Source organism: Lissotriton vulgaris, chromosome 3_1 (genome assembly GCF_964263255.1).
Source record: "Lissotriton vulgaris chromosome 3_1, aLisVul1.2, whole genome shotgun sequence".
Taxonomy (NCBI): domain Eukaryota; kingdom Metazoa; phylum Chordata; class Amphibia; order Caudata; family Salamandridae; genus Lissotriton; species Lissotriton vulgaris.
Genome location: NC_141689.1, coordinates 1,956,080,551 through 1,956,224,729, shown reverse-complemented (window position 1 = coordinate 1,956,224,729; position 144,179 = coordinate 1,956,080,551).

The following is a 144,179-nucleotide window of genomic DNA, read 5'->3' as shown; positions in this document are numbered from 1 at the left end:
CAATCAGCCGGCTGTGGAGGTTCTCACTTTGTGGCTGTGGAGGATCTCACTTTCGTGCCTAGTGTATTGCTGTTTAAGGTCAAGAATACAAGTTTTGAGGGCATCCATGGTGCCTGCTCTCTCCTTTTCAGCTGTTCTGAGATAGCACTTGGCAAACCTCCTAATGGTGGTCTTGCCTGCTAGCCAGTGAATGTTTGGCGAGTCTACCATACCCTCATTGAGTGTATACTAGCATAATAATTCAGTGGAGAGGAGTTCTACAGTTTTTATTTTGGAGGCACCCGGTGTTGAGGCGCTTTACCATTCACAGTACCTCGCCACAGCCCCCTAGTTCGCCGCCACTAGTGAGTGATTGGAAATACCCCTGAGTCATATGTCCGCCAAAGTGACCTGTAGCATATATATTGCTGGGAGGAGGATTAAGCCAATGCATGAATAAGGGAGGCCAATGTGTGACTATATTCTCTAGAACCATGCTAGATTCTCCAGCTGTTACAGAGACCCAGGGGATACATCCAGTCTCCTATTTTACCTGCCTGTGTCATGCGGGCTGCAGTAGGATGGTCAAAGGTGTTCAAATCAGGCCTTGGGGTAGCATGGAATTCTCATCCGATCACTGTTGTTCCATGCTGCATCTCAGACATGTGTCAGGTTGGCTACACCTCCTGGGTATTGATAGAGTGAAATGTATATGCTGAGAAGGTTATAGTCTTTCCTTTCCAAAAGACCCTCCCCCTAATGTATCTGCTTAATGGGGCAGCAGTTGTGGCTGTCACAGTGGGAGATAGGATTTTATGAAGGAGGATAGCAACTCCTTGCGAATTCTGGGCGAATTTCGCATAGAATACCCTTTCATAGACATAGCAACTGAGAAAGGGACAGTCCAATTCCAACAGGTGAGTTTCTTGAACATCAAAATGAGGGACTGGTAGCGTTTAGCATATTGTAGGACTGCCATTCTCGTAATGCGATCTAGGAGGCCATTCACATTCCAAGACATGATGTTAAGTCACAGTTTTTAGGTCTATGCAGACAGAAAGGGGAGGACGTGAGTGTGTAGATGGGACAATAAAGGGGTGTTTGGGACCCTCACAGTGTTTGGTAGGCAGGATGTGGCCCTTGTCTCCAGAAGACATCACAAGCTCAGTCGTAGTAGTAGACAGTGCTAGTGAACAGTAAGCTAAAAATAATAGATCATTTGCCACCAGCTAATTCCTCCCCTATACTTCCCTCCCAGAAGCTTCTGTCACCCTACCATTCTAATTAGAAACAACAAAACAATCAAACAGTTGAGGAGCATATGTATTAGACCTTCTCCCATGATGAGGATTTAGATGTGTATGACCTGTAAATGTTTGACAGTTCCTGTCTGCCTAAGGCCAGAGCCACCCCCTCTGAGGCATTTTACTCTGGGTTCAAGTGTGGGTTTGGGGGCAGTGAGTTCACCTCCACAAAACTGACTTGTCATGGGGTTGGATTCAAAGGATCCCCTTGTCTTCTATTTCAGGCGCGGTTCCACCAGGAGTGTGATTTCTGGAGTATAACAGAACCAGGCGTCGGCCTGTGGACATGCCATCATCCGATGGGGCTCCGCCTGGGCTGCACCCTCAGCGATTGCGTCTCGGTGTTCCAATACCCACTCCCATGCTGCCTCAGAAGTTTCAAGAAATGTGTATGGTCTTGGAAAAGCACTTTGAGCCGCCAAGGATAGATCAATATGTAACAGATATTTAATGCTCAGAGTTTTTGCTAGACCCAGTCGAATGACTTTCTTTGGAGTTAGGTTGAGCATGATTAGTCCGGGAAGATCATGATGCGATTGTACTGCACCTTTAGGTGTCTTGCCTTGTGGGCCTCTAGGAGGATAGCATCTCTCTTCCTAACAACTGAGCAGCTTGGAAATCATAGGGTGAGGGGAGTCCCTGGGGGTGGCCGGGGGCCAGTGAGCTATGAGCTTGCTTCAGCACAAATCACACCAACAGTGCCCCTTTTGGTATGCATGATTTCAACCTGGTGTCGGGAAATGTCATAGGGGGCCTGGGCGTCAACACCATCAGGGAACCCGACAAAGTGCAAGTTATTCAGCCTTAATCTGTTTCCAGCTTCCTCCAGTCACTGCTCAATGGTAGCTATAAAGGAAAGCATCTTTGCCATGTTAGCTTTAAGGGTGGTGATGTTATTTCGTCCATGGAGAACCTATCCTACACCACAGTCATCCTAGTAGCCACATTGCAGAGGTCCTTTTCTGAGGAGCACTATATCAGCCCTAACCTCTTCTACCTTGGTCTCAACCGCCTCTATGGACATTCACATAGCCAGATAGCGCTCATGTCTGCAGGGGCCATTGTCTGTGCAGTCCCGTCACTTGGGTCCTGTTGGCCCAGTCTACAAGATGGAGCTGCTGATGTGTCACCTTGGACTGGGTGTTGAGCACTGTATCCTTGTCCTTTCTTATTTTGGTGACAGAAAAAGAGGGGGAGACCCAGTGTACCCCTCTATGAGAACAGTCATTTCACCCATGGGGACAGCAGGAGCTGTCACCTGTCTGTCGGTAGCTGAGCAATGTCTGAGCCAAGGGGTCACATTAGCCTCCAGAATCACTGACAGAATATCGACGGACAAAATATCGTCCTACATAAAAATCGACGCTGGAATATCGATGGCAAGAATATCGACATCCTATCTACAACATGGTAAGTAAAAAAATAGCGGAAAAAAATTATTGATGTTAAAAATATCGTAATTAAAAATATCGGGGTTTTTTCAAATTAAAAAAAGTGTAAAATAAAGTATTTAATACTTATAAACTAAATAAACATAGTTAAACATATTTAATAATGTTTAAAATGAATAAATAATACATATACAATAATATAACATTAATTAAACATATACATAAAATATCTAATATATACTTACTTAATAATACGTTTTAATAATTATTTTAATACTCATAAATTATAAAAACATATGATAAATTACAAATACATCTAAACATGAAACAATAACGTAAATAAAAAGTAAATCATTATGTTTAATACATTAAAAAAATGACACATACTTTCAATATTTTTAAAATTAATATTTGACTACTTTATCAAAAATAATAATACAAATATTAAATAGCTAAATAAAGAAAGGTACTATTCAAAGTTCCAAAAAAAACACTGCAGTAATGATAACATTAGGTGCTACAGTAGGGAAAGCATTGGATAGCGTAGGGGTAAAAAATTACTATTCCAACTCCAGAGGAGGCAACAGTAGAGAAAGCAGAGGATAGGGTAGGGGAAATAAATTACTATTCCAACTCCAGAGGGTGCAACAGTAAGGAAAGCATTGGATAGCGTAGCAGTATAAATTACTATTCCAACTTCAAAGGGTGCTACTGTAGGGAAAGCGTTCGATAGTGTAGAGGTAAAAATTACTATTCCAACTCCAGAGGGGACAACAGTATGTAAAACATTGGATAGCGTATGGGTAAAAATTACTATTCCAACTCCAGAGGGTGCTACAGTTGGGAAATCGTTGGATAGCGTAGGGGTAAAAAATACTATTCCAACTCCTGAGGGTGTAACAGTAGGGAAAGCGTTGGATTGTGTAGGGGTAAAAATTACTATTCCAACTCCAGAGGGTGTAACAGTAGGGAAAGCATTGGATAGCTTAGGGGTAGAAATTACTATTCCAACTCCTAAGAGTGCTACAGTAGGTAAAGCGTTGGATAGCGTAGAGGTAAACATTACTATTACAACTCCAGATGGGACAACAGTAGGGAAAGCGTTGGATAGGGTAGGGGTAAAAATTACTATTCCAACTCCACAGGGTGCCACAGTAGGGAAAGAGTTGGATAGCGTATGGGTAAAATTTACTATTCCAACTCCGGGGAGTGAAACAGTAAGGAAAACGTTGGATAGCGTAGAATTTAAATATATCATACTTATAAATAATTTTTGTATTTAGAATAATAAATAATTTAATTTTTAAATAAATCTACATCATTTACAAACAATTAATAACTATTAAAAGCAATTACAATTGAATAATTAATTAAGAATAAATGAACAATAAATACCAATAAATATTAATTATTAAATATTAGTCACCACATAATACATATTAAGGAATAACATATTTTTCAATGCAAACATATTAATTATTTAAAATTAATTCACAATTAAAAATTATTAAACAATAAAATTATTTTTCATACCAAATAATACTTTTAATGAAACATCAATTACCAATTAATGAAAAATAATTTCCCATTAATAAAAATGAATTACCAATTAAAATATGAATTGCCAATTAACAAAATTATTTACCAATTAAAAAATAAATTACCAATTAAAAAAATAATTACCAATTAAAACATTATTTACCAATTAAAAAAAAGAATTAGAAATTAAACACATTAATTACCTATTAAAAATTAATTAGCAATTAAAATAATTAATTGCCAATTAATATTTACATATACATAAAATAATTATCCATACCAATAAATAAATATAATCAACAATTTGCTTGAAAGCAGGAAGGCGCACTCAGGAATACTGCAGCATAACGAGTTTATTGCCCAGTTGACACGCTACGCGTTTCGACAATGAATCTTGCCTTGATCACAAGTGATTAACCCCTGCAGGTCAAACCATAATATACACACCACCAGGAGGTTCATAAACATAGAAGATGTGTCCACATCACTGTTAAATACACAGTATAAGGGAGCCGCCATCTTAGGCTGGCTAAATGTAATGGCTAAAAACCTGAACTTACATAGGGTGATGGACAAAAGAGAGTTGTTAAACACCTCCTATTGCAGATAGCATATGACTAAATAAATATAAATCATTAATTAATTACAATTAAAATATTTCCCACCCAATTCCCCTATAAACACACAACCCGCTCCGGTACTAACACATAAAATTTACTTCAAAATATCATTATTAATATATAAAAATAGTACGCATATAATTTAAAACAATTAAAATAGTTAACAAAAACATATTGCACATACATAATGAAATACATAACAATAATACAAATATTGATATTAGTAACATCGAGATTAGTTACATCGATATATATGCTATCGATATTACTAACTTCGATATTACTTATATCGATATAAAAAAAATCGATATTACTTACCTTAGGGTCGATAATCTGTCCAACGATATTCTTAACCTCGATATTCTATACCTTCGATACTTCCAACTCGATATTTTTGTAGGTCCATATATAAAACTCTATTTTTAGACTGTGCACCTAGCCTTCAGGGTCACACCTCCGGCAAAACAATGTCAGGTGTCACCCCACTCCAGCCCACCCACCTGACAGCACCCCCCAGCGGGTCCTGGTTGGAATCAACAGCCCCTGGCCTATGTCTTCTAGATGGCAGGCGGATGGCAGGCAGAACCTCCAATGCCCCCGGTCCTCTTACTCCCCATGAGCTGGCAGAACAAGCAGCTGGGAGTGCGTCACCAGGCATCAGGGTCAGGGTTCACCCGGTTGCAAGGAGTGAGTGCCCCCGTCCACTCTCCAGCAGGGAGTTATCAGTTCAATTGGGGGACAGGCAGTTACAGCATGCCTTCTGGCTTAACCACTCAGTGGCTCCCCCTGCACCGACGAAGGTAGCTTCAGCCAAGCCCCTGCGTGCCTCACTGGGTGGGGCCCCAATGACCAGGTCAGTGAGGGAAGCGTAGTGGATGGGGCTCACAATAGAACCAAGCCCTTCAGGTCCTTATTTGGTCTGAGCCTTCTCCACTCCTCCAGTGTGCTCTCTCCATACAGACTGTGGGCACAGGAAGCACCAGCCCATACAGGCCAATGTCTTCTAGATGACAGGCAGAACATCAAGTGCCTGCCGGCCCGCGGACTCCCCATGGGGGGGGCACCACAAGCATTCGGTGCAGTCACGCCCCATCAGATTGCAGGAAGCCACCTCCTTTACTCGAGTGGGGGGACCCATCAGTTTACCTGAAGGGCAGGCAGTTCAATTGCCCCCTGGTTCCGTCATTCACCAGGTCCACTCAGCCTGACCGAGGTTGCTTCGGCCAAGTCCTTATGTGCCCCACTGGGTATCACCCTGGTGTTGTAGCGTAAATGTGTTGAGCCTCATGAATGATTTTAGTTGATCCAATTTATTTTATGTGAGAAGAATGTCAGCTACCGCACCAATACCATTAGGTCCTCCAATGAATCTTGTTCTGTGATAAAAGAACCAGAATACTTAGGGGATGAACAATTATCATTTGAGAACCTGGCATAAGATAATTGATAGTATTTGAAAAGTCAAAGTAAGCTCTAAAATAATTTCTACCACCCAATTTGTTGATCAAAGCTTAATTTAGCTCCAGCAAATAATGAAGAAGAACCAGCACAGTATTTTATCTCAATTTGTTGTTTTATCCAATTTCAAATGGTTAACATACAATCTAGTTTAAATTGAACAGATTTAAGAAGCATTTAACAAGCTGTGAAATCCAATTTTAAGGGCGCTATCTTCCTCCACCAGTGGATATTTCTTCCCAAGAAAGTAAATATTATTGGAAAATCACTTGTCTCTCAATACAAATCCTATCACTGAAGGTTCAGTAAAAGTTTGAATGACCAGTTTCATTTCATGGAAAGGATTGTCTATCCCTGTCTGTACTGCAGCGTCAATGCCACAGCTGTTTCTCAGAAACCTTCCAGCCAGAAAGATTCAACTACAGAAGCATACCAGCCGGCAGTAAACACAGTATTTTGTCACAGTTTGCATTGAATCTTGAAGTCCAAATCCTCAGTCTTTGTACCTCAAGATGGGTAGAGAGGACATGGACAAGATAGGAGACGCCTCGTTCAGAGGTTAGGCAATTATACTACATCAATTTCTTTTTTACACCCCTTGACATCACCAAGTTTGTCGGACCACTCTGTCCCATTGATCAGTTTCAGTAGGATGAGATGATATAGTAGGTAAAAGTATATAAATTGGGACAAATTAAGTAATCCATCAATTTGCATTTTCCTTAGGTCCACTGTATTTTAGTCATATGATTGTTTGTGACATTTAGGAAATAAGCAAGATCATGTTCTTTTCCTTTGTCAGTCCTCTCCCAAGCAAGTGCGCTAGGAAGTAACAATTTTGCTTCAAGTCTAGTAAAGTAAGCTACAAACGTGAAAAGAATCATTGAGTGTTAGCGCACAAGCAGAAACTTTACGAAAGGTTCCCATAGGCTTCAGACTATTCAATTCATAAGTTCACACTAGGAAAGAAATTCAAGTTTTGAGTCCTTCATGAAACACAGCTTGTGCACAATTAATTTGTGCTAAAATATGAAACTTACTTTATTCAAACAGTGCATTAATTCTTCAATTAGACAGATTAATGATTTGTAATTTTCATGTAAGTATAAGATACCCCTAAAAATAATTTTTAACGGGTCATTATTATTCCGCATATAATTTGTAAGTTATTTTGCACGTTATAGGTTGATACATTATTCAGCATTTGAAAAGCACATTTAAAATAGGCCTTTACATAGCACAAATTATAACATGTCTTGTATAGTTTGTCAGTGCCCACATTACACATTCTGGAGTTATTAACTGCTTTTCTAACACATAAATTATTTTATTCTTATACAGAAATTTCTATGTATTCGCTTGTTTACTACATTTATCTATGCATAAAGAAAACATATATCAATATATTTGTTAAATCTTTACATTATCTTATTGGCGTTTAAGTCATCAGAAATATACATCTAACATTATGCATGCTTTTACGATGCAGTATCTAAATCAGACTTCATTTTTGTGTTTTCTTTAAACTCAATAACCTATCACACATTTGTCCTTATTGTAAAATAATGTCACAAATAATTTTTCCAGGGTAAAATTGTAGCGATAGATGAAAGATAGTGTTGTAAATGAAGTACTCTGAAGCAGAGGTGAGTACAAACGTCTTTATTCTGTCATCCACTCTTCGTAACTGACAGGTTGATCAACATTCCAAGGTGAACTCTGGAGGGAAGTACCAAGACACCAGAAAAGCGGGAGAGAGCGGAAGGTACCAAATGGGAGAGGGAGAACGGAGAACAGGGGAGAAGAGCCAGGGGAGAGGGGAGGAAGATTACAACACATCTCCCTACGCACGGAAAAGAGAGGCAAAGATGGCTAAAGGGAGGAAGGGGAAAGAGAGCAAGAGGGCCCAGGAGAGAAAACAGGATAACGATTGAAGAGCATGGGAACCCAAAAATCAGGAAGGCGGAAGCCTCAGCTGTAGGAAGTAAGGCAAGTTGCATTATGAAGAAGACAACTATGCAAAGAGTTTAGAACACAGCAAATCAGGGGGTCTTAGCATTGGCAATCGCATCTCTTCCCCTGATGGAAGCAAAAGGGGTAACTCCCATTGTCAAGTCGGAAGAGGTGTGATATGCCCAAATGCTTTCTCTTAACATTTTATCAACATTCATGTTATTGGTACAAGCTAGATGTGTGAGATTTCTGATCCAGAGCATTGCCATCCGAATGGGGTCACTGTCTCCTTGGCAGTATACAGTAGATTCCTCATGCTTGATACCCAACTCACAGAGGAATACCTTCATTTTAAAAGAAGAGAACTTGGTATCATTGTTAGTTACTATGCAGGCCGGCACTCCTTTGCATGCAAATGCATCTCTTAAGAAGTAGATAAGGGTTTTTGTCGAGACACAGGAGACTCACTTGTATCTGATCCAGTGAGATGTGTAGTCCATGAGAACCATCAAAAATCTCTTAGGGACTCCAGTTCGTACTGTGGGACAGATTATCTCCAATGCCAACTTAGTCCATGGAGTCTTAGGAACTGGTGTGACATTATCGGAAAGGTTACAATTGTTCGCAGAAGGCCAACTCTTAACAACATCAGTTCCTGATACAGCATGAACCATCACAGGCATTTCCCTTTCTACAGGGATTTTTGCATTTTGATTAGAATTGATGTGCACCCCCGAAGGAGGTAAGTGACAGGCATTGTTATTTACTCTTTGTCCTATCCCGGTGACTAACTCAGAACCATTTTTTTCATCTCTGCTGGTTTTCTTCACCCTTTCAGCTACGAGAACTTGATCTTTATTGTTGGGGTCAAGTACAATCCCCAGCTGTCTTTGATAGTGCCAACCCAACAGATTTGACCCTTTGTTTACCATGTACACTTTGCCCCATGTAGAAGATGCCTTTGAATGTAATACATACTCCCATCATCTCCATTAAAGGGATGTTCTAACTGGCATACCCTACAGCTGTGATGTCAGGTTCCAGCATTTTGAGACTGGAGGTATCAAAAATATATTTTATGGCCTCAACATTGAATTAGGTAACCGGGGCACAAGAATCTGCAAAGACATCTATGGGCTTACAATTCACAAAGATGGTACATTTAGGATAATCATTAGGCTTGAGGTCACATAATTGCCCTTGAGACCGTGGGGAAACTTGGCAGTCCTTAGCTTGTACATGGAACACATACTTAGAGGCCATGTCCCCTTCACTGTGCACTACTTTCACCTGATAGTTTTCACTGTTGTTGCTAGTCAGATGCCCCTTCTTGATACATTTTCCACAGGTGACATTGTGGGCGGTACAACGCACATCATTAGCAAGGTGATTGGTGCTGCCACATCTATAGCATTTCAACATTCCCTTTTCACTGGTGGAATGGTTATCTTTGACTTTTCTGGATTTTATCTTGAATACCTCATTATCAATGGATACAGCCTGTGCATCACTGCTATTGCGAACATTGGCAATGAGCTCACTGTGAGTCTTCATCTCTTTAATTCACTGAGCAGTGTGTTCTACAGACACTGCTATACTAACCGCTTCTTTTAAGGTGGGGTTTTTTGCCAGGAGCTTTTCTTGAATACGACTATTGTTTGTGCACCTGACAAGCTGGTGTCTGATGAGTGAATCATTGAGTTCACCAAAGTCACATAATTGTGTAAGACCTCTAAGTGCAGCAATGTAATTAATGACAGATTCCTGTTTACCTTGGATGCAGGTAAAAAAACCTATGTCGCTCCAAAACTGCATTCACCCTGTCACCAAAATGTGCTTCTAACTTTAAGAGGGTAATTTTAAACTCATCTGTTTCATCCTCCTCTAACTCAGGTTCAGGTAAGGTGTCATAAATGTTTCTACCTTGTATACCTAGGTTATGCAGCAATACTTGTTGTTTGTGGAAACGCAGGAAGGAGAGAGTGGAGAAAGGGGAGATGACAGAGATGGCCCCCTTCGCCAATTCGCCGCGAGTGTTGTTAATGAAGTACTCTGAGGCAGAGTTGAGTACAAACGTCTTTATTCTGTCATCCACTCTCCGTAACTGACAGATTGATCAACATTCCAATGTGAACTCTGGAGGGAAGTACCGAGACAGCGGAGAAGTGGGGGAGAGCGGAAGGTACCAAATGGGAGAGGGAGAAGGAGTATAGGGGAGAAGAGCCAGGGGAGAGGGGAGAAAGATTACAACAGATAGCATCTTTATTCTATCACCAGGCCGGGCGAAGAAGTGTAGCAGAGGGAGCTTAAAATAGGACGAAGCCCCCCAGCTCCTTATTCGGCCCGTGTTTGAAACAGGTAGCGTGTCGCAGAGCGGATGGGCCAAACTCTGGAGGAAATGTGCAAAGCATTCATGCAGCACTCACAGGCGACACACCAGGCACACTACAAAAAGAGACCACACCATGTTAGGTAAAAAAACAGTATGTGTATTGTAAAATAAACACATTAAACTGGAATCACAGGTGCAGATAAACTGTGCCAGCCGGCAACGGGGAATAATTCACAGGGGAACTATACAGGGCAGCCCCAATTGGGCCGCTGTCAGAACCAACATAAAGGATACAGAATAGTAAATGTAGAGTCCATCAATGAAAATGTAACCACCAGTCGTTGCTGGCAAACCCATGCACGTAGCATAGATCACTTTAGGTCTCTGTCAAATTAGCATTAGGCATGAAACATGAACAGTTCTGCCTCTCAGTAGGCATAAAACATATCTGGGTATAAGGCATGAACCATGAGCCTAGGATGAAAATGTCAGGTCAGCATATAAACACATTCTGCGCAAACCCACATTGGATTAGGCATAAGTCCATTATGCAGAACACCAACAGTATACTCTGAGGGAAAACATTAGGCATCACATTAGCAGAAGGCACATTAGGCATACTCATCGTATTTGCTCTCAGTAGGCCTTGACTTATGCATGTGGCATCCTAAAAGGCATAGAGATATAAGAGGCATAATCAGATTAGCATTGGTGCAATATTATAATAAGCCTAACCCTCATTAGCCAGGGTGTTAATACTAGGCCGTAAACACACTAGGCGCACTATTATCTTTTTACACACCTTTTGAGCACTGCAACCTTTTCCCTTCAGCATTACCACCACATCCTGTTGGCTCTCTCTCACTGGTGGATCTAATACTAGAACCCCTCACTATACGTTCAGAGAGGCACTTAGTAGATACCAGTTTACACAAAAACCCAGATGATGAGACTCCACCAATGGGTGGGCTGATGGGTATTTTTCCTTTTTTCTCTCCACACACTGACCAGTCCTCCACACACTACATTTGAGTGTACAGATATCTTCAGCTTTACTCAGACCCTTAGCATCCTCTGTGTGTTTTTGCTAATTAGATTGGGGGATAGGATGCAAGCAGGTCTTTAAAGTTTTCCCCTCAGACCCTTCTCTACGGTTTGGTTTTTGTCCCCCAAAGTACCGGCCAGTTGGGGTCCCCTCCTTGGACCCGAGGCTAAAAGAAAAATGCCTCATGTTGCAGCGAACCGCAACTTCGGCATCGCTGTGTATCCCCCGGGGCACTGTGGCCCTGTCCGTGGTGGAATCCCACACGGGCTTCAAAACAATGATGGTAGCACGTTGCAGCTGCCAACTGCCAGTCGGGGCAGCTGGAAGAAACAAGATCAGCACCGCCCTGACCCTGGGGGGAGCCCCCCTCCTCGAAGGCTTGGGGCCGCTGGGGGAAGGCACCGACCCTGTGCCTCGACCAACCCTCATAGGCCCGGCACGCAGCCCCACTCACCAGGAGTCTTGCGGGTATCTGCCTCCTCTGGTCTCCTCCCGCGGGTCCTCAGGCACCGGTAACGTGCTTCAGTTGGACCCACTCCTGGGGCACTTCCTGACTCGTGGGCCAGTGTGCGGGGCTCCCACCGACACCCGGGGCCCCTGCCTTCCACCCAGTACTCCTCCTGATGTCACTCTTCACTAGGATCCCTCTCCTGGGGGCCCAGGTTTTTGACATGGAGCCGGCAAAGCTCCGGCTGCACTCAGGGACCTCCTCCGCTCAAGGAGAGCCCCACCTTTATGGAGCAAATTCCCCATCGATGTAAGGATGTTGGCCTGTGAGGGGTAGGCTCCCGCCTGGCTCCACAGCAGACACGGGGATCCCTCGTTACTCCGGGAGCTTCCTCCTCCTCACTTCCAGGTCCTCGGATGATGGCAGGGCTCCCTCACCGCAGGGAGCCCTGGAGCCGGCGCGCTGCTTCCTTGCAGGGCACTGGCCAGCGGCGTGGGCTCCCGCTTCGGTCTCTCTCCATGGAGCTCCCTCGTCACCACAGAAGCCCCGCCACCCCTCCACCTAATTCCGGCTCCTGCGAGGCTCTGGATGTCTTGCGGCAGGCCCCGCCACCCACCTGGCAGCCTCGCCTCTGCTTCCGGGTTGCTACGGGCAGCGTTGCGGCTCTGCCCTTATCTTTGGCCCGGACTGCGGTGGTGATTCGAGGCAGTTTCAAAGTGCGGGGTCGGCTCCCGCTATTATTGGCATTTAGCTTGCGGGCTGGGCTCCCGCTGGGTTTTCCAGTCAGCCTAACTGCGACACAAACACAGGGTAGTTAGCCTGTAGCGAAAACACAGACAAATGCTGGGTAGGCACCCGCTAGCGTTAACCATGCGGTGTAGGCTACTGCGGTATTTATACATCGCAAAGGGCGGCAATCATGCGGGGTTGGCTCTCACAGTGCCTTTAAATAAACCAGTTCTTCCTGGCCACCTAGCGCTGCTGGATCCCCGCTCCTTTTTCTTCTTGGGTGGATTAAAGTAGGAAGCGGCACAGCCTGGGCAGGATTACAATCTAGCGCTGCAGGCACTGGCTCCTACCTCTCCTCTGGCAATTTAGACGTGGCACTCATGAGACGCAAGGTCCCACCAGTAGCCTGCGGGTCACAATATAGTGCTACTCACCTCCTGGGAGTACAGGCCAATCCACTATATAATGCCCCCTGGCACTGGGACCCATGAAGCAGGGTTGTAGAGCTCAAGAGGCGCTAGTTATGAGAGCTGTAGGCACTACAGGGCACGATCAGCAGTCAGTGGGCACTCATCAGAAAAGACACGCAATTCCTAGGAACTGTCATTCTCTGTAACATGGCACTCCTCCTGGTACAGCAGTCTTTACTCCAGCAGCTGGGCTCTCACTTAGCCCTGTGGGCAGCATAGGGATTACAATTGGGCACAGGGGCCAGCACACAGGTCCATGCAGTGGTACCTCCTGGCAGAGTGTCCCCTCACATTCAAGTCCACGCTCATTCTGAGCACATGGCATCCCAGCTCCGCTATTTATAGGCCCTCACCCCACCTACCAGACTAGTAGCTAGCAGCTTCGAGGAGCTTCTGGGGAAACTTGTTCTAACTGGTCAAGGGGGAGGTGTCCAGCGCCCTGTCTGCCAGGATTCCCTCCAAAAGCTGGGGGTGCTGGGAAACAAAGACTAGACTGCCAACCCACCTCAGTCAGGCGGCACAAACTCACAGCCATGGCGACCATTTTAAAAGTAACATTTCTTCACAACAGTACAAATAAATCTGGGCAGGCTATTGCGCAGCAGTCATTTTCTCACACCTGGTAAAAGGATAGGGGGAAAAGCGAAACATTTCAGGGAAAAAGGGCCTAGTCCAACAGCCGGCTCCTTCTCCGCTCATCCACCAGCCCCAGGCAGGTTGCCCTTACTGTGCAGATCACAGTTGGAGGAAGACCCAACTAACACCTGGTGCCCATACAGGTCACGCTGCCCCTCAGGGAGCAGGGGTGCAGATCGGCTCAGAATTCCTACCTGGATGTTGCTGTAATCTTGGGCAGCACATCTGTACATCCAGATCTCTCAGGGGAAAAAATCTGTCAGGTCCAGCCTCGTATGATGGAGGATCGTGGAGGAGGTTATGGAGCACAGCTAATGCTGGTCCACCATCTTGACCAGTCAGGCAATGCTCTGGATGCTAATAGTTTTAAGGTATATGCTGGTCTAGTTTACAAGTATGGTTGGTTTGTTTGTGTTTGCCATTTATGTATAAAAAATGAATTATTCTTCATGCCAGAGCTTATAAGATTGAGCTGTTAATGAGGGATTGCTGAAGAAGAAGAGGTCAGGCATGTAAGGATATATTCATAATACGAAAAACTGAGGGTAAGATTACAGTTTTAGATCATCATTACCTGGCTAGAGGAGGTAAGATTGGTATAAATAGAGCATGATTTAAAAATGACATTATATACTGTATAAATATCTTGTACAGATTCATCTAAAGTACATCTTACAAAGATCATTCACAGCTAAATCCCTTGTAATGTTTTGATCACCTGATTTTGGTTATCAAGGTTGTTGTAGTGGTCTAGAATATTCTTATAAGATTGATTAGTGTGGATTCTGAAAATTATAATAAAAAATATTACCACAGATACTGTTCTCTGTCAGCACAGAAGATAGCAGAATTAATTGGAGACCAACAAACAATGCAAATACGTGCAGCACGGAGAAAAACAGCACAGTCACTGAGTGTCCAAAGATGTGACGTTTCTGACAGCTTTTATAGGCCCAAACCACAAGAGGATGCAGCATCATAACATATGTGGCACAAATTAAGCATGGGCCACTTGACCAATTAGCAAAGGACTAGTTGTTGTTATACCATTTATGGTCCGAAATATGCTGTTGCTGACCACGTGTCCCAAGTAGGCAGCTTCAGGGAGTTTTCCACTGTAATGCAATTAGCCACGTACCAGATACATTTCGAAATGTGATATGTTGAAAGGTTTGTGTCCAAGCGTGCTTCTTCCTCTGTTCATGTATCTTTCTTGAGCAAACCTTGCGTTACAATAGCAGTTTACTGAGGCAAAATGGAAAAGCATAAACATCTTGTGTTGTGAGCTATTGTGTCAACTTAACAGGGCATAAAGCTTCAAGAATTTGGTATCATATAAGAAAGATGGCTTCAACATTGCCCCATCTCATACCAAATCATTACTTTGCATCCTTTCTGTGCATCATCTCCTCTCCTTCCTCACTTGGGTCATAGTCATGATTGTGCCTTCTCCGTTTTTTGTGTCATGTCACACACTGCACAGAGCTGGAAATGTAAGCTGCACACCTTCTGGACAAACCTGGATCATTACGCACAAGGTGATCAAAGCTGTTATAATTATAATGATCACCTCCAATATCCATGACCCCCAGCTTCCTACCCATAGCATCAATTTCTCCCATATGCTTCCTGTGTGTATGTTGAGTGCCTCATCTTTAACTTTGTCTATATTACATATTGTATTGTCTATTGTATTGTCTATTTTGCGTCTATTGTCAGGTGTCCAAGAACAGCACACCTGGTGGATGACAGGGCATACTCCACCTTCCTTGGCCAGGATGGTGTCTAATGCAACCTTGTTCTGTAATTACTACTGCTCTCATGGCAGTGAGTTCTTCAGTGATGTTTCCCAGAGCTGCTACTGTTGAATCTGCAGGATCTTCAATCATCCTTGCTAACTGGTGTATCCGTATAGAGGTATATACTACCCCTACACCAGGCACTATGGCCCCTTGCCCTGTCATCAGGTCATCCTGCCATTCTGATGTTCTTTTAACCCTTCCTGTCCGGTGACCTGTGTGCTCAACCTGTACTAGATGAGTGAAGTGTGTAATTCGAGGCAGGATGGAGGCAATGTAACAACTACCATACTATTTCGGGAGCAAATAGAAGTACGCCCATTGGCCACAGACAAACAACAGTCCCTTGTAACCAACTAGTCCAGGAGAAGATCGCTGATCCGTGATAGCTTTGTTGTGTGTGCAGTTACTTTCACCAACGAATATTGATGGTGTTACTGAATATTCTACTTCTGAAATACCGAAGGCTTTATCATTCCTTTCCTCCTATTCCCTTAATCCCTGCTCACCGTTTGTTAATTCTGAAATGCTACACCCAAAGCTGCATTTCTTCCATTCTTCCCATCTCTTCACTAGTTGTGATATTATGCATGGTTGTTTGAGGGGGTGCACCTGCACAGCTGGCTTTATAGGGCCCATCCATTTATCATTCTGAATGCATGATGGTGCAATAAGCTGTTGTTTTACCCTAAATCTTGGTATTTTTACCTCAGCCCCTTTGTCCCAACCAGCCCTGATTTTCCACTCCTCATTCCTAGAAGTTTTTTCAAATCTATTGAGCATTGCCTGATCTCTTTTTGTTGGTTGCATGTTCATGCATGGCACCATCTGTGTCTTAGGCCTTGCAGTTGCCGGTCCTACTGCTATCCCCTTCACAGAAACTGCAACTGTAATGGACATGTTATGCTGTCTGAAGAGCATATCGCGCATTAGGACACATCCCACATATTTAGAGACATGTAGGACTTTGTAGCTCATTCTGTTTTCTGTGTTTGTTGGCAGATGTGTGCAAATATAACATCCCGATATGTTCATAACGCATACATACATTTTTAGCATTTCATCATATTTATTTCCTTGGTACTCGTCCCAACAATTCTGTTTGTTTTGTTCTTTAATGTCGACCTACCCCACAGTAGAGGCTCCTCGTGGGTGTGCTGAGGGGCGGTGCGGCGGGGAAGGAGAGGGGCAGGGTGTGGGATAGAAAACTCTGGAATTGGGCCTAACGGAGTTAAATAAATAAATAAATAAATAAATAAAAAATATTGCTTGCGCTGCAACACCAAATCGGCAATGCAGCGCGCAATGTAATTCATTTTATTTATTTCTTTCTTTACTCAACTCCGTTACGCCCAATGCCAGAGTTTACTATCCCCCACCATGTCCTTCCCCCGCGTCGCCCAACCGCCCCACAGCAATCCCTCTAAGGGCTACTACTGCTCCCCGAGAATGTCTTGCTCTGTCATACTAATTTTCCTCTCTCCATATTTTACATTTGAGCCACTTCCATCCCCAAACTCAAAATTAAGGAACGTATTTCAAGAACTTTTGCATATATTATTATCAGTGCAGTCACGATTATCCCTGGGACTGGCGATAGTATTGCCAGTAGCACTGCTGGCCATTTTCTTTCCTCTCTTCTTGTCCTTGGCATGGCTTAGTACTCTTTTCTGTATGTCAAAGGGTACTTCCCCAACCTCTTTGTAGTCATTTTGGGAATGGTCCCTAATTGTATTCTTCTTCCACTTGGACCTATGCTGTATAACTATGTTCTTTGGTAATGGTCCTCCTTGCAGTTCACTGTTTAGTTAACGTCTCTGATAAGACCAGATCCAATGTCCTCTATTGCGTAAATCACACAATCTAAAATGTCAAGATGTATGTCTGCGATATCTTGTGCTGGTGCCTGATATCCAAAAGTAGGGACTGAAATGTCTTGCAAAATTAGGCTTCTTAATCCACTCAGTAGCGGAGGGCTTGGCACAGTCAGTTGCAGTACTCCATTTAGCTCTATTCCAGCGTACAATAGTCTATGCTAATTATTAGTTCTGACTCTTCCACTTTCACTTGTAGCAATCTGAGCCTTCAAGATCTTATTACTGGAATTTGTGTTCAGATGAGGCTACTTAGGTTTTGGGTCTATTCTTGACTATGTTCATTTGAAGTTGGAAAGTTCTGCACATTCCTTTTTGAAGAGCTCTGTCTTTGGTATATAACTAGCTGGTCCTGCACCCCGATTAATGCATTCGTGCAGGCTCCAGCCACACGAACTAGCAGGTCCTGCACCCCTCTGGGTCTATTGGTGCAGTCACCAGCAACACTTTGAAAGGAAACGTTGGTGCCTTGATGGTGTACCGAAAAAAGGTGTCTTTGGAAGGATGATACCCGGAGACCTGTCCTGCTGTGCGCAGCAGGGAACTGCCTCTAGTATTTGGTTACTTCTGTTGGAGGAGTTGCCTGCAGCGAGCAGGGAACTGCCTCTACTTTATCTCTTGTCTGTCGTTTCTTGCCTGGTGGAGCAAAGGTTGTACCTGTGAGGTGCCTCAGATGCCACTGGAGGTGTTGGTGGAGCTTACTCTCCGTTGCCCGGCCCTGATGCTTTCTTGGTGTGGGAGCTGTGGATACAGGATGTCGGCCCTTAACGGCTATTGCTGTTGTCACCAGGACCTGGAATGGGCCCTTCTACCTTGGCAGTAGGCAGTGTCATCTGGTGTTAGTTATGACCTGGATCCAATCACCAGGCTGCAGGTCATGGGACGGCAGAGTTTCTGCTTCTGGTAGAATGTGGCGATGAAGATAACGTAATCTCTCTGTTAATTTTGTACATTAGCACAATAGCAAATCATCTGCTATAGATAGTGGTGCAGTGGACATATGGCCTGCAATGCTTAAGGGGCAGCCGAACAAAATTTCATGAGGGCTTAACTTTTAAGTATGGGTGAAATTTGTGAATTCGCGGTAAGCGAATTCGCGCAAAAGTGAATTTGCGGTCCGCAAAATCCACGAATTTGTGAATTTTTTTATTTTTGCGTGTTTGCGGGGTTGTTTTTCAGCGCGGCTACCGCAAAGTTACCTGTGCTTTCGCACATGGGCGTGGGCATCTTGTTTTCAGTGTTCGCATTGCGTATTTCCGTTTCCGGGCGCTAGTTGCATGCTCGCGTTGTGCATTTCCTACGTGCGTGGTGCGCAAATGCGTGTTCGCGTCCGTTTTTGCGCGCTCGCAGGGGAAATATCGCGCCAACTAACCCACGTGGTCGCAAAGGGCGCGGCCATCTTGTTTTTCATTCATTGCTATAGTTTTGGGCATGCTTTTTCAATCCTTCTTTAATCTTTGTAATCCTTTCTTTGTTTAAACTTTTTTACTCATTATCTATCTCTTTATTTTTGTACATCTATATTTTGTGGTTTTTTTCTACTTTTGGTTACTTTAAAACTACTTTTTTAAACTCTCTTTTCTTTTACTTATTTTCCCTATTCTTTCCTATTTTATTTTCCTTTAACTATCCAGGACCATGGCAAAGGAAGCCGGCAAAAACCTTAAGGGGAAGGCTCCAGCACCCCGTAGCCGGCTCCCTTGCGGGCGCTTAAGGGGGGAGGCAGTAACTGCCTGGGAGATCTACAGTGCGGTGGCGGTGGCTGCAGTGGTTTTCTTTGTCCAGTAGACACCTCGCCAAGACCGTCGCGGCAGGCCCGGTACCGGGTACGGGCTCCGGGAGCGTCGCCAGCTATGGAGAAAGGTGTGCCTGGCCATGTATCGAGAGTCTGGGGTCCGGCGCACCTACAACGAGGCGACACACCGGTGGTCCGACATCTTGGACTGGGAACATGACCTGCTCCACCTGCTTTGCATCGAGATCCCTGGGCTTGGAGAGTACTAGTAGCTATTTAATCACTACTTTGTTTTCTCCTACTCTGTGTTATGATATTGCAATTTTTTGTTTTTTCCGAAGACCAAGAATGCTGCCGATTACAATGCAGGTAAATTATGTTTCAAAAGCTTCTGTGGTTGCAGGTGTTCACCTGCTCATTGGCGGTGCTACTATGCTTACTTCTTTTCAATTTTGTGCTGATTTGGCCTGAGTGATTATGTATGAGTGTACTTTACAGAACTGTGTAATGCTAGAAACTAGAGATTACATTGCAGGTAAATTATGTTTCAAAAGCTTCTGTGATTGTAGGTGCTTGCCTGCTCACTGGCGGTGCTACTATGCTTACTTGTTTTCAATTTTGTCCTCATTTGGCTTGAGTGATTATGTATGAGTGTACTGTACAGAACTGCGTAATACTAGACACCAGAGACTCAAGTCCAGTCCTTCCTTGTACTCCTGCCACTAAGAAGAGATAGTGGTGGTGGATTGATAGTTTGAGTATATTATGACTTGTTATTTAGTAGGAAACGTTTTACTGGTCTGCAATCATGACGGACTGTGTCTGTCACTTCGCGTGCCTCGGAGTGCTGCCTGCCAGTCCTAGTAGAACCTTTTTGTAGTTGGTTTAGTGAGTTACATAATTTTCCAAATAGACGGTCCGCGAATACAGCAATACTAATATCCTGGTAGACCACATCAGATAGGTCAATACATTTTGTGCAATTGTTGTCTAGTTCCCCAAAATAATTTGTCATTTATTTTTTTGAAATGTTTGATTTGGTTGACAACAATCATCCATATTTTTGTCTTTCTTTCATGTTGTACATCAGCTCACCCCAGGGGCAAGAGGACAGAGGAGGAGGTAGCGCCGCCGGCGGAGCAGGAACAGGAAGGCCAGGATAGGTCCTCTGAGGGCTCCTCTGCTGGCCCCAGTAAGTTTTCCTGTTAATATTAATAATTGTACTTCCCTATCTTTTACAGCACCTATTTATTCCAAACGTTCCTCATAATTCAATTTTTTCCTAAATCGTCTTTGATCTTCTTGTAGAATGTTTCTAAATTCTTATTCTGCCTGTACTATAACTCTCTGTGCTACTACTAGTTTATTATTATTAGTCTGTGTAGCTAGCTAAGCTTGCACAGTTGGCAAAAGGTGTTAAACAAAACTCCTATTCAGCAATAGCTCTAGGCACTGAGTGCAGTCCTCTGGGTTGTCCATAATGTCTATTGAAGTCTTCTTAATGTTTATGCTTTGACAATTCCCAACAATAAAATGTCAGTGGCCACCAAGAATAAGATACTAGTTTACTTTTTGATTTGAATGAGGACATGCTACTACTGTTGCAGGGACTATTCTGCACATACAGAACTAATGACAGGAAATAGGGCATTGGTGATAATAGGCACAGTTAGACTTTCCAGGTTCCACATACCTCAGTCATAACAGAAGTTGAAGCCCCTATCTCCTTATACTGAGACTAGCTAGTGGTTCAGAGGCATTATTTAGCTCCCGAATGCAGCGATGATCCCCATTGATTTTACAAATCAAAACATATGACTACAGAGTCAGAGTCCACTCCCTACCTCTCAGAGTCACGAAATAATGCTTGCAAATTGCAAACCCTTTCGCTCACTCACTCATGACCAAAAAAACACAGAGTCTATGTAAGTTTTAAAACTTTATTAAAAGTAAAACAACTAGCTCTGTGTGTACTCAGTAGTCAGTACGTTACATTTCAATCGTGCATTATATAAAAACATGTATTACAATCAAATTCATTCACATAAGGTAAACAGTGAAGTCTTTCAAACTGAACAGTAGCTGATTTTACACATTAATTGTGGGAGACCCCTCACCTGGTTGGAATTTAAAGTACTGGTGGTGATGATGATGATTAACATAACATATAGCTCTTGTTCGTAGAAGGGAAGCTTCTGTCTGTAATGAAAAAAATGGTGCATGTTAAAAAGTAAGCAGTCATCAGTTGTGCCAAAAATTGTAGCTTCTTATCATGGCTAAGCATAAAAAAAACACCCTCCCCTTCCGAAAGGGGAATTTTTAGTTTAGACTAGAGAGTCACAAATAATTAAATTTGTTTATGTAGTAAGTAACATATTTTTTCATTCCTAGACAAAATAGGGAGTGGTGTATGACATCTAAAAATTTCACATGTGTTTTCTAGGCGTAACACCATCCACACAGCCAACCACCAGTGCCGGGGCTAGTGCGGAGGTGGTCACTACAGCGGCACATGCGGTGCCAGCAGGAACTGCTGTGAGGGATGCCACGGTGGTGGCGGAAAGTGGTAAGCTATTGTATTATTCCTTCCTTATTGAGATTGCACAGTAGGCTCGCTGCAGGGGTGTAGTATATGTTGTACAGTAACAGTAAGTACACTTTACTGTTAAGAAGCCTTACACATTTTGAACTAAGTTTTTGTCAACCATGTAGAACTTAGAACTCAAGACAGTTACCCTTGACTTCGCATTAGCAATAGCATTAGCGGCAGGAGTTGACGAGTAACCAATGGTCTCCTCTAAATTTGACTTCAACTCAGCTGTGAAAGTTTTATCGAGAAGCCAAGTCAGATCAGAGATGAACTTGATGAATGGGATGAACGAAAAGGGAAAGAAAGGTTTAAGGAAGGACGAGCGAGTTAAATTAATGACTATGGCAAATAATGATACGTGTTTTTGAATGCAGGCACAGTTGGCTGGGAATCTGATTCATGGCTAGGTGAAGCAAGGATGGGTGGAAGGAGAAAAAAAGAGGACTGCCTGGGTGGGTGAAACAGAAAATGTATTTGTGCGCAATATATCATTTGGTGCAAATTCAAATGCAAGTCAAGCACGGATGCATGGCTGGCGGCTTTCGAAAAAACTAATAAAAAGGGTGTTTTTTGATGAGAAAAAGTAAGGGTTGTCCATTAAGAGGAACGATTGACATTTACTTTGAATGGATGGATGCCTGGATGGTATCTTCCTCATAGATAGCATAGGTGTATGTAGAGTTGACAGAGTAGACGGTCACTGGATGAAGACTAAGAGTGTTACTTTGAAGAGCATGTAACACCGCACATCCGTGCCAGAGTAGCAAAGCCAAGGAAAGTAGAAATTGTAATTCTTCAGAATACTCCCTTGACTAACAGTAGTTTTCAAGCACAGCATATATTGTGTATCTAGTGTATAGTTCACATTATCAAGTCAAGTCACAACTCAGTGCCTTCCTCTGGCGATTACGGGGACCACTCACTACCTCTGTTAATATTTTTTTTTCAACTCTGTCATTCATGTGTGGCCTATCGGTGTTCACTCAATCAATAAAAACAAATCACGTAAAGTCATCCCTTATATCATCCCTTATATAAGCAAATATCCTGTGAAGGGATAGATGATCATATTATCTTCTTCATTTTCCATTTGTAGTAGTCAGGGGCAGGGCAGGGTGAAACTTAAATTAATTGAGCAGTAGCCCTTGTAGCAGAGTATGGCCAGTGCTACCCATAATTGAAAAGTAAGAGCTTCACCACCTGCATGTACTGGATTGGTAACAGTAATGCAAGTCTGCGTCATCATGGGTTGCGTCTGTTTTTCTTGGGTGCAAGCTGACTGCGCTGGCATTATGCCGACTTCCACAAGTTTACATACTAATTTCGCTAAACAAGAGAGAAGAGGAATGGTGTACTGTCTGAGTCTAATGTAGTGAGTCCATATAGTGCTAGTAGAATTCCTAAAACTCCCACTTATGTTAGAGCAGAGGCCGACTAAGTTGGAGGTTCAATAGATACATGACACACAAATATTATGTATTGTGCTTGCAAGTTGCTAGTGCTACTGTGACACAACTTTCTGTTGAATTATTTTGTGTTAATCTTAAAAAGTATTGGACTTGGTTACAGTATTTTTCTTTTTCTTCATCTAGATACTCCTTCTTCCAAACTATCTCGGAAGGAGTTGGCCATCCGGGCCAGGCGCCGGAAGCTGGAGGCAATTGTCGCTGAATATCGGTGGCTGGTGGCCCAGGAGGAGGAGGAATCGCAGTCGACATCGACAACAGCTGCATCATCCTCCGCTGCCCCTTGGTCATACGGTCAGCGCAATCCTCCAGCGGTATGGCGCTGTGGTCTGGCAGCCACCCACCGCCGTCGAGCAGTGACAACAACAGCTGCCCCCCACAATGCCTGCAAGGCAAGGATGCACCGTTTGTCCGTGCAAGTGGCCTACCTTGAGCAGCAGGTGGCCCAACTGTCGAAGCAGAAAGCCCTGCTCAAGGCCCTCCGTGGAGAGCTCCGCGACCACCTGGCCACAGGACACCACCTCATGGATCATGGAGAGAGACTGTCCATTGCCTCTTTTTTAAAAACTTTTGGGGAAGGGGGTGGGAATTGGGTGATCAGGTTATTGGACTTTTGATTTCATGGACATTGGTTGGGGTTAAGGAGGGGGGTGGGTTGGGTCTTGCAGGATAGTTTATTTTTGTTAGGGACAAAATAATTTTGTATTTTCTACTTAAACATAGCATACACGTTTTATGTTTTGTAGGGGAGACAGGGTGGGGTTAACTCAACTGTACGTTTGTTTTCCTGAAACTTAACTGGCTGCTTGATTCTAGTTGTCTAAGTAATCGACCAAATTTCTACAAAAGTGATACTGACAGAGTTAGTGAATTCAATTGTCCTACTACTTTACTAATATTACCGTCAGTCTCTCCTCTGCTCCTACTTCATTATTCTTCCTCCCACAAAATGCTTATCTTACCTGTCATTCGTGTTTGAGAATAGGGCTAGGCACAGGGCTGGCTGCATGGCAAATGGCGATTAAGGTTGGCAATGGAATCCTGGACGGTTGAAATGGCATCGTTGTGGCATCGTTGTGGTGGTAGAAGTAGTGGTACACACTGGCAGTAGCAGCATATGAAAAAAAAGGAAATTAGACATGGAGTGGCCTGAGAGGAGCGTTAGAACAGTACGATAGTACAGTACACAAGAACAGGGTCAAGACTGATTTGCATATGGCCATGTCTGAACTGGGGTGGCTTGGTGAGCAAAATAACGATGGATTAACCCCAGATCTGTGACTGGGGGTGAATGTTTTTGCCATTGTGCAACATTCCATCCATCATCTTGTGTGTTTTGCTATGAATTAAATTGTAGTCTAAAGTATTCAATCTAAAGTTTAGTTAACTAGTAGTTGCGTGGATTATGGCTACTACTAGAACTAGTACTGAAGGACACAGCAGTGTAAACTTTAGTCACATGCAGGAGGAGGTTGTGAATCCACTCGATGGCGGACATGAAATTCAGAAATGATTTGCAAATACTCATGGGTGTGTGTCAAGCAGAATAGGAATATATCCTCGGATTCCTTCACCTGCCTTTAAATTGATTTTCTGTTGCTTTGACCTTATCCTCCCCAGCAAGCGTGTGGAATTATTGCTGTCATTTACTCACACACCTCAATGAAGAGGGTTAGGGTTTGAAAAATGGATGGGAATGGGGGTTTTTGGGAAAGTTTTTTGGAGAGATAAAAAGAAAACACAGCATGGAGAAACAACAAATGAAGAAAAACAAATCTACAATATGACCATATCCATAAATCTTTTAAGGGACTTAAAGAGAAGTGCATGCATGAAGTTGTTTGCTAAGTGGATGGTTAGGTTAATGAAAAGTATTAATACTTATACTACAACTTACTAACTAGTACTAAACAATTAGACAGTACAGGGCTGCAAGAATTACGCAATTTCACTTGCATATCTGTCCTCAGAGAGAATAAACACTTAGTAGTACATTACACTAGTTTTACAAATAGCAAAGAAACTTATCAAATAGCTGTAGGGATGAATTTGAAGTAGAGTGCAAACGCACTGAGTCACACACTCATAGAAGTTCACAAGCAACAATAACATTATTTAAAAGATAAGGACAAGTGAAGTGGATACTGTAACTGTATGTTGTAGTTGTCCTGGTCAAATTGGGAAGTTGCATGCATCCAGCTATTCCTCTTATTCGCAGTACTCCTCCATTCCATCGGGCGCTCCGTCGATCAATCTTGGTGACCACACTGTCCACTGCCTGCCTGGGGGATGCGTAATTGCGGATTGCTATGGTAAGTAATGTGTTTCCCATCATACAGGGTAAGTGCCGGCATGTAATTGTTGATGGAAAAATAGAAAGGGAAGGGATATTAAGAAACCTCGGAGGAAAAATATAAGGTACAGTGTGTAGTTCAAAAATAACACTTTCACTTTCAGAGGCGACAGTATTACATACATGCATCATTTCTAAAGTGCCTACTCTGAGTCTCTGTTTCCAGGATATGAATTAGCACACAGCAGGCCAGGGCCATGCAGACGGTCAAGGCAGACCCCACTGAGTGAACCAACCTCCATGTAGCATGCCTCTTGACACAGACTAGACAGACATGTAGTTCTGCTGTGGTTGTTGTTGACTTGTTTACCTGTTTGCTACTCACAAAATGGCCATAGTTCTTCCGTAAACCAATGATGATGATCCATCCATCCCAGTGAGTGACTGTAAAGATATTATGTAACTTTGATCATCAAGACTCATCATCATCATCATAGTATTGGCAAACTCAATGTTGTTCATGCAGTCACAGTCTACACACAGTGAGTCCAAGGACATTTGCAGTAGAAGTACAATTTGCATTAAACAAGGTAAAAACAGAATAGACGAGTTACATTTAGTGTGTAAAAGATTAAATAATAACAGAACACATAGGATTCATTTCATGCACAACAAACAAACAGCAATTGCTTTCATCAGAGTCAGACAGCCAGTGTTGTTCAGTGCATGCCATCTCACCATTCATTCATACATTACCTGTTCCACTTTTTGTCAACATCTGAAGGGCCACAGGGCAGCCTCTCGTGTGTCAATTTCAGAAGTAACAGTCAGCATAATCAGTAATTCCAGTCCCACTTCTTTCGAGGGGACTCGTCTACGAAGCAATAGTTTCTTGATTCTGCGTACTCCAGCCATCTGCCTTGAAGGAAATGGATAAGGGGAGTCTGGAGGAGGAGGAGGATAGAGGAGAATGACTGAGTTGTGTGAACTTGTGAACTTCAGGAATGCAGACAGCGGCACCTTCAATAAGTAAATAAGACGAAGACAGTGCTGCTGATGGATTTGTTGTGATTAGAGTTTTGTTGTAGTAAAAGTTGCAAAACAAAGAAATACACACAGGAATAAAAGTGAATAAAAGATGAAAAAAAAGAAAGTCAGTATTTCAGGCCTAGGTGTCAGGGAAGTAGAGCTTGTCCTCAAACTCTGTGAATTGAAACAGGAGTAGGTCAGCTAACAGAGAAGAACTTCCATCACCTAAGTTGGTGTCCTCTTCTTTCTGCGTGGATTTACGTATTTTGTAATCGGGTGGTATGAAGTGCTGATTCATCTTGATCATTGTTAACCTCTCCACATTTTTGGGCGAGAGGCGGGTCCTTTTTGATGTTACAATGGCACCAGCAGCACTGAAAACACGTTCAGAAGACACGCTTGGAGTGGGCAAGACAAATAATTTAGAGCTAGCTTGGTGATCAGTGGCCATTGACCCCTTTTCCCATACCAATACAGCAATGGGTTATGATCAATGAAGACCTCTGTTGGGTCATCCAGATAGGCCTGCACCATCCACTCAAGGTCATGCAGGGGTGCTCCATGTTGCGTACCATCTGTGGCCTTTGCATCAACACTGGAACGAGCAAACCGTTGATGAGTTATCCAATCTGCTTCTGACAATAATATGGCTGGGCCTGGTGCAGGTGATGATGATGCTACTGTTGCTGGAGTCGGTAACTGCTCTGAGGGACAGTGACTTCCTTCGGCCACAGAAGTGGACATTGACGCCGGATGGCCTGCTAATTCAGTAGTACTTGTGGCGGTTGCTTCAATTTCCTGCCGCTCTTTTTCGAACCGAGTGGCTGTACTTTGAAACATTTGCATCATTAAAAGGAATTAATGTATTGCTGGCCAGTGCCTTTTTGTACCGTGGATCCAGAATAGTGGCACAAATGTAATGTTATTCACAATGTATTCCGTTAAGCCTTGCATTGTCAAGTAGACAGGTTAATAAGCTCTCCGCCAGAAATGCGTCTTGCTTATCAGCATCATCTTGGAACGTTGAAGACACCGCCTTCAGTTGGTGCTCTAGCATGCGCAACAATGGGATAGCTTTGCCCAAAGTACAGTCCTCCCTGCTGACTTCACGCGTGAAGACCTCAAAAGGACGAAGCATGTCTGTCAGGCTTTTACCTAGGTTTCATTACTCTACCTCTAGCCTCATGTCTTTCATAGAAGCACCCCGTGCATTAAAGACATACTCATTGATTACCAAGCACTGCTCAAACAGACGCTCAAGCATGTAGAAGGTTGAGTTCCAAGGTGTTGCCACCTCCTGGATGAGTCCTCTGACTGGCACTCTACGGACACGTTGAATGATCTTCAGCTGCTTCCGGGCCTTAAAAGAATCGCTGAAATGTGTGCAGATTCTTCGGCAGGTGGTCAGTAACTTGCTGACTGTGTTTTCTTTTTTCAAGAAATCTTGAACAACAATGTTAATACTGTGCGGCAAACACGGCACTCTGAAATAGCCACCATCAGACATGGCCCTAACTATATTACTGCCATTATCCGTGAAAACATAACCAATCATGCGCTTTCTTGGATGCAGCCCTTCAAATAACTTACTGTTAAACTCCTCTAAAATATTTACAGCAGTATGAGAATTCTCCATGGCAAACATGGCTACTGTTGCATGTTTCAGAGTAGCTTGAAAAATTGTGGCACTGTGACAACCTGCAGCTATCTTGTCTCTAACCCCAGCAAAAGAGACCCAGTGTGCAGTGATGCACATTTAATCAACGGTTTGGCAAGTGGTCCACATGTCTGTTGTCAGGTGGATAGTGTGAACAGCACTCTTCTGCAAAGCTGCCCCAATCACCTCCAGCACATCTTTATGTAGTGCTGGAACCGCAACTCTGGCAAAATAGGACCGGCTAGGAACCTTCCATTTAGGGCAGACTGTTGCCATAAATTTTAGAAAACCCACCCCTTCCACGAAAGAAAAAGGGAGAAGGTCCAGCGCTAATATTTAAGCCAGCTTTGTATTATAATGACGTGCCATTGGATGGTTGCGTTCCAGTGGCGCCTCCAACCAAAACATGCTTTTAATGGTGGTCTGGACCGTTTTCATATGTGATGAGGATGCAGACCTCTTCAACCCAGTTAGGCTCATTGATGTACTTTTTCGCATTGATGTCTCTACCAGACTACTGTGCCTCCTTGATGTTGCTGGGGTAGAGGAGGGTGTGGGCGCTACCACTGCAGTGCTGCTGCCAGGGGTACTGGGTGTACCAGAAAAAATGTCTCTCGGTTGTTCACCTCCCCTGCACGATCAGCTCCTCCTCGTCATCAGATGCAATATCAATGTCTACATTTGGATTTGTACTTTTGGCTTTCCGGATGTTACTTAGGTGCGCCTCCCACTGGATAATGTGATGTTTTTTGAGATGACCTCTCTGGCCTCCGATACCATAGTTAGTACTAAGCTTACCCCGACTAACTACTTGTTTACAAATCGAACAAATGACCAGGTTTTCCACTTTTTGCTAATACTAAAGAAGTCCCAAACTGGGGACTGGAGATTTCTGGTGGTGGTGGAGGTGCTACTTTCAATGCCAGATGAAGTGGAGGATGGGTGTGGCTGAATTTGACTCTGTTGTGCACTTACAGCACCACTACTTGAGGTAATGGAGGTTGAGCTGGATGGAAGTCCCTGCCGGCCCTTCTGATGAGAAAATATAGAAGATGTAGGTCGTGTTGGTGTAGTAGTTACCTGTGTTGGTGGTGGTATCACCAGTGGTGCCACGCCACACACATCCTGCACAGCAGCATTTTTGGAGAGGGTAAAAATGTCTGTCTGCTGCTGTTGTAGATGATTCTAGGACTCATACCCTTATATAGGCATAAGAATCATACCCATATTAAGACATAGCCAATGCAGTCCAAATACGGCAAGGCTACTCCCATAGACTCCTAGAAAGCACAACACGTTCTTAAACAAACCAAGCCTCCAGCAGCTCGGGAATTCCCCCTGCTTCAGTATTGATTTGTCCTAGAACTCCTGGAGTCCTGAAAGAACTGCGAGTTCTCAGTGACGTCTTATGTCCAACCTTACGTCAAACTCAGCACTTTCCAGGTATAAATATACCAGCATCTGCCCTAAGCAACACACAGTAGTTTGGAGCACATCGGCTATCTACTTGCCCGACGCCCTGCTGATGCGAGTACCGAAGGAAGCCGACCCTCCCTGCTGGTGCACTGAGAGAGACGCTGTCTTTTCTCCTGCGGAGAAATCCAGCTCCAGTGTTTCCCTATCACCCTTGCGGGTTGCTGGGAGATCGAGTCCTGAGAAAGAGATACAAGACCTCCTTCATTCTATAACCAAGGTACGGAGCTGATGAGACCCATAGAGAATTCTTGATTCAGATTCTTGGCAAAAACTATAACTCATCTACTCCTTCCCTGTACTAGGCTTAGGTTAGGTACACCGGGGTAGGCGTATCTTAGAAAGACCAGTTGAGTACGTTTAGTCATTATTTTATCATTGTATGTATTTTATCCATTTGAAGTATCTTATGGCTTAGAAACCATGTAAATGCTTTTACAGTATTATTTCATAATACTAATTTTACTGTATGCACTTTACTTTAATTGCAATTGTGGCAATTCACTTCTCTTGCATGAGAAAGTAGACTGCTCAATAAATACCCACTTTTATTGAAAACTCCTGTCTCTCTATTTCTCTGCACTCCTGGTGAAACTAAGCATGCAAGATTTACTGAGTGAAATAGCTATCTATTGTTTCGGCAACTCTGGAGATATACTCCTTATTCTGGGGGAGCAAAGTTGTCATGTTTATGCGGTTGTCGGAAACTAATCCCTTCTTGTCTATTCAGGAAAGTTAACACCTTCTTGTTTACTCGAGAAAGTTTATAGTGACCTCTGAGCTAGCTGGCATTTCATAATTAAGTCTAACATATTCAATAGAGACCTAGTCCACCTCAGTCCTACGTCTACACCACGGGTCTTCAAACTGTGGGGCGCGACCCCCAGGGGGGCCGTGGAGTCATGCCAAGGAAGTCGCGCCATCACAGTAAAACTTCTGCCGAAACCCAAGGGCTTCAGCCCCCCTCCCCCCTCATTGTGTGTCTCAGCCCGGCTGCTGCTGCAGTGAAACTCGAGCTACTGGGGCTCGGCTGGGCAGTGCCTGGAATCATCTCCTGCACGCTGAGTTTTTCACAGGTCTTTAAAGACCATTTGCATATTTCATTTCTTTGTAAACTTGTTACAGAGGCTCAATGTTTTTCCTGGTTCCAGTACCCCCTGGGCCCCCACTCTGCCTGTTCCTTACATTTTTATTTTACAATTACTGTTGTACTGTGAGAATGCATTTAATGAGAAGGAATATAAAGTAGGGTTGCCAAAAGAAAAATGCCTTCCTGTTTTGTTTAAAGAGCCTGGAAAGACCTCCTCTTGACACTAAATAGACTTTTAAATAAAAAAGTATGTATGCATTCCTTATGTGACATTTCTGTCTTTTTTCTCTCCATCAGTCATGGATCATTGAGGCAGCCCTAGAGCACAATTAAAAGTGCTTTCTATTTATATTTGCTGTTCGAAGTATGCACAGATAAATGCTGAAAATACAGCTTTAGGTGACTGCTTATTTTTGTACCGAATGGGCCATCAAAATAATCTGCTGGCAACCCTAACCATAGGACTGTAAGTTTGTTGCAGGATAAGCACATTATTTATTTCCTCCACCCTCGATCCCCGATTAATGCCGCAATAGTTTAACTTAGATCTTAAACCCTATGCCGCCGTTAATAACATGAGTTACTTCAAGTGTCTGGAATGCGCCCTGCATTCAGACAACTTGCTCCTCATTCTCGCCCTTCACTTTCACGCTCACCCCGCACTCACACTGATCACCATGCACTCACACCATTCACCCACTCACCCTGCACTCACAGTGAACACTCTGCACTCACTATGCACTTGCGCTGTTCACCCTATACCTCACCCTGCAGTCACACGAGTACACTACTCATCCTTCACTCATGTGACACTTCACTCACCTGTCCCCCTCACTGCTCAATATGCAACTTACTCAAACAAGCCCATCAGTAATCATACATTAATTCGTCCCATTCTGAACTTGCATTCACACCCAAATTCATAAATTCATACGCCACCTCACTCACCCTGCACACTCCTCTTACCCTACTCTCGCACTGTTGCATCGCTCACCGTGCACTCACCTGGGCACTCTTGTCACCCACACAGTGTGCAGAGGGTTAATCTGCCTGCTACAAAGAACGTGTACTATGCAGATCACAGAACTGAGTGTGAGTAAACTATGAGTAGCGCTATAAAAAATGAAATGTTTGTCAGAAAGGTGCTATAGAGAGATGAGGTGCATTGTTGGTGAGTGGCAGTGAAGGAATTCATGGAGAAGGAGGAAACGGGGGTGGGGTACCAAATAAGACTGTCGCACCGTGTGCAACCAGTGTTAGGACCAGTCCTGGCTGGGAGTGTTAGTCCTCTCTAAAATTCTGGTCTAGTGACTCCCCTTCTTCTGGCTATATTATTATTTAAATTTGTAGTGCGCTACTGTTACCAAAAGATGTCCTGGGGCTAATAACCATCTGCTGCCTGTAGGCAAATGAGAAACACACAGAAGGAGAAGGAGAACCAGCCAAATGGGGTAACCTACAGAGCATAGAGAAAGGTTTTTATATCTTCCTAAAGGATAATAGATTCTTGGTGGAGCGAAGCAAAGGAGGGTGTAAGTTCCATAACTGCGCGGTTGCACCAAAATAGCGAGACAGACAACTCATGCCTTCTTGAATTAGGGAACAATAAGCAGAGTGTCACAGGCCGAGAGGAGCATACGGGTCTGACCGGTATGCTTGGTGATGAGAGATGAGAGGATGAAAAAGGACAGCAAGGAAGTGAGAGAATTTGATTGAAGAGATCACAGATGAGGAGAAATGTGAATTGCCGAAGAGAAGTGTGGACACGCAAGAAGTGAGTGTGAGCCAAAGGTGAGGGCTTCTGCTAGAACAAAGGGGAGATGTGAAAGTTGAATGGGGGGACTGGAGAGGTGTAAGACACAAATAGACAAAAATTTGAATGGAGAGACGAGGTGAATGAGAAGTGCTGAGGGGCACGAGAGTTGACGGGACCAGAGGGACCATGAGATAAATGCGAGAGACTGTTAGAGATGAGGGCAGTTAAAAGAGAGAATGGCAAGAGGTGGTTAAAGGTGAAGTGAGAGGTTGAATGGGGAGAGTTCAGAAGTTGAAAAAAGGGGTGAAAGAAAATGGCCTGCAAAGTGAGAGAGGGATCCAGGGTTAGGAGAGGAGAGAGGGATGGAAGGGAGGGGGTGAGAGGAAAGCTGCATGGGTAAACTGCTTAACTCAGCACAAAACCGCCAGGTTTTTAAGGGACCCCGGCTTCTCCTGGCCAGGGCCAGGTGAGCTTCTAATGTGGCAGCACAAATTCCTGCGGAGAGGAAGGCCCTTCTCAAAGGTTGATTAGAAATCTTTTTTATGTTAATTGATGTTTATTGGTTATAAACGGGTACTGATGGGGTGAAATCTTTCCTCAGTGTTACTATGTGTAAAACATGCCAAAATAATGAAGCAATGCTATCCCAAAATACACAGCATCACATAACGTCACTTACATTTTCTTCACACACAATTTAGTCAAGCCTGTCGCGTAATTTAGTCCTCACGTGCCTCATAATTCTAGTAGACCTGTCTACAAGTTTAGAAATTTTTGTCAGGAGGGGGTCCTTACGCCTCAAAAAGTTGACAGGGGGTCTCGGCATCCAAAAGTTTGAAGACCTCTGGTCTACACTGTTGTTTATGTTATTCCAATGCGCAGAGCCTATTGGGAATATAGGAACTACACGACATAGCGCCCAACGTTTGGTAAGGCGATAATTTAACGCTAGATAATAGAGTAACTCAGTCGTGCTTTTCACACAGCCCCTTTTTTCCGTAAAAACTCGAATAGACGTCTGGAGTGGGTAAAAAGGTTAATATCCGCCAGAACTTAGTAGGAAGAGATTCCTATGTAATAGTTTTTGGTTTAGTCAACATTGAAGGATACAGTGTTACAATATATTGTGCACCTAGGGCCTGATGTAGGTAAATCCATTTTACTGATTCTAAAATACCGAATTTTAACGAATCGGTATTTTAGAATCGCAAAATGGTATGTAGGAAAAAATTTGGTAAAAAATACAGCTTCTGTAAAATTCGATATTGGCCAATCGGAACTTACCGAATCGGTATTTTCCAAATCGGTATTTACCGAATCGGTATTTACAGAATCGGTATTTACCGAATCGGAATTCCCAATTCATTCCTATGGGCCTTTTGGCCCATAGGAATGAATAGGGAATACCGAATCGGTAAATACCGAATCAGTAAATACAGATTCGGTAAATACCGATTCGGAAAGCAAACAAAAGTGAAATTCACTTAGGCAGCCAATCAGGTGCAACCACCCTCCCCCTCCCTACCAGGAAGTGGCTACACAGGCAGCTGCACCTAATTAGAAGATTCTGGAAAGGCAGTTGGAGCAGACAAGAGTGCAGGAGCAGCAGAAAGGGTTTTGTGCACTTTTAAAAGTGAAAAATGTCAAGCAGCCAAGAGAAAGAGCCACATGAGAGGAGAAGGAAACTGAAATTCAGCATCATGGAGCTGTAGGTCCTTGTGGAGGAGGTGGTGAAGGTGCACCACAAATTGTTTAGCAGGCAGTCCCTCACTGTGGCTGAATCAGCCAAAAGAACAATCTGGCTGGACATCATGGAGAAAGTAAATGCCGTTGGGGTAACCATCAGGGACACAGAGGACCTTAAAAAAAGTTTTTATGACCTCAGGAGCCAAACCAAAAAGAAAATGGCAGAACAGCACAAGCAGGCATCAAAGACAGGCGGTGGCAAGAACCCAGCCCCCCCCTGACTGACCATGAGGAGATGGTGGCCTCAACCATAGAACCAGACAGCGTCTGCGGACTGGGAGATGTAGACAGCTCGGCCAGAGTTGCAAGCAAAAAAGGTAAGACAAATGCACTGCATTCCCCCCAATACCAACACCCTTACCTGTATCCTTAGTGGGCAAGTCAACCCAAGTCCAGTACTGCTAGCAATATACTGGGCCAATGCATGATGTGATATATAGACAGGAAATGTAAAGACATGTCATACAGCACACCAACCAACTAGTCCATGTAATGACTGCATACAGAACATGGCCAATGTGATAATTATTTAATAGTAGTGACTGTGAGACAGTAGCGCTTAGCTAATGGACGCTCATATGTCCACAGGTGAAACGTGTCGCAGGCGTTCGCAGGAGGCTGAAGGGATACCTCCTGAGAGGGAGGAGAGCCAGGATGCAGGACAAAGTACCCCCAACGTACCACAGGACCAAGCTGCATCAAGTAGACATCCACCTGCCCAAGACACAGAAATGACCCAAGAGTTGCTGGCATCCCCTAGCAGATCTCAGTCCCCTCTCCTGCTGTCATCACCTGAAATGCCAGCATCACAGCATGATGTGATACCCCCATCACAACCAGGCAGGAGGCATGTCGTGCCTCCACTCCCCGATTTGGAGTCCATAGCAGCTGAAATGGAGGGTGAGGGACAACAGAACTTGCCTGTAGCAGTGGGCTCTGGCACAACACAATCCAGTGCAGGGATGGGTCATAGTACTGCAAGACACCGCAGAGTGCAAGAAAGGCCAGCAGATGCACCAGTTGAGGACCCAAGTGTGTTCCTTGGTCTGGAGGGAAGCATGGTGCGGATACAAAGGATGCAGGGAAGAGCCATCCAGGCATGCCAACGACAGCTGAGGTCCCTGAATGGTAACATGGGAGAGATAGGAAAGGGCAACAGTGAGCTGGTAGAGGTTAATAGGGAGATGGCAGCAGGGATACGGGGAATCAACAACTCAGTGCAGCTACTATGCACCAAACTAGACAATGATTTTGCTGCAAGGCACAAGGATAGGCATTGTGCACATGTCCAAAGTACAGCCATCAACCGCCTGGCCACTGCCACATCCCTGTTATGCAGGAGAAGCAACAACATGCAGGAGGCCATGACACAAAACACAAATGAGGTCACTAGGGGCATGGCCAGGATGACCAGTGCTCTTGAGGCGCTGTTGAATGCACAAACTGCTCACACAGCTGCTCTGGATGTGCCTGTAAGTGAGGAGAGCACGAGTAGGAGCAGCATTGGAAGCACCTTTGTACCTAGAACTAGGAGGAGCAGGCCAGCAAGACAGTGAGCAGGCTGACCAACCTACTAGTGTTACTGGGAAGCGAGCAAGGAAATAACTTTTACAGTTCATGGTGCAGTTAACCAGAAATGAGAGCATTGCAGTTAAATGCTTTTGTTGCACTTTTGTTCTTTAAAAAACAAACTTCAGTACAAAATTAAACTAGTGTTGTAGCATACTACGCCTGTTTTTGTCTCCTTACTTACTTAAAAATAGTTGTGTGTGACCTCTTCCCGTTTGTGTCTGCCATCACTTGATGTTGCTCCTCCCGATGTGTGTGGTTCAGACACTGCTTCTCGTCGTCATGGTCCTCATAATCTGAGATTTCCACGTCTGTGCCCTACTTCACTGCCAGGTTGTGCAGCATTGCACAGGCTGCAATCATTTTGCAGCAGGTGATTGGTGTGTACTGGCAGGCCCCTCCACTTTTATGGAGGCAGCGAAACCTGCTCTTCCACATGCCAAAGGTGAGCTCCACAATGTTTCTAGTTGTTTTGTGGGCCCTGTTATATCTCCTCTGACTTGCTGTTGTTGGGTTGAGGTAGGGTGTGAGGATGAAGGACCGGAAGGCATATGCACTGTCCCCTAATATTAAGATGATATTAACATTAATCATATGCTCACACACATCCACCTCAAATACGACTCATGTGATTTTCACACAGTGTCTCACCTAGCAAGTATCCTTCGCCAAATTCCCCCGCAGTCAGGCGTGCGTAGATCCCACTGTTTTGGAAGATGTAAGAGTCGTGGGTACTCCCTGGGAACTTTGCGACTATGTCAGTGATCACGTATTTGGCATCACAGATCACCTGTACATTTATGGTGCGGATGGATTTACGGTTCCGATAAATGTACACTGTGGCAGCAGGTGGGCATATTGGTATGTGGGTACCATCAATGCAGCCAATGATGTTAGGGAACTGCGCCATCTGATAGAATTCTGTCTTTGTCCTTAGCAGTTCTGTATGCGTTGCAGGGAAGCTAATGTAGTGCTGCATTCTCTGCAACATGGCATCAAGGAATTTATTTAAAAAACGGGACAGAGAGCTCTGGGACACCCCACCTACCACAGCAACCACACTCTGGTAGCTTCCAGATGCAAGCAGGTGAAGGCTGCACAGCACCTGCACATGGGGTGGGATGGCGTGCGCCCTGGGGGTAGGATGGTCCAGTAGTGGGTGTAGATCCCTGATGAGGTCCTGGATTGTTTGTGGGGCCAGCCCGTACCTCTGTAGGATCTCAGGCTCAGTGGGCTGGAATAGTGTGATCCTCTGCCTATACACCTGCTCCTCCCTCCTCCAGACCCTCTCTCCTTCTGCCTGGAGCCATAGCCGCCTCGCAATGACATAGAACGCCGCCATTCTGGTGTGAGTGGTACATTTTGGGGCCTTTTGAATAGCCTCCACCTGGTTACCACCTGATTGCAATCCATGGTAAATACCGACTCCTAAATACTGAATTTCATGCAAATTCGGAATTTCAAAGGGGACCTACATCTCGATTTTCTTTTTTACCATTTCTTATTTACCGATTTGGTATATTTACCGATTCAGTAACTTTTCCGATTCGGAAACGCTACCAATTCAGTAAATATACCGAATCGGTAAAGTTTCCGAATCGGTATAGTTACCGATTCTGTAAATTTACCTATTCGGTAACGTTACAGATTCGGTAACTGTACCGTTTCGGTATATTTACCAATTCTGCTACTTTTTGGTCCCCTACATCTGAATGCCCAATACCGGTCGGTAATGGCCAAAATTCGGTAATTTCGGCCGTTACCGACCGGTATTGGGCCACCTACATCTGGCCCCTAATCTTTGTTTCCTTGAAACTTGCTCTGAAAACTCTCAGTCAGCAAAATGACAGAGAGTGACGATGAAAGGAAGAGAGCTAGAATAGCAACTGAAGTATTAGCAGAAGACACAAGTCTTCAGTAAAACAACCCGGATGCAATAATCATCCCAGTAAATGTAAGGAAGAGTGTAACTTACAAACTAATAAATAGTGGTGTATCATCGAGAGATGGTACAGTCATATTTGTGGTAGAGGCACATGAATATCGGCAGACAGAGGTATTCTATTCCTGGATAAATATTCCAGCAGCAAATGCTGTAACACGCAAGTTCCACTACTACAAAGCAGAGGAACCTCCAGTGGAATACGTTCCTTTCGAGGACGTTGAAATTATACTAACTGACCAGGAGCATCAGCTCTGGTTTAATGGCGCCCTGAAAACATCAAAATCACATTACCAGGCTCGGTCCACTAGGTAGACCAGGAGCCACATGGCCGGTTCTAGCCAGCTATACACCACATCCTGACATTGAAGAAATGTCAGACAGAAAACTTTTAGTTCAACTAAAAAAACTAATTAAAATACATAGACCATTGGTACAATATGTCATGCAGACTTTAACAGTCCAACCAGCAATAAAAATTCCACAGCACACCCCTCACCAGGGGAACACAAATAAAATCACACCACAGACTATACAATCAGTCATTGGTAAATTACCCGCAAAACGGGAACAAATTCCGTTCTGGTTAGCTCAAAAAATTACTCAAATAGAGGCAGTATTTCCTGATACTACCCCTCATGAAAAACACAGAATTCTGACAATCTGCCTACCAATGGGGATTGCACCAGATGTGGAGGACTGTGACACTTGGGGAACAGTCCTTGCTTCAATCTACACAAAAACATATGGCATTCCATCTATGGCGGTTATACCAGACGTACTAAGACAATTTCAAAATGAATACTGTCCAGAGCCTGCTTTAAATCTAGGTAGGAAATTACTGAAAGACTTTAAGCAAGTCTCGGATATACTACTAGCCAACATAAAAGGAGAAGCAGCATCCGTGGCAATCCACCAAAAATTAAAAGAAACAGATATAACAGAACAACCTTTTGAACTTGCCAGAATAATTGAAAGATCCAATGAAGAATTAGGTAGAGACAGTTTGGGTGGGAAACCACTAAAACCACAACTAACAGAAAATCCTGAAAGGACTTTCATGAAAAATAATAACTCAAAAGAAGAAGTGGGAAGGTAATAAACAGGCCTCTCCCAAAGAAAAACCAGCTTCAGACCAGAGGAAGGTCTCCACAACGGAGAGATAGATCTCCAGAACGTGGGGCAAGTCTCCACAACAGGAGCCCTCTGAAAAAATATATAATCTTAGAAATAGGGAACATTTGAGAAAACCTGACAGATATCAAGATATTGACACACGTCCCTCTTGATCTTTTCAGACTTCCTCACAGAAATCGGAAAGAAGAGGACGGTCAGAACATAAAGAAGAGCGCGTCAAGTCCAAAGACAAAGAACCTGCTCATCAAAGTAAAAAATTACAGTTTCCCAAAAAGAAGGTAGCCAGTATTAAAGTAAAACATGCCGAGGATTCCGAGGACACAACTCAAGAACGGAGAATGGGCCCAGACAATGCTAGACAGCGCAGCAGAAGTGACCATAGCTTGCAAGATCTTGATGAATCTTCTGGAGACAGTGGACACGAAGGAATACATTCAAGTGGAAACTGCAGATACCAGAGTTAGTGTGCCCCATAAGTTATATGAAATAACATTACGTATAGAGGGGGACAAAACTAGGAAAATAAGAGGTCTCTTTTGGGAGAACCTATCTAAAAGTTATGATATCCTTCTAGCAGAAAAGGACTGGCCATCAGAGTTTGTCAGGGAGTGCCAACATGGCGAAGAAATGATTATGCCTGCCTTGTCAAATCACATTCCAATTCATAAAAAATACACATATGCTAGAAAATAGGCAGTGGCCCGAGCCCCTGCATTATATAAAAATCATGTAGGATGGGATGAGGATTCTCCTCACCATAAAATCCAGTTAAAAAATCAACCTACTGCACAAAGGCAGTATCCTGTTAAGCAAGAAGCTAAAAAACAAGTCAGGGAGATCTTAGATCAACTTGAGTACCAGGGGGTGATTGAAACATGCAACTCACAAATGAACAATCCTTTGTTTCCTGTCTCCAAACCAGAAAATTCATATCATCTAGTATTGGACTACAGACACTTAAACTCCTGTTGCAAACATTTGCAGTACAAAATTCCCACAGTGCAGCACTGATGAATAACATCGTGAGCAAAAAATGTAAAACAACATTAGATATTTCAAATGGTTTTTTCTGTCAAAAGATAGCACCAGAAAGCAGGTATTTGACCGCTTTCTCTAGTAAGGGGGCCCCAAAAGCAATTTTGTCGTCTCCCACAGGGATTCAAGAATAGCCCAGGATTATTTTCAGCCAGGGTAACAGAATTACTACAAATGTATGATGATGAGGCATTATCCTATGTCGATGATATCTATCTAACAGACGATGACCTGGAGACACACTTGAAAAGAGTGAACACCATCATACTTTGGTTCGCATCTGAAGGGTACAAATTTAACTTTAAAAAGTCACGAATTGCCCACCTCACTGTCCTATTTTTAGGATATGAGTTATCAAGTGAAGGCAAAAGCCTAGCAGACAACTTCTTAGAGAAGTGTGCAATATTCCAAGCTCCAAAAACGCTGAAAAACTTACAATCAATTCTAGGTTTCCTGAACTTCGGAAGAATTTACATTTTAAATTATGCAGAGAGGGTAAACCGCTCTACCAACTAATAAAACCTGATTTGAAAGCAATTAATTGGACTCAGAAACACACAGAAATGTGACGAACATTACAAACAGACATGTTAACTAAAACAAAACTGCAAACACACGTGAACGAACGCAACCTTGTAATCCGAGTCATCCCAGGAAGATGCAGATTTACATACCTAAACTCTAATGAGGGAGAAACGGTACCAATAGCTTACAAATCACACTTGTACACACAAGCTGAAATGAAATTCAGTTCCACTGAAAAGATTCTAACTGCGGTACAAACTGCTGTAGCAAAAGAAAGAGCCCTGGCACAAGGTAAACGCATAATAATCGTTACACCTATACCTGCCCTAGAAGCAGTAACAAGAGCAAGCATTCCGAATGCTAAAGCCTTACATCCGAGATGGATACAATGGGTTAATTCTCTTGCTGAATCAGACATAGCATACGAATTTGATCCTAACTTAAAAACGCAAGAATTTCTCCAATACGAAAACGAATGTCCTCTGCCAGCTGAAATTCTACCTCAGGAACAGTACACCTGTGTAATCTACACAGACATATTTGCACAACACTACGTTGTGGATAAAAAAGTTTACAATGCTGCGTGCGCGATTGTAAAAGGTCGCTGGCGTATAGGTAAATTTAGACCATTGATCACTAAAACTGAATTGCTCAGAAACTGTACAGCTCAGCGAGCTGAACTACATGCTTTTAAGATGGCACTTGAAAATGCAGATCGCGAATTCCCCACACTAATAGTGTGCGATTCGCATTACTGCATCGAATCTTACAATAATTCCATGCAGACCTGGATTGAAAATGGTTACAAAGATGAAAGAGGTTGCACTATAAAGCATGAAAAGCTTTGGGAACGGGTAGTTCTTTTACAGAAAGAACTACGAAAGACTCACGTGATACATACGCAGAGTCATCAACGTGATGGCGTTCACGTTGCAGGGAATTCATTGGCTAATAAAGCCGCAGCGGCAGCAGGTCAACCGGCTTCCGTAGCTATAAAAAAAAATCATTATAAAAAACAAATAGATGGTGAAACGCTACTTGCAGTAAAAGCCTCTACGGAAGGCAATTATGCGGCGTTACCTCTAAATTATCCATAATTGATGCGAACTCCGTTCCTTTTGCTCAAATCCCTGGAGTGGGGGATAGAGTAATTCCAAACACGAACCAGATGGCTTACTTGATTCAAGAAGCACACATGGGAATGGGTCTGAGGCACCAAGAGATCCTGAAATCTCTAATAGAATTGCAATCAAGATACTGGTGGCCGGGAATGAGCATGCAAGTTTATAACTTTGCAATGGATTGTCAGGAATGCAATAGAGATCGCAGTTATGAACCGTACCAGATATCTGACTCTAGCACAGTAAGACCAACCCAGACACCTCTATTAGACAGCATTAGACTATCTACACGCAGGCCTCCAACCGGACACATGCGATCCCATAAATATTAAGATGAGATTCATTTGGATATGGCCCCAGCGCTCGGCTGACGCCAGAACTGTTATAAAAGATTTGCGAGTCTTTATCGGCACATACGCAATTGGCATGCTACATTCTGACCAGGGTCCTGCGTTTAGCTCTCGAGCTTACAAGGAGGCCATGACCAGCTCGGGCATTGCATTGCATCCATTCCATCCTGAGGGAAATACGGTAGTGGAGAAAAAAAACAGTGACATAAAGCAATCTATAACAGTGAGGGTATTAGGTTCGGATGATGGGTGGGTCAGACATCTAATAAGTGTCCAACGTAGTCTTAATAATCTGCCAAGAAATTCTCTGGGTGGAATCACTCCGTATGAACTTTTGTTTGGTACAAGAATGATAGTCGAAGATCTCAATTGTCAGACTTCAGTGGTGGAACAAAAAGCGTTTGATATCAAAGATCATTTGGCTGTTTTACAGGACTTGAATGAAACAAGAAGAAGTCTAAGTAACACAAAGCATAAGCCAACGGTCACTGAAGAGAAACCACCTGTCCCAGCAAGACCTGTCTGGATTCCAAAGATTGGGGATCTGGTCAGAGAAAGAAATTGCTGTACCTGTCCTAGCTATCAGCGGAACAAGATCAGTCGTACTACCGCCCCTTGCTGGTAAAAGGGAAAACAGAGTTGTATCAATCGACCTGGTAAAACCACAACCATGTGGCCAATAATAAGTAGTAGGCCCAGTGGACTCCCAAGAAGTAGCAGAAGACCAAACCTTGCTACAATCCAAGAGGTTCAAACTGAGAGACTAATCACATTCGATAAACCTGCAATGAATAAAAAAGGACTATGCAACAAAGCCATGGAACTTGTGCCTCTTGAAACCCAAATTGCAACAGTTCGTCAAGAAACACCTGTCTACAATGATGTAGCCGCGGACTATACCAATATGAAAAAGGAAGAAGCAACTACAAAGATTAATAACAATCCTGATGCCATTCAAACAATTGACAGAACTGCATCTGGCTACTTCATCAATGAACATGAAGACAAGCCATCAAACAAAACTTTCAAAGATAAAATTACAGAACTCTTTCATCAACTTGGGGAAACATATCTGATTTCACCGTGGATTGAATTGTGGATTGTGTTAGGTGTACTTTTCCTCCTGCTCTGGCTCATTTTGGTTCTAAGCTTGGGAAGAATGATAGATGGAAAGTACAGTACAATGGACACAGCAAGTCAGAACATCAACTTGGTTCAAAAACCTTACAGATCCTTTCACATTGAAAAAAGAGAACTATCATCAGTGAACATCACAGCACTTCCTATACCTGGTGGTGTAGCATGGGACACTACTGATTACGAAATCTATGGCCCAGTTGAACTCTTGAAATATCCACATCAGTTCAAGATTTCTTTAAGTGACTTTGTATCATCTAGTACTTTCTCTGATTATTGGGACTTTGAAAATATTAACAATATGATGTCAGATTAAGAAATGTCATCTAAATGTACAGAACATGATTATTTACAAGGTTCATCAAATTATGAAGAAATGTATTGCTATAATCATTATGGGCATCACTACTTGCATAAATCATCAAATCCTAGAAATGTTTTTATGTATAATCAATGGGAACATTGTCCAACTCTGCCAAAAGGCAGCTCAAAAACATTTTATGAAAAATTCCCATATTTTTCAGGGTTCAATCTCACTGATCCAGAAACATTTTATACCAAAACCCATACCTGATAGTATTAGCACTACAGAAGTGGAGATAGACGTATCCCATATTTTAACACATAACAGAACACTTCCTAATTGGAACAAATGGTTGATCTGGCCCACAGACACTAAACACTGTCAAGTTAGATTCCTGAACAAAACACAGGGGTTCAAACAGAATAGGTCAGGCCCAAGATATTCCCAGAGACAACATCCAGGGATAATAACAACCTATAGTGTAGTAAAACTATGCCTCGAATGGCTACAGAAATCCACACTACCTGAAATGAAGCAACGTTTGACTTTACTTAAAGAAGGTGCTGACTTGCGAGATTTCTTACTGGGACCTCGCAAACAGCGTCAAAAACGTTTCATATACGCCGGTATATACGCAGCTTACAATGAAGCTTGGAAAGTAACACAAACTGCAACTGCAGAAAAAATACGAGAAATTGATCGTATTCATTTGGAAAAATTACTGTCTGTAGTGGAAAATGGGTTAATGACTCTGTCCTTATTCACTGGACAGCATTGTATCATTTTCTGTTGATATAATGGAACAGGATATGCTAATGTTACAACATGGCCAGTCACAATTACGTTCTATTGTACAGTTAGGCTGGACGTTACAAAACCTGCGTTCAGGCTATGTCCCATGGCGTCTGATAAACACAACGTCATTATTTTCTATCTTTAACCTTACTGATAAACAAATCTCTTTGGCACAAAGAGGGGCAGACTATACGGTGCTGAGCATTGAAAAACTAGAAAGATTACCATTGACAGTCTCCGAAAAACCTGTCATTGAATGGATAATACATGGCACCATTACAATTCCGATAACGACTTTTCAGTTTCAATATTGCCAAAATTATATACCAGCAGGCCTGTATGAAACGTTGGGTAAAGGGTACATCAAGTCAACCTGGAATTTACCTCACACACATAGATGTTGGTGTGGGGGCAAGAAAGAGGTATTCCTTAGTGGAAACAACTGTAAAAATTCACTAAGCAGTACACTTCTGTGTCAAGGAATTAACTTACACGGAGCCTGCGAAGGTTCATCGAATAACCTTTCATGCCACCTGCACGGCACCCCTGCTTCACAGATAGAGCCTTTTTTCAGACAGCTTTCCAACGGCAGCTACATTCTAATAAGTGACCACAGCTGTTGTGGCATGGTGCCAGGAACGGCCTATCTCGTGAGCGTTACTTCCAGGGTCACTTGTTGTATGCAAGTATTGTATCCAAACAAGCTAGAAATGGAGGCAGCAATCATGCCTTCTGTGAATAACATTTATCTATTCGAATTGATACTTTAAGCAGAATAAAGTAACTGTGCCTTTAACCTCGTCTAAAGAAACATATGATCTGCAAGTTGCAAGGACAGCAGCAGAGGTACATACATTATTATAGAAAAATTGCCCTGTACATTTCGTAGAAATGTTAAGCCAAATCCTAAACATGTCTGATAACAGTGGCATCACACATGTATTTAAGACAATTTTTTCGGGACTGTTAGCAACCATTGAAGCAGTCCTGAGCATCTTCCCGAATTTCGTGCACTCTGTGTTCGGCGTCGTGCCTCTCATCTTGGGACTCGTAGCAGGAATCGTATTTTTTATCCTTCTGCTCCGATATTGCAAGTCAAGTCACAGACAAGAGAAGTGTGGCTCAATGATTAGAGCGGCAGACCCTGTTGCAGAGGTCTAGCCCGGGACCAGGGTTCAATTCCTCGCCTCGGCGGGTCTTGGGCTCAAAATTCTATGGACCTGATAATTCTCGCCTCTGTGCCTATTCCAATCATGGAGTCCCTTTCTGCAACTCTGGGCAATAGCTTGCTTAATCTCCACAACGGCCCCCACAACGCTAAGGGTGCCTGGCCTCCACCTTGGGGGTGCCCAGGAGTGGATGCCTCACAGGGAAAGCCAGGATGGGTTCCACAGCGGTATTCGTACAAGCGCCCTGAGACCCTTGCGGGTGAGTAGTGCGCTCTACAAGTATCAATTTACATTACAGGCTACAATGGAAGACATGATCCTAGCAATGCAATACCGAGAGCGGATTACTAAAGTCTTCGGCTTGGCTCAGCTAAGAGATCTGAATACTACCTGGTTTCTTTCATTCAGACCAATCTGGCAAGATTGCATCTTACCTGTTCTACGATGCCTGCTATGTGGAGAAGAATGTGTGTTAGACGTCTGTCTTACAATTCCATCTGCAGTACCTATGGATATCGATACTTTGCTTGGTTCGGTAACGGCTCATGCAACGTGTTGTCCCCAGCGGCTACCCATTCTGATGACGGCATTCGTTGAGACCTCACCATTACGATTAGGTGGCGGTGAGGTACGAGATGAAAGCGGCACACAGGTACAACCTTCTGTGAACATTGCTGATCTTGACAACAGTGACGGTAATGCATCTCACATATGCACTATTTCCACTTTTTCGGAAATGGCCCAACTTTCACCTACTGTTGTAGAGAAATTCTTTGCCAGCCTATCTGAATTAATGTTCTCTCCTAACAACAAGAATAACTGTTAAAAAAGCAAGCACACAGCGTTCCCTGAAATCTGAATTCAGCCTTCAGTTTTGGTAAACAGAACCTAAAAAACTTTGGAACCATTTTTTTTCAACGGAAAGCGAAATTGATTTTTTCCGGTTGCAAAAATATTTACCTTTTTGGCACATACTCTGCTTAAAGTAGAACTATTCTTAGAGAACTATGGGCCAGATGTAGGTAAAAGTCATTTACCGATTCTTAAATACCGAATTTTACCGAATCTGTATTCAAGAATCGGTAAATGAGATGTAGGAAAAAAATCGGTATCAAATACCGAATCGGAAAAAATCAGTATCGGACTTTCGGTATTTACCGAATCGGTATTTCCCGAATCAGTAATTACCGAATCGGTAATGGCCATACAACCGAATGGGCCAAAAGGCCCATAGGAATGCATTGGAATTACCGAATCGGTAAATACCGAATCGGTACATAATGAATCGGTAAATACCGAATCGGCAAGCAAGTAAAAGTGAAACTAATGAAAACAGCCAATGAGGTGGCACCACCCTCCCCCTCCCTACCAGGGAGTGGCTACCCAGGCAGCTGCAACTCATTAGAAGGTTCTGGAGAGGCAGTCAGAGCTGAGCAGAGAGACAGAGCAGCAGGGAGAGTTTTGTTTGTAGTGAAAGACAGCAATAATGGCAAGCAGCACTGAAAGCCAGAGGTTGAGAGAAAACGAAAAATAAAGTTCAGCAGCATGGAGCTGCAGGTACTGGTGGAGGAAGTGGTGAGAGTCCACAAACAGCTATTTGGCAGGCAGTCCATCACTGTACCAGAGTCAGCCAAAAGAAAACTGTGGCTTGCCATAGGAGAGAAGGTAAATGCTGTGGGTGTGACCACCAGGAGCATTGAGGACCTGAAGAAAAGATTTTACGATATCAGGAACATCACCAAAAAAAGATGGCAGAGATCCATAAGCAGGCTGGTGTCACCGGTGGAGGCAGGAACCCAGCGCCCCCCCTGACTGACCTGGAGGAACTGGTGGCCTCAACCATCGAGCCTGACAGTGTTGTGGGAGTAGGAGGATGTGCAGCCTTATTCATCAAGGCCAAATCGGCTCGCAAAGGGCCAGATTCTGAGAATCTGGCCCTTTGCGAGTGCGATTTTTGCATTTGGGAATTAACATCCCAAATGCAAAAATCGCTATTTGCTAATTCGCATATTTGCGAGGATTTACATTTAAGGAATCTCTATTTGAGATTCCTTAAATGTAATTCATCATCCATTTTACAATTGCGAAATCGCAATTTCGGGACGCAATTTACAGCGAGGTCAAACCTCGTGGTAAATTGCGAAAACTCAGAAAAATGCATTTAAATGCATTTTTCTGAGTTGCACGTTACACACACACATGTCCTTTGGACATGTGTGTGTGCAACGCCTGTGTTAATTTCCATTGCAGGGGTGCTACAGGGTGTCCTTTTTATACCCCTGGCACCCTTGTACTCGCAATCTCATTTGCGATTAGCTAATTGCTAATCGCAAATGAGGAATGACTCCCCATGCATTCCTATGGGCCTTTTGGCCCATAGGAATGCATGGGGAGTTATTCCTTTTTTGCGATTAGCAATTAGCTAATCGCAAATAAGGAATCAGTGGGAATCGCAATTAATATTGCGATTCCTACATGATTACCGTTTTGCGAGTCTCAAATAGGGATTCCTTATGATTCGCTATTTGAGCCTCGCAAAACGGCCCGTTCATGAATCAGGCTGGTGGACAGCTCAGCCAGAGCTACAAGAAAAGGTAAGAGGCTTGCGCAGCATGACACCCCATAGCAAACAGCTTCCCTATAGCCTATGTGTACAGGCCAACCCCAGTCCAGTACTGCTAGCACTATATAGGAGCAATGCATTATGGGAAATGTAGTCAGCAAATGTAGGACCATTTGTAAGTGCACAGAAATCAGCAAGGCACTGAAAGCAAATCAGAGTAATGAAAGTGAAATGTGCAAAGCATTTATTGTAGTGACTGTGACACATTAGCACTCAGTTGACATACGCTTCTTTATACCGAGGGGCAACATCAGGCAGTGGACCATCTGCATCAGAAGGGACTGCACCAGCGAGGGAGGAGAGTGTGGAGGCAGGGCCAAGCACTGTACAAGCCTCGCAGGAGGAGGAAGACACCACTGCCATCTTCCATGAGGATGACACTGTTCATTCCCTCGTGTTTCCCCACTCCCCAGACCTTTCTCAATCCCCTCCATTGGTGTTCTCACCTGAGAACTCCCCATCACGGTCCCTGCCAGCACCTGCTACCTCACCAGCCAGGAGGAGAATCGTGGCCCCACTGAGAGTCATGGTGGGAGGTGAGGTTGAGGCTCCAGCAAACATACAAGTCACTCCTGCCGCACAGGAGTCCACCCATCAGTCCAGCAGCACTCGCAGATGCCAACACACTCCCAGCAGTGCAGGTCCACCTGGAGAGGGCACTGTGTTCCGTGGCCTTGAGGGGAGCATGGTGCGCTTCCAGCGCTTGCAGGGGAAATCAATACAGGCCTGCCACCGCCAATTCCGAATCCTAAATCAGCAAATCGGAGACATGGGCAAGGGCATCAGTGACTTGATAGACAGCAACAGGGAGGTTGCAAAGACAAACAGTGACATTGCATCGGGAATGCACCAAATGACCGCCGCCATCAACCAGCTCTGCGCTAAAATGGATACCCTGGAGCACACAAGGCGCAGGAATGAGTGTGTGCACAACAGGGCTATGAACCGGCTGGCCACGGCAACATCCCAGCTATGCCGTAGAGGCGTCAACATGTAGGAGAGCCTCACGCAGAACACCGCAGAGGTAACCAGGGGCATGGCCAGGATCACCAGTGCCCTGGAGGCCATGATCATCTCACATACTGCTGTTAATCCTGCCCTGGACGTGGCTGAGGCAGACGACAGCAGTCGCCGCAGCAGCCTGGCTAGCGCTGTTGTTGAGCCACGCAGGAGCACCAGGCGCTCAGCTGAGCCTGCAGGCCATGCTGAAGGGAGTGAGCAACATCCCAGTGGCTCTGGGAAGCGCGGCCAAAAATGACATTAACAGTGTGGGTGAGGCAACCCGGGACATTAGCAGTCCCCACGTTTAAATAATTCTTTTGTTGCACATCAGTGCATGAACGTTGTGGCAACATTAAATTTCGTTTTTCTCATTCACAACCTATCTGTGTATCTTTACTCACTCAGAAATAGTTGTCTGTAATCTACTCACGTCTGTATCTGCCATCACTTGGTGTTGACACTCCAGCAGGTTGGGTTTCTGGCACAGCAATGTCGTCATCATGATCCTCGTAGTCTGACAGCTCCACCTCAGTGCCCTTCTTCACCGCAAGGTTGTGCAACATGGCACAGGCAGCAATGATCTTACAGCAGGTGATGGGGGTATACTGCCTTGCACCTCCACTCTTGTGCAAGCATCTGAATCTGCTTTTCCATATGCCAAAGGTCAGTTCAACTACATTCCTTGTGCTTTTGTGGGCCCGGTTATACCTCCTCTGGCTGGGTGTTGAGGGGTTCAGGTAGGGGGTCAATATGAATGAGCGGAGGGCATATGCACTGTCTCCTAGAAGGAAAAGGGGTAACATTACTCACATGCATACATGTACTTCATACTGCAATTGGTATTATGGGGGTCTGACAATGTGTCTCACCTAGGAGGTATCCTTCAGCCAAATTCCCCTGCAGTCATCCGTGCATAGATGCCGCTGTTTTGAAATATGTAGGAGTCGTGGGTACTCCCAGGGAATTCTGCCACAAGGTCAGTGATGGCGTACTTTGCATTGCAAATCACCTGCACATTGATGGTGTGCGTTGACTTCCTATTCCGGTATATGTATTCTGTGTCAGCAGGGGGGCAAATGGGAATGTGCGTGCCATCAATGCAGCCAATGATATGGGGGAATTGTGCCATCTGGTAGAAGTCTGCTTTTGTTTGTACCAGTTCCGCATGGGTTGCCGGAAAAGAAATGTATTGGTCCATCCTCCCTAACATGGCGTCAAGGAATTTGTGGAAAAACCTTGACAGGCTGCTCTGGGTCACCCCACCTACCGCAGCAACCACACTCTGGTAGCTGCCAGACGCAAGCAGGTTTAGGCTGCATAGCACCTGCACGTGCGGTGGGATAGCGTGTGCCCTTGGGGTGGTGTGCTCCAACAGTGGTTGGAGGTCCCTGATGAGGTCCAACATGGTGTCTGAGTCCAACCTGTACCTCTGGAGAATCTCTGCCTCTGTGAGCATGAACAGGGTGATCATATCACAGTAGACCTGCTCCTCTCTCTGCCATTCCCTCTCTCCTTCCTGCTGTAGCCGTAGCCGTCTTGCAATGACATAAAATGCCGCCATTGTGGAAGTAGACTTGCATTTTGGGTCCTTTTTTATGGGTTGCAGTTGGTTACCACCTGATTCCAATCCATGGTAAATACCGACTCTTAAATACCGATTTTGAGGCAAATTCGGTATTTCTGTGCTTCCCTACATCTCAATGATCATTTTTACCACTTCTTATTTTCTGATTCGGTATTTTACCGATTCGGTAACTCTTCCGAATCGGTAAATATACCGATTCGTTGAATTTACCGATTCGGTATTTTACCGATTCAGTAAATTTACCGATTCTGTATTTTTTCTGATTCGGTATTTTACCGATTCGGTAACTTTACCGATTCAGTAAATTTACCGAATCGGAGGAATTTCAGACTCCTACATCCCGATGAGTCGATACCCGTCAGTAACGGCAGAGAATCAGTAATTTCGTCCGTTACCGACCGGTATTGGGCCACCTACATCTGGCCCAAGATTTCTATTTTTAGAAACTCTAGAGACAATATTTTTACTTAGTCTCTCGAACATGTACAGTCTTGTATAACTATGTGATGAAATGGTCTCGACATTCTTTTCTGTATTAAGAGCCATTTCATAAATGTAAATTTCGTGATTCATTCAGTCAACATTCTAAATGTACAATATATGCATTATCTGAATGATACCACTGCTTGAAAACGTACAGTATAATACTCATTTTTCGTGTATATACCATTTCAAATGCATTGTATGTATTGTGGGATGGAATGGAAAACACATGCTTAGATATGCTTAAACATTGCTTAGTATTTAGTAATGATGGACATTATATGTGGAGTGGGTGTTGTAGATGATTCTAGGACTCTAGTAAATATTCCTGATTTCATGCCCTTATGTGGTTATATCAAATCATACCCTTATATAGGCATAAGAATCATACCCATATTAAGACATAGCCAATGCAGTCCAAATACGGGAAAGCTACTCCCATAGACTCCTAGAAAACACAACGTGTTCTTAAACAAACCAAGCCTCCAGCAGCCCGGGAATTCCCCCTGCTTCTGTACTGATTTGTCCTAGAACTCCTGGAGTCCTGAAAGAACTGCGAGTTCTTAGTGACGTCTTCTGTCCAACCTTACGTCAAACTTAGCACCTTCCAGGTATAAATATACCAGCATCTGCCCTAAGCAACACACAGTAGTTTGGAGCACATCGGCTATCTACTTGCCCGACACCCTGCTGATGCGAGTGCCGAAGGAAGCCGACCCTCCCTGCTGACACACTGAGAGTGACGCTGTCTTTTCTCCTGCCAAGAAATCCAGCTCCAGTGTTTCCCTGTCACCCTTGCCGGTTGCTTGGAGATCGAATCCTGAGAAAGAGATACAAGACCTCCTTCATTCTATAACCAAGGTACGGAGCTGATTATACCCATAGAGAAATCTTGATTCAGATTCTTGGCAAAAACTATAACTCATCTACTCCTTCCCTGTACTAGGCTTAGGTTAGGTACACCGGGGTAGGCGTATCTTAGAAACACCAGTTGAGTACGTTTAGTCATTATTTTATCATTGTATGTATTTTATCCATTTTAAGTATCTTATGGCTTAGAAACCATATAAATGCTTTTACAGTATTATTTCATAATACTCATTTTACTGTACACACTTTACTTTATGACAAGTATTGCAATTGTGGCAATTCACTTGTCTTGCATGAGAAAGTAGACTGCTCAATAAATAACCACTTTTATTGAAAACGCCCGTCTCTCTTTTTCTCTGCACTCCTGGTGAAACTAAGCATACACGATTGACTGAGTGAAATAGCTATCTATTGTTTCCGCGACTCTGGAGATATACTCCTTATTCTGGGGGAGCAAAGTTGTCATGTTTATGCGGTTGTCAGAAACTAATCCCTTCCTTGTCTATTCAGGAAAGTTAACAGATTCTTGTTTACTCAAGAAAGTTTCTAGTGACCTCTGAGCAAGCTGGTATTTCATAATTAAGTCTAGCATTCTCAATAGAGACCTAGTCGACCGTAGTCCTACGTCTACACTGTCGTTTATGTTATTCCAATGCGCATAGCCTATTGGAAATATAGGAACTACACTACACTGAATACCCGCTGGGGCTGGAGTGACGACTGTGATGACTGGGTCGTAATCATCAGACTGTTCATCAGCAGCAGAATGCACCAGTTCTACTTCTTCGTCATCACCCATAAGTGAAAGTCTTGCGGGAACCTTCCTTTTAGCTAGCTTTGCCAGGTCATGGCGTGCCTCCCTCTCAGACTGCATTGGTGGGTGCCAATCAAGATCTAGATCATCAGAAGGAAGGGGGCTTGAAGAAGAACTTGTACTAGCCCTCCTTGACCTTTTTATTGCTGGGGATCTGGAATACAATGGATCATCAGGAGGAGTGACTTGCTCGGATGATACCTCCGCTTGAATCTCGATTTCCTGATGTGTCCCTACTTCTGGAGGAACAAGCATTGTGGGCAGTTGTGCCTCTCCTTGCGCCTCTACTTGCGTCACTCCTTGCGCCACTCCTTGCGCCACTCCTTGCGCCTCTCCTAGTGCCACTCCTTGCGCCTCTCCTAGTGCCACTCCTTGCGCCTCCCCTTGCACCTCCCATTGCGCCTCTCCTTGCGCCTCTCCTTGCGCCTCTCCTTGTTGCACCTGTGGCTGTCGTTTGGGCTGTGGTTGAAGAATCGTCAGATGAGTTACACCCTGCGTTGATTGGATGCTACTTTGCGATGAGTCAACGCCAACATCACTGGTCAATGGTGAAAGAGCAATTAAAGAGGGTGCCTCTGCGGCACTCATGGACTTGGGCCTAACTTGGCGTGGTGGCACTGAGACCAATGAAGCGGAGGTGCTGCTCCCAGCTTGGTCCCCCGGCAGAAACCACTGCTGCAGGCTTAGTTTTTTTTCTTCTCAAAAAAAGTGTCTGTCGGCACACCAGTCTCCTTGGTAAGTGGCACCACTTGCTTCTTCTGCTCCTTCTTACTGGCAGTGGCACTGGCAACTTTCGTGGTAAAGGAGCTATGGCCTCCTTTCTTTGGGCCCATCTTCTTCAGTTGTCAGAACAGCAGGACGCAGTTGCACGAGTTGCAGAGTTGTCTGTGGCCACCACACGTGACGTCACGTGACGTTGTGCACACACCACAGCAGGACTTCTTCCTGGCACTACAACAAATGATGATGATGAGGAGGATTCCTGGTTGTCTTTCTTTGTGCACCTAAAGCAAAGGAAGCCAGTGGAACATCAGTTAAATAAATATTGCATATGTCGTGCTTCAATTAATATTTGCAACTAGGCATTTATTATAACACAACACACCCAAAAACGGAAATACAGTAAATAAAAATTGCAATTCTAATCCAAAATGGATGTTTAAATTAATAGAAGAGAACCCACACACAGAGAGCTGTTTCATGCACCACTGAGTACCCCTGGGCATAATGGATGAAAGCAAGGCAGAATGAATGAAAGCAAGGCCCCTAGACCCCCACCCACATGGCCAGACCCTGGACCAGGCCTCAAAATGGCCCCCACCCACATGGCCAGACCCTGGACCAGGCCCCAACAACACACAAAAAATCGAAACACACACAAAAATCACCCAAATCCAATGGCATCCATGCCCTAAATGAGGTTTAAAATCAAGAGAACACACAGAAAGGCACATGCACCACTGACTGACCCTGGGCATAATGGATGAAAGCAAGGCAGACTGGGTGCAGGGCTATGGCACAACAAAGCACACTGTTTGGCTTCAAAATGAGCCCTAGACCCCCACCTACATGGCCAGGCCCTGGACCAGGCCTCAAAATGCCCCCCACCCACTTGGCCAGGTCCTGGACCAGGCCCCAACAACACCCAAAAAATCGAAATACACACAAAAATCACCCCAATCCAATTGCATCCATGCCCCCTGGCCAGGCCCTGGACCAGGCCTCAAATTGGCCCACACCCAAATGGCCAGGCCCTGGCCTCCAACACCCAAAAAATCGAAATACACACAAAAATCACCCCAATCCAATGACATACATACCCTAAATGATGTTTAAAATCAAGAGAACACACAGAAAGACTTGGCACATGCACCACTGACTGCCCCTGGTCATAATGGATGAAAGCAAGGCAGACTGGATGCAGGCCTATGGCACAACAAAGCACACTGCCTGGCTTCAAAATGGCTCCTAGAGCCCCCACCCACATGGCCAGGCCCTGGACCAGGCCTCAAAATGGCCCCCACCCACATGGCCAGGCCCTGGAACAGGCCCCAACAACACCCAAAATACGAAATACACACAAAAATCACCCCAATGCAATGGCATCCATGCCCTAAATTATGTTTAAAATCAAGAAAACATACAGAAAAACTTGGCAAATGCACCACTGACTGCATCTGGGCATAATGGATGAAAGCAAGGCAGACTGGGTGCAGCCCTAAGGCACAACAAAGCACACTGCCTGGCTTCAAAATGGCCCCTTGACCCCCATCCACATGGCCAGGCCCTGGACCAGTCCTCAAAATGGCCCCCACCCACATGGCCAGGCCCTGGACCAGGCCCCAACAACACCCAAAAAATCAAAATACACACAAAAATCACCCCAATCCAATGGCATCCATGCCATAAATGATGTTTAAAATCAAGAGAACACACAGAAAGACTTGGCACATGCACCACTGACTGACCCTGGGCAAAATGAATGAAAGCAATGCAGACTGGGTGCAGGGCTATGGCACAACAAAGCACACTGCCTGGCTTCAAAATGGCCCCTAGACCCCCACCCACATGGCCAGGCCCTGGACTAGGCCTCAAAATGGCCCCCACCCACATGGCCAGGCCCTGGACCAGGCCCCAACAACACCCAAAAAATCAAAATACACACAAAAATCACCCCAATCCAATGCCATCCATGCCCTAAATGATGTTTAAATTCAAGAGACCCCACAGAAAGACATGACCCATGCACCACCTACTACCCCTGGGCCTACTGGCTAGTGTGGCTTTAACACGCACCCCAAAATTACAAAATACATCTACATAGATATAATAACAGTGAGCTATTCAATTCCATGCCATAAATGATATTTAAGTTCAAATAAACTCACAGAAACAGTTGTATCGTGCACCCATGACTAACCCTGGGCCTACTAGATACTGTGGCTAGTGGCTACACACAATATATTTTATAAAAGTTGTGAAAAAGTTTATAAATTGTAGTTGCAGCAACTGCAATGCCCCAAACAAACAACACCAACTTACTTGTAAAATCTCAACTCCAAAAGTGATCCAAACAAAAAGTTCTCAAATACAAATATCCAGTGGCAGCCAAAGAGTAATCCTTCCAGCTCCAGATCCAAATGAAAAGTGACCAGGACATGGACAAAGCACTGGGAGGAGCCTGCTGGACAGGAACAGGAAGTTGGAGACTCTGGGGAACTTCTTTCCTCCCAACCCCCCAAAAATGCACTCCTTGCACAAAAAAGTGCAGCCGAATGTCAATCTGAGGAATTATTCTGATCCAGATCATCAATTTCAGAAGGTTTATGCTGCCAGCGATAGATTTCTTGTGCAGAATTGCAATTTCTGCTATTTAGGGAAAGTGAGCTGTTAAAATCTCCCGCCGGATGTCAGCTGCGCGGCGCATCTACGTGTTCCTCAATTGTTTACTCTCGCGATGCCTGATCACGGCCCCTTATGAAGTATTCGCGTTCTGAAAGTTTCCCATTGCAAGATGGCGGGACGCTATGACGTACTTGTGGTCGAAAAGTCTTGCGTGATCACGCCATGACGTACTCGCGGTAGAAAAGTCTCGCACCATTACGCAGCAAGATCGAAAATGGCGCTGCGCACGCAAACAGGGAGGAAACAACTCGGCGAACTCAGAATCACGGTAAGCCAACGCAACGCGCGCAAGATTGGATTTTTGAAGCGCGACCAAGCAAAAAAAATCCGCCAACTCGCAAATTGTGAATTCTTTGACAATTTTGCGCGATTCCCGGACCGCGAAATTGCCCAAAATTCGCAAATTCCGCAAGCGGAATGAATTTTCAGCCCACACTTATTAACTTTGTCACCCTATCTGTAACCCTGGGTGGTGAAATACGCTCCGCTCGTGGAGTTTGCAAAGTGTCCTGCACTCCAAGTTTTGCGGTGAACGCAGAGTTCCAAAAAACTCCACTTCGCGTATCAGAGCGGAGTTTTTTTCCTCCCTTGTGATTGTTAACATCATGTCAGTGTCCCCGTGCGAGGAAAATCAACCTCAGCGAGATTTTTCCTTGTTCGTGATTGTCAACATCAAATTGGCAAGTGCGAGCGTGGAAAAGAAACATCCCGGCAAGATTTCTCAATGCGTGGTGGTCAGGTTTCTCATTGCAAGTGGTCGCGTATGCTTGCGACCGCGGGTGATGAGAAACTGCTTGTTCGCATTGAGAAAGTTGCTGCTGGAGTAAAAATCTATTTGTAGGGAAGAAAAGGGAAAGAAGGGACCGTTTCGCTAGGCAAGGTGCAACTCGCGATGACTGCACAGTGCGGACAAGAATCCGCACTGTGAAATCACTGCAAACTGCATTTTTCTATGTAGCTCCACCACTTGCGGAGCTCCGTGTAGCATGGAGGAGTTTTTTTGCCACTATCCATTGTTCCGTGAAGCACAACTCCGCGAACTCCACCCAGGCTAACCTATTTGGCATACTTCTCATTGCCAACAGGGCTAGAGGTGGTGCATCCACTCATGAAAGTTCAGTCTATGCACATATCTTTCCAATTTTGTTTTTGAACATCCTATTCTTGCTCTCCATAGCACCCGCTGCTGTTGGGTGATAGACACAGTGTAGTTTATGTGTGACCGCAAGCCCCTTACATATTCCCCCTATCACATGGGAAATGAACACAGGTCCATTGTTGGAGCTCAGATGGACTGGAATTCCAAAGTGTGGTATAAGTTATTTCAGAAGGCATTTATCAACTGTATGTGCATCACAGCTCTTTGTTGGATAGGCCTCAGTCTATTTGTTGAACATGCACACAATTACCAACACGTGTATGTACTTCTGGGTGGGGGGAATGTCAATGAATTCTAATTGGAGGCTTTCAAAGGGTCCATGGGGTGGTGGGAAATGACCAGGTGCAGTTGGTGTACCCTTCCCAGTATTATATTGTGCACACACAGTGCATTGCTTACAAAGTCTCTCTGCTATTTGGTGAAACTTACAGTGGTACCAACATTGTGAAAACAATTTGATCATGCAGTCTCGGCCATTGTGTGAGGAACCATGAAAGAGACGTGCCATGGAGGGAAGCATTGATGAAGGCAGGCATATTTTTCCATTCGACCCTGTCCATAACCCCTCCTTTGTTTGCACACACCCTCCTTTTACCCATTCCTCCTTTTCATGTTCCTCCATTTTTCCCTGAATGTGTATAGTGTAAAAATGTAATGAATCACTGCTAGCATTAGTGTCCTTGTTGTGGCTTATTTGTACTATTGCTAGCTGGCAGCCTGTTAGCGCTATCCTCTTTGCCTCCCCATCAATAAATGCGTTGCCTTTTGATACATAGTCTTTTGATGAAGTGTGGGCTGCACATTTTATGATAGCCACTTTTGATGGCACTAACAATGCTTGGAGAATGTCACTAATCAATTGTGCGTTTTGTATGTGTTGGCCTGCTGATGTGAGGAATCCCCTCATTGACCAAGGTTGGCCGAAGTCATGGACCACCCCGAAGGCAGACTGTCTGTCTGTGTATGTGTTTGTTCTTTTTACTTTAGCCAACGTACATGCCCTCATTAGTGCCCGAAGTTTGGCCGCTTGTGCGCTTTTGGCAGCCGTCAACCTTCCCCCTTCCAGTAGCGTGTCAGCTGTGTTCACTTCATAGGAAACCTGCAGTGTCCCTTTGTCATCCCGCAGACATGACCCATCTACAAACAAATCCCCTTGAGCATCAGGCAGAGGTGTGTATTTTAAGTCTGGGCGTACCTTCGTATGCCTGTCTATAGCTAGTGCACAATCGTGAAATGCATCATCTGAGTCAAAATCATCCAGATCATGCTCTGTTGGCAAAAGGCTTGCTGGGTTCAAAGTGGTGCATGTCTTGATGACAATGTATGATGCTAACACTATCAGCTCATACCTGATGAGGTGTGAATTTTTAGGTGCTGTGTCTCAGTGGATGTGAGAAGTGTGTCCACTGCATGGGGAACGTGCAAAACCATGGTGTGTGCCAGCACTATCTTTTCAGACTGTTCTACCGGCAGTGCTGCTGCCGCCACTGGTCGGAGTTAAGGCAGGAGCCCGGATGCTACTGGGTCTAGTGTAGCAGTATAGTATGCCACCGGGCAGTAGAAGGATCTGTGCTTTTGAGCTAATACCCCCAATGAGCACCCTCCCTTCTCATGGCAGACCAGGTGGTAGTCTTTGCTGTAATCTGGGAGGCCTAATGCTCGTGCTCCGCTTAGTTCGTTTTTGAAATTGTAGAATGCCTTATCACAGTCATGTGACCAAGTACAACGTCTGGGACCTCTTTATGTGTTAGTGCTTGTAATGGCTTAGCAATCAGGGAGGAGTTTGGGATCCAGTGCTGACAGTACCCCACCACCCCCAGGAATGCCCAGACCTCTTTTTGTGTTTGTGGAGTGGGAAAGTGGGTGATGGTGAATATTCTGTCAGGGAGTAAATTCCTGGTCCCTTCGGACGGTTGGCAGTGTATGGTGCATTGTAATTTACAGAGCAAGTCTCTTCCTAGTAAGTTCATAAAGCTGAGTCTGCAAAGGATAAACTGATGGTTGACAGTTATGGTACCTACGACTAGTTTCAGTGGCTGTGTGAGATATTCATCTATTGGTTGTCCTGTTATTCTGACTGCTGTGACCTGTATTCCTGCAAGTGGCACCTCTGGCATCTGAGGCACCTTTAGCATTGATCTTTGAGCTCCTGTGTCTATTAAGAATGATACAATGTTGCCCAAAACTGTTTCCTTTACATATGGGCTGGATTGATCCACTGCTGTCGCTGGAGCTATTAGTCAATATTCCACTTTCAGGCATCCCTAGAATAAGCCTTGAGGCAGCGGTGGGAAGTCATTGTCCTGCTGCACCCACCCGTCCCTTCCTGTCCTGTCATGCTGTACTGGAAGCATGTAGAAGTGTGGCTCACTGGTTAGAGGAGGCATACCCTGAAGCTGAGGTCAGACCCGGGACCAGGGTTTGATTCCCGACGCAGCAGGGTCCTGAACCCAATTGTCCAAGGACTCGATAATTCTCGCTTCGGTGCCCACTCTAAGCACGAGTTCACACTATGCAGCTCTCCACAACGGCCCCCGCGGCGGGATGCCTGGCTTTCACCTTGGGGATGGCTAGTACGGGTGATCTCACAGGGAAAAACCAGGACGGGTTCCGAAGGCAAGCGCCGAGATGCCCAAGGGTAAAATCGAGCGCTATATAAGAACACACATACATACATACATACATACATGTAATTTGACACATACCCTTGCTGCTCATTATTTCTATGTTCGGTAATTGAGTGTTATGCTGGTATTGTTGTTGGCACTGTCCCCTATTCTGTGTCGGCCTATTTTCCCCATTTGTCTTTTTTAATAATGGGCAGTCTGCCTTTCAGTGGTTGGGGTCTTTGCAGTAGGGGCATGCGGACCCTGGAGGAGGTAGGGAAGCTGACCTGCCATTCTGTGGTCTTCTGGTGCCAATCCCTCTAACCCTGCCTCTGCCTCTTCCTTGCTGACTTGTGTAAAATCTCTCTTGTTCTACCATCAATCTTACTTTTTCTTTCTTTATTTTTTCTGCTTCCATTGTCTGCACGTTGGACTGATAATCAGAGTAGTATCTTGTTGCTGCAAACACATTTTCAATTGGTTTCTGTTGCAATCAGACAAAAGAGGTTTGTAGGTGTACTTTATTAGGTTGTGTCAGAGCTTGAACAAACGTGGTGACAAAGGCCAGCATTGCATCCCCCATTGGATCCGTAAGCTCACTAATCTGCTGATAAACTTGCTGAAGGTGGTCAAAGTAGGAGTTTATCAACAAGACTGGGTTGCTGAACTGTTCCTTAGATAAGGGATTGTGTGTCTCTGGCGTGCCCGGAGGGATGGATGTGGTCCCTTTGGGAATCCATTTTGTTGGAAATATTTGCCTCACACACCCTTGCGAGTGTCATGCTTCATCATTGGCGTTGCTCCTCGTCGGGGAGGCGGTGCAATCCCCGACGGGCTCACCTCAAAGAGGGGCTCTTTGGCGGAGATCTTTTAATTCCAACAGCCTTATGGTGAAGTGGGGGTATGCGGGCAGTGTGTAGCCTGAAGGTGATTTAAAATGTAGATGGGGGTACCAAAAACTACTTTATTTAGGGGTCCCCTACTACAGATAACTAACTGTAACACCTCACATTGTATCTACATGTTGACCTGCCCCTGCGAACTAAAATACATAGGAATGACGACACGCCCTATCAAAACCCGCATCACTGAACACCGCAGCAATTTTTGCTGCAGAAAAACTAACACTAAGATGTGCAAACATTTTGTGGAGGCTAACTACACCGCTAATTCAATCAAATGGCTTGTCCTTGAATCTAGCCCCAATTGTCCAAAACAAGCTCTGTTCCGTAAAGAACAGAGATGGGTCCACCGATTATCGTCAGAAAGTTTAGGCCTCAATGAGGATATCCCGTGGCACGCACTATAATATCACTCTCCTGGACACACATCCTCCCGTTCAACACCTAACATGACGAGCAGTGATATGCATCCAGTGCGTCATATAACCATGAGCGCTGGGGACTCTATCTCACATTAACCCTTAACAAACTTAAGGTTATAGGTCGCGTCTCCTCTTTGGATGTAAACCATGTGTTACATTTACATACGGCCCCAACTAGACTACTTGTGATACACAAGCTATGGTGTATCCACCCGTAGTACTTGGCCTTATGTTTAAGGGTGTTTTTTGTTTGTTTTTTATCTTTCAGCTTTGACCAACCAGTGGCTCTGTTACCGTTTTTCCTTGGCAAGGTTAAAATCAGTATTCCGGCTATTCACCCTGCACCTCACGTGACCCAACAGATCGTTTGAATAAGTGTGGTAACCAACGTACTGCTCCCTGGTTGGTCAATCTGAGCTTTGACATATTGAGTGGCATAGAATAAAAATAAGTCTATATAATTCCCATTCAATTATTCATCCTGCATTTATACGATGTACACTCCACCTCTACATATACATAGGCCGATTTACCTATTTCTATGTAATGATACCTTACATGGGCGCACATTTAATTCCCGTTGATAAGTGTCGTTCCAATAATATTGACACTCAAACAGGGGACTTTCAAGGCGGATGTTAAGGTAAACTGGATACATCACTGTTGCATCCTTTAATGTACCTCTCCAGAGTCCTGTTCATAAAGATTTGTCTGTTGCTTCTAGGGTTAAATCGGATGTTAGACCCAAGAAAACTCCTAGTAGGTATCTGTGTTGATTTTTCTTTTATAGGGGTAAGATGTGTTGCATCCTTGCTTTTCCACTGCTTGTTGATTTACTCTGCTTTACCTCATTGTGCTGGAGCCTGGAATGTATGATGCGTGCCTGCATCTTACATCCTTGGTTCCAGATTCTTTCCCAACTGTTATATCTCCCTGTACCTTTGACTTAATGGATGTGCTGTGCTTCTTTCCATCCAACTTGAAATAAACCTCTATTTTTGTATAAAGGAGCCTCTTACTTTGTTACAATCACCCTCCCCTTCTCTACACATAGCTGTGTCTTTACATTTACTAACCCCTCTTAGTAATGGCCGCTTCAAGCACCGGGACGATCACCTGACACTAGCGTCGGATCTAAACATCCGGCGGAGGGGGCGGAGTCACGCAACAATCAGGGACGCGATGCGGATAGAAATGGAGCCTGCCGCCGAGCTCAAGCATCTTCCCGAGCTCGGCGGTGATGGGTAGGTGACTATACCTGTGCGCAGTGATCAAGAGGTAAGCTGACACTCCTGGGACCTCCCGGGGGGGACCTGAGTCCGTACTGCCTTTTTACCATGCTTTTTACCATGGTCTTTCCACGGGGTCTCTTTCTCTAATCTTGTTATGGCCATACTTCTGAATTCCTGTTGTTGCCATCCTATTGAGCAAAACTCCGACCTGGATTTTTCATTATGATGATACATATGCCTTCCCTTGACTCCCATAGCTTAACCTGGAGGCTCCATCCTGATGCATATACCCGCCGAGTATTGTTGTGGCCCTTAGCTCCTGCTTACTAGGTGAGTCGGTGGCCCATACTTGGCATATTTACTAGCTGACTTGAGACTTATAATATAGATACTGAGTGTGTACTAGTTCACCACATCACCAACACTGATGAAACGATTATGAGGGTGATCCTCCTATTTTAGCACTGCTGCTGTTTTTATCACCTTGTGTTTTTAAGCCTTCACTCACGATTAGGTGGTGTGACATCATGCACTCACCGTGCCACAATACAGTCACGTCGAACCCAGTCTAGTAGTAGTATTCTATCACTAGCATGACACTGTGTGTTGTTTTGGTCTAGCACCATGCATTTAGTCTGGCGATCATACATGCTATTAACCCTGTACTCTCATTCCCCATCTAGGTATAGGACATAGCTACAGAGGTAAAACAATTAAATCCCACAATTGGGCACGAGACACATGACATTAGCATGCTGTTTTCACGTTTGTAGACCTTGTTTTTACTCATAATAGGTCCTGATGAACCGCGGGCACTATACCCATGCGAGAAACATGTTGACCATTGTCGTTCCATATCAAATCTAGGGCCACTACACCTAACTAGTTGGCACCCGGATTGGTAGATCCACGTTTTTATCTGTAGTAGGGGACCCCTGAATAAAGTAGTTTTCGGTACCCCCATCTACATTTTAAATCACCTTCAGGCTACACACTGCCCGCATACCCCCACTTCACCATAAGGCTGTTGGAATTAAAAGATCTCCGCCAAAGAGCCCCTCTTTGAGGTGAGCCTGTTGGGGATTGCACCGCCTCCCCGACGAGGAGCAACGCCAATGATGAAGCATGACACTCGCAAGGGTGTGTGAGGCAAATATTTCCAACAAAATGGATCCCCAAAGGGACCACATCCATCCCTCCGGGCACGCCAGAGACACACAATCCCTTATCTAAGGAACAGTTCAGCAACCCAGTCTTGTTGATATACACTTGAGGGCACAAGCTGACACTGGACCTTCCGCTTTCCCTAGTGGTAAATGGTGCCCAATTGATCTACAGATCGCTCTCTCTCCTCTTGACAAATTTCAAAGTAGGAGTTCACACTCTTATCTTTTTCCTGTTCTGTATGTGTTATTTTATTCCATTCATTCATTTCTTTATTTCGGCTTAAGTTACCATAAAAAAATCACAAAACAATTTCATATAAAAGCCCATAAGAGTCACAATTATCATTTCATAAAAAACAACTGTCACTGTTATAATCTGATAGAATTGATACAGTTAAAAACGTGTTTAAACAAAACATCATCACATTAACCTATTTATCATTAATCGTAAAGCTCATCTTAAAACGCACCAATTAACCCTTTGTCATTACAGCTTTAGGCCCTTTTTTCTACGCACAAAGTAAATAGAGAGCAGAAATCTGCTGATGCTAAATACTATAGTTTGAGTTGTGTCTGTCTTAAATATTCTTAATGCCATTTCGCATGACCTTAGTCCCAAAAGGTTACATATGGGTTTAATCCATTTCCTTCTGTCCAACACATAGGCTGCGTAGAAGAAAAGGATATGGAGATCATCCTCCTTGGAATTGCCCTCGCACATAGTGCAGATTCCATCTGTCATTGTTACCCCATCAGCCCTTTTTCTTGCCCAGCGTGCCAGGGTTGATTTGGTCATGAGGTTACCGTATCTTAGTTTCATATAAAGGGTTTTTGCAAGTGGGGCCTCTATTTCGTCAAGGAATGTCTCAAAAAGACACTCGTCCTTGAAACTTAAAAATGTATTTACTAGGGTCCCCCCATTATTCCCGTTAGTTATTTGGTTATGGATAAAACCCCAAAAAGCCCTTTTCACAATCAGTTTTGAATTTGGCGGTAACCCTTCCGGGTTTTCCCAAAATTGCATTAATCCTATTTTAGTAAACCATAATCTAACATGTTTTAGCCATAGATTGGTGTTAGATATGTCCAAACACAGTATCTCTCTTAGCCCATTCCTATAGTCAAGCAGTTCGGGTGTCTGCCATAGTCTCACCCAAAACATTAGTGGCCGTACAATAGTATAGTGATCAGTTCTTTTGACATTTAAGTCCAACTGAAGCGGTACCAATGGTGTACCTCTTGGCACCCTTACCAAACTTCTCATAAATTTATTGTCCATAATGTTAAATACATCCTTTGACATAGGGCCCCAGATCTCAGCACCATAAAGGGATGCTGGTTGAACTTTAAATTTGAATAGCTCCACTACAGGTGACACAGCTTTACTAGTGCTTGAGCTTTGCTTCTTAAGGATAGGTTTTACATTCTGTATATATTTTAGCTTGCTTTTTTCAATTTGTGAGCTCCATGTAAAATTGGAATCGAGCGTAACCCCCAAGTAAGAAAATTTTTGAACCATTTCCAATTTTAGGCCATTTAAAATTAGACAACCTTTATCTGGTTTAATAGGATTTAGGGCCACGCAGGTAGTTTTTTTCACATTGATTTTTAAGCCTTTCTTGTTACAATAATCACTAAAAGAATTGAGCAATGCCTGGAGACCTTTCTTTGTTTGCGAAATTAAAATGGTATCATCCGTGAATAATAACGCGGATACCTTTGCTCCATTTAATTTAGGTGAGTCATTTTTACAACCCTCTAAGTGTGCTGGGATGTCATTCACATAGAGGGAAAATAATGTAGGGGCCAGAACGCAGCCTTGGCGGACGCCGCACTCGATAGGTATTTTCTGGGTCAGTTCCCCATTTGGGCCCCATCTCACTTTGGCAAAGTTCCTGGCATGCAACTCAATTATCTGGACCAACAGGCTACTTGGAAGCCCGACCTTATGTAGGGTCCTCCAAAGAAGATCTTGCGGCACTAGGTCGAACGCCGCTCTGAGATCTACGAATGCAACGTATAAGTGGCCCTTTTTAATGTGTACATATTTCCAGTAAAGACAGCAAAATCGAAAAACTTGATTGATAGTGCTCACTTTACTCCTGAAACCAACTTGATACTTTGTAAGGACAGTGTTCTCATCCAACCACTCATTTACACGAGTTAAAATATGGTTTTTTTTGGAGGATGTCCATTAAACTAATTGGCCGGTAATTTAAGGTTCCGACCGGTCCCCCGGTAAAAATTAACACAATCTCGGCTCCCCTCCAACTTTCAGGAAAATCTGCATTACGGGACAGCATATTACACAAATAATTTATATACGGTGCCCATATCTTCAAGTCATGCTTATAGAGGTCCCCAGGCACTTTACCTCTTTTTACTGCATTAATTGCCGCCTCAGTTTCCTCTATTGAAAATTTCAAATATTCTTTGGGAGGTGTAGGCCATGGTACCTCTTCGCCAGAATTTTTATGGTCTGTATCATACTTTTTATATAGGGTCGTGAAATGGTTGACCCACGTAAGTTTATCAAGGTAGATATCCTTTGCAACTCTCCCTTCATGATTGCCATTGGCGACTAGCCTCCAGAACCCTGCAGTGTCCCTTGCTTTGGCAGCCACCAACAAGTCTGCCCAGCTATCTTCCTCCCACGTCTTTCTCGAGGCATTTTGAACCTGCTTATAAACTTTCCTTGCTATTTTAACATCTTCTGCGGATTTGGTTTAGCAAAAGGGACCCCTTAGATTCCCTGCATAACTTGCCATACCATGGCTTGCTGTGAGACAGATTATTCAATTTTTGATGGTTTTTCTTTGGCATTTTTGTAACTAGTGCCTTCAGTGTTTTAAAGAAATCATTGTGAAGTGCCAAAAAATGATCAGGGTTATTGTCCTCGACAAGGGAACCTGTAAAGACCCCAAAAGACATTGCAAATTGTGAGTAAATTTCCGCGAGGATCTCACATACAGTATATGGGACCATTTTAATGCTCGTCGGTTATTACTTACAAGGATCTCATCACGCGAGCCACTGTGTACGTCTGTTAACACACCATTCCCAACTCCCATGACCAAGCAAGATTCAAACAACAAAGCCAGGGGACAATGATCGCTCTCTATCCTGTCTTCTACCTCGAGATCGATCATGTGCTGCCAGATAATCAGTGACACAATTACAAAGTCTGAATTACTTTTACATTTGTTTCTAGAAAATGTTGTTTTTTTGGAAATGTCAGATGGGAGGCGTGCATTACAGGCCCTAAGACCATGCTCCACAGACATCTTCCCAATTGAACTGCCAAGACTGTACATTTAGCAGGTTCACTATTGTCCAATGCAGGAATGATATTAGCTTGGTCTTCTTCCTCGAAGACATCGCTGAGCCCTAGAAAAGGGTTCATAATTGCAGTTTAGATCACCAGCTATGATGACGGCTTCCCTGCTAACTGTTTTACCTAGGAAAGAGTCCAGTTTAGCAAGGGTGAGGGATTCTTTGGATGCGGGGGCAGGTCTATTGTAGACATTAATTACATAGAGGGATTTCCCTTCCCATGTTGTAATTTTCAGTGCCAATATATCTAGTGAGCTCGTATCTATAATTTCAACCTGAATCCTTAGGGTTACCTTGACCCATGCAATTAGGCCACCTGAAGGCCTTCCCCTTATGGAGGGTATGGCACCAATTCCAAAGGATTTGAAGCCAACCCTATGGGGGGTATCAAGTGACCATGGTTCTTGCAAAAGGCAAATGTCACTAGAGTCAATATACTTAGCCCATTCGGGGTCCCTCAAGTTCTTGGCTACACCAGCAATATTCCATGATATTAATTTCAGTGTCCTGACATTACGGCTAGATGTAGGTGGTGACTCCAAAGGTGGGGGCCTTGTATCTAATAGCACGGCTCTCGATATTTGTGGGTCGAGATCTTCCTGTGTTCTACCTCGCTCTCCCTGCATGGTAGTATTATTCGTACTCCCAGATTCTAAGGTTGGTGTACCTTGCTGTCTCACCCCCTGGGCACAGGCTGCCGCCATTTCGCCAACACTACTTGATGACTCAGCAGCACATGGGTCCTCAGGGTTAGCGCATGCACTGTGACTATTTTTACTTTCAGCACCCATATACACCTCTCCATTTACCTCCATGTATCCTCCCCTGATTTTATTAATGGCATTGGGCCTAAGCCTACATGGTCTAGCTTTTGTACCGTTAACACAACCCACTGATGGATTCAGTCAGTCGACTGCTTCTAAGCAGCTCTATTAAAGGTTGGTATTCCCATCCATTGTCCATTTGGGATTGCCCAAATTCCCACTACTTAGCCCGCCCTTAGTGTGATGGTTTACCATTGACCAACTACCGCCACCCTCAGAACAAATATTGGAAGGATAGAAGAATGAGAGTGGTCTAATTTCAATTGTGGTACTTCCGTCTTGAGGACCTGGATTCCATGAGCATAAGTGGCGCACAATGCGTGGATCTTCAAACGTAACAACCACACAGTCTCCTGAGATTACTTTCCTTGTGGGTCCTACCCATGGGACTCTACGAACCATTAGTATTTCGCCTTTTATATGGTGTGGTAATGGCCTCTTTTCATTTAACCAGTGTGAGACTTTGTTTTTTAGAGTCCAAAAACTTTACTCTGGTTGATTGTTTAACTCAGGAACCCCTGTCAAGACAACTACATATGGGCTAACATCTGGTGTAAGATTAATATAACCTCCCCTAGGTTTATTTCCTGATTGATGCCCTTTCTGGCTCTGCTGGATGTTACTTTATTCCAATCTACCTTGTCTTCTGCAATTTTTTTCTTTTAAATATTTCACTACTTCTTTTTTTTCTCTAATGGGGGTTTCCCACTACATAAGCCCACACTTGTTCCCCCTACCAGCCGTACTACGGATAGTGAGGTATTATTGGGCAAAATATGTAAATTAAGATCGAGGACGCTTTTGGGGGGAGAGCTTTTGGTTCAACTAACCATACAGCCTCTCCAAGCTTCAGAGTCCTCAGTGAATAAGAATAAGCATAGGAAGCCTCAAATTAAAGCTGGGAAAGCCGCTCCAGTAAAGGAGAGGAAGAAAAAGACAGATCAGGAACACCCAAAGGTGACCCCCTCACTTAGATCCTACTTTAAGCTTAATACACAGGGTGGAATGGAAAAGGTTAAACAGGACATAACAGTTTCAGGGGCCCCTTTACCATCATACCATGCCATCTCTTTGACCAACAGATGTTTCCCTTGAAATTAGTCAGCCACTACTTCGGGTGAGAGCAGTTATACCGAAGGAGATCAGTTAGGAGATGCGCTTCACGGGTAGCAGTGCAAAGCCTGGACACACTACAAAAGATGCTGAGTCAGCTATCTCTGGAGATTAAAGATTGTTTCTCTATTTCAGAAGTAAATCAAAAGAAGATTCAGGACACCTGCTCTAGCTTAGAGGAAAATTTGTCTGCATTAGCACATCGGATGGAGGCTCTTGAAAATAAAGTGGGTGAGTTTGGGTTGGAGGTGAAGGATAACACTCAGGAAGTGGTCAGGCTTAAGGGAAGAGTAAGAGATCGGTCTGAAAGATTGGAGAGACTTAAAAACAATGCCAGAAGGAATAACATTAGGATTCTGGACCTGAGAGAAGGGCTAGAAGGAGATAATATCAAAGCCTATGTTATAGATAGACTTTCCTGATTTCAGTTTCTATTGTTGGTAAATTCTGGTGTGGTTTTTTCAGTATTTTCAATATCTTAAAAAAACTGTTGTTATCAGTGGTTACACCTTTTTGCGCCACTAAAAACAACAGAAAAGTGTTTTCCCAGTGTTTATGGAACGTTTTGCTTTTGTTATTGCTTGCTTTCTGCACTGAAAGTACATGGTATATAGACAGTGTACTTATGGTGTATATGAGGTCAAAATAGATTTTTGCAAATTAATCTTATTGTAGTACACCATACAATACTTCTTCAGTGAGTCTTTGGGTCATGTGCGCTCGCTCTTTCCTTCCCATGTAAACTTCTGTGAAAAGGCCCTCTCAGCATTCTTAGCCCATTGGGCTGAGAACCATCAGCATAGGACACAGTTGGAATGACTCTTTCTTTGATGCCACATAAAGCACAAAATGATAAATATTTTCATTTTAGTTCCTATGCATTAGAAACCAGTGCAACAGAATGGACTAAAAAGTCAATAGCATCACTCATTAACTCCTAAGATTGTACAGATGCTTTCAGCATACCATCTAACAAGTGGCAAGGATCTACTACAGTGAATCACTTCAGCTCGGGTATCAATTTTGACAGGTCATCACACAACTTTTTTATATACGTAGCTGAATCACTGCAAATACAAACAATATCACTCCAATCTCTGTTGAACTTGGAAAGAACCTTTTTTGCAGAGCATTACAAGTAACACTGCGTTCCATGTTTTCCAAAAGTCTGGTGTCATGTTTTCACCATTATCCCAGATGCTTGGTGATATATATACTTGTCCCTATACCTTGCATTGAATGTTTAAAGCCTGAGGTGTTGGCAATTCACCTACTATCAATACTGTCCCACTAGAAACTATGGTCTAAGGGTTTTTACCCATTCTCTGTGGGTAAATGTGATGACACATATTAGGAAAGATTTTTATGAAACCGCCATTTTACCTATCGCTAAAAGAATCAAATGCAGCCAAAATATTAAATATGAGTTTGATATTTCCTGATTCTCTATAGTTTATAAAATAATTAAACTAGACCTAAAACATGAAACTAAACCCTACATCTTTAGACCAAAGGCCACAAAACTGAAAAAGTAAAAGGAAGAAGAAACAATATTTTAGAGGCATCCCTAAAGAACAAAACTCAAGCAATATAATGTTAGCCAATCTTTCTTACTGCTACTTGTATAACAAAGTTACATTGTAGTGACCCCTTCAGGAAGAAAAAAATGACTTTCACTCTCTTTTTCCTTTCTTTGAATGGCATTTAGTTTGTGGTTGTCCAGGTGTTTTTTCAGTGTTTATATGTTTTCACAGGTGAGGGCTATTTTTCTTTCAGTGGGGTTTTATCAGTTATTCTAGGTTTAAACCTAAAACCCCACAGCCTAGTTATAGACATCTTGACTAAAGCCTTCCCGCAGGTGGCTGCGGCATCAGTCTGGGAAATGAATATTCAGCGAGTTCATAGGGACCTTTTAAATTGAATCCTGGATGGAAAAAACCCACTAAAACCCTGGTATATATTAAATCCTATCTTCTCAAGGAAAACTTACTTTGGGCTGCTCCTAAACTTAAGACTATACAGGTCCAGGATGCTTCGTTCAGAATTAGATCAGATATTTTGCAGGTTACAGAGGATAAAAGGTGGGAGTTGGGTAAGCAGATGGATGCACTGAGAGAGCTTGGGGCTCAAGTACAGTTAAGGTTTCCTGCCTTTCTAAAAGTAGTATGGGCTAATAAGATGTATAATTTTAGGTTTCCAGAGGAAGTGGACAGCTTCTTGGCACAAAATGAACCTTAGTTTATAGTATGAAAGGAGTCCAGTTTTGTGGAGATGTTTGTGTTTTTTGTTTACTTTGTTTAAGAGGTTAGTGGGATACGGTTCGAATTGGCAATTGTTAATTGCCACAGAGAGGCCAGGGAGGGTTCCCATGGGTGGAGCGGGGGTCCGGGGAGGTTGAGGGCTGTTGCACGTGTGTTGGTGGGGATCATTGGGAAGAAATTAAAATAAATCCTCAATAGGGACCTAATGGGATGTAATAACTTCCTGTAGACAGACGCGGGGGTGGAACAAGGACAACAATGGGGGATAGATCTAGTCATGGAGGAAGTAGACTCCTTGAAGTATTGTGTTGGAATGTGAATGGTCTAAGAGTCAGAAGAAGACAGCATGTGAAACTGCAGTATCTTAAAGATAGCCCAGCTCGGTTTCTTATGATGCAGGAAACCCATGTGTTACAATCAGAATGTAAGGCATTGTTTGAAAAATAAAGATGGGTAGCTAAGACAGTAGCTGCCAATCAACAATGCTGTTTGATAGGGGTCGCCATAATTCTTAAAGTGATTTCAGGAGTTGAGCTTGTTAAGACGCACGTAGATGACAGAGGACGTTGGGTAATATCTGAAGTTAATATGCTAAATTTACCCTGGTTTGCTATTATGGACATAATGAGGGTGATATTACTCCTTTGAGTAATCTTTGTCTTGCCTTGGCAGATTTTGAGACTCCACTTATATTAGGAGGAAACTTCAACGTGTTTTGTAAATAATAAGCTGGATAGATCATCCCCCTGTACTCAGATAGCAGCCCCGCGAGATAAAGCCCATCTCTTGTCAATATTAAAAAATCTTGATCTTTGTGATGTCTTGTGAAGAAAAATGGGGGAAATTAGGGAGTACTCCTTTTACAGTAAAAAGAATTCCCATTATTCCAGAATTAATGATATATTTATGGAAAACCCAGAACTTGCTAAAGTAAGCCTAATAGAATATCTTCCTATTCACCTCTCTGATCATGGAGCTATAGCTTTGAATTCGAATCTTCCCCCAGAGCATTCTCTAAGGAGATGGAGTCTGAATAGGGGACTTATCCTTCAACCATCTATCCCAGGCATATTAAAGAGAGAAACAGCTATTTTCCTCCAGCATAATCTGGGGTCAGTCTCCTTGCATATAGTTTGGGACGCTTTTAATGCCTGGTTGAGAGGGAAGTTAAAAGGGACATCCGTGTGTTGCGCTAGATCAGAGACAAAGGAGATGGCCAATTTAGAGATGCAGCAAGCAGGGGCTGAGGCCGATCTGAAGGCAAGGAGGCCCTCTGGTGTAGGGAATGAAAGTATACTAAGGAGAGAGGAAGACCTCCAGGGGAAGTTTAGAATTAAGTCTGAGGAGATGCTACTTCAAAAGTGGGAGGTAAGCAAAATGAGGGATTTTGATCAAAGTGAGAATTGTGGCAAACATCTCGCCATGAAAAGCAGAGTTGATACATCCAGCAACTATATCAGTAAGATTAAAGTGGGCACCCGAATTATGGAGGACAAAGGGGATATTAAGCAGGCTTTTGTTCTTTCAGGGACGTTATCGGGAAGGTACCTTGCCTGAGGAAGAGGACATTGATAGGTGGCTTAATGAGAAACAACTTCCAAATTTAAATTTGGATAGCCCAAAAACTCTTTCCCAAGGCATAACAGGGAGTGAGATACTATCCGTCCTAAACAAAGCCAAGAAAGGGAAAGCGGCAGGACCCAATGTGATTCGAACTGAGGTTTATGTTTTATTGATGGAAGAAATCATTCCGGTTTGGGTGGAACTGTTTAATGAAATCCTAGGAGGTATTTCCCCTTTGCCAGACTCATGGAGTGAGGCTGTTCTTACACTGATTCTGAAGCCCAGGAAGGAGTCAACTCAGTGCCAGTCACACCGTCCAATTTCATTATTGAACTCTGATTATAAGATCTTTGCAGGAATTTTGAATGCCCGGCTTTGTATGATCATGGGGCCGTTAATTCACGAGGATCAAAAAGGTTTCCTCCCGGACAGACAGATGTCAGACTTGGTATACACCTTAATTGGAGCAGTTGATTTGGCCTCCCTCTTTCAATCACCACCGTCGACGCAGCTAAAGCCTTTGATCAAGTGAATTGGCAATACTTAAGTAGGACCTTGAAGGTTTTTGGTTTTGCGACGGTTTGAGGGAGGTCCTTAGGAAAATATATAAAGCTCAGTGGGCTCGGATTTTGATTACTGCAGCCTTTCCCCGTGGTTACGATAGAGCCTTGTACTAGGCAGGGTTGCCCAATTTCCACTATTCTTTTTGACTTATAAATTGAGCCCCTGGCCCAGAGTTTAAGGCAGAATGTAAAGATTACTCCCTTTGTAACTAATGGGTATATTAGGAAATTAACATGATATGCTGACGATTTGATCCTATTTTCTCACTACCCGATCCTTACTGAAGTCCAGGTTTTTGGGAAACTTTCTGGTTATAAATTTAATAGTGATGAAACCAAGATTATGGCATGGAACATCACAGATCAGGGGGTGAAGTTTGCTAAGGAGCTAAATACATTGGTGTGACAATAACGCAAGATCTCAGAGAGACCCCAAAAATTAACCTCGAAAGAGTTTCTAATTAGGTGAATACTTTATTAAAAAGATGGCAGAATATCCCACTATCCTACTATGGGAGGGTGAATCTGATTAAAATGTGTATGCTCCCGAAGTATGCCTTTCTGTTTAACAATATCCCCCTGGAGTTTGGTAAAAGTGACCTGCTTAAAATACAGGGCAAGATTTCCTCCTTCATTTGGACAGGTAAAGGGATCAGGCTCATGTGGAAGAAATTAAGATGTAAACTTACACATGAGGGATGGGCTTACCAGATTTTCAGTTGTACTGTTGGGCCTGCCAACTAAAAAAATGTAGGATACTATTTTTAAGTCCACATAGTTTACTGATTGGCAGCATGTTTAAAGCTGTATTATCCAACGTAGTGGAGATAGGATTTATGTATAAATTTGGCACTCCTAAATTCTTCAAAAAAGTCCATCTGAAGACGTTGAATGCAGCGGCCATGCTCTGGTTGGACTGTCGGGGTAGTTTGGGTCTCTCATACTATAATGACTGGGCACCAGTGTGGGATTCCCCTGGAACACCAGAATGTCTTTTGGGCGTCTTAGTTCAGCCATTAAAAGAGGTGGGAGTCAAACACTGGAACAACATACTGCTGGGTAATAACTGTCTCCACTGGAATTTTTGGAGGAATATTACCAGCGGTGCTCTTTCCAGATTTAAGTTTTACCAAATCTCATCATGGTGTAAAAGTCAACACTGGCCATTAATGGAAGACAACACTATGGAAATTGATCTACAAGGTGTCACTCCAAAAAAGAAAGAAGTAGCACAGTGGTATAATCATCTCCTTGCTGCTGCTGACAGGAAACTGGAACATCCATACGTGGTCTGGGAGAAGTGCTTGCAGAGCGGGGAGCTGAAAGATCTGAGGCAAGTATCTTTAGGCACACTTTACCCATTGATCAAATCAGCCGCACTCAGGAAAAAACATTTTTTTATGCTCCTCAGGATATACTGGTCCCCACTTAAAATATCCAGAACTAAAGGCAATGGATAAGTCAGGTGTATGAGATGTGGACCTGAGGGTAGACAATATCCACGTGGTTGTTTCCTGTCATGAGATTCAATAATTCTGGGGAAATGTGGGTAAGACACTCTCCAAGGCTCTGGGTATCCAGGTTAAGATAAACTCTACTCTTATTTTGTTTGGCATTGTGTTGACGCCTGAAGGGGTGCTAAGTTCCATATGCCCCATTGGTTTACAGAATAAATTGGTGTTTTATCTGATTCTATTAGCTAGGAGAGAGATCTGTAAATTATGGTGATGCCCCCAACGTGGAGGGCCTGGTGGAACACAGTAAAATACTATATAGATTTAGACCAGAAGGTTAATGCATAGAGAGACAGATCAGACCCTGGTTTATTTTTGAACTTGTTAGAGGATTTAGAACTTGATTAGATCAGACTAGTTTACAGGATAAGCTCCAATGATTATACCTCTTTGTCAGCTCAAGATTTGTGCTGTAGGTGGCCCCTGAACTGTGGCATTCTGTCTAACTCCATGTACCACTTCCTTGGCTCTTCCCTTAATGTTGGAAAATCTTTGGTGAAGGACATAATGTATTGTCTTGACCAGGGGACATATGCTAATTCATTGTCTTTACTGCCTGGTGGAGGGTGCACCTTGCCTCTCGCAGGGGCATAATTAATGAAGGTGGTGCTTCTAACACTGAGAATGTTTGCAACAATTGTTTCCACTGTTGTATTTTTTCTACTGCATACAACAGTGTCTCTTTTGTTTTGGCCTCATCCCATGTTTGCAGGTCTGAGTCTGTGAAACTGAATCTTGCTATGTCGCAGCCAATCTGTGGAGTTAGTGGTGAAGGGTCAATGGTAGGATCTGGGAATTTCTTTCTTGCTTGTTGGTCATATGCGTTGTGTGCTTGGGGGCCTTTGTCCATTAACTGTGCTTGTGCCAATGACAGTACATTTTCTAGGTTTTGTCAGCTCTGACGTTCTGTAAAGGCATCTACTGGTAGCGTTCCTTCCACCGTCTGGTGTAAGAAACTCTTACATTTAATGGTGTCTGATTTCAACAGTTTCTTTTGTACAGTGGGTGAGCCATGTAGAGATGAAGTAGCACTACTTGTTTTACTGAGACTTTCTCGCCTAGCCTGCTGAGTCCCTTCTAAAGCTTGCCCTATGGTGGTGATGTAGTGTGCCGTGTGGTGTGCATATGTGCAAGCATCCCATATGAGATCCAGCCACTGTGTAATTGTTAGCCTGTCATCTGCTGTTGTGTAATTGACTATTTGCTTCCATTCACAGGGGATTAATTTAAGTTTGTCTCAAATATGACAACTTATTTATATTGTACATCCCGTGACGCAGAAATTGTAAGTTTCGTTATGCCATTTATGTATAAATAGTATGGAACTGAGTCCTTGGCGTAGGGCCATATTGTATGCTGGGGAGTCTTTTGGTGGAGCTGGCTGGATTCTATTTAAATTAGTTTTACTTGGGGGTTCACCCTTCAATCAATTAATCATTTGTAAAGCGCACTGAGGGTCTCAAGGCGCTGGGGGGGAGGCGCTACTGATCGAATAGCCAGATCTTGAGTATCCTCCTGAAGGTCAGCAGGTCTTGGGTCTGTCATAGGCTCAGTGGGAGGGTGTTCCATGCCTTGGCGGCGAGGTAGGAGAAGAATCTCCCACGGGTGGTTGTTCTTTGGGTGCGTGGGACAGTGGCGAGTGAGAGGTCGGCAGAGCGTAGCTGGCGGTTGGGGATGTAGAAGGAGAGCCGTCTGTTGAGGTAGGCTTGACCGGTCTTGTGGAGTGTATTGTGTGCGTGGGTGAGGAGCATGACAGGCAGCCAGTGCAGGTTTCTCAGGTGGGGAGTGATGTGATGTGGCCAAGGATTGGTACGCCGAGGATCAGTCATGCCGAAGGGTTTTGGATGTGTTGTAGTCGTTTGATGAGCTTGGTCAGGGCTCCGGTGTAGAGGGTGTTTCCGTAGATGAGTCTGCAGCTGACAAGGGGCCTGGGCGACTGTCTTTCTTGTATATGAAAGGATCCATCTGTAGATCTTGCGGAGCATGCGGAGGGTGTTGAAGCAGGAGGAGGAGACGGCGTTGCCTTGCTTGGTCATTGAGAGCATTGAGTCAAGGATGATTCCCAGGTTGTGTACGTGGTCGGTGGGTGTCAGGGCTGCCCCCAGTGCCGTCTGCCACCAGGAGTCATCCCAGCCTGAAGGGTTGGAGCCGAGGATGAGGACCTCCGTCTTGTCCGAGATCAGCTTCAGACGGCTGATCTTCTTCCAGTCGGCGACGGCCTTCATTCCTTCGTGGAGGTAGGCTTTGGCGGTGATGGGGTCCTTGGTGAGGGAGAGGATCAGCTGAGTGTCGTCAGCGTAGAAGATTATGTTGAGGTCGTGCTGTTGGGCTACGTGTGCGAGCGGGGCCATGTAAATGTTGAACAGCTTCGGGCTGAGTAAGGATCCCTGGGAAATACCGCAGATGATCTCCGAGGCTTTGGAACGGAATGGGGGGAGGCAGACACTCTGGGTTCTGCTGGAGAAGAAAGAGGTGGTCCAATCCAGAGCCTTGTCTCGGATCCTGGAACCCTTGTTGCTCTGCGATGACAGGTCAGATATACCAGACAAAGGAAGGGTAGGGTGTCACACTATAATACAAACAGGCAACACAGTGGGTGAACAAACGGTATCATGTCCTTTTCAGCCAGACCCTGCTTTTGCAGCAGTGGAGGAAGCCGTTCATCAGGCAAAAAGACAGTTCAATTGATACTAGTTCACCAAAGCATTCACAAGTGGGAAAGAGAAAATGTCCTGGGTGCTTTGTAGCATTACTGATGCTCCATGGACCGAACAAAAAAGGTGACAGGATTTAGAAGAAACAGTAGTATTTCTGTCTCCTTGCTATTTCAAGTGGACCCTTAAATGGGCAGGAGGGGCAGCTAGATGATATTGAAGACCCTATGGACGGTGCCAAGAGGTCGTCATTCAAATAAACAATGCAGAAGTGGTGAACTCTATGCGCAGTTCAGACAAACACATAAAACAAATAAGCAATTTCTGGTGAACCTGCACAGCAGTGCTGTATGAGAGCCTGTCTGTTGTGAATGTGTGCAGTATGATTATACTAATCCCAGAAGAGTAACAGGGGTAATAGGAACAATATTATTGGTATTTTAAAGGGCATTAGGAGCAAAACGCAAATAGGAGTTATTGTACAGTATAGGGCAAATATTAATAAATCTGTCAGCCAGTACATTTTAGGGGGACAGTAGTGGTAAGGGACATCTAATCCAGTGATCAGTAGTATTTGAGGGTTGCTTAGTTCATTGTCAGGGACGTAGCAGCGTAAAATGACAGTCATGTAGCGTCATAATACCCAAAATAAATTATAACCTGACAAGTACTGACAACACCGTTCAATCCTAACTGAATCTGACCACAATGTATGTGATACACACGACAATAACACAATAGAAAAATGCAATGAAACCAACAATTATAGACAATACAACAAATGATACTTCCTCCCCGTTGTACCTAGGAAACTCCCTAGGCACAGCTGGAGACCGGTAAACATCACTTACAACGCAAGCATTACAACGCACTACCATTACATCGCAACCATTACAACGCAAACCATTACAACGCATTGCGCTGGGGGGCGCTCTAGGATAGGGAATATATTTAATTTACTATCCAACACCTTCCCTACTATCCACGGGGACTGGAGTTGGAATAGTAAATTAAATAATTCACTATCCAGCGCCTAAAAGCACTATGCGTTGTAATGGTATGCGATGTAAAAACCGCGTTGTAACAGCAGGCGTTGTAATAGCCTGCGTTGTAATGACATAGATCCCTGGAGACCACCTCTGGCATCCAGCTGGAGGCACCACCCCACTGGGCACCCAGAGCCAGGGGCGCTGAGGTGAGTTAGCTGCACCCAAACCTGAGTTCATGAAAAACGCTAAATTGGCGCCCTCAGAGCTTGTTGCAACCAAAGAGGAGCAGTCCACCTGGACACTACCCCGACGATATTATTCCTGCATATGAAGAAGGTGCAACACAGTGGTGCTTGTACTACCACCACCTGTATCTGGGGAGCAAAACTTCCACAACTCTAAAAGAAGGGGCTACCTGCTACAACCCAACCTGGAGGATGGAAATCCTGAATCAAGACTCACCAATGGACGTTGATTTTGGCAAAGCGTACCAATCTCAGCTGCAGTCAATGGGAAGGAGCTGTAAATGTCTTCCACCCCCACAGGCAGGGGAATCTCTCCAGGCAAGACAGAGGGGTCTAGAAGTTCGCCCTCCTTAGTACACCGTCAGCCAAGTGCTGCTTAGCACCAGGGAGTCACTGCATGCAGGGAAAGTGCGGAGGACGCAGTCACCGGCCAGGCGGGATGGGTATTAGGACACGATACTGAAACCGAGAGCAAAAATGCACATTAGAGAAATTTGGCAGAGGACGACAGCAATGTCAGAGGTAAAGAGCTGCAAATGGTGCAGGAAAACACAGAGGAAGACGGCGTCAGCAGCATGTAGCAAGCGCTAACCTTAAACAGAGGAAGAGTCTTCAACAGAATGGTGACAGACTGTAAAATAAATGGTCAGAACCACAAAAAGGGCACAGAAGAAAGTGGTAAGAACAGGCGCTATGACAGCCATGGGAATTTGAATGCTGGAGATGTATATGTCTCCGGGACACAAGCAAACCATCTCTGGCATGAGAAGAGCAAAGGAGAGGGAGAAAGAGCAGAAGAAGAGCACAGATAACCTGTTAAACTAGGTCCATACAAATGTGCTGAGAGAGAGAAAAAGCAGGAGCCAGAGAAATGATGAGATCAACTCACGGCATGGTGTCTTAGCTGCCAGGGAACTGAGGAACAGAGAAGATAAGCTATCAATCCTCAGGCCTCCAAACCCTGAGCGTGGCTGAAGTCTAGCTGCCAGTGGCTGTTGAAGTCCGTCAGTGATCCAGGGGCTGCAGTCTCACAGATGTGGTTCTCTGTCAAAACAGAAGATAGCAGAATTTATTGGAAACCAACAAACAATGCAAATACGTGCAGCGCTGAGACAAACAGCATAGTCAATGAGTGCCCAAAGACGTGATGTTTCTGACAGCTTTATTAGACCCAATCCACAAGAGGATGCAGCATCATAACATACGTATCACAAATTAAGCGTGGGCCACTTGACCAATTAGCAAAAGCCTAGTTGGTGTTTTACCATTTATGGTCTGAAATATACTGTTGCTGACCGGATCTATGACGTTACAACGCGTTATTTTACAACGCAGACCGTTACATCGCAATTTTTACAACGCAGGATCCATTACAATGCATGCCTTTACAACGCATGTCATTACATAGCAGATAATATTACAACGCATGCCATTACAACGTAAGTATAGGTAAGTATATCTTTTAAAAAAAATGTAATTAAGTTAATTTAATTAATATAATTTAATTAATGTAATTTTATTAATTTTAAAAAAGTAACCAATTTAATTTAATTTAAGTATTGTAATTTAATTAATATTAAAATTGTAATTAATTTAAGTATTTAATTTAATTTAATTAATGTAATTTAAATAAATAAAAAAATTGTAAATAATATAATTTAATTTAATATAATTAATTTAATTTTAATAATTTTAAAATAATAATTAATTTAATTTAATTTAATTAATGCAATTTAATTAATTTAAAAATTGTAAATAATATAATTAATTTAATTTAATTTAATTTAATTAATTTAATTTATTTAAAGTCGTGATTTTTTAAAAAGTAAACCCTAAAAATACCCCTGTACCCCAAAACACAAACACAGCCCTAAAACCTAAAAATACCCTTGTACCCCAAAACCCAAACCCAGCCCTAAAACCTAAAAATACCCCTGTACCCCAAAAACCAAATCCAGCCCTAAAACCAAAAAATACCCCTGTACCCCAAAAACCAAACCCAGCCCTAAAACCTAAAAATACCCCTGTACCCCAAAAACCAAACCCAGCCCTAAAACCTAAAAATACCCCTGTACCCCAAAAACCAAACCCAGCCCTAAAACCTAAAAATACCCCTGTACCCCAAAAACCAAACCTAGCCCTAAAACCTAAAAATACCCCTGTACCCCAAAAACCAAACCCAGCCCTAAAACCTAAAAATACCCCTGTACCCCAAAAACCAAACCCAGCCCTAAAACCTAAAAATACCCCTGTACCCCAAAAACCAAACCCAGCCCTAAAACCTAAAAATACCCCTGTACCCCAAAAACCAAACCCAGCTCTAAAACCTAAAAATACCCCTGTACCCCAAAAACCAAACCCAGCCCTAAAAGCTAAAAATACCCCTGTACCCCAAAAACCAAACCCAACCCTAAAACCTAAAAATACCCCTGTACCACAAAAACCAAACCTAGCCCTAAAACCTAAAAATACCCCTGTACCCCAAAAACCAAACCCAGCCATAAAACCTAAAAATACCCCTGTACCCCAAAACCCAAACCCAGCCCTAAAACCTAAAAATAGCCCTGTACCCCAAAAACCAAACCTAGCCCTAAAACCTAAAAATACCCCTGTACCCCAAAAACCAAACTCAGCCCTAAAACCTAAAAATACCCCTTTACCCCAAAAACCAAACCCAGCCCTAAAACCTAAAAATACCCCTGTACTCCAAAAATCAAACCCAGCCCTAAAACCTAAAAATACCCCTGTACCCCAAAAACCAAACCTTGCCCTAAAACCTAAAAAATACCCCTGTACCTCAAAAACCAAACCCAGCCCTAAAACCTAAAAATACCCCTGTACCCCAAAAACCTAACCTTGCCCTAAAACCTAAAAATAAATATATTTAAGTACATTTAATATTAATCAAATTAATTAAATAATAATAAATAAAATTAAAAAAATTACATACTTACCTATACTTACGTTGTAATGGCATGCGTTGTAATAGCATCTGCAATGTAATGACATGCGTTGTAAAGGCATGCATTGTAATGGATCCTGCGTTGTAAAAGTTGGGTTGTAATAGAAGTCCGTTGTAAAAGTTGCGTTGTAACGGTGCAATACCTTGCTGACCATGTGTCCCAAGTAGGCACGTACCGGACATTTGGAAATGTGATATTTTAAAATGTTTGTGTCTAAAAATGCATCCTCCTCTGTTCCTGTATCTTTCTTGAGCAAGCCTTGTGTTATAATAGCACTTTTGATGGCTTCAACACCAGGTCTTGAACGATTTGCAGAATTAAAACTGATCATCTATTTTGTGGATGTATTTTAGAATTGAGTTCAACGGTTGGCAGTTTTGGTGCAGAGGTTAATCTAAGAAGGCACCTGGTTTTGTAAGTAGCATTTTTTGACCCTGATAAATTCAGGACCCAGTTTATGTATTGTGCAGTTGGTGACGCATGGAGATTTAAAGGCTGTTTGTTGTGAAACTGCCAGCCAGTTAAGAGGTTTTTGAGCTGGTGTGTTGTGAGGGTTTCATATGCAATATATGCCTTGGGGCTGCATTTTGTGGCCTTTGTAGTCAAGCCTAGAAAAGAAAACAGAAAACGCTGCACTGATATTTGGCAGAGATCCAGGAAGGAGAGAGTCACTTTAGAGGTATGAGGATAAAGAAAGACGTATTGAAAAATGTGTTAATTTGAGGTGTAATGAGAAGTCATCAATCATCAAAATATCCTGATTCTTTGAAAGAAAAGGGAACGTGATCAGTTTTTGTTGGCCAAGGTGGAGGGATTAAAGATGTGTTTTCATATCACATTTCCTGTGCTTTTTCTTGTTTGCGTTTAAGGTACTTGTCAGACATCTACTGATACTGATGTCTCAGTGAATCAGGTCATTAGATCTGAAAGTTAGTAGATGAATAATGCAAAATGACTACCCCTACAAAATCGTGAGTTAAATCAAAAATTTCACATGGCCTGGTTCTTTCTCATATATATAAAACAGGCCTTCGCCTGTGTGGGGGTTAGTGGACCATGAAATATGGGGCACTACAGGCACCACTGAAGCATTTGCCACCCTCCTTTAAGTCAGACAGAGAGATGAAAGTACTGAATGCCTTAGGCTTATGCCTTTTGTGTTTCCACCCTTCTGCCCGCAAAGGAGGGTGACCATTACAATACAGAAATATGGTGGTTCCTTTAGAAGTGCAATAGTTCCTTCGGTCAAACAGTGGTCGATAAAGCTAAAAATGATGTCTGATACAGCTTAGAAATTTAATTTGGACCGAAGGGTGTGGTTGCTGATAGTGTATTTGTTAGTGCAAATTTTGATGGTGCAAACAAGCTAATTCCTGGGTTTTAAAACAGCATCGTTAGAGTGGAGGGTTATGAGAAACTGGGTTAAAAGTTAAAGGGCATTACTACCCAAGTAAAATAGAAAAACATAGGTGCATATTATCAAGAAAAGGCGATACATTATGGCCACTTTTATCGGCAGGAAACTGCAGCTAAATCTGCGATAATCGGCTTGATAATATGCCCTTGTGAATTCTCATAGAAGTCCAGGTTCTGGTGTTAACCTGGGCTTCTATGGGAATTCACAAAGGCATATTATCAAGCCCATTATCGCCGATTTAGCGGCAGTTTCCTGCCGATAAAAGCGGCGATAATGTATTGCCCTTTCTTGATAATATGGCCCATAGTCCTTCTCAAGTTGAAACACTAAAGTCACTAAAATAACCTACGCTCAACCCCGTGCTAGCTATGGCACAAAGCAGACATGCTTAACTGAGAAGCAATGTGTAAAGTATGTATGTAGTACCAAAACCGCAATAAAATAAAAACATATCCTAAGAAAAATCCCAAAGCAATTTAGAAAAAAACAAGTTGTAAATAAAAAAATGACACCAAAACAACAGAAATTCACTTCTTAGACCGAGAGATATTGATCTTTTAAACTTAAATTAAAAATAGCATTAAAAAGCATCAAGATCCTACCCCATTTACTTGGTGATGGTAGACTGGGACTTAGGCACGATTGGAGTCCAACTGCTATAGAGCACAGGTAGGATACAGCAACGAGATTTGAACAGGTCAGAAGTTCTATCTTAGGACTGAGTTTCAAAAATGAAAGTCAAAAATCCTCATTGGGGCAAGCAGCAGGGTGTAGCCAAAGAGGGTTGCAAAGACAGTATAGCCATTGGACGAGGTTTCGGTGAAGCCATTGTTTTTTTTGCTGGAAAGCGCAGAAGAGGAAACATTTGAATTTTGTGTCCAGGAAAGGTTTCTCGCCAGATGCTTTTGGCCCCATCACTTTAAAAAATAAATATTTTTATTGCAATACATTCAAACAACAGGATTACAGAATGCAAGTGAACGCATCTTCTGATTAGTTTTGGTTTACATTTACGACGTCCGGGTAATACATTAGTAATCCACATATAGAGGCAACAGAATCTCTCTACCCCCTACCCTCTCATAACCATCTATAGCCCTGCAAGTTCCCCCAAATCTTTTCCCATTACTTCGGGCATCCTCTGGTCAGATAAATTGTACACTCTGCTTGCCTGCACCAGTTATGAGAGTTTTCCCTGTCTATCACGTTAGGCTGGTGGGACCCCCCAAAACCTCACAATATATCGCTTTGCCACCACTGCAGCCAACGCCAGCCAAAGCTTTGTATATTTAGGGCAGGCTCCGTCTCCTGGAATCAACAGCTGGAGCCGCTTTGGCTCTATTGGGACAACCACTCCTGCAACCTCCTCCATATTTCTCCCGACTGCCTTCCAATAGTCTTGTATTACCGGGCATTCCCATAGCAAATGACAATAGGTACCCTCCTGTCCGCACCCTCAATGAGACAGTGCATTACTCATGTGGCCAAATCGATGTAGAAGTGTTCGGGGGTAATATATTCAGTGAATTATGTTTTGCTGAATAAGACTGAATTGGGACCGTAACACCACTTCTCTGGGGCCCTGCATGGCATCTACCCATTCATGGTCTTCAAAGTGGCCTTTATATTTTTCCCACACTGTTTTCAAGGGACCTAGGCGGTCTGAGGGATTGTTTACTAATTTGCTAAATAATAATGAAATAGCCGTTTTATCAACGGGTTCTGTTAATAACTGGTTTTCCAGGTGTGATGCTTCTGCCAGTTCCCCTCCTCTCGAATGTAGTTCCATAGTGCATGTCCTAACTGCATATATCTCAGCCACTCACCTTTCCCCATCTTCTATTCCCTTTTTAGGGTGCCGAACGTGACATATGGCTGTCCTCTCCAGATGTCACCTAGGGAATTCAATCAAATAAGCTCTCATTTACTAGTACTATGTAACCCCCCAATTTATTGAGTTTATCCCACTCCCAGAGAGGGGTCATTGCAGATAACTTATTGTCCCAGCCTAGTTATTTTGTGGCTGCTCTCCATGCACCAATCGCTGATATTGTATGTGTCGGAAGGCCTTTCTCTAATTTCCTATTGTATAGCTGTGGTAGTTGGCCTCTGGCTCCCATGACAGCTCTGTCTACATTATATATATGCTGGCTCCACTTAGTCCCTGAACACCCACCCATTCACAGTAATGAGTTGGGAGGCCCAGTAATATAGCTTGACATTGGGTATCACCAGTCCTCCCCTCCAATAACCCCTCTTTGTAACTTACTCAGGGCGATACGAGGTGCACCTCCACCACAGATCAGGGCTTGCAATCTGGTCTCTAGTTTTTGGAAGAAAAGTGGTGGGACCTGATAGGGCATGTCCTGCAAGAAATATAACATGTGGTGCAGAATCATCAACTTGAACAGGGCTGCATGCCCCATCAGGGTGATTGGAGGCGTCTGCCGATGCTGGGCATTGCTAATACATTTATTCTAGTTGCGTCATCAAATTCCGTTCAAGTAACTCTTGTGGGTTTCTTGATTTGTATGTACCTGGATATGTAAACTCCTTCATCTCCAATGGGACATGACACCTAGTGGTTAGTTTTGGGGGGGGGTCGCCTACTAGTAGCAACAACAGGGATTTGTCCCAATGTATTCGATACCCAGCGTATTCTCCAAAAATATGAAAGATCTGTAAAATCCTGTTGATAGATTGTCTAGGTTTCCTCACGTATAACAAAATGTCTTCCGCATATAGAGTAATACGCTCATCCCACTCACCCCCAACCGAGATACCCCATATTAGAGGGCCTTGTAGGACCGCTAGCCAGTGGCCACAAAGCCAGAGTGAATATTAATTGGGACAGTGGGCAACCCTGCCTCGTCCCTTTGTGTAAAGGAATTACTTGAGATACTGTTGCATTTACTCTCACCCTTGCTAATGGCTACTTGTACAACAGCTTTACCCATCCAATAAATTTAGGTCCAAAATCTAGGGGGTTCAGGACCGCATGTAAATAAGGCCATTCCACGCGATTGAAGGCCATAGTGGCATCCAGCGAAAGGAGGGCTGCCAGCTCTGCGGTGTCAATCCCTACAACATGCAGTATTCCAAATAGTCTGCGTAAATTCAGCCTGGTCCAGCTGAACGAGGGATTTAACCCAGGTCTTTTGACTGGGGGAGAATGTTTGCATTGCCAGCATTCTGTCCATCATTTGTTTGCTGTAACACCCAAGTGGAATGGGTATGCCCAGAAGTGGGCCATTTTCTCACTGTGCCACTGGATTCAAGCTAGCCTGGCTGAAGAAGGGTGACATAACCTGAAACCGGTCCCAGGATGCTTGATTCCGGTCTAGGGAGGACTGGCAGTTCGGTCTGAACTGTTCCCTTGAGGCACAGGTCAAGACTGTTTTGGATATGGCTGGGTCCAAACTGAGGTGACATAGTGGGCAAAAGAATGATGGATTTAACCCTGATCTTTTGCCTGGGGGAGAATGTTTGCATTGTCAGTATTGCGTCCATCATTTGTTTGCAGTAACACTTTTGGTCCCGCTGTGTGGCATAAAGGTGCATTGGTCTAGGTGGATGAGGTTGGAGATTACAGTGCAATGGCATATAGATAAAGCATTTGATAATACCTATACTTCATAATTGAGGCGAAAGATCGGTCTATACAACCCAGAGTCCCCTAGTGGAATCCCCTCCTTTGATCTTACCACAACCACTGCTGTTCTCTGATCTGGTGGCAACACCCCTACTGATTTGGCTTCTTTAAACATGTCTAGGAGTTGTGGTGCAGTTTTGTCTAACATACACTTAAATATTTGTACAGGCAGACCGTTTGTTCTGTGGCCTTCCAAGATTGTAGAGCCTGCGCTGCAGAGCTAACCTCCTCTACAGTCAGATCATCATCTAGTCTGTTTCTCTCTTCTCTGGAGAGCCGCAGCATGTCTATGTCCTGCAGGAAGACGCCACAGTCTGTTTTGGTGTTCTCTGTCGAGGACAAGTATAGTGCTTCTTAATTTGTTGCAAATGTTTCTGCAATCTGTGCCCCTGTTTCCAGACATGCCCCTCTTTATCTATTATCCCAGGGACCCAATTATTTGTTGACACTTTTTTCTCTAACCTTGCCAATAGCTTAGTGGCTTTGTTTCCCACTTCATATAATCTGTGTTGGGTGGCCAACGCCTGCGCCATAGCATTGTTTTCCAGTAGGTCCCGCAGTTCCTTCTGTTGTAGCCTTAAACAGTGTTCCACCTCTGTTGGGGTTCCCACTCCCCTGCCTATTTGATCTTCTAATTCATGTATAATCCATTCAATGGAGTGGCCCTCCTGTGTGTCCATGTCAGCTGAGAGTACATTGTTCATATCACCTCCCTGGTATCAATTGTCCATCAGAGACTTCCAGGAGTAGCGCACCGAGATCATACAACGTTGGTGTTTGCAACTTAGGTGGTACATAGACCGAACAGAAGTAATTCAATCACCCCTCCCAATGACCGCCCACCACCACAAATTCCCCCATATGATGTGTATGAGTTTTCAGCGACACAAAGAAGAGTGTCTACCTGAATAATATCCCCACCCCTCTCGAGTCTGTTGTATACCCCACATGTGCTAATAGCGTATCTCCCAACCAAACTAGTGCTTTGCAGTGGCTGCCTTGTAGGTGTGTTTCCTGAAGTAAGACAATATCTTGGGCATGCTTTTTTATGAATTTCCATCACTACTGAGCACTTACTTTTGCAATTGAGACCATCAAAGTTCCAGGACCAAACATTCAGCCTTTGCTTCTGTTGGCCAAGCATAATAGTGTCAGCCTACTACCCCCCTTGTCTTTCACCTGCATGTTAGCTAGAGACATTTTTATCTCTACCCTCATTTTTTCTTCCCTGATCTCTCATACTACTCTGCATCTGAACAATGCATTTGACAACAAAACACATTGTAGAACTTTTCTCTTTTCCCCAACACATGTGCGTCCCCCAACTACCCAACCTGCACAGTCTCTACCGCCCATACCAGAATATTGAATAACAACAATAAGGGGTGTTTTGACAACAATAGGACTTTCAGTAGTTATTTAACTCTTTTCAACCCCACCAGTAAACATTCCTCTGTTTAGTCCCCAAAAGTTCCAGGCCGGTATTATGCGAGCCAGGTGGTTTGATTCTCTCACACAGTTCCATTTGTCTGAGTTGCTCCGCTCCATTCAGTGCCCTACTCCACTTTGGTATACTATCCCTGTCTTTCCTTCTTACCTTTCGGGTGGCCTTGTGTCTCAGTTTTATTCACCCTCATCAGCCCTCAGTGTGTCCGATGGATCAGTCTGTAGTATATGCCCCACCTGCAATCCTACTGTTTCTGATCTCTGCTCTGGGTTCTCACTGCTTCATCTTGGTTCTTTGAATCACTTTCTGCCCACCATGTGCCACCCCTACAGCCACTCTCAGGCTTCCTCGAATGATGTGAAGAGCCAGGTATTGTCTACTGCATTTACTCAGGGCTTTGCTGGGAAGAGCATCATGTATTTAATTTCCGTCTCTCTCAGTTCTCACTTTATCATTTCAAAGCTCCTCCGTTGATGCTGAGCTTGTAATGTGAAGTCAGGTAAAAAAACAGATCCAGGCGTTCTCATACTGTGTGTCACCTTTTATGCTTGAGGACTGTGTCTCTGCCCAAGTAGTTATAGATTCTTGCTGTTATAGTACATGGGAGGGCCCCCGGTTTAGGCCTCAGTACAGGGGCTCTGTGAGCCCATTCCACCGAGAAAAATGTTGATAGTCTTTAGGGCTTTAATGTGTTCATAATGAGATCCTCCACAAATAGGTCCACACTGGGTCCTATTGCCCCCTCTGGTACCCCCACCACACTGATGATTTTTCTTCTTGCTTGTTTCTGTTTTAGAACCTTATCGCTTAACTTGTGAAGGTTTGTCCTGATCAGGTTGACTTCCACCATCACTGTGCCAATCGTGAGTTCAGGAGTGCCTTTGAAATCTTTAAACGCCACCATAATTGCCCATTGTGAGGGTTTTCCAGCCCCACCCACTTCCATCTGTTCTGCTGGTTTGGGGATGGCATGATTATCCATCTTGTTGGATTGCAGTGCCCTGTAACCTTCGGCTTCACCATCATTAGATTGTTTTTGGGTGGGGTGCCTCCAGTTGCTATCAACTCCCCTTTCAGAGCCTTTGGCCCAAATCTCATCTGTATCTCGGTCTGCTTTCCCCCACCTTAATACAGGCCTCTCAGCCAATGGCGCCACTCACTCGTCCTTGTTCATAGCCCTGTGGGGGTTTTTTTGCCACTCGCCAACTCTTCCCGGCTCAGGATATTGCTTTGGGATAGCGTGTGTCCGTGTTATGTTTCATATAGGTACCCCAACATAGGCTCAGGTAGTCACCTAACTTTTCACAGCAAGGTAAAACCCCTAAGGCTACCACTTTGAGTATATAAACACCATATTTTGCTGTGATAGTCAGAGGAGAAAAGGACTTCCATGCCGACACACTGATGCGAGACGCTGAGGTTCCTGCACGCAGACACTACAGCTCGTGATGATTTGACATCCTTTGTGGGGGTACATCTCCAGGCCAAGATGGGGTCCAACTGTTGCTCATTTCAGGTAATGTGGTTGACTTTATCCCAGAGGGATTCTTGGCTTTACACCTACATACATGCTAGGTACATTTAGGTACATTTAGTTAGGGTTACATCGTAGAAATATGCATTTATTAATGTCATGTATTTTATACACTTGCCTGTATTCATTGTTGGAAGGCATGGCTTGGCAGTTTGGGCTGGTTTTTATCTTTGGGGTGCCACTATTATCCTTTTGCATGTTCTCTCTCTGACTCGTTTTTCATCTTTTACAATTTATACTGTGATTATTCTTCAATGTTGTATGTTGTTAAATTGGTTTGAATCGGGCTCTCTTTGGAGCCCTTTTGATGTCTTAGAAATTGATAAACAATTTGAACCATTTGGTTCGCGTACTTTGGATGAAGTCGGGCGATTGATATCGATCTGTCTTTTATCTTCAGTACGGTGTTTTTTCAAATCTGTACGCTAGTATGTTAATACTCGTCCATTGTGTGTAACACTTGGACTATTTTGTGATCTGATTGGTAACTCTAACGAAGGTATCCTTTGTATTTTGGATGGGATTTAAACAAATCCAAAAAAATGTATTAGCGTTAACTAACCATTCCAAGATGGCGACCATTTAGTAGGACGAGAAAGTCTGGTGATGTCCTATTTCTATTTCTTAGACCATTGAGTAATGTGGCGCGATCGGGTACTTATACGCCGAATCATGGCGGTCCGGTTTATTACGAATTTGGAACCCACTTGATGCTGTAGGGAGTACTCTCTCCCGTAAGTTTATGGATGAATGTTTGGGTTACCGTGTAGTGTGTTAATTACTGAGAGTCTGCCGATATTTAACTTTGATGATATCCTATGCTTTTAAATTTAGTGACCATACAGAGGCATGAATAGATAGGATTTTGCCGGAGAGTTTGGTTATAGAATCTATTGGTGGGGTTTATATAATACTTCCATTATTTGTTTTAGATTTTAAACTGTGAAATATATTATGTCATTTTTAGCACAACGCTTTAAAATAGTGTCAATACTAGGTTACTAGTTTTCCGGCCAACCCATTATATTTTAGTGGGAGTTTAGGATACCGGGCTGATCTTGGTTTGTGCCGTTTTTGATAAATACATTTCATGACATACAGCTATTATGAGTTGGGCTGTTTATGTCGGTGAAATTTTCACTGTGCAACTTGTAGGTTTTAAGCGATTTTGAATGATGACTAATTTCTTTTGTTCCCCTTGACCCTCATATGTTTTTGGTCATCAACCCTGAGTGCTCTACAGTCTTCGTAGCGCATTGAACTATTGTATTACATTTTGAAAAAAAAAATAACAATATGATCCTTTGATATATATATCGGTTTACCTTTCTCTACTGCAGATCTAATGATTATATTATTCCATCAGAAGAACTCTGAAATATGAAAACAAACAGAGATAATTCTCCTTTTAAAAAAATGGGGGTGGTTTTTGAACTTTCTCTCTTTTCTAAGAACTGATATCAACGATAACATGGTAATGACGGGTACTGGTGATGAAGTATCTAAGAGGCACACTCACCTTATTTATTCTTTGCCTCTCATGTTTACCAATATCGAAGAAGGATGTTTTTTGGCACTTATACATGACATTAGTGGTTGAACAGTTCTTGTTAGCTGACTTAGCAGTTGGATAATGAATATCGAGTTGAATATGGTTATAATTTATATTTTGTTTTTACTTTAGTTTATATTATTATTTGAGAAATATCTGACTTCTGGAATTGGCTCTGGTGCTTTTGAAGAAAATTACCTTTATGGTGAGTAAACTGACTGACTTTCAGATAGATTACACTTCTCAGGGAGTGGTTTTCCTCTCATAATTGGTCACATATTTGATTGTTCGGTTCAACTCTGATACTAAGATCTTTGAATATGCTCTTGGCAACATTTAGACATGTGTTCTCATACCATTTTTTGGCTTTTCATCTTTCTAACATCTTGGGCAATAAGGGTCTTATAAACAGCTTGCGTGATCACCTATACTTCATATCTATTCAATCTCGAGTTATCTCAAACTTGTTGTTACCTCTTTTCAACATAGTAATGGATTCAATATTGAATATTATGATCTTGCTTTCTGTCTCTGTCACAGTAAATTATCTAATTGGCACGGGTGTGACCTTCTCTATTTTGTACACTCTTTTTTGTCCTTTTGACTAAATCCATGGCGGTGTTAGGTGTGGGGGTATACCCACTGGTGATGGTGTGTGTAGGAGAGTAGGGTCTGCTATCCTATGGTCACCCCAAATTTTTGCTTTTTGCTTCACTGGTTTCTGACTTAATGTGGCTGTGGGCCTGCTAATCAGACCCACAGCCTGCTGTTCTCTCTCTAAATTACTGCCAATGCACTCTAGGTGCATTACGAATTGGAACTGGTTCACCTTATGAGCCCCTGTATAAGTGCACCCTAGGTGCCCAGGGCATAGGTGTATCCAAGGCCTACCAGGGGCTGCAGCATGTATTATGCCACCCCTGGCCTGGCCTCCATATTTGACACAACTGGCTGATCACTCAGCTGGGGTAAGTCGGTGTAGCCACCTCTTACTTAGGTACAGTATGTCTGTGCCTAACCCTAAACTGGACACATATGTTCCTATCAGCCACTCCTATGGAAGGCCTCATCAATCCTGGAGGCAGAGTGCTTGGAAATATGTGAGATGGTGCTCTAGCATGAGCTGAGCCTGTCTGCAGCTGTCGGGAACAACTCCCTAAGCTGTTCCGGGATATTGCCATACCATATACTCTTAAGTGCATTATAATCCTCGCGGTTAAATGCTATCTTTGGTTTGGCTTTATCAAAACATGTCGAGTAAGGTGTCATACGAATTGGAATACTATCCCCTCGCCAATTCTGGCGACGGGGATAGCATTCCACCCTTCTAGAGGGACACGACATGTGTGTAGCCTTAACCCCGGTTAAAGTTAAACAGAGCCTCAGCTCCACAAAATGGACGCTGCCACCACAGACACAAGTCTGGCCTCCTGCTGCTGACCGAAACTCGGCAGATGGTGGCCTGGACAAAGGGTTTCCTGCCTTGGGAGGTGCGAGCACCACCCCAGACAGGATTTTGTGTATTGGGTAGGACAGGGCTGAATAGAATCAGACATGCCCGGGGCACACAAGGTGTCCCCGTGCATAGGCCAGCCCAAACCGGTTCTGGGGCCTTCCAGCCCCAGTCCTGGCGCGGAGCTGGACAAAGGAAAGGGGGTGTAACCGCCCCCCTTCCTGGTTCCTCCCAGAGGAGGGACCTAGTAGGTGATCCACCCCCTAGATTGGAATAAGAGGGGGAGCAGTGCCATTGCACAGCAGATCATCCCGAAATCAACTTAAAACTAAGAAGAAGACTGGACTTCGACATTCTGCTGCACAGAAGACTGAAGAAGAATCTCCCTTGTGGCCAAGGAGTGACCACCCTGTGAACACAGGCACCAACCAGCAACTCGACGTCTGCTTTGCCGCCGCCTCCCGCCGGAGACCGAGCCCAGAGCCCGACAAGAACCAGACTCCCAGACCTCTCAGAGCCCGATCCACAGTCCCTGCAAAGAAGGGACCCGTGGAGGCACCGAGTGACGTGGGACCGGACCTCTTGGAAGACACCCGAAAAGCTGACTGTGCAGCTTCTGAGGCATCCTCGACGTTGTGCTTTGGGGATTGAGAACCCCCACCACCGAGCAGCCCTTGCACCGAAGATCAGCCCTCCAGCATCTCCACGATCTGCGTGGGGCCCTTTTGCATTGTGCCACTCGACGCGCCATCCCGGCCACTAGCCACGCGGCCAGCGGCCATCTTGGCGACGAACCCGAAGATTTAAACAACAGGTCTGGTTGCTCCAGACCTACCCAAGCTCCTGTGAAAAGGAGCACCCGCTCTGACCTTGCTGGTCCGAGTGAACAGCATCTTTCAACCTCTGCGTGGCTTGTATTTGCCAAGGCCTGTTTGCTCCGATCAGGTCGCCGACACCGCCAACAGCGAGAAGCCTACGTGGGACAGCTCGTGACCGACTCCTGGACGTCCTCGACCCCGGGTATCCACGTGGCTGCAGAAAGAAGCTACCCGACAACGCCTGTTTGCACCCGACATCACCTGGTTCCACTCTGGTTCCACGGCAGTCACTGGCTAGTGACTTTGAACACTGTCCCCTCTGCTTTCAGGTCTTCACATCTACAGATCCACCCTTGGATCCACCGGAACTCTTCTCATCGAGCCGCCTGCAGCATCTCCTGCTCCAAGCACCATCGACCAGCGTGACGAAACCCGACACATCTTCGACCCTGTGCACCCGCTTCCTGTGGGTGAGGTAACTCAGCTCCGCCGGTGCTCCTGCACTGGTACACATCCCAAGGGCCTGTGTTTTAAGTTTCAGCTCCGTAGGTCACTCGGAAGGTTCCTAACTTTCTAACTTTGTGCTTTTTACGCACCATAGACTTTGTATTGAGAAGTGCGTGCACTTTGGACACTGCACCCGAGTCCCGTGGGCCTTTCCCGACTTAGTTAACTCCAGTCTCGAATAGTTCCAGCGATTCCCAAGGCCCTAGGCCTCTTCACTTTCCTCCTGGTATCCCTTATACCACTTATTTAGTATATGGTTTAGGTGGCCCCTAGGGCTCATCCAAATTGTGCAACTTTTGTGTATTTTAAACTGTCTTGTGATTTAACGCTTGTGCTTCTGTGCTCATAAAGAGTCCAGGGGATTTTAATAGTTAATAAATCAATATATATTTTCAATATATATCTGTGTGGTGTCCCTTTCATTTGGTATTCAAGGGGGTTGTGTATGGTATAACAGCTGGCTTCACATGCCTTTCAGAGTTTAGCCTAAGACTGCTTTGTCCACGTTACCACTAGGATAACTGGTCTACAAGGTTGAATTACAACCATCATCATAAGGGTTGCTTGGCATGGTACAAAGTGATCACTAGAACTAGTGAGCATTATATACCAGGCCAACTTCTCACATTGGTGAGCAGCGGATTGGGATCTGAGCTTGCTGTTGTTTTACCATTACAATCTTTGAGATTATCATCTGAAAGATCACACAGGTACCTGCTAGGTACATATAAAACAAGACTAGTATACTTAAGTTCTACTGAACTTAGTTGTTGTAGAGCAAAGGGAGTAGCACACCCTAGCTACAACTACTAGATAGGTTTAGTAGGTAAACACCAGTGTAGGTAGATTGCAACACATCCACCCACACTAGAGCAATGTCTGGAACAGAGGGGTCCAGTGGACTTACTCCTGTTGAGAGTGACCCTCCAAGGGCACCATCCCAGTTTGCTATTTTTCCCTTTAAGGAATTAAGACAGCTTTGTGTCTTAAGGGGTCTGAAGACAGGGCCTTCCCCTACTACAGACCACCTAAGAGAGCTCTTGGATCAGTCTGAGGCTCTAAAGACCTCTAAAGCAAACCCCACAGGGGATGCTGAAGGAGGCCATCCTTCAGAGGATGACACTGTAGACCCCCCTGCCCCTATCATCCTAGTAGATGAGGATGCCTCCACCACTGGAGCTCCTCAAGTAGATATAGAGGAAGAGGAAGAAGAAGAGGAGGAGGAGGTGGAAAGCAGTGAGTCAGATGATGACAGAGATAGTCAGGTGCTGGTCAGTAGACTGAACCAGGCTAACTTAAGTCAACTTGGGAATGAATCAGGTAACAACCCATTCAGACCCTCAGGTGGACTTAACCAGGGCCATAGGAGGAGAAGGCATCACTCAGGTGAATCCAATACCTCCCATGTCTCTAGAGGCTCTCATGGTCACTCCAGAAAGGAGATGACTAGCCCTCAGAGAAGGGAACATGAGGCCAAGATGAGAGAGGCTGAGCTTAGGATCCAGAGGCAAGAGTTAGAGGTTGCCCTGGCTAAGGAGAAACGTGCTAGAGCAAGACAGCCTAGAGAGAGTGGGGTAATAGAACCCACTGGTGGCAGCAATATCCACAAGGATAAAGACAGGTCTTTTGATAATAGAAACCTGAGTAAGATTGTGCCCCCCTACAAAGCTGGGGATGACATCCATAAATGGATTACTGCAATGGAGAGAGCCTGCAGAGTACAGCAGATCCCTCAGGAGCAGTGGGCAGCAATCTTGTGGCTCTCCTTTGAAGGTAGAGGCCGAGACAGACTCCTCACAGTTAGTGATGGGGATTCTAGAAACTACCTGGTCCTGAAGAGTGCTCTGATTGATGGGTTAGGCTTAACCACTGAACAGTACAGGTTAATGTTCAGAGATACCCAGAAGACACAGACTCAGGACTGGTCTGAATTTGTTGAGTGTGCCACTAAGGCTCTGGAGGGATGGTTGCTGGGAAGCAAGGTTACAGACTATGAAGGATTGTACAATTTGCTGATGAGAGAACAAATTTTAAATAATTGTCAGAACCAGCAGTTGCATCAACATTTGGTTGACTCAGATTTGACCTCTCCCCAAGAATTGGGAAAGAGGGCAGATAAATGGGTAAGAACCAGAGTTAAGCAAAAGAACCAGAACCAGAACCAGGGTGGTGACCAGAAGAAAACAGACCAGAAGGGTGGGGAGCAGAAAGCTAAAGACCAGAAGTCTTCAACAGGGCCCCAAACTGAGACAGAGGGTGGGTCCCAAACTTCCAAGAAGAAGAAGAAAGAAGGTCAGAAGAAACCCTGGTGTAAAACTTGTAAGAACACCTCTCACTGGACAAGTGAGTGTAAAAAGGGTGGAGCCCCCAGCACTGCAGCCCCTAAGGCACCTGCACCCACTAGTACAGTTAGCAGTGTTGGTCCTCAAGCCAAGGGTTTAGTGGGAATCACTTTGGGAACTGAAGGAGATTCTGACCTAGTCAGAACCCTTACACAGGCTGTTCTGGTTTGTGAAGGGGACATAGATTTGACCCCTGACATAAGTCCCAGTAACCTGGGCAAATACAGACAGACACCTTTGATTAACAACAAAGTGGCTCAAGCTTACAGGGACACATGTGCCAGTGTCACTATGGTGACACCTAACTTTGTGGACCCTGGACAATACATGCCAGGCGATGATTACCTGGTGACCAATGCCAGCAATGTCACTACTACACATAGTGTGGCACTTGTTAACTTTTCCTGGGGAGGGGTAACTGGCCTAAAGAAAGTTGTGGTTAGTGCTGATCTCCCAGTAGAATGTTTGTTGGGCAATGACCTGGAGAACTCTCTATGGTCAGAAGTTGAGTACAGGACTCATGCAGAGATGTTAGGGATATCATCACATGTCCTTGCTGTGACCAGGTCACAGGCCAAAAAGTGCCTCTCTGAACCTCAGGTCTTGGATCCTGGAACAATGGACCAAGTACCTCCCAAGAAGAAGAACAGGAGGGTTAAGGCTGTGCCTTCCCAACTGCCTACAAGTGAGGATCAGACTTCACAGGAAACTGATCTTGAGACCCCTGAAGGAACTGTCCCTGAAGAACTTGAACCTGATCAGGTTGAGTTTCTGGGGACGGGGGGACCTTCTAGGGCAGACTTGGGGCAGGCTCAGTTAACCTGTCCTTCTCTTGAACCCCTCAGACAGCAGGCTGCTGCTGAGGCTGCTGGGAATGCTCAAGGTGCCCATAAAGTATATTGGGACGATGGACTCCTTTATTCAGAGGCTAGAGACCCCAAGCCTGGTGCTACCAGGAGGTTGGTTATACCTCTGCAATTTAGGGGCTTCCTACTCACCTTAGCCCATGATATTCCTTTAGCAGGACACCTAGGCCAGAACAAGACTTGGGACAGGCTTGTCCCTCACTTTCACTGGCCTCACATGTCTGAAGACACCAAGGAGTTTTGTCGCTCCTGTGAAACCTGCCAAGCCAGTGGTAAAGCAGGTGGAACAACAAAGGCCCCCCTGATACCACTACCTGTGGTGGGGGTTCCCTTTGAGAGAGTGGGGATTGATATTGTTGGTCCAATGGATCCCCCTACAGCATCTGGGCACAGATTCATACTGGTGGTAGTGGATCATGCCACCAGGTACCCAGAGGCAATTCCCCTTAGGACCACAACAGCTCCTGTTGTGGCCAGGGCCCTACTTGGAGTTTTCTCCAGAGTGGGGTTTCCTAAGGAGGTAATATCAGATAGAGGTACCAACTTCATGTCTGGATATTTGACAGCTATGTGGAAGGAATGTGGTGTAAACTACAAGTTCACCACTCCTTATCACCCACAATGCAATGGGCTTGTTGAGAGATTTAACAAGACCCTAAAGGGCATGATTAAAGGATTACCTGAAAAGCTCAGGCGAAGATGGGACATCCTTCTGCCCTGCCTTTTGTTCGCTTACAGAGAGGTCCCTCAAAAGGGGGTTGGCTTCAGCCCCTTTGAATTGTTGTTTGGGCACCCTGTAAGAGGACCCCTGTGTCTTGTAAAGGAAGGATGGGAGTTACCTCTCAAAAAGCCTAAACAGGACATAGTGGACTATGTACTTGGTCTCCGCTCCAGGATGGCAGAGTACATGGAAAAGGCATCTAAAAACCTTGAGGCTAGCCAAGAATTACAAAAAGCTTGGCATGACCAAAAGGCTGTCCTTGTTGAATTTCAGCCTGGACAGAAGGTATGGGTGTTGGAGCCAGTGGCCCCAGCAGCACTCCAAGACAAATGGTCTGGACCCCATACAATTCTGGAAAAGAAGGGAGAGGTTACCTACTTGGTGGACCTAGGAACTCCCAGGAGCCCCCACAGGGTGCTCCATGTGAACAGATTGAAGGCATATGTCAGCAGGGCAGACATGGGCTTGCTCATGGCTACAGATGAGGGACAGGAGGAAGAGAGTGACCCTCTCCCAGACCTGCTCACTCAGAACCCTGAGGATGGCTCAGTTGAAGGTGTGGCCTTAGGTGGCAGCCTCACTGAACATCAGCAACATGACTGCAGACAAGTTCTACAGGCATACAGGCATATGTTCTCCTTGACACCCAGTCAGACTAACTGGTGCACACATGTGGTGGACACTGGTGACAGTCTTCCTGTAAAGAGCAAGATTTACAGGCAACCTGACCACGTCAGGGACTGTATAAAGACTGAGGTGCAAAAGATGCTGGAATTAGGTGTCATTGAGCCTTCAGAGAGCCCCTGGGCTAGCCCAGTGGTTCTGGTCCCCAAACCTCACACCAAAGATGGCAAGAGAGAGATGAGGTTCTGTGTGGATTACAGAGGACTCAATGCTGTCACCAGGACAGATGCACACCCTATTCCAAGGGCAGATGAGCTCATTGACAAGTTGGCTTCTGCCAAATATTTGAGCACATTTGACTTGACAGCTGGCTACTGGCAAATCAGGTTAGCTGAGGAGTCTAAAGCCAAAACAGCATTTTCTACCCCTAGTGGGCATTATCAGTTTGTGGTGATGCCCTTTGGTTTGAAAAATGCACCTGCCACCTTCCAAAGGTTGGTGAACCAAGTCCTCACTGGGTTGGATGACTTTTGTGCAGCTTATCTGGACGATATTGCTGTCTTTAGCTCCACCTGGGAGGATCACCTGATCCACCTGAAGGAAGTGCTTGAGGCTCTGCAGAAGGCAGGCCTCACTATCAAGGCAACAAAGTGCCAGATAGGGCAGAGCAAGGTTGTATACCTGGGCCACCTTGTAGGTGGAGGCCAAGTTCAACCACTGGAGAGTAAGATCCAGACCATCAAGGACTGGTCCCCTCCAACTACCCAGACTCAGGTCAGAGCTTTCTTGGGCCTGACTGGGTACTACAGGAAGTTTGTTAAGAACTATGGGTCCATTGTGACTCCTCTTAATGATCTGACATCTAAGAAGATGCCCAAAAAGGTTCAGTGGACAGAAATCTGTCAAAAGGCATTTGATGACCTGAAGAAGGCCATGTGCTCTGCACCTATCCTGAAGAGTCCTGACTACTCAAGAGAGTTCATTGTCCAAACAGATGCTTCTGAGTTGGGAGTGGGAGCAGTGCTTTCACAGCTTAATGTAGATGGCCAGGACCAGCCCATTGCTTTCATTAGCAGAAGGCTGACCCCCAGAGAGAAACGTTGGTCAGCTATAGAGAGGGAGGCCTTTGCTGTGGTGTGGGCCCTGAAGAAGTTGAGACCATACTTATTTGGCACTCACTTCAAGATTCAGACCGACCATAAGCCCCTCCTATGGCTTAATCAGATGAAGGGTGAAAACCCCAAACTACTCAGGTGGTCCATTTCCCTACAGGGGATGGACTTTACAGTGGAGCACCGCCCAGGGACTGACCATGGCAACGCAGATGGTCTCTCCAGGTACTTCCACTTAGAACATGAAGACACAACTGGTCAAGGTTAGTCTAATGTCCCTGCGTTTGGGGGGGGGTTATGTAGGAGAGTAGGGTCTGCTATCCTATGGTCACCCCAAATTTTTGCTTTTTGCTTCACTGGTTTCTGACTTAATGTGGCTGTGGGCCTGCTAATCAGACCCACAGCCTGCTGTTCTCTCTCTAAATTACTGCCAATGCACTCTAGGTGCATTACGAATTGGAACTGGTTCACCTTATGAGCCCCTGTATAAGTGCACCCTAGGTGCCCAGGGCATAGGTGTATCCAAGGCCTACCAGGGGCTGCAGCATGTATTATGCCACCCCTGGCCTGGCCTCCATATTTGACACAACTGGCTGATCACTCAGCTGGGGTAAGTCGGTGTAGCCACCTCTTACTTAGGTACAGTATGTCTGTGCCTAACCCTAAACTGGACACATATGTTCCTATCAGCCACTCCTATGGAAGGCCTCATCAATCCTGGAGGCAGAGTGCTTGGAAATATGTGAGATGGTGCTCTAGCATGAGCTGAGCCTGTCTGCAGCTGTCGGGAACAACTCCCTAAGCTGTTCCGGGATATTGCCATACCATATACTCTTAAGTGCATTATAATCCTCGCGGTTAAATGCTATCTTTGGTTTGGCTTTATCAAAACATGTCGAGTAAGGTGTCATACGAATTGGAATACTATCCCCTCGCCAATTCTGGCGACGGGGATAGCATTCCACCCTTCTAGAGGGACACGACATGTGTGTAGCCTTAACCCCGGTTAAAGTTAAACAGAGCCTCAGCTCCACAAAATGGACGCTGCCACCACAGACACAAGTCTGGCCTCCTGCTGCTGACCGAAACTCGGCAGATGGTGGCCTGGACAAAGGGTTTCCTGCCTTGGGAGGTGCGAGCACCACCCCAGACAGGATTTTGTGTATTGGGTAGGACAGGGCTGAATAGAATCAGACATGCCCGGGGCACACAAGGTGTCCCCGTGCATAGGCCAGCCCAAACCGGTTCTGGGGCCTTCCAGCCCCAGTCCTGGCGCGGAGCTGGACAAAGGAAAGGGGGTGTAACCGCCCCCCTTCCTGGTTCCTCCCAGAGGAGGGACCTAGTAGGTGATCCACCCCCTAGATTGGAATAAGAGGGGGAGCAGTGCCATTGCACAGCAGATCATCCCGAAATCAACTTAAAACTAAGAAGAAGACTGGACTTCGACATTCTGCTGCACAGAAGACTGAAGAAGAATCTCCCTTGTGGCCAAGGAGTGACCACCCTGTGAACACAGGCACCAACCAGCAACTCGACGTCTGCTTTGCCGCCGCCTCCCGCCGGAGACCGAGCCCAGAGCCCGACAAGAACCAGACTCCCAGACCTCTCAGAGCCCGATCCACAGTCCCTGCAAAGAAGGGACCCGTGGAGGCACCGAGTGACGTGGGACCGGACCTCTTGGAAGACACCCGAAAAGCTGACTGTGCAGCTTCTGAGGCATCCTCGACGTTGTGCTTTGGGGATTGAGAACCCCCACCACCGAGCAGCCCTTGCACTGAAGATCAGCCCTCCAGCATCTCCACGATCTGCGTGGGGCCCTTTTGCATTGTGCCACTCGACGCGCCATCCCGGCCACTAGCCACGCGGCCAGCGGCCATCTTGGCGACGAACCCGAAGATTTAAACAACAGGTCTGGTTGCTCCAGACCTACCCAAGCTCCTGTGAAAAGGAGCACCCGCTCTGACCTTGCTGGTCCGAGTGAACAGCATCTTTCAACCTCTGCGTGGCTTGTATTTGCCAAGGCCTGTTTGCTCCGATCAGGTCGCCGACACCGCCAACAGCGAGAAGCCTACGTGGGACAGCTCGTGACCGACTCCTGGACGTCCTCGACCCCGGGTATCCACGTGGCTGCAGAAAGAAGCTACCCGACAACGCCTGTTTGCACCCGACATCACCTGGTTCCACTCTGGTTCCACGGCAGTCACTGGCTAGTGACTTTGAACACTGTCCCCTCTGCTTTCAGGTCTTCACATCTACAGATCCACCCTTGGATCCACCGGAACTCTTCTCATCGAGCCGCCTGCAGCATCTCCTGCTCCAAGCACCATCGACCAGCGTGACGAAACCCGACACATCTTCGACCCTGTGCACCCGCTTCCTGTGGGTGAGGTAACTCAGCTCCGCCGGTGCTCCTGCACTGGTACACATCCCAAGGGCCTGTGTTTTAAGTTTCAGCTCCGTAGGTCACTCGGAAGGTTCCTAACTTTCTAACTTTGTGCTTTTTACGCACCATAGACTTTGTATTGAGAAGTGCGTGCACTTTGGACACTGCACCCGAGTCCCGTGGGCCTTTCCCGACTTAGTTAACTCCAGTCTCGAATAGTTCCAGCGATTCCCAAGGCCCTAGGCCTCTTCACTTTCCTCCTGGTATCCCTTATACCACTTATTTAGTATATGGTTTAGGTGGCCCCTAGGGCTCATCCATATTGTGCAACCTTTGTGTATTTTAAACTGTCTTGTGATTTAACGCTTGTGCTTCTGTGCTCATAAAGAGTCCAGGGGATTTTAATAGTTAATAAATCAATATATATTTTCAATATATATCTGTGTGGTGTCCCTTTCATTTGGTATTCAAGGGGGTTGTGTATGGTATAACAGCTGGCTTCACATGCCTTTCAGAGTTTAGCCTAAGACTGCTTTGTCCACGTTACCACTAGGATAACTGGTCTACAAGGTTGAATTACAACCATCATCATAAGGGTTGCTTGGCATGGTACAAAGTGATCACTAGAACTAGTGAGCATTATATACCAGGCCAACTTCTCACAGTGTGGTTTTACAAATTTCTAGAAAATTGTATATATAATGTATCCCTCTTCATTTTTGTTGTAGCCCTGAAGAAGTCATAGGGTGATTGTGTCCCATGACGAAACACGTTGGCATTGGTACTTGCTCTATTGGCTACATCCTGTATGAATTCTTGGGATTATGAAGATTGAGATTATGATGAAGAACATTTGATGTATGAAGAGAAAATAAAATAAAATAAAAAGAACTGATCTAATGAACTCTGAAACAGAAATAATTTGATTTGGTTCATCTTTTCTCTTAAGAAAGTATAAGAAACTGTCTGATTGTGCTCGGGGACAACCTATCCTTTTGCTTGTCAATGAGGATAGCTCCCCAAATGGAGGATTGTACCACTTGGGGTACAGTTTTCACTGCCATACATACCAAAACTCATGGTATCCCATCATTATTAGTAATACCAGAAATATTAAGACCAATAAAGAATGAGTATGGAGCATAACGTGCTCCGAACTTAGGGATGAAATTATTAGGTAATTTGCCCAGGTATCAGCCATCATACCAGCCAACGTTAAAGGGGATGCAGTAGCAGTGGCAATACGCCAACGACTGAGGGATTTACTCCTTTACAATAGGAACGTGAATTACCTAAAATTATTGAAGACACCCATGCTGAATTAGGTAGAGATAGTTTGGGAGCTAGAGCGCTTAAACCTCAACTCATGGGTGGTCCTGAAAAGGATAACACCAAGCAAGCACCTGATTCTTCTAAAAATAAATGGGATAATAACAATAAAAAATAAATGTATAGAGAAAATAGATCTCAATCCAGGAGTATTTATTTATTTATTTATTTAATTTATATGGCGCGTTATAACCACAGGGGTCTCTAAGCGAGTAGGTCTCCCCAAGAGGATCCCTCCGAAAGGAGATATAACCTCAGGAGTAGAGATAACATTAAAAAACCCAACAGGTATAAGGATACTGATACACGTTCCTCTTGTTCCTTTCAGGGTTCATCAAAAAGTCAGAGAGGGAAGGACGGTCAGAACACAGACAAGAATATCGTACAAAGCCCGAAGACACGCAACACGATTCAGAATATACTTCCAAAAAAGAAGACAAGCCCAACTCAAAACCTTAATTTAAAAAGAATAAAACAGCAGGTCTTAAAATTAAACATGCAGAGAATTCTGAGAACACAACTTCTGAACGGGGAATGGGCTCTGATGACGCTAGACAGTGCAGCAGAATTAACAATAGCTTTCCAGAACCTGATGGAATGAACATATCATGGTGGAAACAACTAGTACAGGGGTGAGTGTCCCACATCGGTTTCATGAAATGATACTCCAAATTGAGGAGGACACATCCAGAAAAGTTAAAGGTCTCTTTTGGGAGAACCTGACTTTTGGCTACGACATCCTTTTTAGCTGAAATAGATTGGCCACCTGAAACTGTTATGGATTGCCCAAAGGGAGAAATTGTGATTTTGCTGGCTTTTTCCGCCCTCTTTCCTACATATTTAAAGTACACATACATGCATGAGCATTATATCGCAAGATTGTTGGGTGGAATGCTGAGTCAACTCACCAACCAATTTTAGTAAAAACTACTCAACAGAGACAGTACGCAATGGATCAAGAAGTGAAAAAATAGGTCAGAGACATCTTAGATCAACTTGAATACCAAAGCGTAATAGAAACGTGCACCTCTCCAGAAACCTGATAACTTATACAGTCTAGTTTTAGACTACAGACATCTAAACACATGCGCTAAAACATTTGCAGTGCAGAATGCACATAGTGCTGCATTAATGGATAACATTGTGCGGAAAAAATACAAAACAACACTAGTTATCTCAAATGGACTTTTCTGCCAAAATATAGTGCCAGAAACTGGTGTTTAACCACATTCTCAGCACTAGGTTCCCAGCATCAATTTTGTCGACTCCCCCAAGAGTATTAGAATAGCCCAGGGTTGTTCTCCGCTAGGGTAACAGAATCACTTCAAAATTTGGATGAAGAGGCATTGTCCTATGTAGATTATATTTATCTGATGGGGGATAATTTAAAGGATCACTTAACCAAGGTAAGCAACATAAATTTGGGGTTCGCTTCTGAGGGCTACAAATTAAACTTTAAGAAACGAAAATAACCCACCTGAATGTCCTATTTTTGGGATACGATTTATCAAGTGAGGGTAAAAGCCTGGCAGCTAACTTTTTAGAAAATGTGTACTGATCCAACCTCCTAAATCGCTGAAAACTTACAATCCATATTGGGATTCTTAAATTTTGATAGAACATACACTTTAGATTATGCGCAAAAAGTAAAACCTTTCTACAACTTAATTACACCTGATTTTTTAGTTAGGCATTGGACACAGGAACACACAGATATCCTTTGTTCCCTACAAGCTGACATGATAGCTTCAAAATACTTGCAGACATGCGTAAATGTCTGCACCCTTGTGATCCGTGTTATATTGGGTAAATCTGGGCACAATTCCCTGAACTTCAATGAAGTAGAAACAGTACACATAGCATACATATCACACTTCTACACAAAAGCTGAAATGCCCTTTGCTTCTCCAGAAAAAATCCTGACAGAATAACAGTCCCCTGTAGTAAGAGAAAGAGCACTGGCTCAGGGGAAATGAATAATTGTTCTAACTCCAGTACCAGCCTTAGAGGCAGCTACAAGGGCAAGTGTTCCCAATGCTAAAGCCTTGCATCCAAGATGGATACAATGGGCTAATTCTTTCCCAGCCACAAATCTAGAATACAGATATGACCCAAGTCTAAAAACACAAGCATTCCTGCAATGTGAACAAGAATATCCTCTCCCAAATGAAATAATGCCTCTAGATCAGTATGAAAATATAATTTATACTGACAGATCTGCTCATCCAGCCATAGAAAGTAATCAACAATACAGCGCAGCGTGTGAATTTGTGAAGGGTCGTATGCAGGATGGCAAGTTCCATCCCAGCGATACGAAGAAACAGTCTCTAGGAGACTGCACGGCTCACCTGGCAGAATTAAAATCCCTGTTACTGGCCCTAATAAATTCTGATGGAGAATTCCCACCCTGATTGTGTGATTCTTTTTATTGTGTCCAGTCATACAACTAATATCTTTGTTACTGGGGTATAAATTGGTTTAAAGACTCAAAAGGTGGCACAATTAGACATAAAATGCTATGGGAACAAGTAGCTGAGTTGAAAAAAAGAACTACCAAGAGCTCATGTGATACACCCGCGGAGTCATCAACGTGATGGCGTTCACGTTGAAGAGAATCTGCAAAGGGGGCAGTACGTACGGTTGCAGTAGCTGCAATTACTCGTTCAAAAACAAGAATAGATGAACAGATAATGGTAGCTGTCATTGCTTCACGCAAGAACAGCAAAGCGCTACCGAAAGGCATTCCACTCAAGTTAGATGCAAACAACATTCCGTATGCTCAAATTCCAGGACTGGAAGATAGAGGAATACTGAATATGGATTGCAGATTAGACTTAATTTAATCTGTAAATGAGGTTCTAGGTTCTGCACACTCGGGGTTTACCTCAACAGTTTCATTGTGGAAGGTTTCCATGATGGTGCTTCCAGCGCAGACACCTTTACTAATATCAGACAGATCGCTCACTTGTGTCTATTTGGACCACTGCTGCCACCTACATTCAGATGGGGCTTACAAGTATATCTCGGTGGCTGTGGATTCATGCTCTAGATTCCTATGGGTATGGCCTCAGCGCTCAACAGATGCTCAAACTGTTATAAAAGATTTGCAAGTATTTATAGGGGCATACGCAGTTGGCACATTACATTCTGACCATGTCCCCACAGATAGCTCTAGGGCTTACAAGGAAGCCATTGAAGGTTTGGGTGTAGCATTTCGTACTCCTCTCAGTACCATTCTGAGGGGAATTCGGTTGTGGAGAGGAAAAATTAGGACTTAAAGCAATCTTTAACAGCAAGAGTATTAGGTTTGGGTGGTAGCTGGGTCAATCACTTATACGGGGTCCAACAAGCCCTTAATAACATGCCAAGAAGTTCTCTAGGGGGTGTCACTCCTTACGAGGTCCTATTCGGGATGAGAATGTGGGTACCTGATCTCGATTATGAAAGCACAGTGGCAGAAGAAAACCATTTGATATCAATAAACGTTTGGCTGTTTTACAGGATCTGAATGAATCCCGGGAACCACTATGTGGCCGATACTGAATAGTAGGTCTCATTGGCTACTTGGTAGCTGATGCTCTCTTCTTGCTACCATACAAAAAGTTCAGACAGAGAGACTCATAACATTTCTAGAGTCACAAAATGATGGAATTTCCATCGATGAAATGGAACCTGTTCCTCTGGAAACAGAACTTCCAAACTCAAATGAAAGACAAATTTCAATTGGGCCTAACACCTATGTCTACATCAATATGCCTCAACATGGGTCACCTGCCAGTTCAACAAAACCTACTGAGCTACCAAAGATAGATTGAAATGCATCTGGCTACTTCATTGATTTTGATACCTTCTCTCTTGATCCCAGTGAACCTGAGACAACACCAGCTCCAGTTTCCTGTAAGCAACACATTTGTGAATTCTACTCTTTTCTTAAAAGACTTACTTAGTATCACCTTGGCTCCAGCTCTGGATCATAACTGGAATATTGTTTTTTCTGTTCTGAATTGGCCTAGTGACTGTTTTTTGCTTACTCATCAATGGAAAATATCTTCCAGAATGCTCTGCAGTATCAAATGTGAACTTGGTCCTGAAACCTTCTACATCATCTCATCATGAACAAAGAGACCTGTTATCCGTGAACATTACAGCAGTTCCAATTACTTATGATATAGTTTGGGACAAGGCTGATTATGATGTATTTGGCCCTACTGAACTTTTGTAAATACCACATTTATTTAAAATTTCTCTAAATGATATCATTACCTCCAGTACATTTTCTGATGATTGGGATTTTGAAACTGTAAATAATATGTTGTCTGATTTAGAATAATCTGCTGCATTTTAATACATAAGAGTTTTGGCATTTTAATACCTGATAGTTTTGTTTCCTAATGTGGGGTAATAAACAGGTAATCTTCATACTCCAGATGCAGCTAAAAACCACTCAATTTAGTTCATAGGTACAAAATGCATCTGCCTTTTTCTGCGGCATGCTGAGATTTACAGCCAGCAAAAACAGATAGGGCAAAAATCTAGGAGTAGAACACAGAACAGAAGGCTAGATGTTCACTGCAAAAAAGTGAATTCTATTAGGTCTGCATTATTCACCTGATGCTTGCATCTCATCTAGGATGTATTATCTGCAATTCATAATGCATTGCATTTTCATGGACATATTCCAGGATGAAATGTTAATTGCTTGAAATTCTGACTCAATAGACGTCCTGAGTCGACAGTGTCTATTTAATAGGAAATTGACTGCTTTGTCTCTAATGGCCAGAATTGACTTAATTACTGAATTAACCATCAGGTACGGGCTTAGATATGACCAAACCAGTCATCAGGATTTACTTTCTGTTTCAAAGAATGATTACAGATTATAAGCTTATTTATGATGCTATTCTTAAATTATTCAATCAACCTCAGTAGTTGATGTCTGCTACCACGAATGGTTGCTCTTCATTGTCAGAGGTTCACATAAACATATTTATTGTGAACTGATTGATCTTACATTTTTAAGAAATCTGGGCCTCATTTACAAGAAAGTGCCACAGCACAGCATCGCAAGCCCTTTGGCTGGGCCACGCTGTGGAACTTTCAAAGCACAGGGATGCATCATATTTACAAGTATATGGCAGATCCCTTTGCTCTCCCCTGCACTGGCGCACAATTAGCTGCCATGCACTGACCCAGAAACCCTTGCACCTTGGTGCAAGAATATCTGCACCATCTGGATGCTTGTTTATGTGCAGGAAGGTGCCCCTTCCTGCACATAAACAATCTGTAATGGTGTTTTTAAGCTTCTATGTGGGCTGCGTTAGCACACATGGAACTTGTAAAATGTAATTTTTTTAATGATTGTTTATGTGCAGGAAGGGACACTTTCCTGCACATAAACAAACCTGAGAGGTTATTTTCTCGTTCTATGTGTGCCGGGAGAAATTAATACATTCTACTTGTTGCACCTCCCTATGCCCCCTCTGGGGAGACATAGCATTCAGAAGCAATTCCAGGTTTATGATTTCTCACAAGTCTGGAAATATGTCAGGTTTCATGGGTGTTGTGTAGGAACACCCTCAGCAACACCCATGAATGTCCCTTTCATGTAAAGTGCAAACAGTGACTCACCTGCAGCGTAAGGGGCTTGTAAATAAACCCCACAATATTTAACACAAATATTATTAAGAACATTTGATGCATACGTTATGAATTTTGGAAGCCAAAATGCACAATTTCTTTCTTATGTCTAAGTATATTCAAGGGTAGCAGCACACAAGATGGCTGTTGGAATTGCTAAAAAACTATAAAAGAGGAAGCAACGAAAGGAGTCATAAGTGAAAAAAAATATTTTTAAGAGCTTTGGGTAGGGGTAAGTAGGGGAAACAGCTACTATATGAAACAAGCGTTTCCAGTGCAAAAGGCTTCATCCTGCTCAATCCCTCATCCCCAAAAACAGGGCCTCGCCAAAGACGCATTGGTTGCTTTTCACTTAATGGACATTTTTAAATCCATACATAGCAGGCAATACATCGGAAGCCAATACATCAGTGGTGCCATTATATCAGGATATATTAAATGGCAGGAAACATTTATACATATACACATATCACTGTAAACTTAGCACTATGTCTTGTACCCTTTACTGTGCCCATTCATGGGCCCATGAATCTTTCATCCTTAACATCGCACCCATAACCTGTACCCTTGAACCTTTCTTTCTGTCTCACTATTAACAAATACACAAACACACATACACACATACACTTCATCATAGCTTAGTTTTCTATTCAGTTGCCCTCCGATGTTGTGACTTCCGATATTATTTTCCATCTGATTTAATGACTGCAATGTACAGGCTTATCTGTCCTGGATTTTGGAGGGATTTTGGAGGGATTGCTGGCTAAGAAGGTATTCTAGTATACTTGTTACATTGTCGTAATTTGACAATGGCCGAGTTAGCGCTTAGCTGTGCTACACGTTTTTTCCCCTTAACTTGACTATACTTGGAAACGCCATTTTGTGAATTGCGGCGGCCATTTTAGAGAATGAGCGGCCTCGTGGTCAGCATGCCCTTTAGTCCGTTGTCCGTGCAACTGACCACTCGACTCTGCCCAGCAACAGGCTATTTTTAGCCACGGTCAAGCCCGCTCATGCGCAGTTCCAACTGACCAGTCACCCCTCAGGAATGTGCCGCCAAACTGACCAGTGGGGTTGTAACCCCTCCCATGAGTTGGCTGTGCTCCAAAAATGACCATATATGTACATAATCTCTGTAACCTTGTGCCGCCTATCTTTTTATTGCTTGTAAACTGTATAAAGGAAGGCCTCACACCAACGTTCGGTGTGATACTTCTTGCATTGCCGAAGGGTGTTGTAGGATTGTACCACCACCCCATGGGGTCTTAATAAACTTGTTCTTTGTACTTTTCAGTTTCCGTGCCAACAGTTCTTGCAGTGTAAGTGGGTTATCTATGGAGCATGTAGGCCTTGGGAACCCAATACTACAAATTGGCGACCACGAAGGGACTCATCGGCGACTCGGATGCCCGAAGGAGAGGTCGTGACGAAGGTTTGGAAACTCGCCATGGACGCGTACGCTGCCACCGAGTGACCCGAGTCTTGGCACCCACGGTGTTTCTTCCCTTCCTTCCGATCTGACCTTCCAGGTGGCGCCGGTCTCTGACTGAGTTCTTGATCAGTTCTGGATAAGTGCCGTTTGGCTGATTCGATTAAAGACCTTGGCAGTTGGAATCTGGACCTTTGAGATTTGGGTAAGATTTGTGATCGGTAAGGTAGTCTGCGGACGCTTACTGAAGTTCTATGATTTGTGATCGGTAAGGTAGTCCTCGGACGCTTGCCGAAGTTCTATGACTTGTGTCTATGATTTGAGTTAGCTAACATTTGTGACTTTGTGACCTTGTGACCTTTGAATTATATGTGTAGTGCACTTCACATAGGCAGGCATGTAGAGATGTTTCTCTAATTTTGTTTTTTTCCTTTGAGCGGCACATTTGTGTGAAGTATTGTAAGTGCCAGTTTATATGGTATCACGCTTTCGTGATACTTTTCGAACACGCCTGTTTTAAGCACACTCCGAGGGATGTGCTGTCTTGGAAATGGTACCACAATTAGGTTAGCAGAATCACAGCCGGCTCCCCCAGAAGGAACTCCGAATCGTGAAATGTACATAAAATTTGGCCTTCCCCCTATAATGTATAGCAAATTATGGCATAAATATACAAAAACTGATCCTGAATTGTAATGGCCACTACATGGGTCATTCGATTTGCGAAAGGTTCAATTTGTGGAGCAGTGTTTGTTTCAATGTAGGTCTAGACAGAATATGTTTGATTGTGTACGAATGTGGGAGAAAGCGGTGCGTGAACGTATGAAACATGAAATTGCCTTGGCGGACAAAGAGCAGCGCAAGGCTGCTCGAGATAAGGCTTTACAGCTTGAGGAAAAGGAAGCGCAGGAGAAGAAAGAAAGGGAGGAACGGGAACGTAACTTGCAAACGGCCGGTCAATTTCCTATTCGTCGTCCGCTTTATCCTGTCCTTAATAATGAAATTGATGATTTTTCGTTACTAGATCGCTCTCCGCCTCCGTATGTCCACCCCACGGCTCCGTTCGAGGATTCCGGTGATGAAGGTCGGGATAAGTCGGATGGAAAGGACAATTCGAGTGTCACGTTATCTGCGGAAAGAGCCGTGGACTTGCGTGGTCTTGCTAGGAAATTTAATTTGGATCATGTAACTGTAGCAACGATTTTAGCTGAAAGGAAATTGTGGTCAGACCGAGAATTAATGTGTTTCATAAATACTTTAGCGCAGGAAGTTGTTACTCGCTTCCGTAAATATTCGGAGACTTTAGAACCCAAAGCTGTGTCAGTTTATTGTGAGAACTTGGATAAAGGTTTATTTGCTCTTTCAGATGCTGACGACCTTTTCAAACGACTACTTCATCTGCGGGATGAGGCGACCAGACTGCGGGATGAAAGGAAAAATGCTACAGGGTCCGTGCCGGGGTCGACGGAGGAATCCAAAGAGTGTCCTCTTCGGGGTTCAGATAAGAATACCAAAATGCATGTTATGCCTATGCGTGAAGCCGCGCCTTTGTATGTTCCTCCAAAGGGAGAGGGTACAGATGACGATAAAATGTCGAAGGATGCGAAGGGGTACTTTATATATAATTGGGTATATATGCCTTGGAATAGAGCAGATGTTATGGCATTAAAGAACTCCCTGCCCGATCTTCGTAAAAATACAGCTGCGTTCTATGAAGGGGTTGAGGGTGCCTTTTGTGTTATGACCCTTGTTGATATAGATCTCTTCTTTGGGTTAATTCTTCCCCCTGATATGTGGAGGTTGATTCGTAAAACTAATGATCAAACGACTTTTGGGGCTGCTTGGAAGGACTTAGAGCAGGCTGACTTACAAAGGGAACCTGCATGTAAACCGTGTGCTTTGATTCTAGATCTCCCGACGGCTATTTTGACTAAATTAAAAACTCTGGTGCCTCCTAAAAAGATTGATTGGACCATGTTGGCTTCATGTAAACAGAAGCCAGATGAATCGGTATCTGATTTCTTTACACGCTTTGAAGAAGCTTTTCATGATTATAGTGGGCAATCATTAACAGACGATACGGGTAGGCATCTGTTTGTTGATAAGTATGTGGCTAATCTCCTACCGGAGATTGCAAAGCGATTGAAAACGAGCGAAAGTTCCTGGACCACGGCGACCCCTGCGTCTTTGTTAACCATGGCTCAGTATTATGAGCGGCAGGAATTGGAGGCTAAAGAAAGTGTTGATAAGAAGGCGAAGGAATTGAAAACGAAGGTGATGTTGGCACAGGTTCGTGGAACGCAATCTAGAGGGAATGATAGAGGCAGGCGAGGAGGGGGTAATGCGTCGTACGGGCGTACGGATATAGCGGAGGATCAATGTGCCTATTGTAAGGAGTTTGGGCATTGGGCTGATGATTGTCCGGTACTTCGTGAGCAACGTAGTCAGCGTGGTCGAGGAGGTGGAAGGTCAAGGAACAGTTATTCTGTGCGAGAGGTGGCGGAGGTGATCGTGGTAGGTTTGAAGAGAGGGGCCGTGGCCAGGATGACCGTAATACATTTGATAGGCGGAACCAGTATCAGATATCGGAGGGTGAGAATGTGGAGCATCAGGATTATGTGCATGCATAGGACTGCGTAGGATGGGGTATGGAATCAGTTGAAGTGCCAGTAGATCAGAGTGGTCCATATGTATCTGCGGGCATCTTGGGTTCTACTGATCAGTTTCTAGTCGACACAGGGGCTACTCGTAGCGCTTTGTCTAAAAACGTGGTTCCGAGGGCTCCCCTGTCTGGTGATATGATTACATGTATTGGGTTTGATGGCACACCCACTCCCAGCCCATTATCGAAGCCTCTTGCACTTTGTCTCGATAAATTTTTCAGTTATGGCCAATTTTTGTTGTCACCTTATACCCCAGATAATATTCTGGGCATTGATTTGCTCAAATATTTTCGAGCGACGGTACGTTGCGCTCCGGAGGGAGTGCGAGTTATTTTGAATGATAACTATCCGGATTCAGACAGATTTTTTACTATACAAGACTGTGAAGCATTAGCCTCTCTCCCTCACACGTTGTGGGCGACCTCAGATACGGATGTGGGACAGATGCTTATTCCACCTATTCGCATTACTGTAAAGGAGGGAGTACTTTTGCCACGTGTCCCACAGTATAAGATCTCCAGGGAAGGTGAAATTGCCCTGACACACATTGTTCAAGATTTGATCATTGCAGGGGTAGTGGAGGAAGTCCCCTATAATGTTTGCAATAGCCCTATTCTCCCGATCCTTAAAAAAGATACTGACGACAAAGTCTATCGATTTATTATTGATTTGAGAGAAATTAACAAAATTGTCATCCCCCAATACCCGGTGGTGTCTGATATCACGACATTGCTTACATTGGTCCCCCCAACGGCGACGACCTTTAGCGTCATCGACCTGAAAAATGCGTTCTTTTCTATTCCCATCCATCCTGATAGCAGATACTTATTTGGTTTTACGTTAAATAATAAATCGTATAGATTTTGTCATGTTCCTCAAGGTTACACTGAGAGTCCGAGTATCTACAGCCAGGCTTTAAAAAGATAGCTTGATTCCTTTCAATTGCAATCTGGAGTTGCCCTTATCCAGTATGTCGATGATCTTTTGTTAGCTGCTGACACTTATGCGCAATGTGAGGAGAGTACGCTTCCTTTACTTTCCTTTCTTGCTCAGAACAATCATAAAGTTTCGAAGAAAAAGCTCCAATACTGTAGACCCAAGGTGACCTACCTCGGTCACCTTTTGTCTAAGGAGGGGCGTGCATTAACATCGGGTCGAATTCAGGCGATTCTAGATACACCAGTCCCCCGCACACAGAGAGATGTACGTGCCTTTATAGGATTAACGTCCTTTTGTAGACAGTGGATCATGGGGTTTTCGCATATTATCAAACCTTTGTTAGCGTTGCTGTCCAAAACTACACCAATGCCCCTTGAATGGACAGAGGAATGTCAAAATGCTTTCGAACAATTGAGACAGGCCCTTTGCTCTGCACCCGTGTTAGGTACACCAGACTATTCAAAGATTTTTACATTGTACGTGCACGAGAAAGATGGGTGCGCGTTATCAGTGTTAGTGCAAGTACACGGGGATAAGCAGAGGCCATGCGCATACTTTTCAGCTATTCTCGATCCTGTAGCACGAGGATTACCTGGGTGTTTCCGAGCAGTTGCAGCAACAGCAGTAGCTATACGGCAGAGTGAGGGAATAGTGTTATCGCACAAACTGTTGGTGTTAGTTCCCCATGCAGTAGATGCCCTGTTAAATCAAACAAAGACCCAATATCTCACCAGTGCACGATTAACAGGATATGAGCTTACACTTTTGGCGCCACATATCACACTAAAAAGATGTGCTACCCTGAACCCTGCCACTTTATTGCCCTATCCGGTTGAGGAGGGTCAGGAAGAAAAACATCATGATTGTGTTTTCCTGACCGAGGAACAGACAAAGGGTCGTGTTGACCTACAGGATATGCCACTTCCAGATGTGGATGGGGAGCTGTGGGTTGATGGATCGTGTTTGAGGCTGCCAGATGGTACGACTTCCGCAGCATATGCGATCACGACACTTAAGACAGTGGTAGAAACAGCACGAATACCACAAAAATCGGCTCAGGCAGCAGAGCTGATAGCTTTGACGAGAGCTTGCGAAGTGAGTGCTGGCCTATGTGTGAACATATACACAGACAGCCGGTACGCCTTCGGAGTAGCACATGACTTCGGGCTACTCTGGAGAGAACGTGGGTTTTTAACTTCTCATGGAGTACACATTATGCACGGAGAATTGGTGCGTGATCTCCTAAACGCGTTGCTTTGTCCGAAGAAAGTAGCGATCATTAAATGCAGTGCCCATAAAAAGATCACTGATAAAGTGGGTCAAGGAAATGCTTTTGCAGACAGCATAGCGAGACAAACAGCTATGTCCCGAACTGACTCCCCCATGTACGTAACAAAATCACAAGCTGAGCGATGGTACGATGCTAGAGCGGAGATACTAGATATCCAAAAATCAGCGACTGAAGCAGAACTTGCGGCATGGGCAGCAGATGGGGTGCTAGATGATGAGGGTTGTTGGAGAAGCAAAGACATGGAGAAATGGAAATTGCCTGCAGCTTACTTGCAAGCGATGGTTCAGATGACTCACGGATTAGCACATGTGGGAGCTCTTGCGATCACTCGATTGTTATCACAGGTTTGGGAGCATCCCGAGATCGCCAATACTGCCAAGAGAGTAGTGCAGACCTGCCTGATATGTTTACAGCACAATCCTGTGAAAGGGACCCATACTCCGAAAGGAGGGTTCGTTCCACCATCTGCACCATTTGAGGTACTCCAAATGGATTACATTCAGCTTGAGCGCTGCAATAACCTTAAGTATGTCCTAGTGGTGGTATGCGCTTTTAGCAAATGGGTTGAGGCCTTCCCCACGAAAGATAATACAGCTTTAACAACAGCTAAGGTGTTGCTCAAGGAGTACTTTCCTCGCTTTGGAGTTTGCAAATTTTTGTGGAGCGATAATGGGCCTAATTTTGTTGGGGAAATTGTGGAGTATGTGCTGAAGGGGTTGGGGATCCAGCAGAAGTTTCATGCTGTGTTCCACCCTCAGTCAGCAGGTCTTGTTGAATGGTACAATGTCACGTTGAAACTAAAACTGGCTAAGATTGTAGCATCTACGTCATTGAAGTGGCCGGATGCTTTACCGTTAGCATTGCTCTCTCTCAGGTCAGTGCCCCACTCTCGAACTGGCCTCACACCATATGAAGTGGTGTTTGGAAGGCCTATGAATATATGGGGAGTGCCTAAGCCGCGATTGATACATGATGTGCCTTGTATAATGATGAATGACTATTTGGCACGATTAACAAATGATTTGCTTTCTATTCATCAACATGTTCGAGAAGCGCTCCCTGACAATTCTACTGGAGAGGCTCATAATCTCCGTCCTGGGGATTTCGTTATGGTCAGATCGTTTGAGAGGGCGAACAGCTTGGAACCGAGGTGGCGTGGCCCCGAACAGGTCCTCTTGGCTACTCGAACAGCTGTACGAGTGACCAACAGAAAGCAGTGGATACACTCAACTCACTGCCGGCGTGTCTCTCCGGACCTGGTGAATCCTGCCGTGCTGACTGACTACAAGGAGATTCTGGAAAAAGAAAAGAGCCCGGCTGTGACATCGGCCGAAGTCGAGGGAGCCTTCCCGGACCACACTGTTTCCAGCGTTACGATCTGCGGCCACGATAAGGAGAAGATTTCTTTTGGTTTTCGTGACTGGTTGGTTACCGCTCTGGGGTTTGTGAAATGGAAACCGGGAATCTCAAGGGGGGGGATCAGTTCTGCCAAGAGTAGCGACACCCGTCTTGACCCCGGAGAAGAAAGCAACGGCTACTTCGGAGCTCAGCACCGTATTTTTCTTTTTTTTAGGTATAAATATACACACATATGTACATTTGAGACTTTGTGAACTTTTTGAACTATTTGAGACATTGAGAACTCTTTTGAACTATGGCGTCTTCTGCATCACGAGACAAAAGAATACTTGGTGCCATCCTTTTTGTTTTGATAATTGTGGTAATAGCAGTGATAGCTTGGGTAGTTGAACTCGTGGTGCCTGTACGTGAACATTTGCTGCCGACTACCCCGGCTCCATCTGAACATTTTCACTTCACCTTGCCCTACCATGAAGAACGGCACCGGCAGACCTATTTGAAAAATAGCTTTATTCAGATTCTGCATCATACGCATAACATGACAAATACTTCCAATTGTTGGGTGTGTGGGATGTTGCCTGGTCATCAGAAGAAAGGGGGCACTCCACTCATTCCACTCCCGTTTTCACATAATGGGTACTGCAATGCCTGGTACACTCTTCTATTCACTTTGCGATGGCCAACGAAAGGGGGGGTGCTTTTCCGTTTGAATAAGATTTGCTACCATGACCGGGATGGGTACCCACGAGCTGAGGGTACTCGATTTGAATGGGAAGAATACCGCCCCGACAATGCATCTGCACCCCGTATTTACAGCAACCAAAGGAACATTAATGTATCCAGTTCGCATGTTATTAATGTTATTGCAACTAAAGCTGATTTGTGCATACGTAATAAAGGTACAATCCCGGTTGGAAAAAGTGAATGCAACACTACACTTACGTTCGACAGCTCGAATGGCATATCGTTTGTGGCATCTCGTAATACTTATTTTATTTGTGGAACTAAGGGCTATCATCAGCTTCCGTTGGGATCGTTAGGCACTTGCTATGTATCCTTTGTATTGCCCCCTGTATTCATTGCCCCACCAATGTATCATAATGACTATGTACTTTACCACGATTTCGTGTTAAACCGTGTTAAACGTACTGTTGTTCTGGACGATATCGACCAGACGGATACCGCACTGCAGCAATATGTGGACTTTAATTTGGGACTGTTCTCCTTTGTGGGGGCTGCTTTGAATAGTAGGAAAATACGACGATTGACCCGTGTTGTTGAGGCTGTAGCCAATGATACTGCTATTGCATTAGGAAATATTACCGAAGAACTTCAGATTTCTAGGATTGTTACACTTCAGAACAGAATGGTTCTAGATGTGGTTCTAGCTGATCGGGGGGGGGGCATGTAGAATCATCGGAAGTAGCTGCTGTGTATACGTACCTGATAATTCGCCATTCGTTTATGATGCCATTTCTAAAATGCACAAAATAGCAGCTGAAATACACCCGGACAATGGAACTTGGACTCTTTCAGGGTGGTTCTGGTCAATGCTTACCACCTGGGGTTGGAAACTGCTAACGATTTTATGTATCATTGTTGGGATACTGTTCCTTGTATGTTTATGTATACAATGTGGCCCAGCTTTATGTTCTATGTGTTTATCGGCTTGCATACCATCAAGACGAGCTCTTGCTCACAACAAAATGATGCTTCATAGAGAAGTAGCTCAAATAATGCTAATTGATATTGAAGATGAACATCCCGATTATGTCCACTATGAGGTAGCTTCAGCTAAACGCTAAAAGGGTCGTCTGTCGTAATTTGACAATGGCCGAGTTAGCGCTTAGCTGTGCTACACGTTTTTTCCCCTTAACTTGACTATACTTGGAAACGCCATTTTGTGAATTGCGGCGGCCATTGTAGAGAATGAGCGGCCTCGTGGTCAGCATGCCCTTTAGTCCGTTGTCCGTGCAACTGACCACTCGACTCTGCCCAGCAACAGGCTATTTTTAGCCACGGTCAAGCCCGCTCATGCGCTGTTCCAACTGACTAGTCACCCCTCAGGAATGTGCCGCCAAACTGACCAGTGGGGTTGTAACCCCTCCCATGAGTTGGCTGTGCTCCAAAAATGACCATATATGTACATAATCTCTGTAACCTTGTGCCGCCTATCTTTTTATTGCTTGTAAACTGTATAAAGGAAGGACTCACACCAACGTTCTGTGTGATACTTCTTGCATTGCCGAAGGGTGCTGTAGGAATGTACCACCACCCCATGGGGTCTTAATAAACTTGTTCTTTGTACTTTTCAGTTTCCGTGCCAACAGTTCTTTCAGTGTAAGTGGGTTATCTACGGAGCATGTAGGCCTTGGGAACCCGATACTACAAATATGTGTTGACTTGCACCGGTTTCTCTCTCCTTTGAGCCTCCTTGAAAATTAATGTACTCAAATTCATTTATATTTGGGACTTGGCACCTTTATACGATAGCTGTTTCCAACATGCCAGGATTTACCACCATTTGGCCGAGTGAGCATTATGTTAGTGTGACCTGTTGCGGCCTGGCATCCCAAAACATGTCAGTTAACTCCTATCATTTTAAAGTGGATACCCATACCCCACACTGCCTGACCATCTCTGTGAAATAGATACCCACAATATTCAGAAACTACCACCATTGTTTCATAATGAACAGTCTGCTACTGTTGGGCACTATTGTGCAATAGATGCCCAATCCTTCTCCTACGTCGTGGCCAAGACCTGGAACGAACTCTGCTGTAGCATCAGACGTAGCCCCACACTGCAAGCATTCAGGAAGAGCCTCAAGAACTGGCTTTTTTCGGATGACCAGAGCTGCCCTTGACTCCCCCTACCCCCAGTGCCTTAAGACCTTCACGGGTGAGTAGTGTACTCTACAATTCTCTGATTGATTGAATATATGTACAAAATCACCAGTGTACTGCCAAGGCTGCCAATTATGTAATGGGTGGCCATGCATGGACCATGGATGTGAACAATGTATTTGGAATGATCACCATTTTGCAGAGGGCAAACAGTAAGCCACTGTGCCAGTTGATATCTAAAATATGCAACATTACAAACAAGCTTGAGCCACATTTTATCAAGAGAGGTAACCTGCATGCCCACACGTTGACAACAATTACCACTGTTGTTCCAAGGATGACGTTTTTCAAGGGGTTTGCATCATGCTACATAGATTCCCACAATGTTCCATGAATTACCACCACAATGTGTGGGTCAGCAGTACAATGGATGAGCAATAGACATCCTCCAATGGATGCTCATAGGTTAACAGCAATTATCTCCACTGTACCTCAGCAAGCATTTGACCAGGGAGGAAATGCACATTATACAATGGGTACCCACAAGCTGCCAAAATGTTCTGTCATTGTGCCAGTGTCAGCATTTTATGAGAGGCAGACAAATTCCAAGTATGATAAAACTAAAAAAGTGGAGATACCCTATTGTTCAGAATATGGATGGGGTAATTTAAACCAAGCAAGTAAAACAAGTCCCTAATCAAGTTTTTGGATCATGTGTTGCGCCGTAATCATGTACAGTATTAATGGGGTAAAACATATACATTAATTGAACAAAACAGAAATTGCATGTGACATTTAGATATAGTGGAGACAGTGATAAAAATGTACAAATCAATTTTTATTTATCATTACAAAGTAAACATACAATTAAAAAAATAAAAATATATTAAAAACAGTCCATTGTTACAACATGCTTGTGTTGATCATCTAAGCAAAAAAACTACACAAAAGTTGATGCAGCGTTTCAGTGCAATTAAGATCATCCACATTCTTCAGAACAGAATTTTCAACAAAATTAAAAATTCAACAATCTGTTAGTTTATACATACACGTTAAAAAAATATTTTTACAAAAAAATCAATGCATTAGTCTCTATCTACAGTTCTACATAGGAGAGAAAAATACACATTATACATCAATGCATTAGTCTCTATCTACAGTCCTACTTAGGACAGAAAAAAACACATTATACATTATTCTAAGTCCCCAATTTGAAATACGAATTCAATAGTATGAAATGAGTACAAGACAGCACATGATCCTTCTTTATCATGACCTACCTATTTAGAATATATGTGTGTATCCCCTGTGTGATTCAGATCGGACAGGTTCTTCCAGTAGATTTTGTGGAAAAAATAAGGAATAACATAAAATAGAGTCAATCATATTTTACTCAGCATTCATACAGCAAACAAAGGAATTCATATATATAAAGCTCCTTGTGATAGGCATATCATAATACATTCATTATAGCACACCTTTTTATGTGGTAGTCTTCTCTCATATGATACGTTCATAGGAACCACTGATAAAGTTTGTCACTATATATTAGCGTCCTTTAAAATATAAAAATCGAATATCAACCTCCCTATATATGTTTAATGTTAATTATTAAAGCATTTTATTGAAAAATTCCAGGGGCTTACCGTTAAAAAAAAACAGGTATACCTTCATCGACAAATCAGGTGAGCCATGGTTAAGCTTCCATTTGTTAGTGTACCAATACATCCCTTTAGGAGTCATACTGTGAGACAAAAATATTATACTTAACCCCTTCGATGCTCATGACGAGCTCAGCTCGTCATGAGGCACGGTTGAGCTGTGCTGATGACGAGCTGAACAATGGGAATAGAAGTCATGCAGCACAGGAGGGGAATTGCTGCAGCAGCGATGGTGTTAATAAGTATCTAGCGATTAATTGTTCATGTAGATTTTACTCTCATTGTTTAAAATACAGACTGGAAAATTACCTGATTATGTTGCTCTCTTGGCATTGCAACTCAACAGTTAAAATCTGTAACGATTTAAAAAAGTACAGCCTTTTAGAACAATTCTTTAGGTGGTTTTATTCCAACTACTCCTATCTATATTCTAAGTTTATTATTCTAGTAGTCTTAGTTGTATTGTATTACTCTCTAGAGGATATAGTGTACGCTTTAGGCTCATTTATGTTTGGAGACAGCATAGGCTGTCCCTTAGTTACTACACTGAGCTGGAAAGGCAATGTGGGATTTGTAATTTACCTAGTTGGATCAATCACGTTTAGTCTGTTAAAGATTTAATAAACAAAAACTAAAAATACTTCAAAGTCTAGGAAATTAGGAATTTAAATTCTCAAACTTACTCCGTATTAGACACAAATCGATAATTGTATCTCTTTGTCAGCACTAATAGTTATAATGGACATAGCCTAGTTTACATTTTGAATCGGCAATGTGCGGTATCCTCAGTTAGGTCGGTCACTTTCAGTCTTTCAAAGATTTAATAGACAGAATTAAAAATACTTCAAAGTCTAGGAAATTTAAATTCCCACACTTTCCCCTTATTGGGCACAAAATAATGATTGTATCTCTTAACCAACCACTAGTAGTTATAATGGACATAGCCTAGTTTACATTATAAAAAGGCAAAAGGCTTGAATCTCACGCAGGTAATTACACCATTCTTCTTACCTAATAAAGCGGTTCTGGCCCCCCTGCTCTCTATGAACGTATTTCCGGGTCAGGACACGGAGATGGCCTGGGGGCTGTCTTATATAACCTAGTCGCGATCATGTGATCTCTATACTGCCTTGAGATATGATCATTTTTGGTTACAAACACTCTAGAGTACGTTATCGAAACTTTATAATTCAAGTAAGGATTTTGCCATTTTCTCAGATCCGTTGTTTTTGCCGAACAAGCAAAGACAATTGCTATTCTAACAATGGAAAAATAAAGCTTTTCCACTAGCGGCCATCTTTGAATGTCCGATCCTCTGGTACGTGGTTATCACAAAGCACAATATGATTGAGAAAACGCTTGGATCCACTATCAGCAGTTTATAGTTAGGAGTTAAAATAAAGGATTTACCTTATTTTTACTCATTTATTTATTCCTGCACAGACGCAAATCTATACTACTATTATAAAGAGAGAACACAAACCTTTGAGCCAGGTAAACTACAAAAGTAATGCACCAATCACTACACCCAATACACCATTTGAAAGGGGAGATGTGGCATAAGGACATAGGCTATAGACATGTACACCATATACATTAAAAAAGCAAAAATGCCAAAAGTGGTAAAGTAGTCCCTTGGGGGCGTGGTCGTGGCAGTGGGCGTCTCAAACAACAAATGTGGGCGTTTACAGGGCCGTGCCAAGTGAAAATAACAAACATAGGCCAAGCGACTTCACAACACACTTACATATGCCCACATAGAGCAGAAATGCGCTTTCACTGAATTTAGAACGCACAATATGCAGACATAGAGCGGAAATGCGCTTTCAATGAATTTCTAACAAACATTTGCAAATCCCAACACATACAGCGGAAATGCGCTTTCAATTAATTTAAATTCACACATACAGCGCGGTAACACCAATATACAAAAACAGCTGAGGTGCGTGCTATAAGAAATATACACACATTTGTTGCAGTTACCCAGACAACATTGACGCCTTTGCATTAAAAACCGGGCGGGCCTTCCATCGACGAGGAGTGTCAAATGACGCCACACAGGGGGCAGGATTAATCGCATTCTACACCAATCACAACGCACTAAAGAAAACACACACGACTTCGGCTTACCAAAAAAAAAAGTCTTTAACCATTGGCCATTGACCAACGACGTCACAGGGAGGGTAAACACGAACAAAAAAACCTGACATTTCTTAACGGAGAAACGCAATCGACTACGCATTCACGAGATTTTTCTTACATCTTGCGGACAAGATAAAACGCTTACAATAAGACATACGAATAACGAAAATAACACAACTGCCCATAATCACTCGAGCACTGCCAGCCCTTCACCACACAATTGACAAAACGAAAGGGAAACTTCTTCAAAGGGATACAAAAATGAACACACGGAAAGTGCATTCGAAAGAAAAAAACATTAAACAGGTGACACAACACTTTCCTCACATCTTGCGGACAACAAACAAACAACGCAGAAAACAATACATACAAATTAAAAAAATAACAAGTGGACCAAATCAGTTGAACAGGGCCAGGACTTGCACAGACAACTCTTCAGCGGGGCGGGCATGGGCCCTGAAGCAGCCTTTTGCTCCCGGACAACGTCGGTACGGGCTGATAGTGCTGTTATAAACATACGAAACAGAAAACAGTGTCTTTACAATAGCAGCTATTTTTGACTGACGGCTATGCCAGTTAATAGCTATATCGGGATCGCCTTGTAAGCTAAAACCTCAAGAGTACTGATTTATCGATATATTTAAAATTGTTACTGCACTGTTTTGAACAAAAAAAAAGACTTTAAATATGCATAAAGATTCTATCATCACAGTTAGAGTGTCAATTTGACGTTACAGATGAGAAAAGAGATATCAAGCTTGTGGTTGGACACAAGGTTAAGGATATATTAAGTATGCATAGAGGTTCCATCATAACAGTTAGAGTGTCAGTTCGACATTAAGGATGAGGATAGAGATATCCAACACGTGGTGGGACAAGGGAAAATTACATGAGTATCTCTTTTAAATATGTTTTTCCCAATCCTCCTTACAATTCAGGCCTTGTATAAAGGTATTAAACTTATACATATGGAAGTGTTCTTGTTTGTCCCGTTTCATAGTTAGGTCATCACCACATGCATTTGTCTGAATTATCTCCAAAATGGACGCTGGGAAGCAATGACGGATCCGGATGAGCTCCGCGAATCGGCAGGACTCCTCTTTGATTTGGAGCCGCTTCTGTGCCGTTTTTTTTCACTGGAGTGCTGGATGCCGGCTTCGGAACATGCGGTGAGTTGCCGGACCGCTTTTGGACTGCTCCTCTCTCTCGGGTCCAATATTAAGACCCCCAGTGATTTTCCCCTCAGCTGCGATGCAGGCAGCCGCCATTTTAGGCCGTTGCACCCGCGTTCCCTCATGAAGCCCTGGAGAATTTTAATATATCCTCCTCAACGCTGCCTTGTCCTGGACATCTGTGTGCTTGTCACCTTCTCCTATGACATTCTGGGACAGGCTGTTCCTAAGTGGCAGTACTTAGATGAGGCGCGGGCGTCTGCCATTTTCGGTTGCGGTTCCCCCGTCTCCTCATCAAGCATGCTTTTTTTTTTCTTTCTACTACTGCCTCTTTGGGACTTACGGATATCGGCAGGATCTATATGGTGTTTCTGAACAGACTGTTATCAATATGGACATAGTTGTATTTTTTGCCTCTAATGAGGGGAAGGCTTTTATTGTCACACAAAGTGCTACACTTGCCATACTAGTCTTGTGCAACAATTTGGGTATGCATAGACTTTATCTTCTTTGCTTCCAGCCTTATCCTGGTATTTTGGCGTAATTTATCTTATTGGAAATGTCGGCGGCTGCCTCTTTTGGTCACTGAGCTCATGTTTCCTTCTTTTTGTACTTGATATGCCAATACCAATACACTATTGCTGCAATTCTCTCAATATATCTTCTGTGCTGTTCTGTCCATGCTACGCTAACAGTATTTGAGGATATCTTCGATGTTTTTTTGAAGAGCTGTATTGGTGCGTCCTGAGCTTTACTTTTCTAGTTCTGGTGTCTCCTCTCTTCTTTGTTACAATGGCCAATTATTCTCACTCTGCCAGGTCCTCTGTAATGGGCACAAAACCAAAAAGACACAAAAATGACCTGCCATCTCCAATTCATTCCTCTCCAAACCCAGTTTTGGACTCCATTTTAGATGAAGTTCGGCGTCTCCAGCCATTTATGTCTGCAACGAACGAGAAACTAAAACAAATGGAGGAGAGATGGATCGTCATGGAAGGCAAGTTATTGGAATTGGAACAGCGTGTTAGTGACATTCAGGATATCTCTACTAAAATTCCACTCCTTGAACAGGAAATTCACAAACTGAAGCTACACATTGAGGACCTTGAAAATAGAAATCGTAGAAACAACCTACGCCTTTATGGCTTCCGGTAAATATTGAGGGTCCCAATATGGTGCTGTTTATTCAGAAATTCCTTCCTGAGCTTCTAGGTCTACCGTCTTCCTCTACTCCCCTCAATATACAAAGAGCTCATCGTTTGGGACGCCTTTCTACCAATTCTACGAGACCTCTGGTTATCATCATGCTCTTTTTGGCGTTTACTGAACTAATGACTATCTTGAAAGCTGCCAAACTCAAACGCCATCTTATTTTGTCTGGTGATAATATCTACATCTCACAAGACATTTCCAATGCAACTAACGCTCGTCGCTAAAAATTCCTTGCCCTGCGTCCTCAGATGAGACATCTTAATCTTCAATACGGAATTCTCCATCCGTGTCTCTGCAAAGTTACACACGATGGGTGCTCACGATCCTTTGATGATCCTGAAAAACTCAAGCTTTTTCTTCATAGCTTTTCTTCAACTGGAATGGATATGACCATCTGATTCTTTTTCTTCTTGTTTATTTTTTTTTGCTCTTCAGAATTGCTTTTTTTAGCTCATTTGTCTGGTTTTATCCTCCACTTTGACATTAATTGTTTTTCTTCTGTTATTTCTCTTTCTATGTCCTTCCTCGATTTGAGGTGCTCTTTTTACAATCTCTTTTCCTTTCATGCCTATGATCTGCTTTGCCCTGCGTCATCATGCTCCCTCTTCACTGTGTTCTCTTTTTCTTACAGATCTGGTTGTTTTGCCTTGATCTGTCCGTTTGTCTTTCTCTTCTTGCTTTTTCTCTCTCCCTTTCTTCTTTTTCTTCTTTTTCCTCTTCTGCTTTCTCTTTGATCCTATATTTTTGGTCTTTCTGTATTTATATTTATTCTTCATTGTTATTGATCAGTGTGTTAGGGTTAGTGTATTTTGATACTGTGGGTTTTTATGGTAATTTGTCTTCATGTAACTTTTTGGTATGGTGTGTTTTTTATTGTAGTCTCATCCTTGAAGTGTTCCTACTCCATATGTTTTCCATCCTCCCAACCCTCCATTATGTGTAATCTTGTCACGTGGAACGTCCGAGGTCTTTGGAATCCAGTCAAACAACAAAAGGTACTGTCACATTTATCTAAACCTAATTCTTAAATTGCTTTTCTTCAAGAGACTCATTGTACGGATGTGGAATCCCTAAAGTTGAAGAGACAATGGGTGGGTCAGGTTGTTTTTTTCTCCTGCATTAAACAAAAAAGGAGGTGTTGCTATATTGTTTCACAAAGCCTTGTCAGTTCAAATTTTATTTACTCAAAATGATGATGATGGTCGATGGGTAATGGCTAAGATTGTGGTACAAAACAAAACATTAGTTTTGTTAAATATTTATGGTGCTGTTCGACCAAATCCCAAATTTCTTCTCTCCTCCACTGATTGCCCTAATATTATTGTCGCTGGTAACTTTAACCAATGGTTAGACCCTTACTCTGACAGATTGTCCAAATGCAAATTTCAACCTGACAAATGTCATACATTTTTTCAATCGGCCATTGCCTCTTGTCCTTTATATGATGTTTGGAAAACCTGTAACCCTGATTTACTTGAATACACTTTTTTTCTCAAGTATGCACCATACCCGTTCAAGGATTGATTACATTTTGGCTATTAAATCCCTACTTCCCTCTATTAAAAATTCCGAAATTGGTTCCATTTTTATTTCAGATCATGCACCTGTTTACGCTGTTTTAGTTTTTTCTCTTACCTCCTCCAAATTTAGCCGTTGGAAACTCAATACTTTCCTACTATCTGATACAGTTTTTATCAAAGATGTCACTACTTTTAATAATTAATTCTTTACTTTTAATAACCCTTTGGATACCTCTGTCCCTAATAACTGGGATGCTTTTAAATGTGCCCTCCGTGCCTTTATTATTTCTTATGTCTCTAAAAAGAAGAAGATCGCAAAAAATAAATAGGAGGATCAACTGCAAAAAATTAAAGGATTAGAGCATACATAATTTACCTCTAAAGCTCCTGATGCTCTTCATGATTTAATTGCAGCAAAACCTGAACTGAATAAACTAGCAACTATTGAAGCATGTAACATTTTACCTAAGATTAAGTCTAAATGCATGGAGGTCAAAATAAAGCAGGCAAGATGTTAGCAAACTACTTAAAAGTTAAGTCTGAACGTAAAACTATTGGTCCTATTTGTAATGAATCTACTAACAAATTAGTCTCATCAGATGAAGATATTGCTGAGGTCTTTCATGAATATTATCAATCTCTGTATTCTGATGACACATTTCCCTCCGCTCAAAATGTAAACACTTTTTTTCAGGACTTCCTTCACCACCATCTCTTCCTGATGAATTTGCGGAATTAGAGAAAGATATTACCCTTCAGGAAGTAATCAATGCCATCCAAACTTTGAAAAAATCTAAGGCACCTGGTCCTGATGGGTTACCTGTAGAATTTTATTCCACTTTTACTTCAATTTTTGCCCCCAAACTTTAATTCCTTCATTGCATATGCTAGAGCCTCTGGGTCTTTTATGGACACCTTAATTGTTATCATTCCTAAACCTGATAAGGACTATTCTTACTGTAAAAATTACCATCCTATATCATTAACTAATTATGATTGCAATATTTTTGCCAAGATTCTTGCTTCCCGCCTTGATAGCATCATCCCCCTTTTGATTAAAACTGATCAAGTTGGTTTTGTGAAAGGTAGACTAGCATCTGACAATGCTCGAATGTTTACTAACATTATTTCCCTTGGCAGGACATTTAAGGATCCCTTTGCTGCCCTATGTTTAGATGCTGAAAAAGCATTTGACCGTATTAATTGGCAAATTATGTTTCAAACTCTCCAATGGTTTGGTTTTGGACCCTCTTTTATTTCTTATATTAGACTTTTGTACTCCTGTCCTCGTGCCAGTATTTTTATGAATAACCAGTTTTCTGGTTTTTTTCTTTATCCAGAGGTACAAGGCAGGGTTGCCCTATTTCTCCTTTAATATTTATTTTATGCCTTGAACCATTCTTAGAGCGTATTCGGACTAACTCCCGGATTACTGGCTTTAAGCTCTCCTCTACTGAAACTAAAATATCTGCTTATGCCGATGATATTTTGATTTATATGTCTAATCCTGTTGACTCCCTTCCACATTTTATGAATAAAGTCCGAATCTACTCCTCTATTTCCGGTTACAAATTCAATTTATCAAAAACCGAAGTTCTGCCTTTAAATTCTATATGCTATCAATTTATGTTTAGGTATACTGATTTTGCCTGGTGTTCTTCCAAAATTAAATACCTAGGTATTTGGTTTTCGTCAACCCTAACTGACACTCTTAAATATACATTTAACGCCTTGCTGAAGAGACTTCAATCCCTCCTCCTCATATGGTCTCCCTTATTTCTTTCATGGTGGGGCAGATTGGATACTATCAAAATGATGATTGCTCCCCATGTGTTGTACACAGTGCCTATGCTTCCTAATAAAATCCCTAATGTATATTTTTCTCGAATAAATTCTATTTATATAAAATTCTTATGGAATAACAAACATCCCCGTATTGCTCTACATAAACTTATTCGACCTAAAAATGAAGGTGGTGTACGCTTTCCCAAATTTAAAGCCTATCACTCAGCTTTTTTGATTAAACAATCTTTTTCATTAGATTATGATTTTTCGGATATTCCGGTCCCCAGATGGATTCTTTTTGAGCGGTCACTATTCAAAGATTTTTCTTTTCAACATATTATTTTTATGTCTAATTGCTCCTTTTCGTCCAAAAATCCTGTTTTGAAATACTCCCAAACTTTACTCTTTAATACATTTTCTAAGGATTTGACTCCTCTGCAATGTTTTTTATCCTCCATTATATGGTGTTATACATTTCTCAAATACAAAGGAAAATCTTTTACCTACAAATATTGGAATGAAAAGGATACCTCTTTCGTTTATCAATTTCTCCACAATATTTCTATTATCCCCTTTCATGAACTACAAATACGTTATCAGTTACCTGATTCCTTTTCTAATGAATAGAGTATCATTGTTACCGCCATACAATCTCATTTAGCTACATTTTCACTCCCACTTGACTCACCTTCTTTAACTCCTTCTACTCCTTTATATCCTTTATTTTCAACCCACAGACCTAATGCCGCCCTTGTATATAAATTATTGTTATCCAATGTTACTGATCGTTCTAAATCCAATATTGAGACTGCTTGGGAAAATGATTTGTCTGTTTCTCTTTCTGTTCTAACATGGGAGAAATTATGGTCTAAGTTGTTTAAAGTCGCTGCTGCTGCGCGTATAACTTAATCTTTGTATTTTATTTATCATAGAGCTATTATTACTCCTGTTAGCATGTGTTAGTTTTCACCAATTTCCTCTCCTCTTTGTTGGTCTTGTTCTAGTGTAACGGGAACTTTAAAACATCTACTGTATGAGTGTTCTTCTGTTTTATCTTTTTGGGATTCAGTTTGGAATGTTTGCATGTCAATATTTAAATTTGATGCTACTTTATCACTACTGCATGTTTTTTTAGGATCTTTATCACGTGATATAGTTATTGAACCCTCAGTTTCTAGACTGTTTGTTCTTTAGCTTTTAAGGTCATTTTATCATCCTGGAAAGATAATTCCAAGTTATCGTTACCTACTTGGTGGAATTTAATTTGTGATGAACACAGGATTGCTACTGTTTCCTCTTCTTCTGTTTCTCAAAAAATCAAATCTGATCTCCTTTGGCTCCCCTTTACTACTTATCTTTCTTCCAACCCTCCTTTACTTTAAGTCTTTTTCACTCTTTCTACATAATATTATTCCATATATCTTTATGATTCTTCCTTTCGTTCTCTCTTTCTTCCTCTTTCTTTTTTCTCTTCCTTTCTCTTTCTCATTCCTACTATCCTTTCTCTTTTATCTTTTCTAATTATAAATGTATCTTGTGTTTTATGCCTGATTGTTTCATTCTATTCATGTTAACACTAAGTTTTATTATGGCCAGTGTTTTGTACTTGGAAAATCTTAATAAAAATCTCTTAAACAAAAAAAAAAGCTGGTCAATATTGTGTCCCTTGTCTATCCAATGTTCTACCAGAGGAGCATTCCTCTTCTTGGTACGAATTGTGGATTAATGCTCATTTATCCTAATTCTGATTTCTCTAGAGATTTCTCCTATGTATCCCAAATGACATGGGCATAGGTTTCAGTAATTAAGATTCTTGGAACAAAAGTTGGCCACATTTTTTTAATTGTGAGTTACGTTATTATGAACAATATTTTTTCCTTTTAAGATGTTAGTGCAGGTGCTACAGGAACAGCAGGGAAATGTCCCTGTGGGTAAAGGTGTGTTAGTTATGCTTAGTTATCTATTCAAGCTCACGTCTCTGTAAGTATGAATCAAACTATTTCTAATAGTTTGATTACGTCGGAAAGAGAACATAGGTTTGTCCAGTTTTGTTTTCCCTTGTGTATTAATCACATGCCAATTCCTATTAATATTAATATTTTTTGTTGCAGATATTGCTATAGATAATAACAAAAATTGAAGGCCGTTTTCGTGGGTCTTGGTTAACTTGTTTTGAATCATAGAGAGAATCTCTGTTAGAATATTTGGCACGTTTGTATACATATCTGATCATCCTTCTAGGATAGCCCCTGTCTAAAAGCGTGTTAGTGAGTCAGTTTGCATGTTTATTATAATCCTTAATGTCACTGCAATTTTGTCTAATTCTTAAAAATTGTCCAAAGGGGATATAATATATTTCTGGCATGCTGGGTGGTTAATTTTATAGTGCAAAATGGTATTCCTATCTGTGGGCTCTGTATACAATTCGACCTGAAGTTGATTGTTTCTATTCTTGATCTTAATGTCCAAAAATCACAGTTCTTTTTATTAATGGATGATGTGAACTGCAGGTTCCTGTCTTCTAGATTAAGCCACGCAATAACATCCATCAGTCCTTCTTTGCTTCCTTTCCAAAGAAAGAAAATGTTGTCAATATGACAAGACCATAGTGTTATATTTTCATAGAACGATGCCATTGGATTAAAAATATACTGGTCCCTTTGTTTTGTTTATAGAGGTCTGTGGTAAATAAAAAGATGTGCTTTTTCAAAATAATTGCTACACAGTCTATTATAAAAATGGCATGCTCTGTAAGGTTCCCATCGTCTGTGCTCAAAAGATCTTTTATAATTTGTATAGTGTTGTTTTGGGTAAAAGAGCTATTTTTCTATTGTTACAATAGCAATTTATTTGTCTGTTCAGCAAAAACAACGGATCTAAGAATATGACAAAACCCTTACTTGAATTATAAAGTTTCAATAATATACTCAAGAGTTTTTGTAACAAAAAAATTTCATATCTCAAGGCAGTATAGCGATCAAGTGATTGCGAGCAGGGTATACAAGACAGCCACCGGGCCAGCTCCGTATCTGATTCCTGACCCTGAAATACATTCGTAGAGAGCAGGGAGGCCTTAACCGCTTTATCAGGTAAGGAGGATGGTGTGATTACCTGCATGAGATTCAAGCCTTTTGCCTTTTTATAATGTAAACTAGGCTATGTCCATTATCACCATTAGTGGTTGGTTAAGAGATGCGATCATTGTTTTGTGCCCAATATGGAGCAAATGTGGGAATTTAAATTTCATAGACTTTGAAGTATTTTTAGTTCTGTTTATTGAATCTTTGAAAGACTGAAAGTGATTGACCTAACGGAGTATACCGCACTTTGCTGATTCAAAATGTAAACTAGGCTATGTCCATTATAACTGTTAGTGCTGGCAAAGAGATATAATTATAGTTTTGTGCCTAAAATTAAGTTAGTTTGTGAATTACATTTCCTAGACTTTAAAGTATTTTTAGTTTTAGTTTATTAAATCCTTAACAGACTGAAAGTGATTGATCCAACTAGGCAAAATACAAACCACACAATGCTGTTTGATATAAGTCTAGTAGCTAAGGGACAGCCTATGCTGTCCCCAAAAATAAATGTGCCTAAAGAGTACACAATATCCTCGAGAGAGTAATACAACTAAGACTAAGATTACTAGACTAATAACCTTAGAATGTAGAAAGGAGTAGTTGAAATAAAACAACCTAACAAATTGTTCTAAAAGGGTGTTCTTGTTTAAATCGTTACAGATTTTAACCTTTGAGTTGCAATGCCAAGAGAGCAACATAATAAAGTAATTTTCCAGCCTGCATTTCAAAAAATGAGATTAAAATCTACATGAAAAATGATACTCTAGATGTTTATTAGGTATAATATTTTTGTCTCACAGTATAACTCCTAAAGAGATATTTTTTTACACTAACAAATGGAAGGGTAATCACTGCTCACCTGATTTGTTGATGAAGGTATTCCTGTCGTTTTTTAATGGTGAGCCCCTGGAATTATTCATTAAAGTGCTTTATTAACATTAAATATATATAGAGAGGTTGATATTCAATTTTTACATTTGAAAGGACGCTAATATATATCGATAAACTTTATCGGTGGCTCCTACAAACGTATCATATGAGAGAAGAGTACCACATGAAAAAGTGTGCTATAATAACGGATTATAATATGCCTATCACAAGTAGCTCTATATATATGAATTCATATTTTTCTACTGGAAGAATGTGTCCCATCTGAATCACACTGGGGATACATGGTTATATTTTAAATAGGTAGGTCAAGATAAAGAAGGATCATGTGCTGTCTTGTACTCATTTCATACGGTTGAATTCGTATATTTCAAATTGAGGACATAAAATAATATATAATGTGTATTTTTTTGTCCTAAGTAGGACTGTAGATAGAGAATAATGCATTGATGTATAATGTGTATTTTTCTATCCTAAGTAGGACTGTAGATAGAGACTAATGTATTGATTTTTTTGTAAAAACAATTTTTTTCATGGATGTATAAACTAACAGATATTTTGCATTGTTGAATTTAAAGTTTTCTAGAAATCTCTGTCCTAAAGAAGGTAGTTGATCCTAATTGCACTGAAACACAGTGTCGACTTTTGTGTAGTTTTCTTGTTTAGATAATCAACAAAAGCATGTTGTAACAATGGACTGTTTTTAACATATTTTTAATTATATGTTTACTTTGATTGTAATGATAAATAAAAATGATTTGTAAATTTGTATCAAAAACGTTGTTTTTTTGCATTACTGTCTCCACTATATCTACATGTCACATGGAACTTTAGTTTTATTATTGTATATATTTTAACCCCATTAATACTATACATGATTACGGTACAACATATGATCCAAAAACTTGATTAGGGAATTGTTTTACTTCCTTGGTTATAATTCCATGGATGCCTTTGAATTGTGGAATGCCCCTGTGTAGTGAATAGCAAAGCTCACAGCAAACTGACACCTTTGTAAATGCAGCTGGGAGATGCCCAGCAGTTGATTTAACTTGTCCTTGACTTAGACCTGCAGGTACCTTTTTTTAATAAAAACGAATGCATCCAAAGTGTGGATTCTGGGTGATGCCTTTTCTGCTAGGTGTGTCTAATCCAAAGGCTTACTGAAGCTTTGCTCTCTTACTACAGCCCTTGCCATGTGTCAAAGCTCAGCTAGCCTGGTTCCAATGTGGCCATAATCATGAGTCAAGGTCATCTGCCTTGCATTCAACCTCATTGGACACCTGTGCTCCTAAGAATCTGGTGAGCTACTGAACCTCTGCACCAGTGATAGAGATGGGCTGCAGATGAGATCAAATTTGCATGCGTAGCTGAGATGAAGGTTGTTCAGCCTGGGGAGCACATGGCACTTTGTAGTAACATTTATTGCTGAGCACAAGGCACTTTGTACTAATATTTATTATTCTTTTTTTATTGCTGCTCCCTTGATCCTTCTTAGTATTGCCGGTCAGCACCTGGTTGCGTAAAGAGCTAGGTGGATCAAGTGATCTCTGAGGTCCATTCTGAGCCCTGTGTGCTCTTGAACTATTGCCCATGACTGTTGATTGACACGCCAAGGTCGATGTACTTTCATCCAACCTCCATGTGGATGTATAAACTTGGAAACAGTGTTTCATTACCTCTTTACATTGCAGTGCCCATGATACCGTTGTTGCTCTTCAATTTCCTGTTGCTAGCCCAATGTCTGCAAACATTTAGTTTTTATAACACTCTTAAAAAGCTTTAGAGACGCAAAGTATCCAGTTTTGCTGAAATGTTTTGTATTTCTCCGTTTTTCTTAACAAAGCCAAGAACTTCACAATCAATGGCCGTTTGAGAAAACTCAAGACATGGGTGTATGAAAACATATCAAGGACAAAAATATTGCGATATCCTAATAATGTGTTAAAAATAATGGGAACAAGAATATTAACTTTACATTGTATGTAAACTGCAACAATATCGTGGACCACAATATTATTAAAAAAGTAAGTATATGCAAATATCTATATAGCAATACATTTGATTTATTTCAAATATTAAAGTTTAAAAAATAATATAATATAAAATAAATATAAAAATCATTAAAATTATATTGTGAACTAAATATATATACATATATATTTAACTTTAACAATTACAATATGTCAACAATTTAAAAAAATCATTAAAATTATAATCAATAGTTAAAATAAATAGCAAACAAATATTCACCAAAACATATCAAATAGTTTTTTTAAAATAATACAAAAACAAAACAATTAAAATATACCTAAAGATATTACAATTTACTTATTTTTATAATTAATTTAAAAAATCATACAGTGCAAGTATTAGCAATCCCAACTACAGACTAGAAGGAAAAATGGTGGACATTGAAGGAGTCAGATTTACTATTCTGACTCCAACATAAGCAACAGTAGGGTAAATGTTGGACTTTTGAGTGGTCATATTTAGTCCAACTGCAACATAAAAAAGTAGGAAAAACGTTAAACTTGGGTGGGTCAAATTTACTATCCTCACTCCAACGTAAGGAAAAGAAGCAAAAGTGTTGGACTTTGGAGTGGTCAGATTTACTATTCCCACACTAATGGAATTAAGTAGGGAAAGTGTTAAAAGTGTTAAACATTTGAGGGGTCAAGCTTACTATCCCTACTGTAATGTAAGTGAAAGCAGGGTAGTGTTGGACTACGGAAGATCTAGATTTACCTTTCCCAGTCCAATCTGAGCAACAATAGGCAAATGTTGGACTTTGGAGGTGCTAACCTTACTATTCCCTTTCCAATGTAAGTAAAAGCAGAGAAAACGTTACACTTAATGGATTACTATTCCTTGTCCAGTTTTAGCGACAGTAGGGAACATGTTAGATTTTGGAGGGATTAGGTATACTATTGTCACTCCAATTCGAGTAACAGTAGTGAAAGTGTTGAACTTTCGAGACGTTAAAATTTACTATTTACACTCCAATGTATGTAAAAGCAGGGAAAATGTTCGAATCTGAAGATGGATTTACTATTCTCACTCCAATCTGAACAACAGTAGGGAAAGTGTTGTACTTTGGAGGGTTGCATATACTATTCCCACTCCAATTTGACCAACAGCAGGATGTGAAAGTGTTGGAGTTTGGAGTGTTTACATATTCTATTTTCTCTCGAATCGGACGAACAGTAGGGAAAGTCTTGGACTTCAGAGGGGTTAGAGTTACTATTCGCAGTGCAGTCTAAGAAATAATAGGGAATGTATTGAACTTCAGAAGGGTTACATTCGCTATTCCCACACGAATGCATGCAACAGTAGGAAAAGTGATTGAAGGAAAGTGTAGGACAATGGAAGAGGGTAGATTTACTTTTCCCATACCCTCTGAGCTACAGTAGGAAAGCATTGGATTTTGAAGGTGTCAATTTACTATTTCCAATTCAACATAAGCAAAAGCAGGGATATTGCTGGACTTTAGAGGAGTTAGATTCACTATTCCAACTCATAAACTGTAAAAAAGTCATTTAAAAATAAAGCAAAATAAAAACATTTAAACATATTTAAAATAAGAATTATATTGAATAACAATATATTAAATTAGATTTCGAAAAGTACTGATTATATAGTACAAAATAAACAAAAAAATGAGCAATTAAATCAGCAAACTATTACAAAAAATTAAACATTAATAATATTAGATACATTTTTCATTAAAACACTACAAATTAAAGAAAAAATAGTTCACTAAACTGTAGATTTCAATTCTGTTTTTATTATTGTTAATGAAATTGATCCCATTATTTTGGATCTGTATTCTTTCATGGTGATTATACTTGCTGAATAAGGATTTATTAAATTTAACTGTATATTTCAATAGACTGATCGACAAATTGTGAATTAATTTAAAAACAACAAATAGGTAAAATAACAATTAATCAACTTCCTAGAATTATATAAGATATTTACACCTCTGTGGGCAATGATACTTTATGTCCTTGAGCTACACAGTTAGAACTCAAAGACAACATTTGACTGAGGCCTGGTGAAGATAAATCTTTACTAGAAGCAAAGAAAATCAAAATCGAAAGCTTAACAGAAATGCCAAACTGGGTGGCATCCAATGCAGGAGTCCAGTAGGGGTGAATATCATTTGAATAATCTTCATAAAATTAGAAAGTCGGATCAGTATTCTTCCTGTTCTTTGCAGGTCTCTGTGGCAATAAAAGCACAGAAAGCAGTAGTTGGACTGACTTTCACTTACAGGATGAACACGTCAAACAGAAAAGTGAATCAGCATTGTGAAGTTAAATGTAGTATAAAGAAAGAAGAGAAAGATTTGGACTCAAAGACATATTTTAAGAAGAAGAAAGTAGCCAGACTAGAAAAGAAACTTGCCTTGGTGGCTACAAATACTTCTGTGGAACTGGACTTGTACAGCAGAGCTTCTGGACAGTGCTACAGGATTGACATACAGTAGCACTTCTGGACAGTGCCACAGAAGTGACAGCAGCTCACCAGACTTTTCAGGAGTAACTGGTACTGATTTCAACTGAAGAATGTATAGGTTAAGACACTGGATGTAAATATAAACCCACCACATAGAGTTTATTATGTTGAAACGCAGATTGAGGGTGATATATCTTGCAAACCTAAAGCTATATTCTGGCCTCACTTATCAGATGCTTACAACATTATCTTAGCAAAGGATGACGGGCCTCTGGTTTTCCGAAGGGATGAACCTCAAGGTGAGGATGTAACAATGCAAGCATGGTCCTCATTAGTACCTGAAGTGTGCAGAGAAAAATATGCATACAAATATGTCTTGAAACAGTTTCCTGCTTTGTTTAGAAACCAAGTGGTGAGGGACAAAGAATCTATTACACACATAATTATTTCACAATATCGTTTTAAGCCAGAGGCTAAGTGTGATATAAGAGCTATTTTAGATTAATTCCAGCATCAAAGTATAATAGTGCTTTGTTATTCCACATGAACACGTCTTTTTTCTGGTACTACAACCTGACAATTCATATAGAATAGTTTAGGCTATAAAAATGTAAACACACGTGCACACACAAATGCTGTAAATAAATGCTCACAGCACTAGGCTGGTGATGAATCTGGCCAAGAAACAATATAAAACAATGTTAGATAAACCTATTGGATTCTTTAGTTAAAATAAAGCACTTGAATCCCAGTATTCAACTGTTTTTTCATTCAACGGGTTTCAGTACGCTCACACAAGATTTGCCCATCGGAATAAGAACAGCTCTGGAAGTATTGCAGCACAGATAATGGAGATCTTCAAAGAAGAACCCAAAGCACTATTATATATTGGCAATATCTACATTACATATGATGACTTTACTGAACACCTCGATTGGGTTGACGATGTAGTGACACACTTAGCATGACAGGGATTTAAAATCAATTTGATTTTCCCTGAATATGTTTTATCCACGGAGGATAAAGGATTGGCACCTGACTTTCAGAGGAATGCTACTTTACATCCTCCAAACACATTAAGTAAGTTACAAGCCCTCTTGGGGTTTCTTACGTTTAGAACAGCTTACTGACCCCATTATGTTGATTGTGTTCACCCCTTCGATGAATAGTTTGATCTCAAGTTTTCTAAAAAGATGTGAATGAAAGCCCACACAGCTGTCTTACTTGGACAGTAAGCAGGCATGCTAGCACTTAAATATTTACAAACATTGGACAACAATACAAACCTAGTGACTGTCACCAGTACCTGAGGGTACACATACATAGTTTGCAATTAGTGACAGATGACTCCCATAGGATATAGATTGTACTTGTATTCCTCCTACTGAGAAAATTCTAACTGCAGTACAAACAGCTATACTGAAGGAGCGTCCCGTTACACAGGAAAAAAAATATTATTGTTTGCCTATATGTATACACTGGAAGCAACAATAAAGCTAATATTTCAAAAGCATGTGCTACACCTCCATTAAGTGCAGTGGGCTACTCTTTTAAATGCCACTTAAGTAAAATTGGAATATGATCTAGGGGTGAGTGGAATTGGTAGAATTTGATTCTATGGAATTACATTACAAGTCCAAGAGATTCTGCAGAATTTAGCAATGGGCGGAGTGGGCATTTGGTGACATTTACTTAGCTCAAAATGTATCTTTGCCTCCAAAAACGCATTCGAGGATGCATATTACGCTAAGAAATAGCGCTGCCAAATACCAAATGCATAGCAGTGCATACCGCTTGGTGCTCTTCTATAGATGTATGGAAGGGCACCGAGGGCTATGCACTGATAGTGTATTTAGTATTTGGCACTGTTGTGCATACTCCTGAGTGCCCTTACATAAGTGAGGGTTAGGCACTGCAGTGTATACTCCTCGGCACCCTTACATAGTCTGCAGTTATACTGCAGAATATGTAAGGGCACCGAGGGGTATGCACTGCTGTGCATACTCCTCTATGCCCCTACATAAGGGAGCCAAGGGTTATGCACTGTAAGTGTATTTGGTATTTGGCACTCCTGTGCATACCCCTCGGCGCCTCTAAGATACACTGCATTAATCACTGCATGGTATGTAATCTGCAGTGGTTTTTAAAAATAGAGGGGCTGCTCTCTCTTCCAATCCTGTCTAAAAAACAAACACTGGAGAGTGTATTCCGCCAGCAGAAAGGTGAAATTTATTAGTAAATCCATGTTATATGAGTAATGCGTAAAAACCAAATTCCTCCAATTACTCAGACAAAATTAGAAATTTCATCCACCCCTATTGTGATCCAACAGTTTGTACTCATGAATGTTTGCAAAATTCACAAAATAATCCACAAACTTTAAATATACTACTGAAAGAATGAGTATAAGAGCATGTTTTACAGGTATGGTTCTGAACAGTCAACATTAGAAACTAACAAGATACTCCATGGTTTTTGCGGCAGTGCAGGGAATATTTGAAGATGATGACTTGACACACACTAAAATTTTGGGTGACTGCTGCAGGCCTAACATAAAATACATGCCCTAATTCAGCACACTGATCCATCGGCTCCCACACTTAGGGGCAGATTTATGTTAACTGGCGCATCCCCAGGGATGCGCCAGTTAACATGCGCCACAGTGCGCCACAGCTCCGCCACCCATGGTGCGCCGCATTTATAATGCGGCGCACCATGGTGCAAAAACGCCACAGATGCAAGACGCATCTGTGCCGGAAATGTGGCGCATTGCTGGAGTTGCGTTGCAAGCGCGGCGCAGCTCCAGCAAGGCTCGGGGGTACACCATGTGCACAATGCTGCGTCAAGACCTACGCCTGCTTCAAGCAGGCGCAGGGTTTTGACGCATAATTGCCCTGAAAGTGACTGAGTGAAATCTCATAGATTTTACTCATCCACTTTCAGGAGGCGTTCCTGCACAGGAACGCCCCCCCCCCCCCTGCGTAGGAACGCCTCCTTATGGCGCAGTGCTTTACAACGTGACGCATCTACTAGATGCGTCACGTTGTAAATAGGGCGCATTGTTTGCGCCGCAGTTGCATCAAATAAAGGGACGCAATTGCGGCGCAAAGAGGCGCAACGGCCTCATAAATCTGCCCCTTATTGTCTAGGATTTAGCATTCAGTATACAAGGCAACAATATAGACTTGCCACATTAGTGCTTAAACTGATTCAGAGATTCAAAGCAGAAGTCAATTAAAAGCAAACAACTTTGGGAAAAGGTACCTGTTCTACAGGACAAGTTGCCTTTGGTCGAGGTACAGCACGCTATGCCCCACAACAGTGAAGGAATTAATGCTAAAGGGCACCAGGCTTCAGACGTAGATGCAAAGATAGTGGTTCAAACCTTTAAGGTAGCTGCTGTAACTCAATATGAAACTAAGATCGATACGTGCATTTTAGTGGAAATACAGGCCACAATGAAAGGAGAGAAGCCTCCTGACTGTTTCTCCTCCAAATGCTCATATGCACTTACTAAAGACAGTGTTCCTATAATTGTTATACTTAGAATTGGGCATAGGCATCCTAATAAGCCAGCTATAGCTGATTTACTCAGAGCAGCTCATGAAGGAACAGCTTCTGCTGAGAAGTGGCATTTGTGCTTCTGTATCAAAGCTACAGTAACAATATTGCTAGCTGTACGTACCTAAGCTTGAGGAGAAAAATATATGCAGCAATACAGCATTTGTCAACAAATAAAACATTCAACTTTATAAGACCAGCACCTATGCCCCTTACTATGCCTGACAATTCAAGATAATCTTCCTGGAGCATCCATTCAACCTCGATTGTGGTTGATTCATGTTCTAGGCTCCTTTGGGTTTGGCCATACAAAACTGGCACTGCATGAGCAGCCATAAAGGACTAATGCTGCCTAACCGAAATGGGAGCTGTTCATATCTTTCATTTAGACACTGGTTCTGAATTCATGCTAAGGCATTTATGGATGCTATGTCTGCTGCGGGGGTATGAATTTTGCATGGAATCACACCGCATGGTAGAGTGAGCTAACAGTACAATTAAAGAAGCCTTGACCCCTAGGGATTTAGGGCCCTATGTAGGTAAACTACATTTACCAATTCTAAAACACCGATTCGGTAACCTACCGAATCCTTAAATTGCCCACCTACATCTCAAAAGCCTAATTCGGTTGGTAACGGACGAAATTCGGTAATTTTGGCCGTTACTGACCGGTATTAGTCTACCTACATCTGGCCCTTAGATACAAGATGTATATGGGTATTTAGTTTATATGAGTTTCAATGAGCACTGTATAAATTGCCTAGACGAGTAATTGGTGGTCACCACCATATTAATCACTCTTTGGATTACCGCTGTATGTGCCTCATTTTTAGTTCCCTGCAAAGGTGGCAGAGTAAAAAATCAGAGCATTTGATCATAATGCTTGGTTCAATTTATTACTGTTTAAGAAACTAAAATTAAATTGTCCAATGTGAAGAACTCCGACTCTGCCACAGGCATACATGAAGTTGCTAAAGCTGTTGACTGGTGTGTCCCCAAGGCAGTAAAGCGGGTTCAGGAAAAGATCCCTTGCAAAGCAAGTTTTTTGGGCCATCATACATGTTAGACCAGACTGTCAGCTTTAGGGTGCTCTTTCCTCCAACTGAGTGGCTACTTACTTTCATCTTATGCTGAAATTCATTTGTGTTGCTCATAGGACTCTGTGCACTTTACCACTGCTAACCAGGCTTAAAGTGCTCACGCTCACTGTCATAAACCATGGTTTAATTGGCATACACCTAATTGGCATATAATTTACTCATAAGTCCCTTGTAGGCTGTAATATTATATATTCAGGGCCGCTAAATTATATGCAATTAGTGGGTATGCAGCACTTATTGTGCCACCCACTTAAGTAGCACCTTAAAACATGTCACAGGCCTGCTCTTGCAGCATGAGTACAGGTTTAAAGTGCCAATTCAACTTAGCAAAATTACCCCCTTGCCAAGCCCTAAACTCTCCTTTTATTGCATATAAGTCACACTAAAGGGAGGCCCTCGGTAGCCTATAGGGCATAGAGCATTGTAATTTAAAGGTTTGATATTTTCCTTTATGTTTTCCATGTCCTGGTAAAGAAAGAAATCCTAAATTTGGATAACATTGGGTTGTCTTACTACATTTAATAAGTGCCAAGTTTTGATTAGGACTAGGTGAGAGGTTCATGCTTGGTATCTATGTAACTATAATAAAAAATCCTCTTTAACGGTAAAAGTTGGATTTTAAGTTACTGATGTAAAGCCCCTAAGGTCTGACTCAATCCTCTGTAGCCCCATCTCCATCTTGGCTATTTGAGGCTGTCATCTTAGAACCCTCAAACAATTGATGTCACCATCTTTCCCGGTCATGCAGAATTATTGCCATGTCTCCTATTAGACGTAGATGTTGTCTGACCTGATCATTCTAAGAACTGTTAAAGCATTTGGGGCCAGATGCATGAAGAAACCGTTTTGTGATTTCCTAATTGCGAATCCTTGCCATTTGCAATTAGGAAGTCGTAAAACGGCATGCATAAAAGTGTGTTGAACACTTTTTGCGATTCCTAGGGGATTGCAAATGACCTACCTCATGAATATTAATGAGGTAGGTTGCAATCCCCCTAGGAATCGCAAAAATCGCAGGGATGGTGGCCTGCTGGGGTCAGCAGACCACCATGTCTGTGATTGCTTTTAAATAAAACAATTGTTTTTTAAATGCAGCCCTTTTTTCTTAAAGAAAAATGAGATGAGTTTCTAAAACAAAAATCAAAAGTTTTCTTTTCATTTTTTTAAGAGTAGGCAGTGGTCAGGGTTGAATACAGGACTCACCTATTATGTCTAGTTCCCAGGCATCAACAGTACCCGGCGGTCTGCACAACAGGTTAGGTTTCCTTAAAGTTATGGCTGTGTAAGGATGGTCGGGATCATTAGAGAGATGGAGGAGTCATGATTCTTTCTTTCATTTCTCTCTATTTCTTTTATAAAAACAGGTATTTGACTATAGATAGATGGAGTCATGCTCAATGAAATATACACTGTAAGTGTGTCGTTTACTCATATTGGACTGGCTGAAAACAATCAAATTGTTTTGTGCTACTTTCTTGTCCGCATGTGACTAATCAGTATGGAGCCCCTCGTGTTGTGCCCTCTCATGTAGACTGCAAATAGTATCTCTTGACCCATTGTGTGAAAATCCTAAGGGCCTAAGAACTCATTTAGATGCAACTTGCAGCTTCTCGCTTATATCCCAGTGTATAGCAGCGTTTCGCTTATGTCTCAGTGTATAGCACGCATGTGTGGTGTCTATCAAAATCGCATTCTGCTTAACGGATCGCCACTTCTGCCCGGGGTCATGGGACATTGTGAGTTGTGATGGAGTCAGTTAAACAGGGAAGTGGCGCGGGGGTGGCGGCGGGCAGAGGGAGGAGGGTAGACGGCTGGGCGGGGGGGGCCTTCGGAAGCGGTGTTGTGTTTTAAGGATCGCCGCATCCTGCCTGTGTTTAAGGGTCATGGAA